Here is a 121,896-nt window from a genome sequence, read left to right as displayed (position 1 = left end):
CTGTAATTAAGGTTTTGGTCTGGTTGGCTGGTCATGTTCTAGTGTGAGTTTCCTGACATCCCTGTGGAGTAGGTTATGGTCCTTAGTTTACAACGGAGAAAACGGAAACTCAGAGAGGAAACTGCATAAGCTCTCCCAGGACAGGACCTGGCATGAACTCATAGCATAGGGTCATTTCTTTAAAACTGTTCTTTGAATCCTCCATTAGAATTGTTTTTAAAATAACTGAGGTTCTGCCATCAATGGATTTAAATTGTAAGCTTATTATTAACTGCCAAATCAAATACTAAATGTATGTAATTTGAATTTGGAGAGAAGATAATGCTTAATTCCAATTCTATGGCAGATAATGGATAATATACTGGGGCTTATAAAATAAGTAGCTCACTTGGGAAAAATACTAAAGCACAACTATGGTATGATTAGTATCAGAAGAATGTAGTTTTAAAAAAAAGATTTCCCATCAATCTCTAATCTGAGGCTTTTTTTTTTTTTTTTTAAACTATGAGGCTTTCCCATGCCCCTAGCCTGCCTTTGAGTCTCTGCCAAAAGTAAGTGACGGGTCTGATGCCCTGGCTACCACAAGCTCTGAATAAATAGCCTTTGCCTGTTTCATCTGGACAATCTTCATTTGCTTCCAGTTTTCCTGGTAGCCCCGCCAAGATATGGTCTGCATCATAGTCTGCTTGTTACCTCAGACTACAGCCTTCAATCAGGTGTGGCACCCACAGTGGCCTACTTGTGCCTTGCAGTTCTTGGTTTTGGGTCTTACCTTTGCTCTCTTTGTGTTGAGTGCCTTGGCTATCTATTCTCAGTTTGGTACTCAGCTTTTGTTATTGGTTCACATTTGTTTGGCATCTTTGATATAATCAGTTCATTCTTTTGCATCCTTTTTGCTGTCTTTTGTGTTACTGTTTTGTGTTGTACTGTCTAAAAGTGTTGTTTGTCATAAGAAGGAGAATCATGGTGTAGAACACAGGCACAGTAGGCCCTACAACGTGTTGCTCCAGCCAGCCTCACTGACCTGTGAGTTTGGGGTTCTCACTGGACTGGCATCCACTAGGACCAACGTTATTGCAGTTGCCAGTAAAACTGGATGGGGTTCTACGATCTCGATTTTGTGTCCGGAGAGACATGAGGTGCACAAGCATTACATTCCTACCCACCGTTGCCAGCTTTCATGGTGTTGCCTAAGTCTAAATTCTCTCCTCCTCCAGGAAAACTCCTGCTTCTTTTACGTGGTCTCTTTGCAATCCCAGTTCTTGGGTCTATCTCTCTAGATGGCAAAACTTCACCAAGGATGCTTTGGGCCTTCAGTGGCCACTCTGAACGTTCTATGTGAACAAGTTTGTTCATTTGAGAGATGCAGTAGAGAAGAAAGGGAACAGGATTTCTCAGGCCCAGTGGTAGCATTTTTTGATTGGTACTCAGAGGTCACCAAATAGAATCCTGATTCAAAAACTGTTTCCCTAAACGATTCTTTGGCCAAAGCTAATGAGAAATTTAAGCAACAACTAACTAGACTTATTTTCCTAGAAAAACCTTCCTTTGCTTGTCCCCCAGTTGCCTTCCTGGATACACCCTCCCTCCTTCCCCCCATCCTTCTGACCTATTACCAGCCTCCATCCACTCCTTCTTCTTTCCCTTGCCCAGACCCCTTCCCTCTCCCCAACAACTCTCCTAAGACCCCCCAATTCCATTTGCCTCTGAAGGTCCATTCCTCTCATGAACTAGGTATGAAGCCAGCAACTGTAGAATTTAAACTTTGGATCCAAGCTGAATTAAGAGCTATAATTAAGGACTTTCTCAAACCCAGACAAGACCAGCAACTACTCATAGAATAATTTAGAATATTTGGGGAAGTATGTGATCCAAGGTTACCTGACCTCTATCAACTTGCACACGTGTTGCTCAGAACCTCAGATGTTAAATCCTGAATGGAAAAGCTGAGTGGACTCACCCGGAAAGGAGTCTCTACAGGATCCTTCCTTCCATAATAAACCTGAGAATCCACAAAAAGACTCAAAAGGTAGGGTGAAGTCTCCTAAAATCCCTACCTAAAACATTTCCAATAAAACCAGACTGAGCCATAATTCCATCACGCAAACAGAAAAGATGAATCTATAGGAGACCTTCGGGATAGGCTAGAAAATACATTGTAGCAACATTTGGGAGTTTAAAAAGTTGCCCTTTCATCATTCATTCTGTTAATGTAGTTAAACCTGAAATTGGAGACCCAGTTCAAAAACAGAAATTAAAATGGGAAATAGCCTCTTGGCCTGAACAACAATACCCAGCAAATATTTCAAAAGGACTTTAGAACAAAAACAAGACAGGACCCCAGATAAACTTGTGGCCCTGCAGATCAGTCAGGTAGCTTACTCCTCAACCAACCACCTATTGACAAGGACTCTTGCAGATATCATAAACAGAAAAGACACTGGGAAGAAGATTGTCTCATCTTATGAGAGAAACACCAAGACCAAGAAAAATCCCTCAATTCAGGTTAACAACCGTGCTCCAAGGAAGGAAAAGCACACAATACCTGCCGTACCCTTAAACACTCAGGTGAATTAACTATAAATATAGAAAGTGTGTTGGCTTCCCAGGGCTGTTGTAACAAATTACCACAAACTGGGTGGAATAAAACTACAGAAATGTATTCTCTCACAATTCTGGAAGCTAAGTCCAAAATCAAGGTGTTGGCAGGGCCATGCTCCCTCCAGAGTCTCCAGGGGAGGATCCTTCCTTGCCTCTTCTAGCTTCTGCATCACTCCAATATCTGCCTCCATCTTCACATGGTATTCTCCCCGTGTCTTCTCTGTGTCCCAATTATCCTCCAATCATTGAATTAGGGCCCACTCTAATCCAGTATGCCCGCATCTCAATTTGCATCTACAAAGGCCCTATTTTCAAATAAGGTCAAATTTACAGTTTCTGGAGGTGAGGACATATCTTGTGGGGAGCACAGTGCCACTATAGATGGTAACTCATCAGTTTCAGGTAGCTACTGGTGCTAATATTTCTACATTAAACCTTGCCACCTTTGCTCAAACTTTGCCTGGCAGTAAACAAACACACGTCATAGGTGGTAAGCGTTTCAGGTAATCCACAGCTGTTCTCTATCTCCCGGCCCTTAACTGTAAGCCTTGAGCCCTTGATTGCAAACATTCCTTGCTGCTCTGTGATACCACCTCTGCAAATTTAACAGGGAGAGACTTACTTTGCAATATTAAATATACACCAGAGTATCTGGGACTATTTGTGAGATTCCAGAGGACTCCTCTACTCATAAGCAAGTTGATTCTGTTCTGGATATACCTTTGCCTTCTCTCTTATATTTAATGCATACCCCAGACAAGTATCGAAACCGAACCTGACACTCTATGGGCTCAAATTTCCACTGATACGGAAAAATAATTGGAGCAGAACCTACTAAAGTTCATATAGATCTTACCAAACCATTACCTAAGCTTCCCCAATATCCCTTGAAGCCATAAGCATAGTAAGGGATCAAACAGATAGTTGAAAGCCTTAGCCAAAGGTCTTCTCAAACCCCACCCTTTTAATATGCCCATCCTGGCAGTAAAGAAACCCGTGGTCAGGTTTAAGACCGCAGGGCCGTCAACGAAATTGTTATTCCTCATTTCCTAATTCAAATACCATCCTGCAGGCCACTTGCTGTAGTGAATCTTAGCTCAGCTTTTTCAGTGTGCTTCTAGAAAAAGACCATCAATAGTTTTCTTTGTGTGTGTATAGTAAAATACACATAAGATTTACAATTTTATCCATTTTTAAGTATACAGTTCAGTGGCATTAAGTACATTCCCATCGTTATACAACCATCACCACTAGCTCTAGAACTTTCTCATCACCCCAAACTGAAACTCTGTACCAATTAAACATTAAATTCCCACTTTCCCTTCCCCCAGCGCCTGGCAACGACCATTTGACTTTCTGTCTCTATGAATTTGACTTTTCTAAGTACTTCATATAAGTGGAATAATCTAGGGCTTGTCTCTTTGTGTCTGTCTTATTTCACTTAGCATGATGTTTTCACGCTTCATCCATGTCGTAGCACATGTCAGAATTTCATTCCTTTTTAAGGCTGAATAATGACAGTCAATACCCTTTTGCCTTCACCTGGGGAGGGAATATGTTACAGCAGTGAAACTTTAGGGCGTCAATCCTTGGGTTCACCTTTCACAACTAGGAAGCAATCTGGAATTCCACACAATTGGAGGGCTATTCCAATAGGGGACCTCAAACTGAGGATTCTGAGACCCTCTAAAAGCAGCTGATCTTCAGAAGCAGACAGCTGACTCAAGACCTTTAGAACAACAGATGACCTAGGACAGTGGACAAGTTCTGCCCAAGATGTCGGATCAAGACCCTAATTCTTTTGTTTTTTTTATTTGCTTGCTTATTCTTCTTGTCATTTTCTATAGATCCCTGGTTGTCATTCATCAATAATGGACCTTTTCCTCTCTTGTTTTTTCTCTTTATTACAATGGTTAGGTCAGAGCATACTAATTCTAAATGCCATTGTTAGATTATCCCAAGCAGTAGCCAGTGCCCTAGATCTTAAACTGACTGATGAATCTACTCTCCATCCCCAGAACCCCATGATGAAAACCACAAGGAAGTTATCATCTCATCAAGGGAGGCAATAAGGAATTACAGCTGTTGGCAGCTCCATTTGCAGCAACATGGAAAACAACCTTAAACAAGTTAACCTGTGAATTTTCTGCTTTCCCAGAAAAAGAACCAATTATTACAATCTATTGACCAGACCTTAGGTAATTCTAAATTCGGATTCAATAACTTCCATAGGGTGATGAGTCAAATGTTTGCCACCTGTAAGAGACCAACAGAGATCTAAACATGTAACACAACTCATGTAAGACCTGGTTCCAGCCTTCTGTCACGAACAACTTCTTTCCTAGATCTCCACGTATCCCTACCCGATATTACATCTTTTGTGGTCAGGATGCCTGGTCCTGTTTGCTTCAGACTAACATCTCATGCACGTTAGGAATAATATTCCAAGACTTGTCTGTACAAGTCTTGTCTGTATAAGTCTGTAAATTACCAAGGCTGAAAAATCCGAGCTCCAAAACAGTCACCTTGATTATTTAGCACTCTACCTGGGGGAATTACTTACTATTTATGTGAACAATTAGAGCAGCGTTCCCATTGGTAGGAATCATGCATATAGGATTGTAAGAAACTTATCACTAACTCTGGCAGAAGTCATTAGCAGTACCACCTCTTCCGTAGATGGAACACAGATCAGTCCCCTCTTGTTGGCACAAGTAGGGATGGACAGGTGCGTTGCTCTAGATTTCTTGTTCGTTAGTCATGATCTGTACCATTCCTAATACCACATTTGGATCAATGAAACAGGGAAGCTGGGACAGACCATCCAATGCCTTAAGGCAAAGCTACTGGGCTCTCTAAATTTGATCCTCATGGTCTATATGGGATTTATTCTTGGCTTGGACTGGGGTTCTTGGTTCAAAGCATCTTACAGAGGTTATTAACTGTTCTTGTTTTTGTCCTAGTGGCCATGATGCTGATCCACTGCATTCTATCCAGGTCTCAAATGCTTCTGCACAGCCACTTTCTCGTCAGATGATCACCATGATGATACAACAACAGAAAGGTCAAGAATACCTCACAGTACAGTTAACCACGGAGATGACTGAACAATCAGTTTCTAAGTGGTGAAGATCTGGACTTCTAAACTTACCTGAATTCATCAACCTACAAGCAAGAAAATTACCGAAAGGGGGGAACTGAGAGACTGAACATGCGAACAGACAGTGGCCAGACCACATATAACCGAAGATCTCTGACCCACGAACTCTGACCCACACCCTCTGCAGTAACTAGCCCAGAACGGTCAGAGTTTAATCAATGACTGCCAGAGTCCCCATTTTTTTGGCCCCAATTTCCAACTTGAAACCAACGAGAGAAAACCAAATATATTCTCCAAGTGACCACAAGACGCTCTGTTCCTAGTTAGCTGCCTCCAGTCTCCCCATGTAAACAGCCTCCAATCACAGTACACCGGAAGCCTCCCCACTATTTTTTTTTCCTGTAAAGCTTTCCCACTCCTCTGCCTGCCTTTGAGTCTCTGCCAAAAGCAAGTGATGGTGGCTTCTCCCCTTGCTGTAGTTAAGTTCAAAATAAATAGCTCCTGCTCCTTCTCCTTCAGGTTGTCTTACTTATTTCTGCAAAGCTAAAGATTATTAGGTAATTTACCTCTCTCAAAAAATACAACTTTTGGGGACTTCCCCGGCAGTCCAGTGCTTAGGACTCCGAGCTTCCACTGCAGGGGGCACGGGTTCGATCCCTGGTTGGGGAACCAACATCCCACAAGCTGCAGCGGTGCAGCCAAACAGAAGAATTTTCTGCCGCAACACTTCTTTTAACTTCTTTCAGTGACTATCCTGTGAGGCACCGGAATCCTTCCCGCGTCTGTGTCCTTCCGGTCCTTAAAAATTGTTTCCTATTATCTTACCTTTCTTTCTATATATTCATGAAGTCCCTCAACCCCTTTACCCTGGAGTTTTGAGCAATCCAAGAGCTATGGCCTCTCAAGCCCTGTGGCCACAAAGCCTCAAGGAAGATTTTCAAGCTCTTTAAAACTCCCAGAAAAAAGGTAGAAAATATGGAGCAAGGCACATGCTCTGGTTGAGAGGAAACTCCGAGGACAGAGGCTGTGACACAGGCATGCGTGGGCTACCTGCAGTCCTCCGAACAAAGTCCCCTGCCTCAGGTAGCAAAAGGCAGCCTTAACGTTCCTCCTTCTTCCCAACCCACAGCAATGACTTTCCTCTGTGGGGAAATGACAAGTGCAGAAAAGGACTGGACTACAGGTGAGAAACAAGTGCAGCCAAAGAGTACCGTTGACAAAACTGACATCAATAAATAGGGACACGAAAAATGAACTTTGAACTTTTATTCAAGAAACTGACAGTCTGCGTGGTAAATACAGTCTGTGTATGAAATATCAAAATGGTTTCTTTCTCGAAAAATGATTTTTTTCCCCTTAGTTTTAGAATGTACTTTCCTTACCTTGCCTGCCCATGCCAATTTTGAACTTGGATTGCTCAGTGTCATCTGAGAGGATGCAGGATTATGGTCTCTCCTGATGTAGAACCCAAGTCCTGAAGTCACAGTGATTGGCATGGTCTCTGGTCATGGCTCCCTCCACACTGCCTAGCCCAGTTCCCCGTGACACTGATGTCCCTGAAGCTGCCACAGCAAGACGGCCTCCCTGTCACAGCTCCCCTGAGAGATCTCCGTTGGCCAGGCCCTGTGGTTCAGCACATACCAGAAACATCTGCAAAAATATCTTGCCATTTGACACAGCAATAAAAGCCTGAGTTGCACAGATTAACCGGGATTTCTTTCAAGTGTTCACACACGTGCCTCTTTAACTCTGGGTGTGAAGCTTATTCTCCCAGCTGTCACCCAGTCACCCATCCAGCCTCAGCTGCAGGCACAGCAATGCGCCCCACATTGAAAAACTCTCTACATACAGGTTCTGGTTTCTCATGATCTCAGCCAAGAATCATTCACGTGAATCTCAGTTCCCTAAAGAGGTGGGAGACTCTACAAAGTTCTTTTTTCTTTTTTTGGCCGCACGGCGTGGCGTGTTGGATCTTAATTCCCCAACCAGGGATCAAATCCGCGCTCCTTGCAGTGGAAGCTCAACGTTCTAACCACTGGACAGCCAGGGAAGTCCCTACAATGTTCGGAATGAGGCTACCAAGGTTGCTGCCGTGGAGGAGGGGCGGGGCGGGGCAGGCAGCCTCAGTGGAGGGTGTTTTCTGGATGTACAGGCCCACCCAGAGGGTAAGCACCACATGCAAGTTCACGCTAAAGGGAAGGTGTGCCCTAACTGCTGCATGTGCCCTTGGGGCCCACTCTTACTACATCTTTTCCAGGGCCACGGAGATAAGGATTTCTTAGGCACTTTCTAGAACCACCCTAAATACCACCATCCAAATATCCTACATGTTAACATTTTCGAAGGAGGAGAGGAAACCATTTGCTCCTCTGCCTGGGAAAATGCTCTATTTATAGTGGGGGAAATTATGCTTTCCCTTTGAATTTTCTCTTATGCGTTAAGTATTTGTCCAAGACCTGTTCTCAGACATTATATTCAAACTACATTTCCACCCAAATAAGCTGGCCTCATGCCATCCTTTGTGGAGGTTGGTGGAGAACGTGCTTTTTCAGAAAAATAAACCACACACACACACACACACACACACTCCCCTAATGGAAGTTCTCTGCTCTTGAAAAAGGGGTTTTTAGTATTTTAGTATAAGCTTTTTTCAACATGGTTTCTAAACATTCAGAGGCAAAGGCTGTAGCAAATAACTGACCCTAGAAATTACGTTTATTTCCTGTCCCTGTGGTCCAGATTGAAGGAGGAAACTGAGAACAGATGCAGGTGCTGAGGGCGGGAGCTGTGGCACCGCGGGCCTGGGGCAGCCCCTGGGTGATGTGGGCACGTGACTGTGTGTGCACATGTGCACCCAGGACGGGACACAGGTCCTCAGCACCCAATGCACAAGGCAACCACAAATCAAATTTATGCTGGTAACGACTCAAGTTTCCCTATTGACCCACCTGCTCCTTGCCAGGTTTTTGAGGAGGAGCTCATACCATTCCTACACAGCCCGACAGGAAGACATAAACAGAAGCATTCAGTATTTTAAGTTTCACAGTGGTTCGGGTCAAAATTTTTCCTCTAATGGACCTTCGGTCATGTCTATGCATTTTACATTCTCTCCCACAACTGTCCAACTCCAGCTTCAAGAAATAAGCAGTCAGCAAATTGCTAGAGAATACCTGAACTCGACACTGGCTGCTGCTCTATTTTAGGAAGGAAACCTAAAGGAAGGAATTCCTTGAATGGCAGGATGAGCTGAGTTTTAACAATGACTATAAATGTGGCTGTTCGTTTACATATTATGCAAGACAAGTCAACAGTATCACCAAGAACCTCCTAGTCCTTCAATCGGTATCACTTCCCCAGTGGTCACCACAACAGATTCCCTTGTGACACCTTACTCCTTACACTGAAACTTCAAAATCAGAAACCTGATGTTTCCAACCAGGAAGTTAAAAAGAGAAAAGAAGTTTACACATTTTAAGATACACGATTTTATTTACATAACTGAGATTATTTTCTTAGTCACCTTGATTACAAAAGCAAATTAACATGGTATGGTTTAATAACCTTTCATAAATAGATTTAACAAATTTTAATAATGGACAGATTGCTACTTAATACTCAGTAATGCTTAATAGTTAGTCATCTCTGCGTATATGCATATGAAAACTGTCTGATAGGGCTAATAAGTATGAGTACCTTCATAATTTAGGAATAGACAATTAGATTATGAGTCAAGGGTTAATTCCCCATCACTGGGTCAGCCAGTTAGACCTGGAGTTCTCACCCTGCCGAGGACAACCTGCTGCACCCACTCACACTGAGTAGGCATTCTTAATAACTTGAGAAAGTTTATCCCCACTTCTGCACTTAACAAGATTATCATTAAGCACAGCTGAAACCCCAAAGTTTACCACAACTAGATATTTGTAAAAGAACATATCACACAGCGTGTCTGAACAACGGCCCAAACTAAAGCCGCAATGCATCTGCAGTAAGTGTTTCTCCAGCGCTCTTCCTGGGTGTGTGCACTCACATGGGCATGCGCGCATGTGCGCGCGCGCGCACACACACACACACACACACACACACACACGGCTCCTCCACATACTCATCCAAGCCTTCCTGGCCACAAAAATGCCATAATTTTACTGCTTTCGTGAAATGGTTATAAAATCCAGTATTTGAATGAGACGACATTAAGTCCTTTCACAGTGGTTTAAGTATGAAGCCCAGGCAGTGTTTTGGTAACTGACCCTCTCCTGCAAAGTGACAGCGCTGGGACAGAAAGAAAAGCTGCCGGGACTTCCTGAAAGCCACCCCGGCAGGATGGGAGGAGTGTTGAGTGTCTGTGACCACAAACAAGCAGTGAAGAATGACAAGAAGCTTACGAGTCACGGTCAGAACCTAAAAAACAAAAATGTCTTCCCATAGCAGCATTATGTTACAAACACAGGAAGAGTGGACACATGTACCTTTTCACACAAGCTCTATAAGAGCCAAAACACTGTCTTTTCCATCAGAATCATAATCAGAGGTGTCACTGTCGATGCTACTTCTAACCTAACTAGCTGAACTGTCCCTTTGAAACTGGGCACAAGTTCCACCCCACTAATGTGTGAGATGAGCCTCTGCCACTTTTCAGCGCTGGACGGGGGGATGCTGAAGGCTGTGGGGTGCAGGGATTCACCGCAAGTCTCTGCGGTCAGCAGTCCTTGGACATGAGGCCACTCCACTCAACGGCCCCACTCCTCCACACACTTCTCGTCAGGGGGTTAGTGATTACTCAGCGATGGGAACAACTGTGTCCTGGGAGCCCTCTCCCCTCACACCACCTACCTACACAGCAAATGCGGCATCATGTCTCTCCACTGTGCTAAATCTAAGAATCATTTTAATCATGATAAAAATCAAATGTCTCCCTAAGAAAAGGTTCCATGATTTAAAAAAAAAAAAAACATTCTCAGGATCTCGAAGGCTGAGCCGAGGCCTGTCCCGAGGTCCCCTCTCCCTCTCCAGCCCTGGCTGGGCTTTGACAACCCTATGAGGCCTGGCCGGGCTCTCATTCTGAACAAGGACAGGTCGTCTGGGCCAGTTTTTTTTTCCTGCTGCCTTTTTGGTGTGTGTGCTTCATGTTTAAATCGTGTGGCCCCGTTTGGCGGCAACCGGAAAAATCAAACAGTTCGGAGAGTGCGTGAGGGACCCACACGTGTGAGCACGGAGTATGTGGCGCTCACTGCTGAACCCAGACCAGCGCTGGGTGCTGCCGTGGACTGAAGAGGAAGGGACACCTACATGCTGGACTCAGAACACTGGTCCAGAGCGCTAGGTCTGCTGGGAGGGAAAATCACCAGCCCGTGTGAAATGTGCAAGGAGGGGCCAGCAGACTTCCTGTTCTCGGTATGTTTCCTCCCCTGTGAGTCCATTACCTTTCACAAAGAACTGTTAACTATCAAACGTGTCCATTAATTGTGCCGCGGAGGGTGAAACCATCCAGTTAGCATATACACTATCATTTGCATATCTTGGACACCCAGTGTTGGTGCCATCGGCTCTCGTGAGTGGTACAGGACTCTCTTCAGGCCAGTTCGGGTCTGACATGCCTAAAAATGAAAACAGATCATTTGTTCTGCACTGAAGAACCCAAACTCCACGTGCAGACAGTAAGGCCTTGGCAAAACTCCCTTTGAGGTTCAAACCAAACTTCTGGTTTCTGGGCCAACTGCCTGCAGAGTTTCGTGCTCCAGGTTTCCAAAACATGGGTAACATCTGGGCGGAAACATCACGTGCTCTCTGGTAACTGCAGTTTACCAGAAACTACCAATTTGGACTTTTATAAGCTTCAGACTCTCAAATCTGATAAATACTTGTTGACCTGTTTAACTCTTTTTCTAAGGCAGCATAAGGCATCAGCACCTTGCTGTACTACATGGCTTACTGCAGCAGGAAACTTTCTATAAAAAGTTCTCTAACGTAAAGGAGCCTACTTGTCTTCCATCCCAGCCTACCACGGAGGAGAATCTTCCAAACCAAGGGTGCACGCAGGCGAGCCCCACAGCGTCGACAGGACAAATGGCAAGTAGCACTAGCCAGTAAGGAATCAGTGACCCAGGAGGCATGCAAAAGGAACAATCTCGGCAGAAAAATGCCTGAAACTCCCAAGATTTCAAAACAATCCATGATGAAGTTAGGAAAGAGGAAAAAATTTCAAGTACTGAATCGAAGACAAAAGAAGGAGTTTTGGCAAGAACCATATTTACTGTCCATTGCAAGACCACAGCACCACAGACTACGTTCTTTCAAAAAGCATTTTGCTCCAGCTTTTTGGACTGACTTCATAAGTGACAACTGTCATGACAGTTTGTAACGCAAAGGATGTGAAAACAGCAGTCTGCGTGTGTCCTCCCATTCCCCTCCCCCCGCCATTGTGGTCTCCAGCACCAGGTGGCCTCCAAGAGCTGCCTTCCACCCAGGCAGGGTCTGGGGGAGCGGCCACTGGCTGTGCTCTTAGTGCAGGCAGAGTGGTGCTGGCTCCTCCTTTCTAAATTAAATGCCTCCCCGGATCAGGTAAATTTATCCCAGTAGTTAAATTAGAAGTACTATGACTTGATACCCACCCAGGAAATGACTTAGTCATCATTTTCTCAATATCCCCTGAGAGTTCTGCCCTGCTCTCTTTCTTCTCTATCGTCCTAAGTTGCTGGGCAGTGTGGTAATTACGCATATTTTCACATCCTTTTAAAAAAACATAATAGTAAAAATGCCTGAATGTAAACGGATGCAAAGTCAGACATTTACAAACAAAAAGGTTCAGAGCAGACTTTGGCTTCATTCAGACCAGAAACACTCTTAAAAAGCATTACAGAGAGTAAGGACAGTGCAGAGAGGAACAACGTGGCTAGAATCTAGTAAATGCATGTGAAATTCTACCATAGAGTTTGTTTTCAATCCACGTGGAGGGGAGGGTTCGAGGGAGGGGAGCGTTATTACAGTCCACCAGGGGCATCTCCTCCTCCGACAGGCCGTCGTCGTACAGCAGGGAATCAGATGGGGTGGACGCGGCCAGGTCCAAGTAGTCCTGGAAGGGAGAGAGGGCTGGTCACCCCGGCGCAGGCCACTACTGGACACGCCCGCCACTCCCTGCCCAAGAGCAGAAGCCCCGGCAGAGTCCCACCCCATGCCTACTGGCCTCTTGTGAGACCGGAGCCCCTCGCCAGGGTGCCAGCACTGAGCTCCTCCAGCCCCTGCCTCGCCTGGCCCTGCTCCGTGGTCCTCATCGCTCCCCCTTCGAAAATCACCTCCTTGGGGGCACAAATGTGCTCCCTCACTGTCCTCGTTCTCTCTCTGCAGCACTGGGGCACCAGGCCCAGCACTGGAGAATCAGCCTGTTTACAAAACCCAAGGCTCTGAGAGAGCTCGCTGCAGTCCCATGACTCATTGCAGGAATGCCAAGAAGCACTCTCCCGCTTCCCTCCAAGCATCTCGAACATCATGTCAGGACTCAGAAATCTGAGGCACTGATGTGGGTTTTGCAGAGGACACTGCTATAGATAGGCTTCAGCTCCCAAGCGTGACGATTCTTGAATACCTGCTATTTCCACTTCCCTGGTTAAACGTGTAAAGAATGGTTCCAGCGTTTTGCTGGCTGGTTCTTGGCACTGTTCTAGGAAGGCCATCTCTTGGCATCAGCTATCGCCTTTGTTTGGGACAACCCTGCACTCACAGGGTTCATCCAAATGGTACACTGATGCTCTGATGCTGAGTTTTATTACAAGTGGCCGAGTCCATGCATCTTGCTCTGAAGAAATAACTTTTAGTAAATGTGTCAATGGAAGGACAAAACCACGATGGCAAGGTCTGTGCCTGTTTTGTTTACTTGCGTGCCCAGCATCTAACACAGAACATGGGAGTCGGCAATTGCTTAATCAAGGTTAGTGGAAACTTTGTTGACTTCCTCAGTCACCTGGAGTTGTAAATTTGGAGGCACACGGATATGACTGTTTGGCCCACACAGAGGTTTTGGAAATTTAAATGAGTTGCTATTAAAAACTGGGAAACAGGGCTTTCCTGGTGGCGCAGTGGTTGAGAGTCCGCCTGCCGATGCAGGGGACATGGGTTCGTGTCCCGGCCTGGGAAGATCCCACATGCCGCAGAGCGGCTGAGCCTGTGAGCCATGGCCACTGAGCCTGCGCGTCCGGAGCCTGTGCTCCTCAACGGGAGAGGCCACAACAGTGAGAGGCCCGCATACCGCAAACAAACAAAAAAACAAAAAAACTGGGAAACAAAATAAATATCCCTTAAAATTCAGAAGACCCGGCATGCCGGCACTCATGTTCATACAGGTTACAAGTGTCCACAGTGAGGGGCCTTTCAGGGGCAGCTGGTGGGCTCCTGTCTGTCACAGTCTCTGCTGGTCTCTAGTCACTTCCCACCCCCAGCCGGGCCCCTGACAGCATATGAATTTAGGACACAGTCATTTCAACTCTACTTCCTCATGTTCTGTTATTGAAAATGATTCTGTTTGGCTTTGGAATATTTTCCTTCCTAAGGAAGGAAATTTTCCTTCCTAAGGGTCAAGGTAAAAATCTTGGTTTCTTCCTGATTTAAAAGAAGCCCAAAAGGCCTGGATTAAGGACAAGGGTTCAGTCGCTGGCTCCCCCTGGGGGCAGCACGACCAACTCCCTCCAGGCAGCCTCGCTCTGCGTTCCGCGCTGGGAACTCCACTGACCGGAGGGCGGGAGGCCCGCGGGAAGCTGGCACCAGGAATCGTCTCGGGGTACTCACTCTGCTCTTAACCATCATCTTATCCAGGTCTTTGCTGATGTCAGCGAACACTGGCCTCTTGTCTGGCTCCTCCTTCCAGCACTGCAGCATCAGACTGTACCTGATGGGACACACAGGTGGGCGGTGACGATCCAGCAAGGACTGCCCGGTCATAGCCACCGAACTCAGTACAGTGCCCTGGGCCCCGCGGGCTCTGTTCCTGAACCTCAAAGCTGTTTTTGTGTCACTGACATCCTTCTCTGAGGTGGGTCAGAGTTTGAAGGGTCAGCAGGGGCTCACAGCGTCTGGCGCTACGATGGCTAAGGCAGAAATGCTGGTCGTTAAAACTCTTATGAAGGACGAACCGGGTATGAACACAAACACCTGCTAATCACACTCTGACTCGTACCTTCCTCCCTCCCCTGGGGCCCTGGCCTGGTTGCAGGGCTTCCAGAGCTACTGTGTGGGTGTGTGCTGGGCCCCTGCCTGCCAGCCCAGGCCGTCCAGGGAGGTGGCACCTACTCACCCTTGCGCTCCCCCATCTAGCCTCGAGCCAAGCACGTGGCAGGCGCATGACAGACTTCATAGAATGAATGGACCAGTGTCTCTGTGCCTGCAGATGACCCCTTCTCATGTGTTCTCAACCTGTCCTCTGAGAATCGTCTGATGGAACCACCATCAGATGAGAAGATTCCGGTGCCCTAGGGCTAAAGTCCAGGCTTCCCCTGCCCACTCCTTGCCTGCCTTTGTGCCGCCACTTGTGTACTCCCCTATATGTGCCCTTGGGGCCATTCTGAATTACCCACCCCTCTCCAAGCATCCTGGGACAGGTCTCTGGCTTCTGGCTCAAGCTGATCCCTCGGTCTGAAGCACCCTCTCATCCTTCCACCACCTTTCCCCAGGTCCTGCTCCCCCCCCGACCCCTGTAAGTCCCTCCAGGAGGCCGACCCAGCCCCCAGTGGAGTCAAGGGTCCCCAGCATCTGCCGTCACACCCAAGGGTGGTTCTCTGACTTCTGCCCCGTCATGCCCTGCCTGTCACTACCCGCCACCGAGCTCGCCCTGGGCTGGCACCCAGGGCTGCCCAGGAGCGGGAAGGAATGAGTGCATGTGTCTCATCCCCAGCAAAGTCCAGTGTGTCTGTGTCTGAGGAAGGCTGGGCCAGAGCAAAGCCTGCTCACATCTCCTCGCTGCAGTTGTCTGGCCTCTCCATCCGGTAGCCTGTCTTCAGAAGGTTGAAGAGCCGCTCTGGAGGAATCCCAGGGTAGGGGTTGCCCCCCAGGGTCACAATCTCCCACAGCAGGACACCGAAGGACCACCTGCAGGGAACAAGAGGACCAGTGAGTGGTTGCACTGGGTCTGCAGTGCCCTCTGCGCACCAGACACTCATCCCCCCAGCAGCGTCAGACCCCAAGTCCCCAGTACAGAGAGTGGCCCAAGTGCTCACAGCTTCAGCCTGTGCTGACCTAACAGATGGGGTGGGGAATAGAGGTGGGGATGAGCCATCTGCCTGCCCTGCCCCCACCCCTGCCAAGCCGCTGCCCAAGCTCAGCCCCCTCACCCGAAAGGGCACACGGCTGGCCCCTGAGGTGATGCTCTGAAGCATCAGAGATGGCACAGGGCAGCCAAGCAAGCACGTCAAAACGTAGGCGGGACCTAGGCCACAGGGCAGAGGGCTCCCTGCACAGTTCCTTCACCTTTTCTTGTGCTTGCAAATTTTAGTTAGATCTTAGAAGAAAAAAAAGCACTGCTATAGAAAACATACTTAACTGTGAGAGAAAATTTACTGTGAAGTGGGGACAAAATCATATCACAAAACAGTATTATCACACGAGCCCACTTACAGTAACAAAAAGCATATACCTGCACGCCACAGAAAACTCCAGGCCATGCCTGCAAGGGCCAGCAGTAGTTACTTAGGGGTGGTGGGATCCTAGTGGCTTTTAGTCTCTTCATTTTGCTTTCCCCTGCATTTCTAATTTTCTTACGGTCAACTTTGTAATCAGAACACAGTTGTTAAAACTGTCTAAGAACTGCCTTTTCACAGCCCACATTATTCAAAATATGCAAGCCTGTTCAGAGCAGAACACTTGGAAGCAAGTCTGTTGTATTTTTGAAAACTATCAAAAATGTAATTGGGGGCTTTCCTGGTGGTGCAGTGGTTGAGAGTCCACCTGCCGATGCAGGGGACACGGGTTCGTGCCCCGGTCCGGGAAGATCCCACATGCCGCGGAGCGGCTGGGCCCGTGAGCCACGGCCGCTGAGCCTGCGTGTCCGGAGCCTGTGCTCCGCAACGGCAGAGGCCGCAACAGTGAGAGGCCCGCGTACAGCAAAAAAAAACCCCAAAAAAACCAAAATGTAATTGGACCTGGAAGACTGAGTTTTGGTCCCCAACTTGGAGTAGTTTGGGGCACCTGCCTAGAAACTCACTCAAGACCACACCTGCCTATGGGCGGGGACCAGTCCCCAGGGACCTGCTTGAGCCCAGCCTGTGCTCAGGCCCACAGGAGGGGGACTGTTTGGCTGAGCCTGTGTGTCAGAGACACCCAGAGAGGAGAGGGGAGGGGAGAGGGAGGGAGGCGAGGGGGTCTGCAGCTATGGCTCACACCCTTACACTCCACCCTTACGCTCTGAAAGAAGCAGCTTTCAGAATTACTGCCTGGGCCCTCACCAATTGCTGAGGGAATACACAAAGCCCCGGCAGCTTGGAGGGTTTACTGTGGATGGTTGGCATGAGCTGACAGGCGCTCAGGGCCAGCACTGTTCCCCAGTGGAGGTGCTGAGACAGGCGGCATGGCCCCATACACATGTAACCTCCCCCGCTCCCGGGAAGGCAACACCCACTCACACGTCACTCTGGGTGGTGTAGATGTGATCGAAGAGGGACTCAATGGCCATCCACTTGACTGGGATCCGACCCTGAAGAGGGTGTGAAAGCAAGGCATTAACGTAGCTCTGACATCCTGGGAACTGGCGGCGGGTGGGGGGAAGGGGGGCCACGTCCCAGGCTCTTCCAGCTCTGAGGGGATGCTGAGTAATGACACCAGAGTGTTCCTGGGTACAGGATTGGCACCTCGCAGGGGCCGGAGCCCCAGCCTGGCCCTCCCAGGCTTGGTTGAGACATCAGAGGGAGTCAGCTGGCCTGCCCACATCTACACAACGTGTGCCTGTCACGCACCACAGCCCTGTTGAGAAGAAACCCAAGAAGTTGATATTGAGCACAAGCCAGGTCCCCCTATGGCCGCTTCCCTGGCTGCTGCCGCCCAGTGGGTAGGCCAGGAATACCATGCAGCGACGTCTCCCTTGATTTCTGAGGGTGAACGAGTTTGGGAAACTGACATCCAGCATTTTCCATCTTGGGGACTTCGGATGCAAACAAACACACTAAAGGCTCTTCTGAGAAGCTCTGAGGGAAGAAATCAGTGTGTGTGCCTTCGGGCTGGTTTTTACCTCTTATTTTATCCCAGGAACCTTTCAGCATCCTCTGAAAGAGTGCCCCCTACCACAGAGGTGCTGGGGTCAGACCTAACAAATCCTTTCTAATGCAACTCGAGAAATAGCTTTTCAGTACAAATAGGTCAGCCTTAAGGCAGAAATCATTTTTTTTTTAAAAGGCATGCATTAGACGTCAATGCAACGTTTACTATAATTCTTTTTTAAAAAAGTATTCTTGGGCTTTCCTGGTGGTGCAGTGGTTAGGAATCCGCCTCCCAATGCAGGGGACATTGAGCCTGGCCTGGGAAGATCCCACATGCCGCAGTGCAATGAAGCCTGTGCGCCACAACTACTGAGCCTGCGCTCTAGAGCCCGCGAGCCACAGCTACTGAGCCCACGCACCTAGAGCCCATGCTCCGCAAAAAGAGAAGCCACCGCAATGAGAAGCCCACGGGCCGCGATGAAGAGTAGTCCCCACTCGCCGCAAACAGAGAAAGCCCGCACACAGCAACGAAAACCCAGCGCAGCCAAAAATAAAAATTACATAAATTAAAAAAAATTGTCTTTAGGATTTATATCCTTAATGAAGTATGACTGTTTCGGGGGGGTGTGTTCCTAACAACGCTGCCTACAGCCTGTGCTCTTGGGGGACGTGCTTGGCCACATTGTGCTTCTTGCTTCATGACACGGGGCCTTCCTGAGGACCTATGTGTCAACAGGAAAGCTCTGTCCACTGCCCTCCACAGGGCAGGGTGCAGCCCCTCTCCACTTCCCCTTCAGCACTTCTGAGATGTGCTGTCACAACAGACACCCCAGAAGAAATTAAACATAACCCTCACAGCCCCTGGCAACACCAGGTCTTCTCCTGACCCTCAGAGCAAAGCTGAGGTGTATGCCGTCACTTTTTGTGTTTTTCTTTTTGAGCAGCTTATGTTCTGAATGCCAGGCTAGCTGTGTGTCTTGAAGGTACCCGTGAGCTGGCCCTGTCCAGTCTGTCACAGGGAGGCTGCAGGAGAGGGGCTGAGAGGGCAACAGAACTAGAGGGTCAAGACCAATGCCACAGAGAACTGGACCGCGCCAGGGAACCAGATTTCCCGAGAAGGGGCCCTGACCACCTATTTCAGTGACTCGGAAAAAGCTTCTGAAATCCCTACATTGCGACTCCAGACCCTGTCTCCAGGGCCTCCTGGTGCATCTTCCAAACTCTCTTAGGCAGGGGTTCCCAGGCCCTCGTCCCAGGAGAATCCCCACCTGTAAAGCGATTCATTCCCTTCTGCAAGGAATGAATAGCAAGCTTGGGTTTATTTCATTTCTCTCCTCTAAGCAAAGGACTAAAGGAAACAGTGACCTTCGCCCTGTAGAATCAAGAGGAACAACTGCAGAGAAGAAGGTTGTTATTTCTGCAGTGTCAGGTGACCTTCAAAAAGGATAGTGATCAAAAGCGAGAGAAGCTGCAGGGTCCCCACTTCCCAGCGGGCAGCTCTGCAAGACCACGTGTGGCCCAGAGGAAGAGAAGAAACAGACTTGGGGCTGAGTCCTGAGCTGGGTCTCTGGGGACCCAGGACTGGGGAAGGGTTTAGGGATGAGGGCTGCAAATTTATACTCTAAAAACCTGCTTTATCTTCTCCAGATAAAAATCTTGCCCCTGCCCTGTGGATACCCTGACGGTTGCCCACACCCAGCCTGGGAGCCCCAGGACCCGGTACCTTGCTCCTCTTCACGTAGGAATCCTCTTCATAAACATCTCGGGACAGACCAAAATCCGAGATCTTCATCCTGCGCCCCTCGGCTACTAGGACGTTTCTGGCTGCCAAGTCCCGATGGACGAGCTGCAAGGGAGACAACGGCAGGGACCCCTGACACCCGGGCCCATGGCAGGCGGAGGGGAGGGCAGGGCTGGGACGGCACACACCTTCATCTCGGCCAGGTACTGCATCCCCCGCGAGATCTGCCAGGCGAAGGAGATGAGGTCGCCCATGGTCAGGGCCCGCTCCTCCGGGTTGTCCAGGTAGCTGGAGTTGCGGCTGTCTCTGCTGCCCACGTAGCCGGGTCCCGCCTTGCGGCTCTCTCGGAGGAAGCCCCGCAGGGAGCCGTACTTGGCATACTCCACAATGAGGAGCAGCGGCCCTGGGGGCAGAGGGGGCTGTGGGCTGGCTGCCTGCAGTGCCCCGGGCAGGTGAAGTCAGGCCAGCTCTGGGCAACTGCTTCCCAGAGCACGGGCCAGGTCGCAGGGCCCCTGGGCAGGCTCTGCACCCGGGCAGACAGACCCAGCCCTGCTCTGGGGGGCAAGTGCCTGAGTTCTGGCAGCCTGAGGACTTAAGCCCCAGCTCACTCTCACATCACTGGCTCTCCGCCTTGCGAGGGCCATGCCAAAGCCAGCTGCCTGGGTGGTCGAGCGTGACCTCTTCCCTGGGTGCCCCAGGCAGGCGGTCACTACATGCAGGACTGTCCTGGGAGGCACTCTCTGCTGCTAGAATGTCAGGCCTTTCTGCATCCTCGGTCCTGCCACAGCATGGCCTGGGGATGGCTGACAGAGGCAGGGTCTGGATCTGCCCGTGGCCACCTGCTCCCTGCTCCTGTCTGCTCTCAGCAGCTCTGGGCTGCAGTCCTGCCCGAGGCCCAGCCCTGAGTTCTGCTGGCTCTGACCAGTGTCCCTGCTGCCCTCTCCCTGTCAGCCCCGTCTCCCTCACACCCCAAACACACACACACACACACACACACACACACACACGCACACACGCACACACACAGTGGGAGGTCCCTTGGGTGGTACAGCAGGTTTGGAAAACCAGCAGAGCAGGATGCTTTTGGAGGGCTGGGGTTGGGGTCACCCGGAGCTTATGGCATGTCTGGTTCCCCGTGCCCAGGAGGCAGTGCTCGTTTCTGGAGCTCCCTGCCTTGGGGGCTCTGCCTGGAGCAGGGTGCTGACAACCAGGATGTCCCCAGAGACCTCATGGCAGCCCTGGCAGGCCCAGGAAACACACTGCGGGGAAGGCCTCACACAAGCACTCCTGCTGCACCCCTTCCGGCCCTCTCACTGACACGCACGCTCCAGGCAGGAGCCAGAGACCCTGCTTCCGGGAGGAGAGAGAACAGGCGCCCAAGGAGGAAAGGATGGGGAAGGGGAAGGAGGCAGAATGGAGCGGCCCAGAGCCCCCTGGCCTGCGCCTGGCGGCTGCTCGTCCCTGGCTGGCCTTACCGTCCTGGCTGCAGGCCCCGTATAGCTTGATGACTTGCGGGTGGCTGACCTGCGTCAGGAGGTTGAACTCTGACAGCAGGTCCCGCAGCTCGCTCGCCGAGGCGTTCTCTGAAATGCACGTAAACACAGCAGGTTGCAAAGCAGTCCCTTCTGTTAGCCCCTTCTACAGCCCTGCTGGGTCACGGCACCCACAGCGGGGGCGGGGGCGGTCTGCACAGACCCATTATCCCCTTCAGAGACATCCTACCCAGGTTCAGACGAGGCCTGCAAGGGTCCCACTGCTTGGAGCTACTCTCAGCCCATGGGAGGGTCAACAGCAGCCTCGTGTGCCTCCGGGGAGTAAGAACCCGAGAAGCACACTTCCACACGAGCGGATCTTTCCATGGAAAGCCTCCCAGGGCTGGGCTGTACGCACAAATGGCATTATTTCCCTGCAATCACCACGTCTCAAAGACAGTGGTGCACAGAGACCCCCTCGTTAACCCTTCTGGGAAGGTAAAGGGACTCCCTGTTGTCCCCAAACACCTGCTGACCAAGCGCTCAACAGTGGCGGGTGAGGCCCTGCAGAAAGGTGAAGACCGCCAGACATCACAGAAGCCCTCCAGCCACGCTGAGCACGCGTGTCCCAAGGGTGGACAGAGCATGCTCGGGCTCCCACCAGAAGCTTGGGTGTGGAGGTATTCTGAGACAAAAGCTGTGGCTACACAGTTCTCCTGGGTCAGTGGCCCCACAGCCCAGTGCCCAGCTGTGTCACCTCCTCTGGGTGCAGACTTGTCTGGAGATGAGAAGACAGCTGGGAGAGGGGGCACTGGGACTCTCTGGACCACATGTAGGTGACCCAGGGCCAGTCTCACTGTGCCCCTTAGGGCCTGGGATCTCATGGGCAAGGGGCGACCCCAGTCTGAGGGCCTGGGCAAGTATCCAGAAGCACTCTGCACTGCACAGCCCCCCGACTGCTGAACCCACGTGTGCAGCAGTCGACTGTGTCCACTGCACGGCCGCTGGGCCCTCAGTCGGTCCACCTGGGCCAGAGCCCGGCTGTGCCCAGTCTCTGCTGAGAAACTCCAGTGAGGATGCCTAGCTTGCGGCAAGCCTGGGGCAGGGCAGACCCGCTGAGGACCAGTGGGGATTGGGCAAGGCAGGGCCCTAGGGGGCAGGGACTGGTCCTTACAGGTGGTCTCTTCACCAGGACTCTGGTGGATGCTTGGCTGAGAGAAATGAATGCAGCAGACTGGGTTGGGGAGAGCTGTCAGTCCAAAACCCAAAGGGCTTTTAATTTAAACTCGGATCTTTACCCAACACTGGTACAGAAGTAGCACCACTCCAGAACCTTCCAAGGGAGGAACATCCTCACCCTGCTTCTCCAGGGACCACGCCAGCCCACATCATCCGTGGTGGGGATCCCCAGACTGCAGCCACTCAGGAAGAGCAACGGGGGGGCCTCTTCAGGAGGCAGCAGGCCAGCTGCCAGAACCCTGGCTGTCGCGTGGCTTCACCCATCCCTTGGGGCGCCCGCAGGTGTGCGTGGCAGAACCATCATTGTGTACTGCCTGGACAGATACCTTTCAGCATCTTTACAGCCACAGTCGTGTACCCCGCTTTGCCTTTCAGCCGGAAGGCCGTTGCCTTGACCACTTTTCCAAATTCTCCTTCTCCCAGAGTTTTTCCAAGAACCAAGTTCTTCCGAGGGAATTCCCACTTTGGATCCTCCTAGGTTGGGTGTGAAGGAAGGGAGACAAGAAGAGAGGGAAGAAAGATGGTGAGAAAAGAAAGAAGGCAAGACCTGGTGGACAAGCTCCAGTGTGCAGACAGCTGACCGTCACCTGAACCAGCCCGTGACAGTCACCATGTACAAGGGCAGGACCCCACAGTCAGGCCCCGAGGTGCCGTGACATGATGTGTCTCCCGCACAGGAAGGCAGGTGTTGCCACAAACCAGCCTGGACTCCGTCATGTCCGTACCCTTGCTGGCCCCTGTCTACTGAAGATGCCCTGTGCCACCCAGGCCCATGTCCTTGTCTGTCCAATGAGGGATTCGGGGCTTACTCAGCACCCACAGGTGCTCACAGGGGAGCATGGCCTCTGCCCTGGGAGTCAGGCCCAAGCCGCTCAGCACCGTCTCCGCTTTGGACACCAGGCCACAAGGCACTGACTGGCCAGCAGCCCAGATCTTCAGGTGCCCTTTCCAGAGACCCCCCAGGACTCCCAAGAGAACCGAACTGGCACCAGTGGCCCAAGTTGCCTACCAGCCAGCCCAGGACCCCTGGCTAATGGTGGGAGTGTCAAGGACACCTTCCCTGTGTGGCAGCCCCCGGAAAGGTGCCACTATGTTCCTCGGGAACCTCCACCCCAACGCGTGGAAAAGCCTGCTCCTCCCATAGGCCCAGTCATTACCCTGAACCTGCACCCCCCTGCCTCCCCACCGAAGTCCCATCCACATACCATGCCCACTCAAGACCGCACCAGGGCAGCTTCCCAGACCCCCAGCCTGGCTCATGTACTTGAATTCTGGGGATGCTGAATCCAGTCTGGAACCTGCCTTCCTGTGCCAGCACTGGGCATCCTTTACCCCAAGCCTTGCTGCAATTGGGTGGCGAGTGGGTGTGGCTTCAGGTGCTGTTTACGCCGTGCCCTGCCAGGTTCGCCTAACACACGGAGATGACACCACTGGGGACGCAATGCCCCCCAGTGAACAGAGCCTTGTGTTCTGACATCTGGGAGCAAGGCAGTCTCCTCTCAGCACCATGGCCAGGGGCGCCTTCCAGCCAGTTCCCGGGCGTCCTGGTATCTCAGGTTCCCCAAGAACCCATTAGTCAGGGTCAGTGCTGACAACACGGTCACCACCGCCCTGGCGTCCACACTGCACTGGATAACAGTTTACTGCTCACAGAGACTGCGCTAAGGTGGATATCGCTGATTTGATCCTCTTAAAAATGTCAAAAACCATTCCCCCCACTTTACATGAGACAAAACAAAGGACAAAAGATTGCGTAGCACATCGAAGACCTCGGAGCTGGTCAGCGGGGCCCCCGGACCTTGGGCCCGGCTCTGAGTTGCTCTGGGCTCTGGGCTGGAGGCAACACGGGCCGAGGGTGGTTTTTGCGGAGGAGTTCCCCCTGCGCATGCACCTACCAGCACCACTCTCACCGTGCGCCTCAGCCCCAAACCGCCAGGGCGTTTAAAGGAATCAAACGGCTCGTCCCACACGCCTGCTGTGGAGGCTGAGATGCCGCTGGGGCTGGAGAACCCCACCTGCGGAGCGATGGGAACTAGGGAAGTCAGGAGGGAGGCCTCTGTGGCCACCACGTCGGGGAATAGCCCTCACGGCCCAGACCCTCACCGAGGGGCCAGCACCCCTTGGGTGGCACCTCCTATGAATCCTGGCTACCTCCTACCCTGGGCTGCGGACGGTGGCCCCCGGGTGTCGAGCTTCCTGCACACGGCGCAACACTCCCTACCCAGCCTCGTGGGGGGAACTTCTGTTCCCACGCACCCTCGGCTCTGGCCACCTCCCTCAGCCCCTCCCAGCACCCGGCTGCCAGCAACTTGGGTGCTCCCAGCAAGCACGCTGAAGGGCACGGCAGGCAGAGGAGTGGCCTGGCCAGGTCGGGGTGGTGTCTGATGCGCACACGCTGACCGCAGGCCCAGGCCCTGCCATGCAGGAGGGGCTCGGGAAGCCTGCTGGCTCTGGGTGGCACTCTTCATCGACCGGCCAGCCACAGGCCCTGGCCAGGCTCCCCCGCAGGTGCCCTAGAGGCCCCTCAGTGCCCCCTCCCTCGGGGCCAGAGACAGACTCCCCTCTCTGCTGCTGCCACCCTGACCAAGCCCCCGCCCGCCAGCCTCTCTTGCCTGGATGGAGACAGTGCCTCATCACGGGGCTCCCACCCCACAGACTCCCAACAGAGTGGCCTACGGAAATGAAGGCAGAACACGGGCCCCACCCCCAGGGGTCCCACCCTCTGAGAATAAAATCCACGGTCCTCCTCAGCGCCTCCCCCAAGCCTTCCTCCTCCCAGCGCTTGGGGCATCTGCAGGATAGCTCCCGGTCAGGTCCAGCAAGGCCCACCCTCCCCGTATCCTAACGGCCCAGATCTCAGTCCATATAAATCAGCACCCATCATTCTCCACCCTGCTCCACGCTCTCCGCCGCTCCCTGGAAGGCCGCTCAGCGAAGACAAGGGGCTGTTGGAATGCTCAGGGTGTCCTCCCGGTGGGTGAGAACGCATTAGCCCCAGGTGACCCGTCCCCTCCTCCCCTCCCAGCTGCCAGAGACCAGAGGCCCGGCGCCACCTGCAGGCCCCCTCCCCCCGGGGGCGGCTGCCTCCCCAGCCCCGAGGCCACACGGGGAACCTCACCGGGATCTTGAAGGTGTCCACAGAGACCTGGTTCTCCACGGAGTCCAGCGAGGGCCGGCGGGCACTGGATGAGGAGTAGCTGACCGGAAAGGCCTGGGCAGGCCGGCGGAAGGTCATCTCAGCTGAGGCGATGGGCGGCTTGTGGGCGTTCTTGTGGTAGCGGTGGATGCAGAAGGTGGACAGCAGCACGGACACGATGAAGGAGAAGAGCACGGCTGCCGCGATCACTGTGCGGCAAAGCTCGTCACACAGAGGGTCTGCGGGCAGCGGGGGTGGGCCGTGAGAGATGACACCCCGGGAGGGGGACCCCAAATACCCTCAGGAGCTGGTACAGAGCAGCTCTCCAGCCCGCCACGCCCAGGATAGCCGGGAAGTGTCTGCTGTGACCAGCTTTGAGCATCCTGGAGAGCCCTGCTGGTGTGAAGGTCTGAGAGTAATTGCCAACCCTCCAACAGAAGCGGCCCACAGGAGGAACTGTTCTGTACGTTCTTGCTGTTGGAGACTGTTACCACCCTTTTCCAGAAGGAATGAGAGTTTATAAGCAGCCTGCCTAAGGTCACACAACGGACGTCATGCACACCTGCACCCGCCCACCCTAGAATGCTGCACTGAAGCCAGAGGCCCAGGGGCACTGGTGGGGAGGTGCAGCTCTTCCCCTGTGTTCCTGATGTCTTTTGTATTTTCTTTATAGTCAGTATAAAGGAAGGAGGAAAGAAAACTGGCCCAGGACCTAGGGCTGTGCAATAACAACCCAAATACCAGAAGAGCATCCCTGGGCTCAGCACATCCGCATGTGCTCAGTGGGGCACCTGCTGTCCCAGAAGAAGCACCTAGAGGCTCTGGCTAGGAGGATGGGGACCCATTTGGCCAATGCCATGGGCCCAGCAAAGGCCCTGCACAGGGACAGTCCGAGCAGACACTGAGTTATCTGGTGAAAGAAATAATTTTCCAGTCCAACGCTTACCACAGACCTTTGGGCCAGGGAGTTCCCTGGTGATTCAGTGGTTAGGGATCTGTGCTTTCACTGCCAAGGGCACGGGTTCTATAATCCCTGGCTGGAAATGGAAGCAACCTAAGTGTCCATTGACAGATGAATGGATAAAGACAATGTGGCACCTATATACCATGGAATATTACTCAGCCATAAAAAGAAACGATATTGAGTTATTTGTAGTGAGGTGGACGGACCTAGAGTCTGTCATACAGAGTGAAGTTAAGTCAGAAAGAAAAAAACAAATACCGCATGCTAACATGCTAATCTAAAAAGCAAACAAAAAAAGGTTCTGAAGAACCTAGGGGCAGGAGAGGAATAAAGACACAGACTTAGAGAATGGACTTGAGGACATGAGGAGGGGGAAGGGTAAGCTGGGAAGAAGGGAGAGAGTGGCATGGACATATAAACACTACCAAATGTAACACAGATAGCTAGTGGGAAGCAGCCGCATAGCACAGGGAGATCAGCTTGGTGCTTTGTGACCACCTAGAGGGGTGGGATAGGGAGGGTGGGAGGGAGATGCAAGAGGGAGGGGATATGGGAATACATGTATAGGTGATTCACCTTGTTATAAAGCAGAAATTAACGCACCATTGTAAAGCAATTGTACTCCAATAAAGATGTTAAAAAAAAAAAATTCCCTGGCTGGGGAACTAAGATCCTGCAAGCTGCATGGCACGCCAAAAAAACCCCCAAAACCCCACCAAACTTCAGGCCAGAAGGCAGTCTTAGAGGCCCTGACCCAGCTACCAGTCTGCATTGATGGGGGAACCAAGACCCTGAGGGAAGGAAAAAGGTCTCCTGGGTTTCTGCGCCTTCCTGCAATTTCCTCCCTCGCTCCTCGGGGCTCAGGGAGGTGTGGGGATCCCTGCCCGCGTGGCCCCAGCCAGCTCACCTTGGCTGTCTTCCGGCTCGCAGAAACACTTCTTCTCCTCCGGGAAGCAGTTGCAGATACCGAAGCCGGCTTTAATCCCCCGGCGCTCCCCAGGCTCGTGCCCACCAATGATGCTGCCGCCCCCTGATGATGGACACAACTCACTCAGCAGCCCACTCAGCCTCGGGGGGACCTGACCAGCCAGACCACCCAGACAGGAGCGTGAGAGGCCCCTCCCCACCTGATGTCAGCACTCTCAGGCCCAGGGAGCGCGGTGAGCTCAGAAGTCTGTGTCACCCAGGCAGGAGTCTCAGCACGACAGGCCCCCAAACCAGTCCCCCTGGCCACAGCGGGCGCGAGGAGGAACCCACAGGCTGCCCAGGGCCCTTGCTGAGGTCCACACATGGTTACTTTTCAGAAGCAGAGCATGGGCAGCAGGGGCAGCCTGGAGCCAGCGGAATGGGGGACAGGGCGCTGCACCCCCGTGAGTCGGCCAGGACAACACTGGAGAGGGTGGGTCAGGCCAGCAGGCGCTAGTCTTGGGGGAGGAGAGCCCTTTGTTCAAATGAAATGTTAGAAAAAGGCTCAGCACAGGCAACCCAGGAAGTTGGCTGACCTGGCTGAAGTGCAGGTGGGAGTCCAAGCCCCTTCAGCGTGCTACCTACACCCCCTTCCCAGGCCCTGCCCTTGCTCAGGTGCACGCGCAGGCTCGGTGCTTACGGAGGCAGTCCTGGGGGCAGATGTTGGCGTCTCTGCTTTCCACGGCGTCACAGTGGCCATCGGGGCAGGTCTTGATGCTGGGGGAGCAGGTGGAGAAGTTCCTGGTGATCCCTGTGGCACACAGCAGGCAGTTACTACCACAAGGGAGCACCCGTCCTGGTCAGACTGCCAGAGCCGGGAGGGCCGCACCCCAGGGCCTCCCAGGCCAAGCCTGCACCGCCCCCCGCAAGGAGAAGCAAACTGAGGCCTGAGCCGAGAAAAACCACACGTGGAGCCCATCCCTGGGGAAAGCCTGGGGGCCCGGGGTGTACAGGGAAGCCCAGGCAGTGAGGGCTGGGCAGTCCCAGGGCTGTGCCCGGGCTCACATCAAGGAGGCCAGAAGAGACCAGACAAGGCTGGGACCCTCTCAAGGCGGTACCATGAGCGGGACCCTCACACCGGTGGGCGAGGCTTGGAGCCAGCAGTGGGCTAAGCCCAAGGATGTGCAGGCCCCTCCTGCTTGAGGCCACGCTCCCTGGGCTGGGATCTCCCAGGTAGAGCTTCTCTGAAGATTGTTTTGGATATTTTGAATTTTTTTTAAGGTTTGTGTTTTTATGAACTAAAGCCAACTATGAATGATGTGCACAGTGTAACCTACCTTATACTCATCCACCTTTTGGATCTTTGAAAAGGGTCTGTGAACTATGTGTCTAAAAGCAGTGGGTGAGGGCTTCCCTGGTGGCGCAGTGGTTAAGAATCCGCCTACCAGTGCAGGGGACACGGGTTCGAGCCCTGGTCCGGGAAGCTCCCACATGCCGCAGAACAACTAAGCCCGTGTGCCGTAACTACTGAGCCTGCACTCTAGAGCCCACGAGCCACAACTACTGAGCCCATGTGCCACAACTACTGATGCTTGTGTGCCTAGAGCCCGTGCTCTGCAACAAGAGAAGCCACCGCAGTGAGAAGCCCGCATACCACAACGAAGAGTAGCCCCTGCTCGCCACAACTAGAGAAAAGCCCGTGCACAGCAACGAAGACCCAATGCAGCCAAAAATAAATAAAATAAAATAAAATAAATTTATAAGAAATAAAAAAAAATAAAAGCAGAGGGGGAATGGGGGAAGGTTAGGGGGAGGGATAGTTAGGGAGTTTGGGATTGACATGTACACTCTGCTATATTTTAAATGGATAACCAACAAGGACCTACTGTAGAGCACAGGGAACTCTGCTCAATATTACATACAACCTAATCGGGAAAAGAATTTGGAAAAGAATAGATGCGTGTATGTGTATAACTGACTCACTATATTGTGCACCTGAAACTAACACAACGTTGTTAATCAACTATGCTCCAATATAAAATAAAAAGTTTAAAAAAAATAAAGGCATTGGGTGAATACGTTCACAACTGCACATGTAATTTATGTGTATATGGGTGGAGAAATGGAGACACAGATGCCAATTCACATCTAGTTTAGGGACAAATACATATACAGAAATTTAGAATAAAATAAAAAGAAAACACGCACATCCCAACTTTGGCCCAGACCCTCCCAAGCCCAGAGCGAGTCCAGCCTCAGGCACCTGTGATCCCACGGTGATAAACAGTCCCAGTGTCCTCATGCCACCCTGCACTAATGTCCACCCTCTCCTGGCATCAGGAGTCACAGCAGGGGACAAGGCGCTGGGGAAGAGACTCAGCGTGGACGGGGGTGGGGGGCATCGCAGAGGCTGGCAGGGCCCACACAGACGCCCTGTCCACTCAGCCGTCATCACCCTCCCGAACACCCGGCTCTGCACGGGGCCTACCTTTGCCGTCTCCCTGTCTCCACTCGCACCTGCCCGTCAGAGAGCCCAGGCCGCCACATTCCTCACACTCGGGCCGCCTCTTGCTGACCGCGCAGGACAAGGGGCAGCCTGGCTCCTCTGCCACATCTGGGGGTGGCAGAAAGCAAGTCACAGGGGGCCAGCCTGGGCCCTGTGTCCAGCCGCCAGCACCCACGGGCGAGGGCAGCAGTGGCTTAGCTGTCCCCACGGGTTGAGCCCAGAGGGGAGGTAGTAACTAAGCACCGGGGCACAGGGCAGTGAGGGGGCTGCTGAGGAAGGGGTGGTACCACAGTCACAAAGCGGGGACAGCTACTGGGCTGAGATAAGTATGGAGGGAGGGTGTGAGGTGGCCAGACTCTGCCAGTGACACACAGGACACCCAGTTAGACCTGACCTTCAGATAACGGTGAACACCTGCTTTGTGTAAATACGTCCCTAATATCACGGTGACACGCTTGGAAGTTTGTCTTCTGAGAGACACTGCAAAAGTTGCACGAGACGTACTTACACCCGAAAAATTGCTTGTTGTTTGCCTGAAATTCACGTTTAACCAGGGTCCTCTATTGTATCTGGCAGCCCTAAAGCACGTGCATAGGTAGGACGCATCGACAGAGGTGGTGGGCAGCAGTGACCGTCCACAATGCTGTCACTCTGGGCTAAACCGTTTCACACTCTCCCCCTGTCATCCTTCCAGCTTGGCTGTGCAGCGTGCACCGTGTTCTCATCTTACAGGGAAGAAGGCTCAGGCTCAGGGAAGCCACCAGTTAGTGAGGGGGAGCGGGACCGGGGCCCTTCTGTGGGAGAAGCCCGACCCTCCCCGCAGCCCTGGCACTCACATGTCCCCTCCAGTGTGACGAGCAGTGGGGTCTGGGCTTGCCGGCGGGTTGGCCGTTCGACGGCCACTACCGTGTACTGGAGTTGGGCACACTCGGGCCGCTGCAGGGCCTCCGTGTCGTTCACGAACAGGGTCCCCGTGGTGTCCTCGGCCGAGGTGACCACCCCCAGGGCGCTGCAGTTGGCGCTGGAGAGCTGCAGCTTGTACTGCACGTGGATGCCACTGAACTCCTGGCAGTTTTCCACACAGACTTTCCCAATCTAGGCATGGGACACAGGGAATCCTTAGCTGGGTGGCTGGACCACCTGTGAGGGTGGCTGGAGGGGCTCCCTGGCAGCCTGAGTCCCAGGACAGTTTCCTACTCAGCCCAGGACGGTAGCTCCCCATCCCCCCATCTCGCACGCCCCCGGAACCTGCAGACCATCCGCCTGCCTGGTCCTGCCCTGCCCAGAACATGGGACCACCACCCATACCTACCCCTCAGAGCCGGAGGTGAAGGAACACGGGGCACTGGGGTTGGTTTCGGGGGCTGGCCCTCCAGGGAGGTGCTGCTGGCCTGCCCAGCTCATCCCTCACTTGCTCACTCATTCAGGCACAAAGGCAGCCTGTATGCCTCCTACCTACACACCTCCCTCTCTTCTGGCCAGGCCAATTTTGCTCTGGGAGCAAAGCAAAGTTCCCACCTGGGGTGGTCCACGCGCGAGCCAGGTCACTCGCCTGATTAGTCAGAACATGGCACCTGGGCCACGATTCATGCAGCATGGTTGTCTGTCCCACATGGGACCCAGGGGTCCTTCCTGGGACTTGGGCTGGAACCCCTGGGAGAGAAGGGATGCTTCTCCCAAGATGCTATGCTGGCAGCTGTGGCCTGGGGCCTGGAGCTGGTCAGTTGAACTCTCCTTTTTACCCCCTCAGCCACTTGAGTTACCGTAGGGTTGAGGGTGACTTGAGATCAGAAGCTCTGACTAGTCAAGGCTGAGGTTTGGGGGCCTGGTGGGGGGAGCGGGGATAGGGCCCTGCCTGCAGCCACACACCATGCCCTTGCTCAGCCCGACTCAGGCCCAGGGCAGAGCCAGGCTCCTCCAAGCCCATGCTCGACGCCACAATAAAACCACCTGCTGGACTCCAAGCACTTCCCTGTACAAACCGGGCTCACTTCCACTCTCTCCAGTGACCCTCAAAATTGCCCAAGGTCATCACCCTCAATTTACAATCATAAAAACTGGGGAGCCGGTGAGAGGCCACAGTGCGTCTGAGGCTGCACTGGGACTCGGGTCCCTGTGCCCTCCTGAGTCTGCCGGAGCACAGGCGACCCACCTCCAGCAATGCCTGCTCCAGCTCAGACCCCCAGACACCCCTCAGGCCCCTCTGCTTTGTCACCTCCCACCACCCTTGACCCCTGCCTCCAGGCAAGGCCCGAGGTCGGGTGGCAGGTTGGGGAGCCTGGATGTGTCCAAGGGTGGGGTTCTTCGTTTGCTGGCCCCGGGTGGCTGCCAGGAGGTAAGGGAACCAACCACAGAAACTGGCAAAACCACTGGAAAATAGGAGATGGCCCTAAACGGGATGTTCTAAAGAGGATGTGGCCACAGCTGCCCCACTAGGAGAATGCAGTACGTTAAGTCATATGCTTGCTGTAACCACAAGTGAACTTTAAAAAGCGCTTAAGAGACACATTCTCGGAAGAACTGCACCAAAATGTTATACACTGGCTAATATGAGAAAAAGAGATCACCCCTGTCTATCCCTTATCTCTTTGACGAATACTTTTTACTTTTATTTTTTCCACTTCTAATCGTTATTTTCCAACGACAAATGCAAAATAAGCTCTAGTAAACAGACTTGCAGAAAAGTGGAAAGTAGAAGCGCTCCCTATCTCTCCCTGCAGAGGGCGCCACCGTTCACTGCTGCCTGCATTTGCACTCTTGCAAACTCCCAGCAATGAGGACTTGGTTTTGAACCTAGGGAGCCACCTGAGACCAGCACTTACGCAAACCACTTTTTCACTTAATTCACCAGGAACGTCTTTCCAAGTCTGCATGCATAGATTTACCTGGCGCTGCTCTTTCATGAGTACAAAATGTTTTAAAGATGCCAAGAAAGGAGACAGCAAAGAAGAGGGGCCCACAAAACCTACGAGCCCTGCTCATGACTCTTCCATGGCCCCAGCCCTCCTGGCCCCGTGCCTGCAGCTCCCTGGGGCCACTCTGTGCACTACTTAGCTCAGGGAGGGGGTGTCACCCACCGCCCAGCCCTGCTTGAAATCTGCTCGACGGAGCACGCCACCCTGGGGGTCTCCTGCCCCTCCACACCCCTCCCCAGGCAGGCAGCAGGCTGGGGTCTCACCTGGGCGAAGCGGCGGGCCCGCCTGCTCGCAGCAAAGGAGTAGGTGCTGGGCAGGCGCAGGCTGACGGGCAGCACGGACACGTTGAAGTGGAGGAGGATGACGCCCTCCCCCGGGCCCTGGAAGTCCGAGTCGTTGACCAGCACGGCCAGCTGCACGGCCCGGCTCTCCGAGATGGGGAGGCTCCGGTTGAGAACCAGCCCTGAGGAGGGTGGGGGAGGGGGTGTGTCTGTGTGGACGGCACACGGTGATGATGGGCGGGGCCCCTGCGGGTTGGGATCACTGTCCCACGCCGCTGCGTGCCTCCTCCCCAACGCACTCCCCCCACACACGTGGAAACGGGTACCTCCACCCACACGGACACAGATAACAGACCTGGCGGGAGGCATTAAGGTAGCACTACTATTTAAAAGTAGTGAGTCGCTGTGCTGAGCTGGGAGCCCAGAAGACCCTTCTCAGCTGGGAGGTAACCTTGGGGATGTGTGTGTGTGTGTGTGTGTGTGTGTGTGTGTGTGTGTGATGTGAGTGTGGGGTAGGCCACACAAGGTAAAGAACCGCCGCCACCCAGGCCCTGGGAAGACAGTGCTAGCCCCTGGGAACTCTCAACAGCAGCAGCCCCGTGGACCCTTGGATTCCACAGGCCTCCAGCACCCGGGAGCTTCCACGCTTCTGAGCACCTGCCGTGTGCCAAGGCTAAGGTTTTAGTTTAGTGGAGACAGAAAGGGGAGGGGAGGCTCTGGTGCACATGGCACCAGAGTGAGCATGCAGGGGCAAGGATGACGTTTTCCCTCACACAGGACAGACGGCTTCAGAGGCCTGGTGGGGGAGGGGAGGATGAGAAACAAATAGGATCAGGCCAGCCAGAAAGGGGTAAAGGCACCAGTGATCCTGGGTTCCCCAGAGGCAGACCCCCAAACAAGGACCCAAGTGCAGGTGCGGTATTTGAAAGGTGATGCTAGAAAACACGGGCAGGAGGGCAGGGGAGGGAGGCGGGGAAGCTTGAGGATGAGTATGCCCCGTCCGGCAGGTGAGCAATGCGGGCACCTGGAGCTCAGCCCTGAGGGTGGGCGCATTCCAGGAGCCAGACAGGACAATCATCGGGGAACCCTCCGACTCTAGGACACTGAGCTGCTATTGTATGGATACATCAACCCCTTGTGAGTAGAGAGTTGCTGGTGGGGGGAGGGGGCAATAATAACCCCTGGGCACTCGGGCACCTGGGAGGTGGCAAAGCAGGTGCCAGGGGCCAGAGGGAGGCCTCGGTGACGACATACGTGTTGCAGTGAGTCCTGGCATGGCCAGCACGGGGAGGTGTTGTGGTGTCCTGCCAGGGTCGGCCTCAGGACAGTTCATGGAGAGGACAGCCTGCGAACACCCACCAAGGTGGCCCAGGCAAGCCCAGCAGAGACAAAGGCTGGGAGGAGGAGTGAAAGGGGCGGCTGCCTGGTGCTCAGAGGGCCAGGACAGGCGTCTGTGTGTGCAGGGTGCTGCCCCGTCCAAGGAGAGTGGGCCGCCGGTTACCCAGGGGGCCCAGCCAGGCCGCATCTGGCCTCTCTTACTGTAGTCATGCACGGTTGCCCGCACAAAGCTGCCGTTGGCCTGGGCCAAGGTCTCGTTGGGCGAGTGCTCTACTCGGAAGGTCTGGAGGGCCCAGGCGTCCCCGGAGAGCAGCGTGCTTGTGTACCGCCTCAGGAGCTCCCCGGATGCTGGTACCACATCTGCGTCGAAGACGCGTAGTGTGGCCACAACAGTGCCCTGCAGAGAACAGGGGGTGCCAGTTAGGGCCCTTAAAGCCAGAGACCGTGGGAAGGCACGTGCCCCACGAGTGGACCAGGTGTGTGCAGTCAGAGCTGGCTCTAGGGACAGACTGACCTGGGTTCAAGTTCCCTGGGGCCCCTAGTCAGCCTGCTCTGGTCACCCTTCCTGGGCCACTGCAGCTCACCTGCACAGCAGGTGTGACAGGCATCTATAGATGCCCCATAAGGATGGATGAGAGCACATGCCCTGGTGCTCTGCTGAAGACCTCATCTAGGTCGCCATAGAGCAGAGCAAGCACTCCTACTCTTCCCTGAGGAAACCAGGCCCCACAAGGCAGAGGAGTTAGCTCAGTGCCATAGAGTGACAGACGGCAGACCTGGGATCCAAGCCCAGGTATCCACAAGAATGCTCTCCTCCAAGCATTTTTTTTTTTGCGGTACGCGGGCCTCTCACTGTTGTGGCCTCTCCCATTGCGGAGCACAGGCTCCAGACGCGCAGGCTCAGCGGCCATGGCTCACGGGCCCAGCCGCTCCGCGGCATGTGGGATCTTCCCGGACCGGGGCACGAACCCGTGTCCCCTGCATCGGCAGGCGGACTCTCAACCACTGCGCCACCAGGGAAGCCCTCCTCCAAGCATCTTAATGCTCTTCTCCAAGTCTCTTCTGTACACCAGGCTGGAAAGGGTCACGAGGAAGGTTCTGAGCAAAGTCACAGGGCATCTCTGCTGTCACTGCTAACCAGGCTCCCCAATGTCACCACCAGGGGGTCCTGCCAGGCTCGTGAGACATTCCCCTGTGTCATGTGCTTTCCTCTCCCCGGCTCATCCGCCAAACCTGCTCTTGGGGTGCCCAGAGAAGCAGGCAGTGACAACATACTACGCCCCCACCCTTCCATTGCTCCTGCTGGCCTGCCAGCTGCAGGACAGCCCGAGGCCCAGCAGGTGGCAGTCACGCTCCACCTGCGTGGACCAGAAAAGGGTGGGGCCTGGATGGGGCGCAGGGAGATCCCTGCCTATGTGAGCCCTGGGGCCCCCAGCCCACAGCGTCAGACACAGGCTGGGCACTCAGGGCCCCCGGCCTCCCAAGGCAGTGGTCAGCTGGGTGCCGGTGGGGCTGGCCTCCTCCCTCCTCCTCAGCTGTCCTGGACACTGACAGAAAACCCCGACAGACTGATGGACAAATGAAAGACGAATAGCTAGATGGACGGTCAGCCACATGTCTGGATGGCTAGACGAACCGCTGAACAGACCGAGGAATAAATGGCGGATTGAGGAATCCAGACACGGAACAGAGAGACACCAGACAAGCACCAGACAAACGGACAGGCACCTCCTTCCGCTTGAACTCCACCACGGCGCTGGCGGTGTCGACGCCCCCGAGGAAGCTGGGCGCAGAGTCGTCTTCGTCGTACACGGTCACGGGGAAGGGCACCATCACCTCCTCCTCACGCGTGCCGACACGCACCGTGCACGTAGCCACCAGCTCATACTTCTCCCGCTTCTCGCGGTCCAGGGCCCAGCGCGTGCTCACCTCCAGGCTGTCCACAGTGCAGCGGAAGGGCAGACTCTCACCTGCGCACCAAGCAGACCAGGAACCCCGGGCTGACCCCCGGGCTGAGGAAAGGGTGAGCTGCCTTCCTCAGGGGCCCACCGGGAGTGGCGTCACGGGAGGGGGCCCTGTGGATGGAGCTGGGGTGCATGCTGGCCCCGGGCCCTGGCTCCTCCTCGGCTCTACAGCGGGGCACGGCGCTCCAAGCACAGTTTGCAGTGAAGACTGTGCCCTGAGTTTCACTGTGGCTGCAGCCTGCACTCGTGCTGACGGGAAACAGAGGGACCGGGACCAGGATGCTTGCATCAGGACCTCAGCCTGATCACCTAGGAGGGCTGGGCACACCCTTTCACACACCTTGCCTCTGCTGTGGGGAGGGCTGGCACCAGCTCAGCCCAGAGATTCAGCTCCCAGCATTTGCTGGTTTCTGAAAAAAAAAGATTTAGGAATTTTTTTTTTTTTTTTTTTTTAAATTATGGAAGTGGTATGTGCCTGTTTTAGAGAATGTGAGAAATAAAGCTCTTCCACCACTTGGAAACAAACATGGTGGACATCTGGTGTGATTTTATATTAACACACAAGTATTTCTGACTGCCTGGTTTGAATCCCTGTCCTATACACCTTCTGGCTGTGTGGCCCAAGGCTGGTGGTTCTGTCTCTCTGTGCCTCAGTTTCCTCACCAGAAGAGGAGATGATGAAGACAAAAGTGTCTGTTCCCTGCCAGACACTGCTGTACGTTCAGTGACTCACGTGTCTTCCCACAACCCGGTGAGGGAGGACCGGTAACAACAATACACTCTTCAAGCCAAGCCTGTCCTGGAATTCATCCTCCAGAAATGACCCGGAAAAGGGGAAAGGCTGAAGGCTTGAAGGGCAACACTGACCACCCCACAGCCAAGCACGGGAGGGCTGTCAACTCCACTCAGTGGGAAATCACATCAGAGCCACACATTACATGTGAATTACACATGTGGGAAATGCTTATCATGCAAACATGTCCCTCTATTGTTCACGGTTACAAAAAACCCTTTTTTTTAGCGAAAAAGGCAGCACGCTAAATCATACACTTGGCCGGCAATTCTGCACAAAGACATCTATCCCTGCTGCAGGATAAATGAAAAGATGCTGGGACAATGTGAGTGACTATTTTCCTTACGCTACTGAGATTTTCTTCAACATTATTACCGTGTGTATGCCATCAACCTGGTGTGAATCCAGGTTCTACTTACTAGTAAGTCCAGCTTGTAAGTGTCCCTTTTGAGTCCCAGTTCCTCGCCTTTAAATGCTTTAATGGCACCTCAGCTGCCTTCTCTCATCTCCACTGGGATCCAATTCCCTTCCCCTCCCCACATCCGTGCTCTTGGCCTCCCCAGGGCCATCTTGTGGCAGGACCACCTTGTGGCAAGGTCCACTGTCCTTGCGGCTGCTCAGGCAGAATCCTGGAACCATGCTTGGTCCCTTCTTTCTTTCAACACCCCACGTCCAACTCACCAGGATATCCTGCAGGATCCTTCTTCCAAACAAGCCCACCACTCGCCTGCTTCTTGTGGCCCAAAGGTTTCCACCCTCACCCCAGACCTCATCCTCTCACTCAAGGATTTCTCCTGCCTCCTAATTTGTTTCTCTGCTTGCCCCTAAACCACCCACCCCCAATCATTTCTAGCACAGCAGCTAGACTGAGCTCTTAACGGTAAGGTATGTCCTGTCAATGACGCCCCCTCCCAAACACCTTCCATGGCTCCCCAGTCCCTCGGCAGGAAGCCCTGCCCCTCACTTGGAACTTCTCTGCCCTCAGCAGCCTCCGCCCTGCCCTGCGGTTCCCTGCACTCCAGCTACACGGGGCTCCCACCTTGGTGCTCTTGAAGGGGCTCGCCCCGCTTGCCTCGCACCCCTCCCCTTTGCTCCAGTGTCCCCTTTTCCCAGCCATCTGATTTGAGACAGTGGTCTTCACCACCCCACACCCTCTCAGCTTTACGGCCCACCTAGTCCCTTCAGAGGTCACCCGATTTCCTTAGCACGTGTGTGTGGGCTCCATCTCCCACGGGATGGAAGCTCCAGGCAGGTGGGATTTTGGCCTGATGCGTTCGCTCTCTCATCCTTGGTCCCCAGAACAGTGCCTGGCCCATGGCAGGCTTACATGAGATACTCGTGGACTTCTGAATGAACGGATGATGGGGTGGTGCAGAGCAAACTCGACGGCTTGTGCAGAGGGACCGCAGCGCCGTGCCTAGCACTCAGCAGGCACCGAGGAAGGCTCCACGTGGCGGGCACTCACCTCCCAGAAGCCTGTAGGCCGCGCTGACGTTGGGGCAGAGGAACTGCACAGGCAGCAGGCGGAATTGGTGGAAGGTGCCGGGAGGCCTGTTCTCCCGAATGCGGAAGGACAGGCCCATCTCGGGGAAGCAGAGGTCCCGGGGTTTGAGGGCACCGCAAGCCGGGAAGGAGGCGTTGATGATGGAGAAGTACACTCGGGCACAGCCCGGCCACTGGCACTCGCCCTCACGAAGGGACGCGGGCGACAGGAAGACCTGGAGGTAGACGGTGAGCAGCGGGAAGCCACCGTCTGCAGAGAGAGAAGTCGTCAGGCCCACCGGGGTGTCAGCCACACCTGCCCAGCGGTGGGGAACGGAACAGGGAGGGGAGGGGGCAGGAGCTCGGGGCTGGGGCAAAGCCCAGTCCTCACCAGGGTCCACAGGGCTCCTCTGGGCTCTCTGGCCCGGCCGCCACCTCCTCAGGGTGCCTCACCGGCCCACCTCCCTTGTTTTTTAGGTCTCAGCTCAAATACCCTTCCTCAGGGAGGTGCCCTGAGCCCCGGGTCTAACACCAAGTGGAGAGCTTCCCCAGGGAGGGCTCTTGCCCCGCCCCTTTCCCCAAGGCAGTTCTTTTTTTTTTAGAAACACTTTCATTTATTCTATTTTATTTTTCTATCTTTGGCTACGCCGCTTGCGGGATCTTAGTTCCCCGACCAGGGATTGGACCCGGGCCCTCGGGAGTGAAAGCACAGACAGCCCTAAGCACTGGACTGCCAGGGAATCCACGGTCCCACCCCCGCCCCCAGGCAGTTTCACTGTCTTCGGAGACACAGACTTCCCCAGCACCCGGGAGGGGATTTCTGGCAAGTTCCAGCATGGAGGCACCACAGCAGCTCCCCCTCCAACTGGTCTGGATCTCAGCTGGGGTCGGGGGCTCTTCCAGGGCCCTCCATCTCAGCCCTGGGGAAGCGGCTGCCCCTCACATCTGCTCCTCCCGTATTCATTCGTTCTCTGTGCTTCTTACTAGCCTGTCCTCCATTGCTCCAATCTCCTGCTGTGGTTAATAATTCTCTATACAAACTTTCCCTGTTCAAATTACTGATTTCTCCCCTGACTGGACCCGACAGGCACCCGAGGTCACTCTCCAGTCACGAACAGAACAGGCCTCCTACGAAACTCAGACCCTCAGCAGATTCCACTCTGGCCTCCACCCCAGTGGCCCTGGTTCTTCAAGTTCCCCACTGGGGGCTCGCGATGCAGACGGCGGCAACTAAGTGTGTGCGGAACCAAGACCTACGTCAGGTGCTACCTCCTCCAGGAGCCGCCTGGGCTGCCCTGACGGGGGGCATCTTTACTTGCAGACCCTGGCTTCACTTGGCAGATGGTGTGGTCATTCTGCCCCTGCCGGGCGGTGCCGCCCAGTCCGTGTTCCCAGGCATGCCGGCTGTCTCAGGACACACGGGGGCTCAGGGCTGGCGTGAGGGTCCAGGGAGGCCATGTCTACGGTGGAGGGGCTCAGAGGGGGGCACTACTGGGTGTGTGATCACCATTTAGTGCCACGAGGCACAACTCTGCTCCACGACCCCTGCTCCCCGCAAGTCCCAGGGTCCCACGTGGCCTACGCTCCAGCTGGGACCTCTGCTCTGAGGAGTTGGCCAGGCCTTCCTCCCTGCTCCACTTCCATCTCTGGCTCCAGGCCCAAGTCCCTGGCAAGTGGCGCAGTGGTTAAGACTCTGTGCTCCCAAAGCAGGGGGCCCGGGTTTGCTCCCCGGTCAGGGAACTAGATCCCACATGCATGCTGCAACTAAGAGTTCGCATCCCACAACTAAGGAGCCCACCTGCTACAACTGAGGAGCCGGTGAGCTGCAACTAAGGAGAACTGCGAGCCACACTTTCCATGGGAACTGCTGCTTCTCCAGCAAGTTGCAGACCACTTGCTAAAGCAAGATCTTGGGATTTTTCTCCTCTTAACTTCTCTCTCACAACCCCAAATCCTTGTTAACCCAACTGGAAAAGGCATCTGGATCCTGCATGGACAGAGCACCCAAATCCTTCGCATGGGTTCTCCAAAATCCAAACAGCCTCAGAAAGCCTACGGGTCATCAGTGGTCCCCAAGCTCACCCTGGCTCTCTCACTGGCTGCGCACAGAGGCAGGCCAGCCTCATCTCACTCTCTCGGCTCTCACACAGCAGGAGCCATAGGGGAAGCCACCCTCGGTGTGATGTGTGCTGTGTGGGGCTAAGGCGAGGGCGGGGGTGGGGGCAGTGAGGTGCATAGGGGTCAGGGCTGCTCCCTTACTGCGGATGCTGAGCTTCTCCCAGGAGCTGTGGTCCAGGCTCCGGTTAAGGTAGAGAAGCCCCGTGTCCTCCTGGATACGGACCCAGTCGTTCTCGTGCAGCCGTGTGCGGTAGGCGCCGTAGAGGTGCAGGCCCAGGCGGAAGCTGGGCACCTCCTCGGGGACGTCCTGCAGGGCGTGGACATAGAGCAGGGGCATGCCGGCCGGCTGGTCCACGTACAGCCTCTCCCAGTAAGCATCCCTTGAGAAGTAGAGTCCCAGTGGGGCTGCAGGAAGCAGGGAAGCACATGAGGGAGGGAGGGAGGGAGGGAGGGGTGATGACAGTGATGACAGAGCCCAGAGCAGGCCTCCTGGGCGGACCAGTATTCCCCAGCGGCTTTATTTCACAGTATTTTAAACTGGAGTACAGTTGCTTTACAATGTTGCATTAGTTGCTGCTGTACAGCAAAGTGAATCAGCTATATGTATACGTATATCCCCTCCTGTTTTAATTTCCTTCCCATTTAGGTCACCACAGAGCACTGAGTAGAGTTCCCTGAGCTATAGAATAGGTTCTCATTAGTTACCTATTTTATACATAGTATGCAAAGTGTATATATGTCAATCCCAACCTCCCAAATCATCCCCCATTTTACATTTTAATAATAGATTCTTTGTGGACCAGAAAAGAAAACTTCACTAATTTAAAATTCTGATCTTAGTAGGTCTTTCTCATCTGCAGTCCTAAGTACATCAACACACAATTATCTATATAGCTAAACACTAGCTGAGGGACCTCTCTGGTGGTGCAGTGGTTAAGACTCTGTGCTCCCAAAGCAGGGGGCCCGGGTTTGCTCCCTGGTCAGGGAACTAGATCCCACATGCATGCTGCAACTAAGAGTTCGCATCCCACAACTAAGGAGCCCGCCTGCTGCAACTAAGAAGCTGGTGAGCCGCAACTAAGGAGAACTGCGAGCCACAAATAAGGAGCCTGGAAGCTGCAACTAAGACCCAGCGCAACTAAATAACTAACGAACTAACTAACTAAATAAATATTAAATAAAAAACACTAGCTGAAAAGACACCGCTTTAAAACAGAAAAAGGAGGAAGTGAGGCAGCTTAAAACTGTTGCAAAATCGCTCTCAATTACCCAAGTTTGATAAGCAGGTGAACCACTCAGCGGGGAGTTCACCCAGGCTTCTGAACAAATCACCTGGAGCCAGAGTTTTCAAGGGTACAAGATGCTGCCAGACAAGCAGGGCAGGCAGGAGTCACCAAAGACGAACAGAGCACTAATAAATCTTTAGCTAAAGTCAATCACTCTCCTACCATATGACCCAGAAATTCCACTCCATTTATCCAAGAGAAATGAAAACATATGTCCATCAAATGACTTATTCACAAATGCTGGGGTTATTCACAGAGCCAAGAACTGGAAAGAGTCCAGATGTGCTCCAGCGGGTGAAGAGATAAGCAAACGGTGGTCCATCAGGGCCACTGATACACATGACAGCCTGGACGGATCTCACAGACATCCTGCCAAGTAGAAGGGGCAGCATGAAAGAATCACACGTCATGGCTCCAGACTGATTTTAAGCGACAGAAATCAGACTGGCTACCTGCTGGTGGCGGGGGAGGCAACAGACCAGGAAGGGCAGGAGGCATGTTCTGGGGAACATAAAGGCTTTGCATCCCGATATGGGCGTGGCTCACACAGGCACATCCACTGGTTAACAGTGTACAACCAAGATTTATGCTTCAACCTATGTAGATTCTGCCGAAATCGATCGCCAAGGGACTGGGGGTAGAGCTGTAAATGCCACGAGGAAGGCGGATGCTGACCGTGGCTGCGCTGGGTGAGCCCACGGGAGCCCTCATCCTACTAACTCTGTTGGCTTTGTGTATGTTCAGCATTTTTCATCACAAGAAGTTTTATAAAACAGTAAGAACTTTTTAAAAGGTGGATAAATGGGCAAGCAATGGTTAAAAAACCTGCAAGTGCTTAAAAACCTACTCTACGAAGCACAAAAAAGTACCAACGCACAAAGCAAACATGAGAAACACTGTACGTTTGTGTAACCGGTTTCTCCTTTCCATCGGTTTGTTTCCACCTACAGCCCGCTTCCCTTGCAGCCATGGGGGTGAGTGGCCGGTCCACTCCGCACGAGCAGAGGAACGCTGGGTCTGCCTGGGCCCTTGAGGACTCCCTTGGGTGTGGGAAACAACCAAGTGCCAGGTGAAGTCAGGTGAAGAGAACAGGCGAGACCTTTTGCATCCCAAAGTGGTAAAACAGTAAGAAAACTAGAAGGCTGCTTGCACTGAGGGAGGTTTCCCAAGGATGACCTCGAAGGCAGCCAGGCTGGGAATGCCAACTTGGAGCAAGTGTGCATTCGGTCCTGCCAGCCCAGTGCCCAGTGTGGGTGCTGCCCTGCCAGACAGGCCTGGACCACAGAGCAAGGGTGAGAGGGAGAGAGCAGGAGAGAAACAGAGGGAGAGAGAGGGAAGGAGTGGAAAGAGAAAGGGGATCAGGTGAAAGGGGGAGAGGAAGGGGGGGAAAGAGCGATGCTCTGGCTAGAGCCAAAGGCCTGGCCCTGCACACCCCACACTAAAGACAGAGATGGAGGCAAGGGGGCTGCACGCCTGGTACTGACCTACTAGACCTTCAGAAACCTGCTCCCTAGGAGTGCTGTCCCTGGAGTGGGACCCAGACTTACTGGGCCTCTGCAGGTGCGGTACAGGGAAGGGCAGGCTAGGACCTCCAGGAGCCAGCCCCGTGCCCTGAGAGAGGCTCTGTGCTGTGGCCTTCCTGCCCTGCAGCCTCCTGGGGGAGGATCCACCCCAGAGCATCACACTGCCTGCCATCCAAGGCGGAGGCCGCTCGAGGAGCCACAGAAAGAAGTCATGCTGGGGAACTCTGGGGAGGGAGAGCTGAGACACTGCTTCCCCCACCCTGGGGTCTCGTGGGCAGAGACCACCGGCAGGAGCTGCCCACACGTGGCTGAACGCCACCCTCCTGTCCCCACACCCTCCCTACTGGCCCAAGAAGACACAGGCTGCCCCGCAGATGCACTCAGGGCTGACTTCTTTGGGATTTAGCAGCTGATGCCCACAGACAGGCAGGCAGCTCAGAGGGCTGTGTCAGCCCCAAACGGCCACAGGACTGGACTCTTCCCTGCTCCTGTTAAAGGGCAGCCTGTGGCACCGGCTCGGAGCAGACCTTTTGCAAGCTGGGCCGAGTGACGGGCCACGGCTGACAGGTCCTCCCACACAGCTAGGATTCACTCCACAGGCTCGAGCTTCCCAGGAGAAGCTCACAGTTTGGGGTTCCAATGAGGATCCTACAACACTGCTCATCACTGCTTTTTTTTTTCTTTTCTTCATTTGAAAATATCTTCTTCCAATTTATGACTTATATATTGATTTTTTTTTTTTAGCATCTTCATCACTGCTCTTGAGACAAAGGCAGGAGTACTTCCTGTGGTGTCTCCTCACCCAACAGGAGAGGAGAGTCACCCAACGGGAGGGGAGGGACAGCCGCAGAGGGGTCCCTGACGGGGCTCATCCCCCACTAGGAGCGTGCCGGAGCCCCACCGCGCCGCCTGGCAGAGTAACCCCCGGTCTGTGCTCCTCAGAGAAATCAGATGGGCTCCCAGCCTATGGCAGCACCCTGCCCGGCGCGGCCTGGCCGAGTCTGGGAAGGCAGGCTCAGAAGGGGGATGAGAACCAGCCACAGCTCTGCTGCCACAAGACAAGGGCCCGAATCACGAGCAGCAGCCAGGCTTCCTTTCCCTCCAACCAACGGTCCACGAAGGCTGCGAGTCAGAGGCTCTAGCGGGAGCTCTGGGGTGGGGGGTGGCCAGGCAGGGGGAAGGACGCTGCTGCTCACTGCCCCGCGGACAGGAGAAGGGTGGGTCTCCCTTCCCTCTACCGCTGCCTTCTCCAGAGGACCTGGCCTGCCGCCTCACAGCAGTGTGGTGTGCAGTGAGCGCAGCCGGCTGGACCGACAGAGTGCAAGGCCAAGCCCCCCTGGCCCTCACACACACACACACACACCGACCCTCCATTTTCTTCGCAATCCCAGACGGGGGTGCCAACGGGACCACTGCTTTGCAAACAGACACTGAGGCGGGAACAAAAGAAAGATGTCTGCACACTCAAGGGCACACACACAGCCAGCCAGAGAACTGGGATTCGGACGGCAGTCCCTCCAGCAGCACACCCCTCTCCGGCCTGCTCAACCCCACTTCACAGCGGGCCAGGCCCTGCCACCACCGTGCCCGCTGCCCCGCTGAGCCCTGCGTGGTGACCGCAAGTCAGCAACACCAGCCTGCAAAGAAGGTGGTCCCCGAGGGCTCACCTTCTCTTGGGAAGCTTGCATTCCCGGCAACAAAGAGGATGAGAGACTGTAATTCCCAGTGGTTGACAGAGTGGTGGTGGCCTGGTGGCAGCCCAGGCTCGTGACACCACGCTGGGTGGGAAGGGGCTCAGCCAGGGCCAGGGCCGCCGGCGTCCTCCTCAGCCTGGCAGACAGGCGCGCACCGACCGCTAGTGATCTGGGATGCTGCCAGCGGGTCCCGTCTCACAGAGCTGCAGGCAACTCTGCCGGTGGGGAGCCCAGGGTGGATGTTGGTCCACAAGACAGCACACCGCCAAGGGCAGCCTGTGTCTGCCAGCCCGCTAGGCCACCAGCTCTCCGTGGTCTGCCAGACCCCTCCGTGGAGAGGTGAGGTCTGCATTCCTGGCCCCCGGAGTACCAGCGAGAGTATGCTGTGTGACGACTGAGCCTGTGTCAGGAGAGGAACACAGCTTCTGCCGGCTCATCCTCTGGGGACACACACACGCACACACCCCGTCCCCGGCCCCGGTCAGCTGTGCAAAAACCCGCTGCCCTTGGAGCCACCAGTGGGGGGACCTTACAGATGGGTCTTCTGTGGCGGGGGGAGAGGCCTGCCCCGCCTGCCAGGTAGGGAGGAACAGATCCAGAACCGGGCTCCTCCTCCGGGGCCCCCTGGGGTGCATGCACTTTCAATGGTCCGGGGTCTGGGAGGTAGGAGGGGCCCGAGCTCCCGGGAGCCCCTACCTCCAAGCTGGTCCAGTCCCCACCATACAGACCACATGTGCAGGAGAGAATGGGCCTTGCCCGCTCTCATCTCACAGAGCCAAGCGCTACAGGATCCGTGTGGGGCTCAGTCTGTTGCTGCCTAAAGGGATTTGTGGGCTGAGCAATGCTTGTGAGCAGAAACAGACTTAAATGCATTTAAAATGCCTCCCAGGTGGTCCCTGCTCAGGGCACGGCTGCCTTAATCTCCTCCTTGTCACAAACACTTTCAGATGGAAAAACACATGGTCCGAGGTGGGGAATAAGGACGTGGGTGCAGGGCTGGCCTCAAGAGGGTATAGCCTGGGGAGACCACAGGGTCCCGTGCTTGGTTTAATGCCCTGCTGTCACTGTCCTGAAACCCTTCAAAATTCTAGAACAAGGGGCCCACATCTTCATTCCACGCTGGGCCCCACAAATGATGTGGCCAATCCCGGTGGGTGAATGAGGAGAGCCTGGGACGGGCCGTCGCAGGTGTCCAGTTTCGTGGGGCTGTGCAGCCTCTGCAGAGTGGTGGCCTCCTCTGGACCTCGCTTTCTTCAACTGTGAACAAGAGAAGGGCAGGCTGGGGAGAGGAGGAGCAGCCTTTGCACAGGGTCATATTGTACAAAGCTCTCACTTCCGATTCACAATCACCGTGCACAAATCCCTTCACTGCCCCATTTCACAGGTAAGAACACTGAGGCTGGGAGGTGAGAAGCTTTCCCAAGGTCAAACAGCTGGAGATTCTGCATCTCGGGGTTTGGTACAATGGCTAACAAAGTGGTGGTGGAAGTCAGGATCAGGGCAGACGCTGGTCCCGCTGGGAAGCCCAGGGCCCTGACGGTTGACCGCCCCTCCCTGCCGGCATCGTTTTGCTAGGAAGAGCTTCCCGGCCTGTAAGCTCAGACCTGCCTCTGGTGAGAGCCTCCCCTGGAACTTCGGGCAGGTCAACACAGCAGGACTTGCAAAGCCTGTTCCATCCATGCCTTCCATCCCTGAATGTCACCGGGTGACAGAGTTCTCCCCCCACACAGTTTCATGTTTCTGCCTGGACAGAACATGAAATCACCTCGAGGTTCTGGTTCCTCAGGCTGCCCCGGCACCACAGCAAGGGGTAAGGAGCTGGTTTTTGCTCACACAGGAGGGGCGGGTCCCGCACTGCTCAGGACACAACTGCCAAAGGCCCAAGTCGCTGCTCGCGTTTGGAGAGACCCCAAGAAACTTCACAGCGTGTGTGTGTGTGTGTGTGTGTGTGTGTGTGTGTGTGTGCCCGGGCATGCAGGAGGTGGCAGAGGTGCATCAGTCCAAGACCCCATCTGCTCCCACCCTGCCCCACCCCTGCAGGGAGAAGATGTGGAACTAAGGTTCAGTGGGGGTGAGGTGCTGCTCTGCTCCGAGCAGGGCCTCCTTCAACATCTTTACAAGTAGAGCGACCCGGGCGCTGACGGTCTCATGCGGCGCATGCAGTCACCAGCCTTCTTCTACCCCGGAAAGGCAGCTTTCAATGTTCCATACCTGGCTGGGATGTGTCATTTACTTGTATTTGGATGCAGACAGAACCAGGCCCAAGTCCCCACCTCACTCTCATTCATTTAACTCTCCACAAGCTCAGACGTGCGTGCACACTCACACAGGCACTCTTATCCACACTGGTCACAGGGGCATACGTTCTCAGACATGCATGGGATGCTCTGAGCACCCTTCTTTGCGGTGGAGGACACCGCAGGTGGACAAGAGTTTCTGGTTGTCACCCCCTTGCTTCTGCGGCACAGGGTGTGGGGACATCCTCTGGGCTCCACCTCAGTCACGTGCCAGACGCACACCGTCCCTCGGTGCCAGCGCAGCCCACGCCCTTACCCCGCGATCACCTTCCCACAGCTTCCCAGACCGGACGCCTCTGTACGCCCGCTGACAGCCTCAATTCCCCTGTGCCTGGACGGTCGCCTCCTGCTAGCCTGCACAACTTAGCCAACTTCTCCACGTGCAGTGGGCTGTGACCCTTCCCTGGGTGTCCGCCCTTAGCCTGAGGGTGGCCCACAGAGCTCTCCTACACTCACCACTGCTGACCAACTCTTACGTTAACCTCTCCTGGTTCCTTTGCTGTGTGGGTACTGTCTCCTGACTGGACGCAGACTGACACACACACATCTTCCTCTTACATATACACTTCTTAACTCACACGCACGTGGTTCCACACTCTCACACTGTTGCACACTCACCCCCCCTTCCCCATTCTCTCGTTCATTTAGTGAGACACACTGAGCCTGCCCAGCCCTGACCGTAGGCTCACCTCACCAGCTCTCCTGATCAGCCCTGGCCATCAGGGGCCACACACAGCTCCCCTGAGGTTCCCTCGACCTCCTCGCCACCCTCAGTGGAGGATGTGCTGCCATCTGACCATGCCAGGCCAGATCTAGGCAGTTACTTCCTAACCGGGTGCCCTTGGCTAACCAGGGTGAGTCACACTCACTGTGGTCATGGACACACCCAGGGCCCCAGACAACTAGAAATGTCCTAGGACCATACCTTGAAAGCCAGAATTTGGGGCTCTCAAGAAAGAAAAAACATTGTGAGATGGTATGATCTGAGAACTGTGTGGGGTTACAGCAGCGCCTGAATCTGTGTGCAAGGCAGGCCCTTCCTGCAGAATCCACTCACCGGGCAGCCCCGCTCCTGCCCTTGATGAGCACCAGATCATGCAGATGACAGTCTTATTATGGTCCAGCAGAACCTCCTTAACAGACGGTTTCCTAACGCCATCATCTTCACTGGGAATGGGAACCAGATCTCGTGGACTCCTCCCCGGGGGCGGCCCCTCCCCCTGCGGGCCAGCTGTCCCCGTGGGGGGTCCCTCCAGCCCCAAGGCCCAGACAAGGGTGCTTGGCACCATCACTCTTTCCTCATCCACCTCACGCCCCTCCTCCCATATCCCGTTCACGTTTTCTCTTTATTCCAGTTCTATATTTGATATGTACAGAATATATTTTGCAAAACGTTTATGCCAAAAGTATATTCTGTGACAAACATCCATGAACCCACGGCTGACGTAACTGGACACCTGGCAACACTGCTGCCCCTCCCACGCCCTCACCTTCCACCTCATCCATTCACAGCCAACGTGAATCTGTGTCTGTGTTTTTCTTATCCCCCTCCATTTTAAAACTTTTACCTCATTCTTTTTTTTTTTGAATTTTATTTATTTTTTTATATAGCAGGTTCTTATTAGTTATCCATTTTATACATATTAGCCTATATATGTCAATCCCAATCTCCCAATTCATCACACCCCAGCCCCGCTGCTTTCCCCCCTTGGTGTCCACGTGTTTGTTCTCTAATCTGTGTCTCTATTTCTGCCCTGCAAACTGGTTCATCTGTACCATTTTTCTAGGTTCCACATATATGCGTTAATATACAATATTTGTTTTTCTCTTTCTGACTTACTTCACTCTGTATGCCAGCCTCTAGATGCATCCACATCTCTACAAAAGATCCAATTTCGTTCCTTTTTATGGCTGAGTAAAATTCCATTGCATATATGTGACACATCTTCTTTATGCATTCATCTGTTGATGGGCATTTAGGTTGCTTCCATGACCTGGCTATTATAAATAGTGCTGCAATGAACACTGGGGTACATGTGTCTTTTTGAATTATGGTTTTCTCTGGGTATATGCCCAGTAGTGAGATTGCTGGGTTGTATGGTAATTCTATTTTTAGTTTTTTAAGGAAACTCCATACTGTTCTCCATAGTGGCTGTATCAATTACATTCCCACCAACAGTGCAAGAGGGTTCACTTTTCTTCACACCCTCTCCAGCATTTGTGGTTTGCAGATTTTCTGATGATGCCCATTCTAACTGGTGTGAGGTGACATCTCATTGTAATTTTGATTTGCATTTCTCTAATAATTAGTGATGTTGTGCTTCTTGGCCATCTGTATATCTTCTTTGGAGAAATGTCTATTTAGGTCTTCTGCCCACTTTTGGATTTGGATTGTTTTTATGATTTTTTTTTTTTGTGGTACGCGGGCCTCTCACTGTTGTGGCCTCTCCCGTCACGAAGCACAGGCTCCGGACGCGCAGGCTCAGCAGCCATGGCTCACGGGCCCAGCCGCTCCATGGCATGTGGGATCTTCCCGGACCGGGGCACAAACCCGTGTCCCCTGCATCCACAGGCGGACCCTCAACCACTGCGCCACCAGGGAAGCCCTGTGTTTTTAATATTGAGCTGCACAAGCTGTTTATATATTTTGGAGATTAATCCTTTGTCTGTTGATTCATTTGAAATTTTTTCTCCCATTCTGAAGGCTGTCTTTTCATCTTGTTTGTAGTTTCCTTTGCTTTACAAAAGCTTTTAAGTTTCATTACGTCCCATTTGTTTATTTTTGTTTTTATTTCCATTACTCTAGGAGGTGGATCAAAAAGATCTTGCTGTGATTTATGTCAAAGAGTGTTCTTCCTATGTTTTCCTCTAAGAGCATTATAATGTCCGGTCTTACATTTAGGTCTCTAATCCATTTTGAGATTATTTTTGTGTATGGTGTTAGGAAGTATCCTAATTTCATTGTTTTCCATGTAGCTGTCCAGTTTTCCCAGCACCACTTATTGAAGAGACTGTCTTTTCTCCATTGTATATCCTTGCCTCCTTTGTCATAGATTAGTTGACCATAGGTGTGTGGGTTTATCTCTCGGCTTTCTATCCTGTTCCGTTGATCTATATTTCTGTTTTTCTGCCAGTTCCATATTGTCTTGATTAGCTTTGTAGTATAGTCTGAAGTCAGGGAGTCTGATTCCTCCAGCTCTGTTTTTTTCCCTCAAGACTAATTTGGCTATTCAGGGTCTTTTGTGTTTCCATAAAAATTTTAAAATTTTTTTGTTCTAGTTCTGCAAAAAAATGCCATTCGTAATTTGATAGGGATTGCATCGAATCTGTAGATTGCTTTGGGTAGTATAGTCATTTTCACAATATTGATTCTTCCAATCCAAGAACATTGTATATATCTCTCCATCTGTTTGCATTATCTTTAATTTCTCTCATCAGTGTCTTATACTTTTCTGAATACAGGTCTTTTGTCTCCCTAGGTAGGTTTATTCCTAGGTATTTTATTCTTTTTGTTGCAGTGGTAAATGGGAGTGTTTCCTTAATTTCTCTTTCAGATTTTTCATCATTAGTGTACAGGAATGCAAGATATTTCTATGCGTTAATTTTGTATCCTGCAACTTTACCAAATTCATTGATCAGCTCTAGTAGTTTTCTGGTGGCATCTTTAGGATTCCCTACGTGTAGTATCACGTCATCTGCAAGCAGTGACAGTTTACTTCTTCTTTTCCAATTTGGATTCCTTTTATTTCTTTTTCTTCTCTGATTGCCATGGCTAGGACTTCCAAAACTATGTTGAATAACAGTGGCAAGAGTGGACATCCTTGTCTTGTTCCTGATCTTAGAGGAAATGGTTTCAGTTTTTCACCATTGAGAATGGTGTTTGCTGTGGGTCTGTCGTATATGGCCTTTATTATGTTGAGGTAGGTTTCCTCTATGCCCACTTTCTGGAGAGTTTTTGTCATACATGGATGTATGACAAAAGCTTTCTCAAAAGCTTTTTCTGCATCTGTTGAGATGATCAGATGGTTTTTATTCTTCAATTTGTTAATATGGTGTATCACATTGATTGATTTGAAGAATGCTTGCATCCCTGGGATAAATCCCACTTGATCATGGTGTATGATCCTTCTAATGTGTTGTTGGATTCTGTTTGCTAGTATTTTGTTGAGGATTTTTGCATCTGTATTCATCACTGATATTGGTCCGTAATTTTTTTTTTTTTGTAGTATCTTTGTCTGGTTTTGGTATCAGGGTGATGGTGGCCCTCACAGAATGAGTTTGGGAGTGTTCCTTCCTCTGCAATTTTTTGGAAGAGTTTGAGAAGGATGAGTGTTAGCTCTTCTCTAAATGTTTGATAGAATTCACATGTGAAGCCATCTGGTCCTGGACTTTTGTTTGTCGGAAGATTTTTAATCACAGTTTCAATTTCATTGCTTTTGATTGGTCTGTTCATATTTTCTATTTCTTCCTGGTTCAGCCTTGGAAGGTTATACCTTTCTAAGAATGTCCATTTCTTCCAGATTGTCCATTTTACTGGCATAGAGTTGCTTGCAGTAGTCTCTTAGGATGCTTTGTATTTCTGTGGTGTTTGTTGTAACTTATCCTTTTTCATTTCTAATTTTATTGATTTGAGTCCTCTCCCTCTTTTTCTTGATGAGTCTGGCTAATGGTTTATCAATTTTGTTTATCTTCTCAAAGAACCAGCTTTTATTTTATTGATCTTTGCTATCGTTTTCTTTGTTTCTGTTTCATTTATTTCTGCTCTGATCTTTATGATTTCTTTCCTTCTGCTAACTTTGGGTTTTGTTTGTTCTTCTTTCTGTAGTTCCTTTAGGTGTAAGGTTAGACTGAGATTTTTCTTGTTTCTTGAGGTAGGCTTGTATAGCTATAAACTTCCCTCCTAAAACTGCTTTTGCTGCATCCCATAGGCTTTGGAACGTCGTGTTTTCGTTGTCTCTAGGTATTTTTTGATTTCCTCTTTGATTTCTTCAGTGATCTCTTGGTTATTTAGCAACGTATTGTTTAGCCTCCATGTGTTTGTGTTTTTTACGTTTTATTCCCTGTAACTGATTTCTAATCTCATAGTGTTGTGGTCAGAAAAGATGCTTGATATGATTTCAATTTTCTTAAATTTACTGAGGCTTGATTTGTGACCCAAGATGTGATCTATCCTGGAGAATGTTCTGTGTGCACTTGAGAAGAAAGTGTAATCTGCTGTTTTTGGATGGAATGTCCTATAAATATCAATTAAATCTATCTGGTCTATTGTGTCATTTAAAACTTGTGTTTCCTTATTAATTTTCTGTTTGGATGATCTGTCCATTGGTGTAAGTGAGGTGCTAAAGTCCCCCACTATTATTGTGTTACTGTTGATTTCCTCTTTTAGAGCTGTGAGCAGTTGCCTTATGTACTGAGGTGCTCCTATGTTGGGTGCATATATATTTATAATTGTTATATCTTCTTCTTGGATTGATCCCTTGATCATTATGTAGTGTCCTTCCTTGTCTCTCGTAACAGTCTTTATTTTAAAGTCTGTTTTATCTGATATGAGTATTGCTACTCCAGCTTTCTTTTGATTTCCATTTGCATGGAATATCTTTTTCCATCCCCTCACTTTCAGTCTGTATGTGTCCCTAGGTCTCAAGTGGGTCTCTTGTGGACAGCATATATATGGGTCTTGTTTTTGTATTCATTCAGCGAGCCTGTGTCTTTTGGTTGGAGCATTTAATGCATTCATGTTTAAGGTAATTTTCGATATGTATGTTACTACTCCATTTTCTTAATGGTTATGGGTTTGTTTATGTAGGTCCTTTTCTTCTCTTGTGTTTCCCACTTAGAGAAGTTCCTTTAGCATTTGTTGTAGAGCTGGTTTGGTGGTGTTGAATTCTCTTAGCTTTTGATTGTCTGTAAAGCTTTTGATTTCTCTGTTGAATCTGAATGAGATCCTTGCCGGTTAGAGTCATCTTGGTTGTAGGTTCTTCCCTTTCATCACTTTAAATATATCTTGCCACTCCCTTCTGGCTTGTAGAGTTTCTGCTGAGAAATCAGCTGTTAACCTTATGTGAGTTCCCTTGTATGTTATTTGTCATTTTTCCCTTGTTGATTTCAATAATTCTTCTTAGTCTTTAATTTTTGTCAATTTGATTACTGTGTGTCTCAGCATGTTTCTTCTTGGGTTTATCCTGCCTGGGACTCTCTGCGCTTCCTCAACTTGGGTGGCTTTCCTTTCCCATGTTAGGGAAGTTTTTGACTATAATCTCTTCAAATATTTTCTCGGGTCCTTTCTCTCTTTTCCTTCTGGGACCCCTATAATGCGAATGTTGTTGCATTTAATGTTGTCCCAGAGGTCTCTTAGGCTGTCTTCATTCCTTTTCATTCTTTTTTCTTTGTTCTGTTCCGTGGTAGTGAATTCCACCATTCTGTCTTCCAGGTCACTTATCCGTTCTTCTGACTCAGTTATTCTGCTATTGATTCCTTCTAGTGTATTTTTCATTTCAGTTACTGTGTTGCTCATCTCTGTTTGTTCTTTAATTCTTCTAGGTGTTTGTTAAACATTTCTTGCATCTTCTTGATCTTTGCCTCCATTCTTTTTCCGTGGTCCTGAATCATCTTCACTATCATTATTCTGAATTTTTTCTGGAATGTTGCCTATCTCCTTTTACCTCATTCTTGGAAGGCACTTTTGCTGGGTAGAGAATTCTGCAGGACTGTTATTCTGTCCTTCAAAGGCATGTTTCTGCTGCCCTGCTTCTGAAAGCTCTGTGCTTATTCTAATTGTCCCTCCTTGGTGTTCTCTCTTCTCTCTGGTTGCTTCTAGGACCTCCTGTGTTTGGTGCTCTCCAGTTTCACTCCTATTAGCCAGCCTGCTCACGCCCATGTGCCTTTCCTCCTTCTTGGCTTATCCTCTGGGTGCTCTCTCTCCAGATTCTCCTCTAGCAAACGGCAGCCAGTCCCATGGCTCGAATGACTGCCTCTGGGCTGAGGACTGCCACGTTCACCAGCCCTGACCTCCTCCTGAGTGCTACATGCACCCCTACCAACTTGCTCCATCCTCTCCCTTGTCTCAGTCCAGCTTAGAGAACCACACAGCCTCCCCACCCCAGTCTAGGCGCCATGCACCTCAGACTCACTCTGAGCCCTTCCCTCTTCCATCCCTTACACCAGCCCACAGACTGCCCTCTGCCACCCCCCGCCCAAGCTGCTGTGCACCCTCACCTCGCTCACCTGGACAACACCATGATGCCAACCCGTCTCCCTGAGCCCACTCTTGACCCCACAGCCCACTTGCCCCAGAGCAGCCAGGGTTAGTCAAATCATGTCACCCTCTGCCTGAAAGAACTGTCTGACAGAACAAACTAATAAGTGAACCAATGAATGAATCAAGGAAGGAACAAACTGATACATAAATGGTTTCATGAACACATGTGGGTAACGGTTGGGCACATTTGGGAAATGGTCAGAATTGGGGATAGGAGAGGGGGTGGGGCCAGGGAGGTGGTTCAGATCAGATCAGACTTGGCTATGACACTCTGGCTTGGTCTGGGAGCCATAGGTGGATGGTCAGCAGCAGGATGAGCTGGATGGAGCCTCGTGGATGCCCCTCCTGTGCTCACAAGGCTCTCGTGGAGCACGCAGGTGCCCTTTAGCGCACTAGCCGCCTTAGTGAGGCCAGCAGTTGGTGTTGAGCAAACAGCCATGAGAACAGCTGAGAACAAAATCACTGACCCTGGCTCAGGAAATGACATACTGGTAACTGAGGAACACTGTCACTTGGAGACGTTAGGCAGAACATGTGTGCTCGTTCACACATGTGCACGTGCACACGCACACACACACACACGTGTGCACTCTCAGGCAGGGTCACCCTGCATTATGTTCACACACCAGCATCTCGATGCTTTGTCCCAGCTGGAGGCTGGCTTTGCAAGGGATTGTAATGTAATTTTGCTCTTAGGAAAAAAGCACAGATGAGGGAAGGCTCTACTGAGCATAATGAATTTGGGGGTAAAGAGGATCCTAGTTTTTAAAATTAATTGTGGTAAAATACACATAACATAACGTACCATCTTAACCATTAAGTGTACATTTCAGTGTCATTAAAATAAATTCACATTGTTTTTCAACCACCACCACCATCCATCATCTCCAGAACTCTTTCATCTTGCAAAACTGAAACTCTACACCTATTAAACACTAAGTCCCATTCCCCACCTCTTCCAGCCCCTGGCAACCACCATGTGACATTTTGTCTCTGAATCTGACTACTCCAGGTACCTCATACGAGTGGAATCATACAGCATTTGGCTTTTTGTCACTGGCTTAATTTCATTTACCATAATGTCCTCAAGGTTTATCTATGTTGTAGCATGTATCAGAATTTCCTTCCTTTCTGAAGGCTGAATAGTATTCTGTTGTATGGATATACCACATTTGGTTTATCCATTCATCCACTGATAGACAGTTGGGTTGCTTCCACCTTTTAGCTATTGCGAATAATTCTGCTATGTACATGGGCATACAAATATCACTTTGAGACCTTGATTTTCAGTGTATACTCAGAAGTGGAATTGCTGGATCATATGGTAATCTTATTTTTGAGTTTTTGAAGAACTTTCACACTGTTTTTCACAGTGGCTGCACCATTATACATTCCCACCAACAGTGAATAAAGGGTTCTAATTTCTCCACATCCTTGCCAACACTTGTGATTTGCCATTTTTTTAAACATCTTTTTTGGAGTATAACTGCTTTACAGTGGTGTGTTAGTTTCTGCTTTATAACAAAGTGAATTAGCTATACCTATACATATATCCCCATATCTCTTCTCTCTTGTGTCTCCCTGCCACCCTCCCTATCCCACCCCTCTACGTAGTCACAAAGCACCAAGCTGATCTCCCTGTGCTATGTGGCTGCTTCCCACTAGCTATCTATTTTACTTCTGGTAGTATATATAAGTCCATGCCACTCTCTCACTTCGTCCCAGCTTATCCTTCCCCCTCCCCATGTCCTCAAGTCCATTCTCTACGTCTGTGTCTTTATTCCTGTCCTGCCCCTAGGTTCTTCATAACCTTTTTTTTTTTCTTTAGATTCCATATGTATGTGTTACCATACGGTATTTGTTTTTCTTTTTCTGACTTACTTCACTCTGTATGACAGACTCTAGGTCCATCCAGCTCATTACAAATAACTCAATTTCATTGCCATTTTTTTTGACAGTAGCCAACCTAATGGGTGTGTGGTTATATCACACTGTGGTTTTGATTTGCATTTCCCTAATGATCAGTAATGTTGAGCATCTTTTCATGTGCTTACTGGCTACTTCTTCTCAGGAGCAATGTCTGTTCAAGTGCTTTGCCCATTTTTTTTTAAAGTCTTTATTGAATTTGTTACAATAATGCTTCTGTTTTGTGTTTTGGTTTTGCGGCAGCAAGGCACGTGGGATCTTAGCTCCCCAACCAGGGATGGAACCTGCACCCCCTGCATTGGAAGGTGAAGTCTTAACCAGTGGACTGCCAGGGAAGTCCCGTTTTGCCCATTTTTGAATTGGGTTTTGTTGCTGTTGTTGAGTTGTAGTTCTTTATATGTTCTGGATAGTAACCTTTTATCAGACAGCCGATTTGCAAATATTTTCTCCCATTTCACAGGCTGCCTTTTCACTTTGTTGACTGTGTCCTTTGATGTTTTAAATTTTGACGCAATACAATTTATCTATTTTTTCTTTTGCTGCCTGTGCTTTGGTGTCACGTATGTTTTAAAGATGTGCCCACAACTCTTCCTTTAGAACCGAGTAAGAACAGAACCAGTAAATTCCTGGCTCCATCTGGCATCCCACCCACGCTGCCCTGGCTGCCTGCCACCAGCCAGGTAAATGCCTGTGCACTGCAGGTTTCTGCTGTGGTTCCTGCCTTGGCTCACAGCACCACAGTACCCAGGTACAGGAGAGACCTGAATGGCTGAGGGGCTCACCATCCACTGGGAGAGGGCACACACAAGCCTGGCCATGTGGGCCCACCCTTAGTGCCAGAGTCCCAGGGGTCCTCCATTTCCAATAGGCACCGACACTGCAGATGCTGGGGCATGCGCTTCCCACTCTAACTGCCTCAGTGCACACAGTGGGCACAGTGCCCAGGGGCCCACACAAATGTTTTAGTTGATGTTAAAGTCAGAAGGAAGAAAAAAATGTAATAATAAGGACTGTGTAACAATAAAGCAGCCTGGATTATATTTGCCTTTATATTAATAGTCATGAAATATAATCCTACTTTTTCATGGGGAAAGGGGCCCACAGAGGTCACAGGGCCTGAACCCACAGTCAGTAGTCATGACGTGGCCCTGGCCCTGGCTCTCCCCACAGAGAAGGCGGAGCCCAGTCCCAGGTCAGCTGAGTTTGGCTCAGAGCCCTTCCCTCTGCCTGTGTGGCCACACCTCCTCCCCACATGTGCCAAGGTGCCAACCCCAGAAGTCCTGTGTGACCACTCAGTGCACCCTGCCCAACAACTCAGTTTCCTCCTGCCTTCTCTGCACCCAGGGTTCAGAGGGCTCCTGGCCTCCCGCCTGCCCCGGGCAGCCACCACACACGCCTGCTCCCAGGTGTCTTTCTGAGCCCTTCGCTGGGCTTCCTGCACCCGATGCCTGCAGGTCCCACTGTGGTACCCTGGCTCCGGACCTCGTGCTCACTCTTCCCAGCCTTGCCCACGACCCCCGGGTACGTGGTCCCCCACCCCATCCTCTCTCCTGGGCAAGCCCCTGCCCAGCTCAGCCCTCTCCCCGCGTTCCCCCAGCCATGCTGGCCTTTCCCCCCTTCACTCCCAGAGCACCGACCTGATGCTAAAAGAAGCAGAGACTGCAAAGACCCACAGGGCCAGCACTGGGCCTGTCTTGCTCACCACTGCATCCCCACAACCTTGCCTGATGCCTGGCACAGAGGAGGTGTGAAGGGAAGGCCTGGGTGGGCTCTAGTAATTTGACATCCACAGGAAGCTCACCTTTTTTTAAAAAAATTAATTAATTTTTGGCTGCACTGGACCTTTGTTGCTGCTCACGGGCTTTCTCTAGTTGCGGCGAGCAGGGGCTACTCTTTGTTGTGGTGCGCGGTCTTCTCATTGCGGTGGCCTCTCTTGTTGCGGAGCATGGGCTCCAGGTGTGTGGGCTTCAGTAGTTGTGGCTCGCGGACTCTAGAGCACAGGCTCAGTAGCTGTGGCCTACGGGCTTAGTTGCTCTGCGGCATGTGGGATCTTCCCGGACCAGGGCTTGAACCCGTGTCCCCTGCATTGGCAGGCGGATGCTCAACCACTGCACCACCAGGGAAGCCCAGACAGCTCACTTTGAGAGCCAGCTGCCTCTGTCCATGGGTCCCTGGCTCAGCTCAGCTGTACTCAGTCACAAGCCAATGTCTCCCTGAGGGGGGAATCTGACAGCTTGTCCCAGTCCTGATGCTGCGAATTGAAGCCTTTGTCTACAAAATCATGGAGAAAACTCTAGCCTCTGCAGGCGTACCCAACAGATGGCCAGCTTACTGCATACACTGGGCGCTCAGTAAATGCCAGGGCTATCTTCTGCCCTGACGCCCAATGACGACAGCAGTCACCACTAGTGCAGCCTTGATTCCAGCCGTAAATTTCTTCTCCCCCAAATGCTGCCAGCAGCCCTCAGTGGGCAGCACGTGCTGGGGTGGCCACAAGTCTGAGTGGCCTTCCTGGTCTGGCCTGGGCACCCAGCGAGGGCCAGCTGCTTGGGCCCACACACAAGGAGGAGCAAGCAGCCATCCTGGCACACACTGGGTGCCCAGGGCTCTCCATGCTCCTGAGAGTTCTGCCTGGTACAGAGCCCACACTCCTGCCTGCCTGTCTGGTTTGCGGCTTCGCACACAGCACAGCTCTCTGGGCCCTTCCCACAATCATCCCTCCAGCCTGAGCCCTCTCTGTGTGGTCCGTGGTGGGGAGGGCAGGGGACCCCATGTGGGGGTGCAGTGTCTCCCCGGACGCCCGTCTTCCTGGGCCCTGGCTGGACAGGGCGGCCGGTGGCCTGTAAGAGCAGCTGGACGGAGGAGGAGAGACCTGAGGGCCAGCCTGTGCCCCAGAGGCCCCACCGGCCCTGCACGGACAGGCAGCCTCCTCCACACGTGCGAAAAGCTCTGCCATGCACACCTTGCCTGAGCTCTCGCTGTAGACCTCACTCTCCCCATCCAACACTGGGAAACACAATTCACCTCTTGCCCTCAGAGCGGAACCGCAACCAGGCCCGGGTCCCCTGACACTCCACCACGCCATGCACGCAGCCCTCTGCTGAGAGTGGGGAAGGCATCAGGGCGAGGCTGGAGTTTGGGGGAGTGAGGCATGCAGCCGAGGTCTGCAGCCCGGCAGCCCGGGTGCCAGCAGCCCAGACTCATCCCCGGCACACAAGCCCCAGCCTTCTGCTCCCAGAGGCCTGGGGCCCAGGCTGCACCCAGCACGCACCCGGGGCCACCACCCACGCTTCCCCACCCGCCCAGGCCAGATGCAGAGGCCTCGCTCAGATGATGGACGCTCCTGCCCAAATGTGATTTCCCAGCTGATGCCGAGTGAATCACCAGCCTCACTGGCAGTTCTTTCCGGCTTCTGTGCAAAGGAAACTGCCAATTAGGTTACAATTAATTTCTTACCCAGGGCAAGGCCTGGCTGGAAAAAGACTGGCCACCCAAGTGGCCTGCTGATGACTGTGCGGGTCACCAGGCTCGCTCGGCTCCAGGGCTCTTGTGCCCTGCAGCCCCAGCCCCGGCATGGGGGTGATGGGTCAGGACATCCCCGGCCTGGACCCTGGTGCCACTGCTTGGGCAACCGTCCCCTCTCCCACCCAGCAGGGCACTGCGATTCAGACTTAAATCTGTCACCCCACCTATCCAGAGCTCCTCAGACAGAGGTGGTCCTGCCCATCTCTGCCCCTCCCCCAGCACCCCTCTTGCCCTGATTCAACATTAACCGGCGAGCCTTCTACATTCTTCCCGAGAGGCCCTGTTCTAGCACGTTGTCCCACTTAATCAACACGACATCTGCCAGAGGTAACGACAGCCAGAGGTAACAAAGACAACTTTGTTCCGTGTCTTACAGAAGGGGAAACCAAGGCAGAGAAAGGCTACCTTGCCCAAGGCCACACAGAGAGTGAGCCAGGACTTAAGCCGAGGGTCCCACCCAGCCCAGTGTTTGTGGCCACCAGGCTCCTCTGCTCAGTGACGGTCGTGCACATGTGTGCGGAAAAACCAGGGCACCATGACCTTGGACTCCGGGCCACCCACCCACCTGCTTGCTAACCAGGCTGAAAATGCAACCATAAATAACCATCCACAGCCTCCTTCAGCCTCCTCGAAAAGGCAGGAGTCCCTATAAGCCCCTCATGTAAATTTGCTCTTTCACGTCTCAGTGAAAGAGGGCGAAGGCCCAGGAAGGCATGACCAGGTGGCGCTCAGCCAGCGCCCGCCTGACAGGTACAGACACAGACATGGCTGCTGTGTGCGTGGGCACCCATGGAGGCTGGGGGCCTGACGTGCCCTTGCCCGCTGGACACAGAAGAGAGCCTTGAGGGTCCTTCACCCTGCCCCTGTCAGGTCCTAGTACCACCTTGAGAAGTGGGTCTAGATACAAAGGAGAGATTTCAGTATGACTTGCGGAAGCAGAGAGACAAGGGCAGAGGCAGGCCAGAGCCGTGCTCCTTCACTGCCCTGCTGTATGGCCAGCTCGGCATTCAGCCTCTCTGGGTCTGTTCCCAGCTGTGAACTGGGATAGGAACCCCTCCCTAGAAGCACTGCTGGGACAGAGCACCTGCTGGTAGAAGCCAGAGCCAGTTCTCCTTTCTCCCTCCCTGACTCTTGAATCAGACCTGCCTGGGCCCACAAAGGCTTCCTGCTAACCCCAGCACTCATGCAGCTTCTGGGTGCAAGCTTCTCGGTGGCGGGTGGACTGCACTGCCTTGGTACGTTCTGCTGTCCCGGGAAAACGGCCTCAAGGGACTGGCAGCATGACATCACACAGCTGCAATTACGGTAATCAACTTACACCAGATCCGCCTGGTTATTTTTAGAGTCTGGACTGAGAGTTTAGCAAGACAGGGCAGCCCTGGGTTCCCCTGCTGCTGAGTCCTACCTTGTCAGGTGGGCAGGATGGGTCATTGGTTCCCAGAACCCCTCCCTTCCTCCCACCCCCTGGGTCCTTCACAGGATGGTCTTTGGGCATTGGCACCTCACATACAAGATGTGACACCACTGCTTCTGGGACATTGGAGCTCAATGTGGCTTTAGGGTCCGGGTCTTCTGAGAATGTCCTCAGGGTCCCAGTGGGGTCATGGTGACTCAGCCCCCACAGAAGGACACTGGAGGAACCCATGTCCTCTTCAAAAGGGACCTCCGGCTCAGACACTGAAATGTCCCTGGACAAAAACTGATCTGCAACACTTGGTGGAAATTTGATAGAGCAAACTCAACAACAAACAGACACACCCACCCAATTAAAACATGGGCAGAGGACCTGAATAGACACTTCTCCAAAGAAGATACAAACGGCCAAGAAGCACACAAAAGATGCTCAACATCACCAATAATTAAGGAAATGCAAATCAAACCCACATGAGATACCACTTTGTACCCAGGAGGATGGATACAATTTAAAAATATAAATAGAAAATAACAAGGATTGGTGAGGATGTGGTGAAACTGGAACCCTCACATACTGCTGGTGGGACTGTAAAATGTTTCAGTTGTTGTGGAAAACAGTTTGCCGGTTCCTCAAAAGATGAGACGTGGAATTACCATATGACTCAGCAATTCTACTGCGAAGTATACACCTAAGAGAACTGAAAACAGGGACTCAAACAGATATTTGCACATAAATGCTCACAGCAGCACTATTCACAAGAGCCAAAAGGTGTAAACAGCCCAAACGTCCACCAAGAGATGAATGAATAAATAAATGTGATACATGCACGCAATGGGATATCGCTCAGCCTTGAAAGGAGCGAAGCACTGATACATGCTACAATGTGGACGCACCTTGAAAACGTCAACCTAAGTAAAAGGGGTCTAACACAAAGGCCAATTTATACTAAATATCCAAAACAGACAAGTCCATAGAGACAGACGCAGAGGGGCAGCTGCCAGGGGCTGGGGTGGGGGGACTAGGCAACACTGCCTAATGGGTATGGGGTTTCCTTTTGGGGGTGATGAAAATGTTCTGGAACTACACAGGGGTGATGCCTATGCAACACTGTGAATGTACTGAATGCCACCGAATTATTCACTCGAGGATAGTTAATTTTATGTTATGTTCTGGGCGCCAGCCTCCCTTGCAGAGAGAAGGACCCTGTGACAGACCAGCCCGTGGACATGGGCAAAGTGCCCCAGGCCCCTCCAGGCCTGGCTCCTCAGGGCTCTGTGCCCCTCCCCGTGCACACGGCCAGGTGTGGAGCGGCTGACAGGGACAGGGGGGTGGGACACCACGAACAGGAGACAAACGGACTGTGTTGAGACGCTGAGACTGGGGGTTTCTGTCACCCCCAAGTACACAGTCTCTCCTGCTCACTGATACAGGTGGGTGGGAGGCTGCAGAAGCAAAGATTCGAGAGGGTCCACAGTGGAGACTTTACGAGGTTCTGTGGAGTCCCGTGTGTGGTCCTGCTGGATGAGTCTCCTACGGAGACCACCTGCAGGTGCCCGTCTGACAAGGCTCAACCCCTCCCAGTGGCAAAGCTAGTGCTCACAGAGCTAAGTGCGTGTTAATCCTGCTTCCACAGGTGAGGAGGCAGCGGGTGCTGCGCCCACTTCATGGCTAAGTGGCGGCTGGAACAGAGTCCTGCTTCTCAACTCCATCCTTTCTCCTTCCCAGAAAGAAGAGAACAGACAGCAGTGGATGGCCCACAGGCAATGCTGGAAGGGCAGGATCGGGGAGCAGGCAAGGAGAAAGCCCACCAGGAGCTGCCCCCAGCTTCTGGGTCTCCCACCACTTCACTTTGTCTGTGTCTTTGGCTGTTTCAGAGGCAGGAAAGTTTGAGTAAGAAACTGAGTAAACTCCTTCCCTCCACTCAGACTCCCACCATCGCTCTGTGTGCCCCCAGGTCACCCCCCATTCACCCCGCTCTCGGGTCCTGGCACACAGAGTGCACATCTTCCCAAGCATTTTCCAGGCTGTTAGTTAAAGTTTAGGAACTTACATTGTTCCCTTTCCCCTTTTTGTTAAGAGTGAGAACCCTCGGAATTTTCTGGCAATCCCATAGCCACATGGGAGGGGGGGACTGCAACCAGTTTTGACATCCACTGTCTTGCCAGGGGCTTTCTGATTGTTTTAGCAGCGGAACCCTTTCTCCAATCAGAGCACAGGTCAGGGCCAGTGCTCAGGGCAGAGCTCGGAGCTTTGCCTCCCTCTCCCTGCCACCCTGCCCCTCAGGTACTTCTCTGGAGCCCAGGGCCCTGCGGAACCCAGACAGTAGCAGCCCATGTCAGAAGAGCGAAGGCTTAAGACTGTGATAAGGTGCGACCGCCAGTACCCAACTCTGGGAGGGGGGCTGGGGCCCCCACGGGCATCTCCCCTGAGCAGGTCCCAGAACTGGTCCCTGCCTGCCAGAGCCCACCAGGCATCGCTGATGTCATGGAGAGCCTGCACCAGCTGGACCACCAGGTGGACACATACCTGTGCAGGTGCACAGGTGACCTTTCTGCAGAGGTGCCCTGGCTGCTACACTCTGTGGAGCCACTCACAAGGCGAAAGCAAACAGAGGTGTTTGCTCGGGCCCGGCCACCTGCTCTCCTTGAGGGCCCAGGTGGCGCCTGAACTGCCTCCCCCAAGGTCCCATTGGCGTCAATGCGCCCACAACCATGCTTTCTTGGGGGTGTCAGCTCCAGTGGGGGAGGAGCTAAGGGAACAGTGGCACCTCGCTGCTGCTCTCACTGCCCCCCACCTTGCCCAGTGGACAGCTCAGAGGGCCACTGGCTTTATATCCTCCAGCCTCAGGGACAGAAGCGGGTCCCAGGGGCTCCCACAATTACATAGCTGTGAGGCCAGAGCTTGATGAAGCCCAGGCGTCACCTGGCCCCAGAGCTCAGGGAAGGTGGACTGTGGGAGGACCAGGCAGGGGGAGGAGGGCAGGACGAGGGTCCCGTCCACAGGGGCTCCCAGGTGTCCTGGAGCTGCAGCCCGAAGAGGGCCCCATCCTCTAAGGTCCTCTGAGGTGCGATGGAGCCCTGTCTCAGGAGTTACAGCCTCCCCTGAACCCCTAAACACGCCGCAACTCTCTGCTGCTCTGAGGCAGGGAGAGGACAGCCGTGTGGGTTCTGGAGGCCTGAGCCTTCCCACCCCTTCAAGCCCCCCAGGAGCGCCCTCCCCAGGCCACCCAGGTCACGGCCCTCAGAGGGACATCCTGGGCCTGGTCTCTCTGAGCCATACCAATGCCCCAGCCTTCCAGGGGTTAAGGACCCCCACCGAGAAAGCACGGAAGATGGGCCCTTGAAAACCCAGGGGAGGCAAATGGGGGGGGGGACGGCAAAAGATGACCCCCGCTGCCATCACACCCCTGCGGCCCAGGGCCAGGAGGGCCACTTCCCCGCCTGGCTGCCCACCATCCCCTCCCACCCTACCCCTCAGCCGGCCTCCTGCCGTGTACCTCAGTCTGAAATCACACCCATACATTTGAGATAAGTGGCTACTTAGGGCCTCCTTTACTGCCCATCTCTCCCTACAGGGAGACAGCTCTGAGGTCAAAGGGACCTTCCATTGTCTCCCGGAGTGCATCCCTAGCCCCGGAGAAGCTCCCCAGGCGGCAGGTGGTCCCTCGGGGAGTGTTTGTGGGCCCATCACTATTACTGTTACTGTTGAGTCACTCAGAAAAACAACTGCAGAAATGAGAAGGAAGAAGAAAAAAACGAGGAGAAGGAAGAAAACACGAGAAGGAGGAGAGGACACGGGGGCTTGAGCCTGAACACTGCGCCCACACAAGGAAGCGCCCCCTCTCACGCCCACGGGAAGGGGAAGGGGTTCCACAGCCGAAATGCAGCCGCTCCTATAGGACAGAAGGCATCACTACTGTTTGGGGAGGCGCTTCTCCAGCTCTGCCTTTTTCCCAGTTGGGCACTTTCTTCTCCCAGTCTGTCCTGGAGCCCCGGGCAGGAGGGCCCTTTCTTGGACAAGGAGACACGGTTGTACCCATGTGCCCTGAAGTCCAGCCCCTCCTCAGCACAGTAGCGTCTGTCAGGTTCTGGGTCCCCAGGCAGAGGGTGGGTGCAGGGGCCACACATCCAGCCTATACCACCAGCACAGAGGCCTCTCTTCCTGCCTCACCAGAGGACACACGCCCCTCCCCTGGGGCTGGCTATGACCAGACCCCAGCTGGTGGCAGTTCCCGGACCTGCAGGACTCCCAGACATCAGCTAAAGCAGTGGTCCCACCTGAGCATCAGCCAGACCCCGAGGGGCTCCTGATTCAGGTGCTGAAGCACAGTGGCACACTTCCCTCCCAGACCCGGGCCAGGTTGTCCCCAGGGCCCCTGGAGCCCCGAGCAGGAGGGTCACCAGTGGGTGAGTGGGCTCAGGGCCACCTTCATCTCCCAGGACCCCTCCTGGTCCCCACCGCCACTGGCCCAGAGGACCCGAGCGGGGAGACACAAAGTCCTCTCCATGGATTCAAGTTCACAGGCTGTGGGAGCCTCAGTTTCCTTACCTGTGAAATGGGAAAATAAGGCTACATCCCTCAGGGTTTCGGGAGGATACAGTGAGCTAGCAGACAGGCAGTGCTCAGGACGGGACCAGCAGGCCATGAGCCCCCTGGGGGTGGCTACTGCTGGCATCAGCCTTATCCAGTGAAGACCAGGGGATGCAGGAGTCCTCTCTCAAGTCACAGAGGCGGGAAGGCCTCAGAGGAAGCAGCAGCTTCCTGGCCCTCCCTTCCCCTTGGCACCCCATGCTCCAGTTTAAGAGATACCATAATTTTAAATGAGTTTTCTCCTCCCCTGGCTGAAAGGCCATTAGCTCCCCATTAGGTGAATGCGTCCCATTTTCTTCTCACCACCAAGGAAACAGTGATTTACTTAGCTGTCCCTAAAGCAATTCTGCAGAATAAAAGCAATTTTGCAATGGTCTCAATAAACTTCCCCATTTGCTTTCTGCTCACAGACCCCACCCTGAGGAGCCCACCAGCTGACCCAGCCCCTTGGTCCCTGAGTCGGCTGGACTCTGCTAGGGCCCAGGACAGCCAGTGTGGGCCACAGGCAGCTCCCAGAGGCCAGAGTGGCTTAGTGGGCTGGGGCGGAAGAGAGAGAAGGCTGGGCCCAGGCAAGCCTGGTGGAGCAGGACACCACTCATCTCTGGCCAAAGAGGGAAGGGGCTGAAAGGGAGAGAAAGAAGTGAGCAGGGCAGCCCTCCTGGCTGAGGGGCTGCTCTGGGCACCTGCCGGTCCAGGCAAAAGTGGCAAACCCAGGTCCAACAGCAGAGGGGTGGGCCCCGCAGCCTGGAGAGGGGGCTGCTAAGTCGTGGCCAGCTTTCCTTTCTTCAGTACCTGGGAGTGAGAGGCCCAGAGGGTGTGCACGCAGAGAGGGCAGGTCTTTCCTTGTGGCTAGAGGTGCTGAGCAAAAAGGGACCCAAGAAGCCAGGCCAGAAAGATGAGCGATATGAGGCCTGGTGAGGAGCAGCTGGAGGTCAGGGAGATGGTGATGGGTGACGGGTCAGCCTGAGACATTCAGGGGGATCCCCAGAAGCTGGGGCTCAGTTTCTTCATCCATGCCATGGGGATGCCTGTACCTGCGCTGGAGCAGCAAAAGGCCAGAAACTTCTAAGAACAACTTTTAGATGGAAGTTCTTTAGCTCTGGTTCCAGGATACCCAGGGTTGATGGGCTGTGCTCCTGAGTATGAGCGGGGAGGGGCAGGTGTCCCTGTGGGGGGACACATGTGAGGGTCCCAGTGTGTGTGAGTGGCAGAGAGAGGGGCTGGGTTCCCTGGGGGAGGGTGGAGTGGGAAGGGCCAAGCCACGCTGCGTGAGTGTGTGTGTGTCCACAGGCCTCATGATCACATATCCTTGAGAAAGGGCAGGAGTGTGTCTTAGTGATGACCAAGAGTGAGTGTGAGTGTGTGAGCGTGGATTCAAGTGTGTGTGTGAGGGGGGGCCGTGCGTGCGCTCACACGGATACCAGCGTGTGGGTGAGGAGTCCTGCCTTACTCTGGGAGTCTGTGTCTGGGTTGGCACCTTTTTCTGAAGGTGTGTGCATTCACACACAATGAGAGTGTGTACACGAGGAGGGGGGCACACCGTGAGGGTCTGTTTATGCCCCAGGACCTTGCTCTGAGCATCCCTAGGCCCTCGAGCCCACCCCTGCCAGCCCTGGGGCAGTGCTTCCCTTCCCCGGCCGCTGCCTCTTCATCTGGTTGCCTCCCTACCCTCCTCTCATCAGTCCCCCAGCACAGAAGAGAGCTTCGCGTCTCGGGGAGGTGTCTGGGCCAGCACGGGAAGGCTTTCCTCCTCTGGAGACCCGGCCCATCCCCCAGGCAACAGGTCTGGCCACAGGAGGGCTGCGTCCACGAGAGGGCGCCCCGGGGCCGAGCTGCTCCCAGCCTGGTCGAGTCTGGGTGGGAGCAGCGGCCCAGCTCACTGGTGGCGGTCTGCAGCAGCTCACTGAGAGCCAGGCTCAACAGCTCCAGCACTGCTACTCCGGGTAGAGGGTGCCCGCAGGCCTCTCCACGGGCCCGTTGTCTCCTCTTGGGTATTGCGGGGCCACCTCTCAACCCCCAGTGCTACCAATCGTGGTTTCTTGCTCATCCCATGGGAGGGTGGGTGAGGCAGGGGGACTTGCTTTCCCTGGATTGGAGAGCCTTTCTCTGATCACCCAACTCCATGCGTCCAGGCTGTGAAGAAGCCACCTGCATTCCCGCCAAGTGTCACAGGCTGCCCTCGCACCCCTACCCCCCAACTCCAGCCCCCCACGGCCTCAGCTGGGACCCCTGACTAAGCGTGGGACAGGCACAGGAAATCCTCCACAAGCTTCGGAGGCTGCCCAGCACGCCCTGGCTTCCGGCTCACACCTGATCACCCGCCCACAACTACAAAGTTGCAACCCCGAGTTACAAGAGGTCTTCTGAACACCTTGTGTTTACTTCTGCCCTGCCTGCAGCCTCCTTCTGCCTGTTTTCCCCTCACAGCACTAGACCCCCAGACTCCCGATGCTTTCCCCCATTCTTCCCCAGGTCAAAGAAAGGGTTTCTCCCCTGCCTTCCCTATGATGGGCTGGGGGCCCGTTCTAGCTTCAGTATCTGCCTCTTGAGCTCAAGATGCAGTCACACAAATGAAGCCTTGGGCAGGCCTGGGAACCCAGTCTGTGCAGGACCCAGGGCCAGACGCAGGGGACCACCACCTCTTCTGTTCCCAAAGGCCACAGGGAGAGAAAGCCCTTTGTAAGCAGAGGGGGAGGGTGGCCAGAGCTCCTCTCTCAGAGGGAAACTTGGTGCATACTGAGTACTGAAGAAGAGGAAGTCAAGGACAGTTCGAGAGAAACTAAAATTCGTGGTGTGTGGGCAGGGGGGCGGGCAAAGATTCGACAGCCTTGGGGTTCACTCATCCCGTCAGGGTTTTGGGGGTGGAGGCAGTGACCAGCCTTTGCAAGGCCACATCTAATCCTCCCAGCACCGATGTTGGCGGCACACAGCCCTACTCCACTGCAGGATGGTCAAAAGCACTTGGTACAGGTCGGCCCAGAGCCGTCAAATGGTCCCAAAGGCCGCACCTTCAGGTGTCCCCGCTTGGCATCAGCGCGGGACTCGGAAGCCGCGCGTGGGAGTGGAGCCACAGCGGGCCCTCAGCCGGCTGCGCTGGGCCAGTCCGAGCGGGCCCTCGAGGGCAGCCTCCCTAGAAACCACAGCCTTTTGGGTTTTTTAAGGACTAGAGCGGCAAAAACGCACAAGGGAAAAGCAACCATTTTTCAAAACAGCAGATCCCCTCCGCATCCCGCGGCTAGCCAGGGTATCAGAGCTGGAGGAAGAATGCACCGACGTGTAGAGCGACAAGGAAACGAAGACGGAGCAATCTTTTACAGAAACACAACTCCTCCCCGCCCAAGTCGCAGACTTTCTAGGGCTACCTCACCCGCCCTCCCCCACCTGCACCGAAACGGCTACAAGCTCCGTTCGGTTCGCTCCAAGACGCTGCTGTGGTGCGAGGCGCCACCAGGCTGGGGAGCGCGGCTGCGACAAGGGCCCTGGGCACCGACCCCGGCCACCCGGCCCGCGTGCCGCTCCGACCCGAGTCCGGCTCCAGCCCGAGACCCGCCCAGTGCGCGGGGCCCGAGGCTCCCTGCCCACCACACCACCCCGCTCGCAGCCGAGCCCGGGCGGCCGGCAACTGCGCAGCCCGCTGCCCACCGCAAACAGAAAGGCGTTTCCGAATGTGTCCACTCAGCCGCTCGGCGCGCGGTGCCAACTTCGCCTCGGCCGCTGCGGGCACCAGTCCCCGGCAGGACTCACCTTCGCCGAGCAGCGGCAGCAGCAGCAGCAACCGCAGCCCCACGGTGCCGGCCGTCGCCTTCTCCATCGCCGGTGCACGCTGGGGCCGCGGCGAGAGGGACGGTGGCTTGGGCTGGGGGTCTCGGCGGCGGGGTGCGGCGCTCAGCCGGGCTGCCCCATGCCCAGCCGGGACGCGGTGGACGAGATGAACACTGCGGGCGCAAAGCGTCGGGGCACGGGCTCCACGGTACTCTCCGCAGCTGCGCGCCGGGCTCCGGTCGCGGGGCCTGAGGCGAGGCGGGGCGGGGTGGGGCGGGGCGGTGAGGGGGCGGGGCGGGCGGGGTGCGGAGTAAGGGCGGGGCACTGGGTACCCGCCCAGGCGATGCCTGGTGCGGTTCCCGCGGGGCGCGGTTTAGGAGACCAGTGCCGGACGCGGGGTGCGGGCCGGGCGGGGCGCGAGTAGGGGCGAGGTGCGGGACCCGGGGTACCGGCCCGCCAGCCGCAGCCCCAATCCGCGCACCTCCGCACGCACAGCCACTCTTCCTCACTCTATGCGCCCGCTCTCGGTCTGTGCGCTTCGACCTTCCCCGCCGCCCAAAGAGGGCAGGGAAACCACGGGGATGCGGGGGTGCGCCCGAGTGGACGTGGAGACTAGGCAGGCGCCCCGCCTCCAGGCTCCGGGCGCGGCGCGCATCCTCAGCCATTTCTCGGAGGGGGGAGGCGCGGTGGGAGCGCGGCCTCTCTTGGGGCCGGAGGCGGGAGGAGGGGAAGTGCCCGGGTGGGGGAAGGGGAGTCTGGGCGCTTTCTGCGCACGCCAGGGGTGAGCCTGGCCTGTGGCTTCCAATGTCCGCGGTCGCTCTAGGGGTGTCCTAGGGTTAGTTTGTGAACCTGCCTCTTTAGGACTGGTCCAACCAATGAAACCAGGAAACTGACTCTGGAGCTGGCTTAATGGAGTGCTTGGAGGGTAGGTACTCCCTCTCCCCAACCAAACAGAAGAATTCTTAGGATGGGGGGCTGACTGGGTAGCAGAGCAAGTAACGAGGAGGAATTGGAGCCCCAAAGAATTTAATTTTTGCCCCAAGAAATGATGTCCATAAACACATCCAGTACTCAAAAGGGAAGACTCGGTCCCCAGCATGGGGGGTCCTGGAGGTTGGAGGTGAGCTCTAGGCCTCTGTGGGAAAAGTCCACTGTTCTACTCCCACCCGCTAGCTGCCTTTTGTGGTCTGGCCCTCACCTAGGCACAGAGGAATGCAAGCCTAAGGGGCCTTGGCGTGGGAGGGTCCAGGGTACCTAGGCCTGGGGTGCCCCTATTTCAGTGTCTCTTCTTCCTGCTGTGCACAGAGCCCCGCCCTCTTGCCTGGCTGAGCTCAGGGCTGAATAAGGGCTCTCTGCACATCACTCTGCAGATATGAAGTCAAAGTGAAGTCACCCTCGCAGGCATGAGAAGGAGCTGCCAAGACAGGCTGGCTGGGGGCTCTGCCGGCTGAGATGTCCAAGCCGGCCTGCTGGCTGGAGGCCAGGGCACAGTGCTGCCAGCTCGGGAGAGCCACCCTGCGGCCACCAGACCTTGTGTTGCCTGCCTCACGCTCCCCGAGCCCCAAGCCCTTGGATTTATGGGGCCGGAGTTGGCCGTGGAGGACTCCCCTGGGTGTAGACAGGCCCTACCTCTGGTGCTAGTAACAACTACCAAGGCTGCACATTCAGGCCTGTGCACAGGGAAGGGACCTGACTGGGAAGGGAGGGCCTGTGGGGAACTTCTTTGTTACCAACAGGCTCCTGTGGCAGAAGAATGCAGAAGGAAGAGGGGTGGCCTGGCCCATTCTTCCAACCAGCCCCACCCCTGTGCCCCCCCAGGGACCACCCTGGCCAAGCCTTGGCTGACACGGGTCAGGCTGGATGTCTGGTTGTGCTCCGTGTGACCACCTCAAGGACCCATTTGAGGCTGTGTCCCTTCTTCAGTCCTCAGGCCCTTCCACTCTCCTCCACCACCCTTGGGGGTCTTGAGAGGACATCTGACACTATGCTGGGGACATTGCCCTCTTCTTAGAAAAAGGTCTGGGGAGCCTCATATGTGTACCCCTGTACCCTCATATGTTGTACCCCTGTACCCACATGCGCATACACCTGTGTTCACGTACAGGGATATGGGTGCATACCCTCACCCGCGCGCATGCCCAGAGATCTGACCAGAGGAGGATCCAGGAAAGCACAGAGGTGAAGTGCTTGGCTTGCTGACCTCAGGTCCTGCATATCCATAAGAGACACCCCTGTGAGACTCAGACAAGGCCTGACCTCAACTCTGCCCTACTCACCCTTCCATGGGTTCTTCAATGGAGTTGTTTTTCTCCTCTGAATTTCCTGCCCCACCTTCCTTTCCTCTTCCTTCCTCTGCTCTCCCCTTCTCCTCATTCCCCTCCTTCCCTCCCATTCTCTGCAAGAATCTCTTCTCCATTCCTTTGCCCCAGCACAAGAACCAGGATAGCTGCCTCACTGGGGCCTCAGCGTCTTCATCTGTAACATGCAAATAACGATATAGTAACTGCCTTGCAGTGTTGTGAGGCTGAACCCAAATGAAGCATTGACAGAATCAGCACAGTTTCTGGCTCCCCAGAAAATGAGCTTTTTTTTTTTTTTTCCTCTTCTTCCAGGGTTCTCTGAAGTCCAAGGAGCTGTCTGGGTGGGAGGCTGGGGGCAGTGACATTGTGTGAAGGTTGAAGGTGTGCTCTGAGTTGTATCCTGGCTGGGTCTCTGGTCTGTGTGACCTCGGCAAGTTTGCAATGTCTCTGGGCCTCAGGAAGGCAGAGCTCCATCCCCCCAGGTGCCTGAAGACAGGTGAGTCCCCGGCAATCAGCATGAGCTGTCACTGTCGCCATTGATTCCCATCAGCTGTGATGCTGAGGCCGAGGCCAAAGTGGTCAGTGGACATTGCTAAGGTGACACGGAAAGCAGGTGGTCCCTACATCGAGCTGTCTGCTGCCCTCAGCTCTGGCTCCCCACCTGTGTAGGTAACGAATCACACCCTGTATGGGGATGGCAGCCAGTGAGACCGGCCTGTAGGAGCCAACACCTCTCTCTGGCCCTCCCCATAGGACCTGCAGCTTTCTCAGTGATAGGAGGGAGAACCCTGGAGCCCCAGAGTCCTCTCTGCCACAGCAGCACTTATCTGGGCGTATACTTACACATTCAGGAGCAGTGGGTTGATTCATGCTGACGCCTCACTGAGGCTTTGGGGGGCTTGCTCACACCGAGTCCCCAGCCCGAGGGTACCACTGGAACCTGACGGGGCCTCAGGCCTGGCAGTGCCCGCCTCTTGCCTCAAGGACACCAAAGAGAAGGCCCATCCTGGCTCCCGAGTGAGCGTGGTAATAACAGGGAGCTTGAATTGGCGAGTCTGGCAGATACGGCCTGAATGCTTTTTGGAAAAAGCATCTCCCAAGGCAGTTTCATAATCTGCCTTGTAATGCAGATTTAGACAAGTTTTTACGAATGCACTTTTTAAAATAGGTCTTAATGGATCCTTTGCAGTAGTTACAGTCCATTGTGTAAATGCAAACAGAAGGCTTTTTGAAAACATGTATTATTGATCAGAAAGGCAGCAGCAATTAGAAGCCAGTGTGTCATATCATTCAATACACACTTCCTATACAGCCCTGCTTGTGCTCTCATAACTTTCTGACAAATTATCCTGTCCCTGGGAAGCCCTTTCTTTTCCCTTTTGCTTCTGGGAGCGAAGGAGGACCTCCCCATCAGTTACTAGCTAGAGGTGAATGAAAAATGAAGCTTCCCCTTTACCATCGCAAAACCTATTTACGACTTCTCTGGTTTCAAGACTGAGATGACAAAACCTTCAGGTAAGATGGACGATGCTTCTCAATTTGGTCTATGGGCCACAGTGAAAAAAACCAAAACAAAACTGGTGACAGATAGCATGTTCTGTGGGAGGGCGGAATCACAAAGCTGGGGGGGTCTGAGCCAGAACCCTGCAGGGGAGCCTGCTTTGTGGGAGGGGTGTTCAACCAGGGTCCACAGGGAGGAGCTCTGGATGCCCCTCCCCAGTCATGGAACCTAAAATGATCCACTAGGATAAAGCTGAGACTTGTTTTTGCTTAAAAATCCATATTTGGGTCTGTATTTCACCCGATCTGCACGTTTCCCATTTGCCCTTCTTCTTGAAAAGTTCATTTATTTAACAAACATTTGCTGGGCACTCACTGTATTCCAGGCACCCTTTCCAAAGTCCAGTGAACGAAACAATCTGGGTGCTTCTTAAGGACAATCATCAACACGTAAGGCACACATGCAGCACAGTCAGAAGTGACCCCAGATGGGGTGAGACACGGGGCGGGGTGTTTATCAGGGCTGGATGTCCTGGAGAGCTGACTTTGGGCAAAGACAGAGCTGTGGGGACAGCGCTGCCCGCAGGGAGCAGGGAGGTGACAGGACGTGCCCTGGAGTTCCCTGCGTTGCCCCAGCAGGGACAGGGGGCCGTCCTTTGTCTCCCCATGATAGCATCTTCTCAGCAGCCTCAGCTCACCCCTCTGGAAGATGCAGCTCTGGTCTCTGAGAGGGTTACAGCCTGCAGGATCTGCAGAGTGAAGACTCTGACCTGGGCAGTCTTTTGGAGCCGAAAAAACGTGCTGTGCTCTTGGTGTGCTGACAAATAGGAAGTCTGTTGACTTAACACCCTACGATGTCTTCCAAAGCCTCCCTGCCCAGGATGGTGTGAGCTGCAGCTCCAGGCACAGTGTGCAACTTCCACATCCATCTCAGGCCTGCGGGTGATGAGGCGGTGCGCTGTGAGCTGGAGGAGAGGGGGAGAGGGGGGCCAGCCACCTGCCCTTGGGTGGGGCCAGGGTGTGAGGGCACAGCCTGGGTGGCTCCCCCAGTCCCCTGTGCTTGCAGACAGGCCCAGGAGAAGCAGAGCACTTACTTGCCCCCTTCTCCCCACCCCCACCCCGGAAGTGCCCCGAAGACCTCGCTCAGCTGTTGCAGCTGCCCCAGGTGGGAGGGGGCGCTGTTCTCAGGTAGATCTAGGGTGCCCTCCTTGCTTCCTCTCCAGCACCTCCCTAGGGTTGCTACCTGAGCTTAGGCGCACTGGGGGCTCCCAGTCCTGCTGAAGACCCCCCACCCAGCCCGGATGGGGCCCCTCCCTGCTTGCTGAGAAGCCGGCCAGCCAGGCCTTCATCCCCTAGCGCTGTGCAGTGGAACGTTCTGCAGTGGTGGTAACTTCCTGCCCTCTGCTCTCCAACGCGATGGCCACTGGCCAAGTGTGGCTGGTGTGACCGAGGAACTGAATTTATAATAACATAAAATTAAATAGTCATATGTGGCTAGTGTACTTGCTGGGCGTTGATGCTCTAAGAAACACCTTCCCAGCCTCTCTTGGAGGCTTCTGGGGGCTGGGCAGGCTCCTAGCCCAAAGCTCCCCCACTGGAGGGCGAGCGGAGAAATCAGAGCCTGCCGATTCACCAGCCCCAGTGGGCTCTCTGATCCAGCAGCTGCCGCTCTGTTTCCTGGTGGTTTGAAGATGCTGTAGTCACCCCCCTGCCCAGAACGACAGTGGCATTGCTGGGGTTCACCCTGGGCACGCTCTCTCACTCGCCCTGGGGAATCTTCCGTTCCCCTCCAGGCTTGGCCCCCAAGCCTGACCATGCCTCCTGAAATCCCTGCTTCCTGTAGGCAGAGTGAGCCCTGCAGGGCCCTGCTCTCAGGGGCCTCTTTGGAAAGGGGCTGATGAGCTCGTGCATATTAAGATGCGGTGATGAAGGGCTGTCAGGGGACTCTGTGCAACAGCCTGAGACCCAAGGGCCTGCTCGCTAGTGCTGGGAGCTCAGCATCCGGCCCCTCTCCAGGGCCCTTGTCCCTCTGCTCCCAAGCACCCCTCCGTGGTCCCAGACTCCCCACGTGTTCTCTGGCCACTGACCTCCACCGGCTGTTCCTTCTGCCTGGGAAGCTCTTCATGCCTCCTCCTGGCCCCTTCTGTTGTTCAGCTCCTATTCAATGCTCAGAAGTCTCAGCTCCAAAGTACCCCTCTCCCCAGTCCGTGCTCAAATGCTCCGTCTAGACAATCTGAAGGAGGCCCAGTGTGCGTCCTGGTTTTTGTTTTTTTGGCTGCAAGGCATGCGGGATCTTAGTTCCGCAGCCAGGGATGGAACCCACGCCCCCTGCATTGGAAGCGCAGAGTCTTAACCACTGGACCGCCAGGGAAGTCCTGCTTCCTGGTTTAACTGTGCTGTATTTATCTCTAGCCCTCTGCGTGGGGACCTGCTGAGGACTCAGAGTGCCGGTCGGGTGACCTGCCATGAGAAATGACCCTCGTGGCCAAGAGGACAACCTGGGCAGAGGCACAAGGTATGCTCAGGAGGCAGGAGGGAAGGGCGTGGCCGTCTGCGGTGACAGCATCAGTGCTTGTCACCCGTGTGCACACTCACACCCCTTTGCGCCCCTTCTTCCTCTGGGCTGCCCTCTCAGTGTGAATGGGAGCCCGTCTGGTCTATAAGCATCAGCAGAAGGGGCGACAGGAGCAGGGGCTGGAGCCGGAAGATGACTCACAAGGAGGGAACAAGGCACCCCAAATAAATCATCTGGGGCCTGACATTTGGAGCGTTTGAGTTTGAGACCAAACACAGATGCCCTTTAGATAAATACATTTTTGAGACGTGTTCTGCAGGAGACGTTTATGACTTTAATAGGTTTTTAGTGTCAGACGAGCATCAGGAAGTGTTTTGTTGAGAGACTTTCTCTTAAAAGCTCAGAATCCTTCTTTTCCCTCCGGCCCTTTAAACGTAAGGATACAGAGATCCTCAGCAAGGGAAGCTTCTCTTTCTCCCGGTTCCCTGGGGGTTGGCTCTGGGCTGGGATGGCTCAACTGAGGAATGTTCTGGGAGGTTCTGAAGACCTCAGTGCTCCAGGCCATGGGGGGCGGAGGATGGGGGGTCTCTCGGGAAGCTGATTTAGAAGCTTAGAAGCACCCTCCTCCCTCAGAGCAACTCCTCTCCTCCCCAATCCCCCCACCTAGAGGAGGCTGATGGCTGGTCCTCAGGGATGAGAAGGGCTCTGTATGGAGGACGGGGGTGCCTGAGGCCTCCGGAGGTTGGCAATTTTCTGTGCATTGGAAACTTTACAAAGATCCCTCACGCTGAAGCCCAGGAGTACGAAGGATCTGAGCTCACCACAGGCCCTATGCCAGCAAGGAGACACAAGGAGAAGGTCAGATGCAATCATGTCTGGAAGCTTCTCCCTTCCGACTTAGAGACAGGCCCCCACCTGCCCATCCTGGGCTCTGTCCCAGGACCTCCAGGGAGCCCTGGGTCCTGCAGCTGCCCTCTGCCCAGCTCTTGCCTGAGCACCAAGTGGCCACGTGTGGGGCTGCTTCTAGTACCCCGTGCGTGCTGCTTAGCCCTCTCCCTGCCCCCCAAGACAGGGGCTGGATGCCAGCTCTCCCATCCTTGAATGAGGCCAGCGTGGAAGAACTCACCCCAGGTCATCTGTGCTGTGGCTCTGGGCCACGTGGGGAGGACCCCTGGCCGAGGTGGACGGACCTTGGGCTTGTCCTCCCAGCACAGCGGGTGTGGGTGGGTCAGGGGCACACGGCACCAGGCGGGAAAAGGAGGGGCCCACTGAGATCCAGAACCTGGCTCGCAGAAAACACACAGATGGAACTGAGAGGAAGCCCAAGTGAACTTAGTGGTGGCGCGGGCTTCAAGGGCACGGGCAGGCCACTTCCTAGCACAGCTGTGAGATGAGCACTGGGGTAGTGGGGGATGGGAGGGAAGGGACAGTCGTGTCTGTGCTGTTGTCCAGACAGGACATCTCCCGGGGGCAGGAGAAATGTTCTCATCAACCAGTACACCGAGACTCCACATTGATTGCAAGGAGGTCCCCTCGTTCCCCTCAGGTGACACCTAAGGGAGACCTTCTGAGGACACCTGGAACCACATTTTCAACAGCTCCAGCTGCTGTAATTGAGAAACCTGACCTCAGTTTTTCCATTTCTGTGGATAATTCAGCCCTCCCACCCTTCTCCTCCATCTCCCGCCCCACTAGCCCTGGCCTGTCTCAGACCCTCTCCTCACCCCAGACCCCTCTCCTGGTCCTGGTCATTTTATCCCAGGCTGTGTCAGGAATGAATGCACAAGGAGATGGATGCAGAGAGGCTGGGATTGAGCAGGGACCTGGGTGCCGGCCCTCCCTATCCCCCGCCCAGCCCCCCACCCCAGGCCACTAAGTCACCCCCTCAGCCCCTGGGACTTGTCAAGACCCTCATCAGGAGTCCACGTAAGGGATGGATGAAAAGAGTTTGAATGGAGCACCTATGATCTTCTAAAGCTTCGCTCCTGCCTCGTAATTATTTCCTTACAGGATCCAGACACTTGGATACGGCCCATTTCTTAACCCCGTTCACAACAACCTTTGTTTTTTTCACGGTTGTCTTGGAAGCAGCTGCCCACAAACTGAAAGCAGCCCATAAACTACATATCATTGTTGGGGTCTCTCATGACCTTGCCTGTGTGGGGGGCAGGAGGGAACGACCTCTGTTTTATTTCCCAGGTGGATACCCTGGCTGGGGCAGGGGGTGTGGAGGTTGATTGGTTACCCATTTGCATCTGTAATTTATCAGCATTCTCAAAATCCTAAAGGTTTGGGGCTTAATTATTCATGTCTGACCCCTAGAAGAAAGGCTGAGTGAGGTCACCCTGGATGGCAAAACTGTGGGGTCTGAATCATCTCTCCTAGAAAAGGAGGGAGGTCCTGGGTGGGCGCAAGTGAGAACAGCTAATGGCTATGGACATCCCACCTGGGGGCAGCCCTGGACTGGAGCTTCTAACTCATTCAGGGTCACAGCACCTGCCCGGGTGGTAGCAGCATCCCATTTTACAGGTGAGGTGCAAGGCCAGGGGTTCTTTCTCTGGGCTTCTTTCCCTCACTCCACACTGCTTCCGGTTCTCAAATGCTAGGGCAGGGCTGGTCAAACACTATGTGAGCCCACCCCGCAGATTCTAAGGCTGCCCTCAGGACCAGTTCCCAGGGGTTCCTGATGCTGCTGGTCCTGGGTCCACACTGTGGGATCCACTGCCCCAGAGCATGATGGGATGGGAGAGATGCGGGTAAGGGTCTCAAGGTAGAAGGTACCCGCTTCACCCTCCAGCCAGCACGCCCTGTCCCCAGTTAGCCTCTCCTCCTCTGTGTCTCCTCCCTATTCCCAGCCTCCTTCTGGCCCTGGCTTACATCCGTGGTCCTGGCGTTGCTGGGAGCCCACCCAGAACACTCCTTCTTCACTCCCCTGCAGGGACTCACCTCTGTTTGCATACAGCTGTCTCCTCCTAACACCCATTTCTTTAGCTGGGTCCCTCATGTGAGACTCAGGCCTGTTGGAGCCCACTGGGGGACCCAGCACCCTCACTGTGTAGGTAAAGGGGGGGTCATTTCTGTGACTGGGCTGGATCCTACTGTGACCTGTGACCCAACCCTTGCACGGTACTGAGCTTCAGGGAGGCTACAGCAAACGCATTTCCCCCGTCTGCAGAGCAAGAGGGCTCTCGCCATCGCCATCACCCAGAACACGCCTGCTCTGCTCCCCTGCAGGGGACCTATTGCTTCAACTGGGTCCCTCAGAGTAGTACGGCTGTTGTCATCTTCCTGATGACCATATGCACAGCTGTAGGGGACTTGGTCTCTGGCAAGGCATGGTCACTTGGTAGAGCCTGACTCAGGACCTGTGTATGTCCAAGGGGGGGATTGGGGAAGCTGAGGGAAGAGGGGAGGCCAGGGGACCCTGCACCCTTAGTCAGGGTCTCATAGACCCCTCCAGACAGCACACATAGGTGGCGGTGGTGACGGTGGCAGTGACTCTGGCTGGCCTGTGCATTGTTATTTCCAAAGGCTGAGTCTTTGGAGCAAAGGAATTTTCATTCCTTTTTCATTAATGAAAACCTTGCAGCCAGAGGAAGCACCCCACTAAATGACTGATACTCCACGAGATATGTACGCACTGCTCAGAAATGTCTCCTACTCAATGAAGAAGAGATAACAGTCAGTGGAATAAAAATTAATCTGGCCACTATAGGAATTAATATAAAAACATCAGATGCGGGACTTATAAGGGATGCCGCCTCCAACTAACCCTCCCTGGGTTAAATACCCCAGGGACGATGATTTACATTCTGTGCTACAGGCCTCTGCTGGCATAATCGATAGGGATGAGAAATGGGGCCACCCAGCCGTACCTACCCATGGGGCTGGGGAAGGGAGCCGGGGGGCCGGTGGCTAGGGCTGCCCTGGAGGCTGCTGGGAGCAGGGGCCCATCTGAGCCATCCGCTCTTTCTCCCCCTTCCTCTACCTCCCTGGTGAGCCCCAGGCCTGCAGCTGATGGGTTTCTGGAAGTCTGGGTCATGGCACCATCTCACGAGGCCTCACCCCAGCGCCCGACTCCTCTGGGGGTACAGGGGGTACGGCCGGGGGAGAAGAGGGCAGGGCACTCTGGGCCAGGTGCTGCCGGAGACCAGAGCAGTGGGACTCCCACTGGGAGCTGGGCTTAGCTGAACCTCCTGACGGTAATACTCACTCACCCATCTTTGCTCTGCAAGAATTACCGCTCCAAACTCTTGGTTTAGGGTGAAACTTGCCTAAGCGACTGTTTATTCTCACCATCGCAAACTTAGGATCTGCTGTTTCAGTCGAGAAGCTTTAAGTCGAAGCCCTTGCCGGTCAGTCCCCGGGGTGCTTCTCTGCAGGGAGCTTCGAGCTGGGGCTCATGCCCAGAAGCAGATGGGCTTCACCGCAGCTGCAGGGCTGGCATTCCTGCTGTGCCAGGTGAGCGGTGAGTTATCCTCGCTCCTCCACGGTGAGGGCCATACTTGCTTAGATTTGCACCACTATGAACCAGCCACACCCGGGTTGGGGGTGGGCAAGCCAGTGTCAGGGCCAGCCAGGCTGCCCCCAGCTGGCTCCCTGCTCTCCGTCCTCCTTGGACCTGCTCCTGGGGGGCGGGGCAGAGGAAGACCCTGTCATGGCCCTCGATGTGGAGACCCCAGAGGAGGCTGATGCAAGGAGGACAAAGTGTTGATCCCACAGCCCCTCCCCGCCAAGCCCCGACTGTCCCTCAGCCACACTCTCTACTCTGGAGTTCCGGCAGCTAGCCGGGGTGGGGGCACCAACTCCCCCCTGTGCCAGCCTCTCATCACGTCCTGCCCTGCCCTCTGCTCTTATGTTAAACCCTAGTCATTGCTCTTCAGATGTGTCGTCGTCTGCTGCTGGAGTCTGACCATACAGCCCCCAAGGAAAACTCCTGCAGAGCTAGTAGTGAGGAAACTTTGGGGGGAAGGGAAATTTTGGTCCCTTGTTCTTGATGACACAAGAGCCTGGCCCTTCCCAGGGAGGCCTACTGGTGTCTCCTTTGCGTGCCGCAGCCTGGCAGAGTGCCCTGGGTGATCCCCACACTTCTGCTCACCCTCACAGAAGTGGGTGGCCCCGGGGCAGGCCTCCATGCCTTATGTGGCGTAAAGCCAGGGACTAATGACCTTGAGCAACCTCGGGGATAGAAAGGCCCAAAGGGACTCAATCTAAGCCTCATCATATAGATGGAGAAACTGAGGCCCCAGACAGATGGGCCAAGGCTACAGAGTAAAGCAGGCCTCCTGGCCCCAGGGCAGTGCCCTCTGCCCGCCGAATCGCCCATGTCGCTGGTCTGGGCTACCGTGCAGTCATCCTGAATCCTACTGAGACAAACATAAACCCTAATATTATTCTTTTCATTGTATTAGGAGTTGAATTGCATCCCCCCAAATCCATATGTTGGAGTCTTTAACTCCCTGTACCTCAGAATGTCACCTGATTTGGACATAGGGTCTTCACAGATGTAATCAAGTTACAATGAGGTCACTGCAGTGGGCCTCAATCAAATATAACTGGTGTCCTTATAAACAAGGGAAATTTGGACAGAAACATGCACAGAGGGAAGTTGAGGTGAAGAGACACGAGCTGAGGAGAGAGGCCTCGGACAGATCCTTCTCTCACGGTCCTCAGAGGAACCAACCCTCATTTCAGACTTCTGGCCTCCAGAACTGTGAGATAATAAACTTCTATTGTTCAAGCCGCGCAGTCACGGGAAACTGATAGACCGTAAGGAAGGTTCTGGTAATGAACTTACAGCACTAGAAGTTTTATTTGTTTTTTAATTTTTTGGCGGGGGTGTGTGTTGGTATTTCAGATTTTTTGTGTGCTTTTAATTTTTTAGTTTGTTTTGTTTTTATGGATCCACAAACTGGAATGTATTTATTACCGACCAGAGGTTCAGGAGGAGATGCTGAAGGAAAAGGCCGCCTGGTGCATGCTAGGGGCCGAGGCCCTTTGGGGATGTTGGCTCTGATGTTGCTGGGGTAGAGGTCAGAGAATTGCTGGAGATGTGGGCTTTGGGAGGCCTGGAGTGGACAAGAGAGCCATAGCCCACATCTCCTGCTGTCTTGGTGGTTTTCTGTACCCACTGGTGGCAGAGACCTTGGATCCAAAACCCCATGGTGACCCATCTAGGGCACCTCCATCCAGCCAAAGAGATGGAAGGAATGGGCTACTGAGTGATTGCTTGCCCTTTCACTCAGTAACAGGTCAGTGTTGTTCTAATGAAAAGGACTTCACGGGCATTACTGGTGTAGGCGTAATCACACAATATGTATTTTAAACAAAATCACAGACCCCCACTTGGTGAAACTTATTCCCGAGAATTTCAGCATGTTGTTTGATGCCCCGTTGGCCCACCCTGCTCAGTGTGCTTTTGCTCTCACAGCAGCCCTGCCACTGGTGGTTTTCAGTGGAGGCTTAAAAAAAAAGCAATTTCTCCTCAGGCCAGAGCTCAGCTTGCTGTAAGATCGCAGGAGGGATTCAGAGACCTCACAACCTTCGGGAAAATGGCCAAATATCTCATTCTGAAGGCTAATACTTAACATTTTGCTACCAGGAAAACATTTCCCATTGAATAGAAACCCCCAGGCAAAGCTTCCAGGCATGATTCACTTCCCCTCCCATGCGTGGCAGACCCCCTTGAGTGGCTCTCACAGACCCAAACCAATTAGAGCTTCCCAGGACGAGGAGCCCTGGGTCCACACACGTCCTCAGTAGGTCATCCACAGAGCGAGTGCTGCATCCCTGGGACAGAGAAATTCAGGGAAGGCGAGGGATCACCTAGGGCACTGTTCTCAGGTCTATTGCTCAGTCTATCAGGGATCACCTAGGGCACTGTTCTCAGGTCTATTGCTCAGTCTATCGCTGAATAACAAACCATCCCCAAACTGTCTTAAAACAACCCCATTATTTCTTTTGCTTATGAGTCAGTCTGTAACATGGGTAGTGCTCAGCTGGGGTAGCTTGTCTCTGCTCCACTCCGCTTAGCTTAGGGTGGCTTGCAGGCAGGGCTGGAATCACCCAGGGTTCCCCCTCACGTGACTGTGGTGGGTGCTGGCTGCCAGCCCAGACCCTCTGCTTTCACTGGAACCGTCCACCAGGACACAGACATACAGCCCTGTAGGAGCTGGGCTTGCTTACAACATGGTGGTCAAGGTCATATCACCTTCTGCGTCCTAGCCTCAGAAGTCACCCTACATCCCTCTGCCATGTTCTCTTCATCACGACAGCCGTGAAGGCCTGTGCAGTTTCAAGGAGAGGGGAAATAGAATCTGAATGGGGGCGGTGGGGTGGATGGCAAGATTCTGGAACAGCATGTAGGGCAGAAATATTGCTGTGGTCATTTGGGGAAAATGTAGGCTGCCACATCATGGCCCAGAGGTCATACCAGAGAGTCTGGGTCAAGGGGGCAGGTGCCCGATACGATTCACCGTCAGGAGTTAGGGACACGGTGCAAAAAATGCCTCCCTACTGCCGCTGAAGTGAGTCTGAGTCCATACTCCACAGGCCACACCTGTGTTCCCCTTTGGCCCCGTGGGCCCATCAGCCCAAAGACCATTTGTAATCTTCTCTCAAGGCTCCTCAGCTTCGGCCATCTGTGATGCCAGGACTCTCCAATCTACGGAATGAGTCATCGGTGGAATCTCCTTCAGCAAATGACCAACTCAAAGGGAGGATGTGTCATGCCTGGGGCGTTTTATGAATCTTGTTGCTTCATCCGGCAAGCTGTGATTCCATCAATAACGACACAGCCGGCACGAGGAGATGCTGCCAGGGCGGACGCTCTGATCAAGGGCACACGGGAGGGACGTGTGACCCACGCCCGGGCTGCCTTTTCCCACCTGCCTCAGGGGGACCCTGGGTGGCCGGCTCCTCCCAGCCAGGGTATTTGGGTGGGGTAGGGCTGCAGCCTCACCAAGCCTGCACTTTATACCTGTGACACTTTTGTGAGTGACAGAACGCCCTGAGCCAGGCTCCCCTGGACCCCAACACGAGGGGGCCGCTGGCCAGGTGCAGGGACAGCTGTTTGCACACAAGGACCCAGACCCACTCCCTGCTCTTCCACTGCCTGGTGTGGGCCAGTGTTCACCGGCTCACCTGAGGCCTCCTTCCTCACCTGGCGCACAGGTGACACCCACCTCGCAGCAATATATGTCAAAGGGCTCAGCCGGAAGCACTGACTCCAGTCTTGTCTAAGCCTGAAGGCTGAAGGCCTCCACCCCACTGGCCTGCGGTGACCCTCCACTGACCACATGCGCCCAGCGCCCGGCAGCCCTGGATGTACCCATCTGCCTGCCGGCCGCCCCACACCCACCCCGGACCTCTCCTCGCTTGGCTTCCCGGACACAGCCCCTCCTCTTGCTCATCCGTGTGCCTTCCTTGGCTCCATTTCTAAACATGGATGTGTTCGCAAAGGATGCCCACCCTGGGCCGTCAGCTTACCCCACACTCACTCCTGGATAAGCGACCTCACCAGCCCACCCCGCCCCCAACGCTCCCCTCCAACCCGCCTCTGCTCCCTCAGCCTCTCCTCCCCCTTGAAGTCCACTTACTGAGCTGCCTGCCCTCCATGGCCTCCAGTGGGCAACTCAGGTTTAATGCATCGAAAACAAACTTTTTTTTTTTGGCCACACCACGCAGCTGGCGGGATCTTAGTTCCCTGACCAGGGATTGAACCCGGGTCCTCGTCAGTGAAAACGTGGAGTCCTAACCACTGGACCGCCAGGGAACTCCCCAAAACAAACTCTTAATTTCTGCTTTTCCCACCCCCAAATCTTGCTTCTCTTTCAGTTTTTCCCATCTTAGTAAAAGGTGCCATATTCACTCAGTTTCTCAGGACAGAGACCAAAGAGCTCACGAGTGATTCCCTTCTGGCTTTTTTTTTTTTTTTTTTTCCGATACGCGGGCCTCTCACTGTTGTGGCCTCTCCCGTTGCGGAGCACAGGCTCCGGACGCGCAGGCTCAGCGGCCATGGCTCACGGGCCCAGCCGCTCCGCGGCATGTGGGATCTTCCCGGACCGGGGCACAAACCCATGTCCCCTGCAACGGCAGGCAGACTCTCAACCACTGCGCCACCAGAGGAGCCCCCTTCTGGCTTTTATACCGTGAATCTGATCCAGTAGCATGTTCTGCTGGTTCTCCAGAGCATATTCAGAATCTCACCCACCTGTGTTGGTCATGGCCACCTTGGTCCAAGCTGCTGTCCTCCCCAGGCCGTTGCAGTGGCCTCCTGTGGGGCTCCCACCTTTGTCCTCAACCTCTTCTGTCCTCCTCACAGCCCCAGAGTGATGCTGGGAAAAAAAAAAGGCCCATCACACGGAGGAGGCAGCTGAGGCCCCAACCCAGCTGGGGTGATATTCCAGCAGCTGCACCAGTTTGCCTGCCCCTGAGTCTGCAGCCTACAGGATGAGTGGTCCAGAGCCTGCTCAGATGGGTGGGTGCTTCCCCCCCTGAGCTCACCCCATCTTCCTGGCCTCAGCATCCCCCACCTCCCGCTCTCCCTCCTTCTCACTCCACCTGGCCTCCTCCAGCCTGCTGTGCTTGTCCTTAAATACAGCATGTCTGTTGGTACTCGGGCCTCTGCACTGGCTGTCTGCTCTATCTGGGAGGTGCTAGTGCCACATGCCCTTGACCTCTCCCTACTTTGCCCAGATGTCTGCTCAGATGTTCCTCAGTGGCTACACGTTATGAAGCAGTACTACCACGCTCTCCCCGCTCCACTTTGCTTTCCTTAGAACACTGTTATATTTGCATTGTTGTATTTCTTTGCATGCTCATTTGCACGTGTGTGTGTGTGTGTGTGTGTGTGTGTGTGTGTGTGTGTGTGTGTGGTTTTACACTATAATGTAAGCTTCCAAGAACAGGGAGTTTGCTCTTCTGTGTCCCTGGTGCCTAGAGCAATGCTTGGAACACAGTAGAGGCTAAAGAAATCGCTGTTGATTAAATAAATGAGATGATGATGCACCCACATCAGGACATGTGGCTTCCCTGGGTCTTCCCAATAGCTGTGTGCTATTCCATTATGTGGATGCGCCCAAGTTTAATTAACTGGCCCCCTACTTGAGGACACTGAGTGTTTTTATTCTTTTGCTATAATAAACAAAGTTGCATTGCACATCTTTGTATACCTATCTTTACATTCATGTGTGAATATAGTGAAAAATCCATAATTCCAGGCTCTGGACTTGCTGGGTCAAGGAGTATGTGCGTTTAAAGCTTTGAGAGATAGTGCTAAACTGTCCCCCAAGAGTATTTTTAACAAATTATGATTTTTAAACTATTTGAAAACACCTATTTAAAAGAATGAAAGTAGCATCACTCCCTTATAAAGCCCTGGAGACTCTGAGATCAGGTTCAGGGGCCGAGTGTCATTTCACAAGGGTGAGGCTGTCTCAGAGAGGGCGTGAGGTCTATGATTTCTTGACCGTGGGCATGGTAACCAGGATGGCTCCAGCACTGGGGTCTCACACCCCAGCCTCTTTCACTCTTACAGAAATCAACCTTCAGTGATTGTCACTGGATCACTTTGTAACACAGGAAAATAAAAGGACAGTCACTGAGGGTGGCTGTTTTCCTGCATCGTAAAGAACTTCTTGAAGTTTACCAGCACCAAGCCAACAAGCATCTATTCAGTGCCGGCTATGTGCTGTGACGGTGTGGGTGGTGAGGATACAGCCTGCAACAACATAGAAAAGCCCTGCCCTCAAAGAGCTTGCATTTTCACTTGAGGAAACAGACAATGAACAGAATGGTAAGTCGGATGAGAAGAAATACCATGAGAAAACCAGCAGGAACAGTGTGGTCGCCAGTTTCAGAAGTGGCTTCAGGCGTTCACACCTCCAGGTGCTCACACTCTTGTGCAATCCCCTCCCTCTGAATGTGGGCTGGACATGGACCTTGCTTTTCATGAACAGGAAAGGCAGAGTGATGGGCTGGCACTTCCAAGACTTGGTTACAGATGACCGTGAGTCTGTCTTATTGGCATGCTGTCCCATTCCTCCTTGCTCACTTTGATGTTTCGAGTGGCACCAGGTGGGCCCATGTGCAAGGGACTGAGGGCAGCCCAAGAGGAGCTTATTTCTGCCCACAGCCTCATGAGACAGCCTGATGCAGATCCAGCCCTGAGAGGACTGCAGCCTAGCCAACACTTTGACTGAAGTTATGAGAGACCCAGAGGAACAGCTAAGCCACACCCAGATTCCTGACCCATAGAACCTGCGAGACAAATGTACAAATGTTGTCTTAAGCCTCTACATTTTGGGCTAATTTGTCACTCAGCAGTAGCTAACTCATACAAAGAGGAGTAGAGAGTGCCACGGTAGGGGGTGCAGTTTAAAATAGAGTGGGAGGGGAGGAGTTATTTGAGAAGACTTGAAGAAGGGAGAGACTGAGCCCCGGGATCCCCGGGGCAGAGTTAGATTCAGAACAGGAGTTGGTGGGAGCTCAGGAGACAAAGGTGGCTGGAATAGAGCGAGAGGGGTGAGAGGCAGGGGCAGGGCAGGGAGGGTGGAGGGATGTCACGCTAGCATTTGACCTTCAACTCTGAACTTGGGGAAAGGGAGCCTTTAGACTTTAAACAGATGCACATTTTAACAGGGTCCAGGCAGGTGATAAGTGTTAGGGAAGGTGGGGGGCAGCAGCAGGGAGATGGCCAGAGGTGTCAGATCCTGGGTGTACTTGAAAGGTGACCGCAGGATTAGACGTGGGGTGTGAGGGAGGCGTTCCTGCATCTAAAAGCAGGTGGTGGCGCGCAGGTTTGGGGAAACCTGGAGGTCGGGGTTCACAGGCCCCAGATGCCCGTCCGACCTTGAGGCGGAGGGTTGAGGAGGCAGTTAGGCCAGGCAGTGTGTAGAGTGTTTGTAGCCATGGGACAGGCATGAGTGTGGGGAGAGGTGAGGAGAGGACCGAGGGGTGGGGAGGCCAGGGCAGGGAGTCTGCAACGCAGCTGAGGACAGGGTGGGGCAGCGGGACCGGAGCGCTGAGTGACCACAAGGTGAGGCTGAGTGCTGACTTAGCAACCTGACGGTCTGAGTCCAACAGAGGGATGTCTGAAAGATGGGCAAATAACAGTACATTCGGACCTGATGGGAATGATCGAGCTGGAGAGGGAAACACCCAGGACACAGCAGGGAGGGAGGCGGCTGGAACCAGGCCCGAGAGAGGGAGAGAGAAACGTCCCTGGGAGCCAGTCGGGAAATCAGAGCGTCTGGTCCTCAGGAAGTTCCGGAGGACACAGGTGCCCCTGCAGCACACGCCCGGCCCCTGACTTCCCGCGGCTGACAAGTGACCCTGGGGGTGACGGAGTGAGCTGGAGCCGAGCTGGGCGACTGCCCTCGGAATTTCCTGACCTGGATGAGGTTCAGCCTTTAATCTCATATTGCATCTACAGCCTTGTCTCCTGTGGCGTGTGAGAAACTGGGGGGAAAAAAAGGGCTCCTAAGCTTTGCAGCCAACCCAAGACACATTTGACTGAGCTCTAAGGTGCTGGGGACAGGACAGACACTCTGGGGGCCTGAGCTGAGGGTGCAGTCAGGGGTCCGAGCGTGCTGGGCTGCAAGACCAGGCCCAGGTCCAGGTGCCCGCTGTGGGGCTGGCCTTCTTAAGCCTCGGTTTCTTCATCTGGCAAATGGAGTGACTGAGAACACTACCTCGCAGGCTGTGTGAGCAGGAGCCCTTGGGGGGCAGTGACTCTGTGTAGTTCTGGGAGAGTGACCAAGGTGGCACCAGCAGGTGGGGAGAGTGCCCTGGAGAGTCAAAGTATTGCTCTGCCTGGGGGCCAAAACCACTCTGAAAGTATAAACTTGCCACTGAATTGAGGAAAAACCCCTTGTTGATACAGCATCTGTTTCCCTTCCTCTTCATCTGGGCCTAGGAGGATTTGGTGCCTCTCCATGGCCAAGAAAGCAGGTAGTAAGATCAGGACCCGAGGGCTGGATGTCTTGACAAATGGAATTTTCCTTCTTTTCTGGCCTCTTGGGAGAGATATTATTTCCTCCATTGATGCAAATGTGTTCAAAGTGCACTTCCCACAAACTCAGAAATATCGAACTGCCTTTCCGCTGAGGCCTGGGACTGTGGCCATGGCCCTCCTGCTGAAGGTGGCCCGTCCCTGGCCACAGAGCCAGCACCTGGCACTGGGGCAGAGCCCAGGTGCCATGATGTGTGAGCCAGGGGAACCTGCAGAAGGTGTGCAGAGGAGAGCAACCCCAGGAAGCATCTGATGCACCCCCTTTGCTTTGCAGAACTGGGGCCCAGAGAAGGCACTGAGTTGCCCGGGGCACGCAGGGAGTCCTGGGTGCCCAGCCTGCTTCTCCTCCCCCGGCCATCTCGGACCAGGCTTTTTCTGGGAAGCAGCAAGGAGGCCTCAGCCAGGAGTTGGTCTTCAGCCAGGAGTTTGGGTTTCAGCCAGGAGTTGATATTTGTTAAAAGAGATGGAAAAGGTGAAGCTGTTATCAAGAAACAGTATCTGGGGTCTGAGTTCACTGCAGGGTCTCAGGAACTAGATACCATCAGCCTGGCCTGCCCAGCGGACATGAAGGGAAGCTGTGGCGGTCACACATGGGAGCCGCCTCCTCCCTGGCTGGCCTGCCCAGTGCTCCCAATAGCCCAGAAGATGGAAAGCAGGTTAACAGTCCAGGAGGAAAGGAGTAGAGGTGCCCTTGCTGCCAAGGGCTGGGTCTAGAAAGACTGCTTCTGGCTCCCTCACTGTCCTGGAGCTGGCAGCAATGGCCATTTCTGGCAGAGAGGTGCCTGGGTTTGGAAGTTGGAACTGGGGGCTTTGGAAGCCCTGGCTCCTGCTCTGCAAGGCTCTCAGCCCCCAAGAAAATTCTAAGTCCCCAAGAAAATGTGAGCTCTCAGCTGGTCCCCATAGCTGGACATTTGCCTCTTGTTTCACAGAGGGTGGGCCTCTATTTAGGTGGACCCCAAGAGCAGGAGAAAATGTTTGGTGAACCTCACCACCCACTTCCAATTCACTAAACATGGTCACACAGATTTTTCTTTCATGGGATAAAGAAAATAATGGCAGGCTCTGCAAGGTCATTCCCAACCTCCTCTCCCTTGTGATCTGCACTGTTGAGGCTGAAAAGCTAACTATATTCCCAGCCTGTCTTGAACTAAGTGTGGTCAAATATCATTGTTCTGGTAAATGAGATATGATTGGCAGTCAGCTGGGGGATTCTGGGAAGGCTTGTTTTCTTGATAAAAGAGCCATATGTGGCGGGTATTTCCAGTTTTCTCTCCATTTCTCTACGTCCTGCTTTGCAGGTGATGTGATGTCGGGAGTTGAGGCAGCCATAATGTAACACTGAGGCAGAATGCATGAAAAAGAGGCAAAGCACTTGCGGAGACAGGCCCTGATATGGCTGAGCTGCTGAACCCAGGCCAGCAGCTGTCAACTTGCAGCACTCTTGTACACTGAGGTAAAACGAAACCTTATTAGTTTAAGCTGTTGTGTTTGGAATTTCTGCAGCTGCAAGCATTGCTGGCTAATGCACACCACTGTAACTATCAGCCAGCATCACATGTGACAGTGAAACCCTAGCTGCATTCCCATCGCATTTTGAGACAAGGGTGTGTCCACTGTAACCACTAGGTATGATAATACAAATAACATTTTTGAGTGTTCATTACATGCTAGCAACTATCCTAAGCACTTGGCATATTGGCTCATCTGATCTTCCAGTAACCCGAGGGGGAACATTCTACAGGTGTCAAGGCACAGAGAGGTTGAGGGAACTTGCCCAAGTTGGTAAGCAGTGAGCCAAGATGTGAATGCAGAAAGTCTGGCTCTAGGATCCATCCTCACAATCACAGATGGTACTCACCATGTATCTCTACGATCAGGAGGCAGGGAAGAACAGCACAGCCCTGATGAAGCGTCTTGTCCTGAGCTTCACGGCCACCTCATTCCCTCCCTCCACGCACTGCTCTGGGGAAGCCAGCTACCTGCCAAAGGAGGGTGGAGAGCCAGGATCAGAGCTGGGGCGGTGCCATCCAGAATGTTTGAGAGGGACTTCCCTGGTGGCGCAGTGGTTAAGAATCCACCTGCCAATGCAGGGGACACGGGTTCGAGCCTTGGTCCGGGAAGATCCCACATGCTGCGGAGCAACTAAGCCCGTGCGCCACAACTACTGAGCCTGCGCTCTAGAGCTCGTGAGCCACAACTACTGAGCCCGCGTGCCACAACTACTGAAGCCCACGTGCCTAGAGCCTCTGCTCCGCAACAAGAGAAGCCACTGCAACGAGAAGCCCGCGCATCACAATTAAGAGTGGTCCCCGCTCGCTGCAACTTGAGAAAGCCCGCGCGCAGCAACCGAGACCCAACGCAGCCAAAAAACAAATAAATAAATTTATTTTTTTTTAAAGTTTTAAAAAAATTAACAAAATAAAATGTTTGAGAGCCTCAGCCTGGGGGAGCCTGTGGGGCTACCTCACAGAGAACAGAGACTTTGGGCTAAGGCCCCTCCTCTGCTCCAGGGCACGTATGAGCGAACACTGCCAAGATTTTCTCTTCCTTCTTCTTCCGTTTCCAAAGCTGATTGACCTCACTTCTGATGAACATCATTTTCTTTATTTAAAAAAAATTTTTTAAATAAATTTATTTATCTATTTTTGGCTGTGTTGGGTCTTTGTTGCTGCGCACGGGCTTTCTCTAGCTGCCGCGAGCGGGGGCTACTCTTCGTTGCAGTGCACAGCCTTCTCATTGCGGTGGCTTCTCTTGTTGTGGAGCACGGGCTCTAGGTACGTGGGCTTCAGTAGTTGTGGCTCGTGGGCTCTAGAGAGCAGACTCAGTAGCTGTGGCGCACGAGCTTAGTTGCTCCGCGGTATGTGGGATCTTCCCAGACCAGGGCTCGAACCCGTGTCCCCTGCACTGGCAGGCCGATTCTTAACCACTGCGCCACCAGGGAAGCCCCTTCTTTATTTTTAAAGCTACTTGAGTATTCAGTAATGCCGTAGAGTCTTATAGCTGGGGAGCTGGCTGTCTCTTCTTCACCTACTATCACTTAAAGCTTTTTTTTTTATTGTGAAAGTAATACGTGGCTGCTATAAAACCTTCAGATAGTTCACAAGTGTGTGAAATGAAAAGTATAATTTTCTGCTCCCATGTTTTCAACTTCCACAACCTTCCCCCACAATTCAGAGGGATAACATCGCCTAGGAGATTAGAGGGTGTCCTTTCAGTTTTCCCTACACAAACAGACTCACCTATGTAAGATGCACACATCTGATCTTAATTTTTTTAAAAAATCAGTCTATACATGGCATTCTGTAAGTTGCTTCTTCTCTGAAAATAATTCATCGACTTAAATTTGGTTCATTGATTTCAGTGTATGCTGGGTGTTCTTTAGGAAGGAGTACTGCAATTTCCTTAGTTAACTTTGTGTCCATGGACACTGGTTGTTTCTGATGTGTTGCTTTTGTGTACTTGTGTTCTAGTTTGGGTTGAAGAGACTCCTACAAGTGGCACGGCTGTGTCCATGTGCACGCCTATCACCATCTGACAGGTAGGGCCAAATGCCTTTCCTCACTGCTTCTCTAGTCACTCTCTCACTGACTGAGGACAAGTGTGTTCCTCAGCCATGCCTCACTAATCCTGGATACTTTCAGTCTTTAAAAATGTTGCAAACACCCCAGTCACAACATCCAGTACCCAAACCTTGGTTTCTAAATCCAGTCTCCACTAAAAGGAGCCAGGGACCAAGGCTCCTTGGAGAAATGACTGATTCCAGGGCTGGGACAGGGAACTTAAAAATGGGCTTAGGATAGCTTGCTGTGACAGAAAGTAAGGAAGTAATCAAACTATGATGGGGACACAGGAGACAACTTGAAGGGGCTCCCATTGACCCAATCAGGACATTTTGAGCATTAAAATAAGTATCAATAATTACAGTGATGAATTATAACCACTAGAATTAAGACTCCATGCATCTATAACAGGATTAAATAAGTAAATAGAAAAGCAAAAGCTAGTCTTTGTAGTAGAACGTCAGCTAATAAAAGAGATGGAATTTAGGAAAATTATCATTTGGCAACAATTGTAATAATAATTGATCAGACAAGGGGCATCAGCAGATGCTAAATTTGTGGGTGAACGTTTGAGCAGCAAGAGTGGAATCACTGGACTTGTTTATTACAAAAGGAAAAGTAGTAACTTGGGGCCTTCCCAGGGCAGACCAGGGTCTGGGGAGATAAAGTCGTGGCAGCCCTTATGCAGTGGGGTGTGGGTGTGGGAGTGGGGGTGGTCAGTGTTCCAGCTGCACATCCGCCCCATGCATGATCCTGAAAGCTTCTCAGGGGGAGCCCAGCAGCCCCCACTGATGGCCACCCCTCTCCTCTCTCTCACTCCTGCCTCCTGCCCTCGCCTTCCGAACCAGCTACCCACCCCATGTCCCTGTCTCAGGCCAGGCTTTGGGGGACTGAGGCAACATGCTTGGTGGGCTCCAGGGGCCCCAGGGAGGCCATGCGTCTTGGGAGACCAGTCAGGAGCGATTGCTGTGGTCTAGTTGAGGGCCAGTATGGGTGGGACCCCTGGGTGGGGTGGGAGGGTTTGCTGATGGAGGGTGGGGGACAACAGCAGAGTCACTGTGGCTTCGCCCCCAGGCTTTTGAATGGAGCACTAGGAAGGACGAGGTTGCCACCCGCTGCCCTGGAGGAGAGGCCTGGGCCGAGCAGTGTGAGTGCCAGGGACGGAGCAGGAGTTGCTACAAGTCACCCTGGAGGTGCCTTTCAGAGAATCAGAGCGATCTTCGTGGGTGGCATCAGTGCACAGATGCACGAAGCCAGGGCCTGGATGAGCTCACCGACGAGGGAGTAGGGAGAGAGAAGACGACCAAGAACAGAGGCTCCCGGGACATTCCGAAGTCCACACGTCAGGATGAGAGGGCAGAGCCGGCCAGGGGACCAAGCGGGGGTGGGTGGCAGGTGAGGTGAGACTCCAGGGCCATCTGTGTGGGCCGGGATTCTGCTTTGGCCACCCGCTGCTGCTCCGTGGGTCCCGGCCAGGGAGGAAAGCGCTTCCAGGAGGGAGTGACTCACCGCATCAAGGGCCGCCAGCAACGTGGAGGTCGCAACGGGCCTGGATGTGAGCACATCCCTCAGACGTCCTGAGATCCAGAGAGGGGTGGCCAGCTCCTTCATGGGCCGTTGCATCTCTGACATGTCATTAGCACTCAGGGCAGGAGGACAACTGACCTTTTTTTCTTTATGTTTTTTTAATTTCTCAATTCTCCACTTTGAATAGATGTTATTTTTTTGTAAGGAAAAAAACATGAATTTTACTTTATTTAAATGTAAGTTAGGTTCCAGAGATGTTCTGGATCCCATAGGCATGGTGGTGGGCTGGTGAGAGCCTCATGGCTCCCGCATGGGTCTGGGGACTTCACACCCAGGTGAGGGCAGGTCACCTGGGCTTTGGTTCAGTGGGGCTGGACTTCTGGGTGATCCTGAGAAGTGTCCGCTGCAGAGAACCAGACCCCCGTTTCAGACCAACTGTGGGGCCTTGGGGAGTCCCTTGGCCCCTCTCTGGCTGTTCCTGCCTCTCTCCACGAGGGCGGAAGAGTGGCCTCTGCACACCGGGCTGGCACGAGGCAGAGGCGTGTCGTCACCTGTCATTCTGTTCACCTGCCGTGAACTTCCTAAGAAGGCATGCGTGGAGGTCATCATCTCCCAGCTCCAAGGCCGGCTCAGAAGGACCGTTTGGCAGCCATCGCGAGTGTTCATGGTTAACGTGGATTTATTCAGCATTCACCTGTCACACAGTCACTGAGCGTCCACCGTGTGCCGTCCACTGTTCTGGTCGCTGGGTATGTAGGAGTTAACAGGAGATGCGGGCAGAGTGAGATCAGGGACAGTGGGATGGCCGTGACCGTGGACATGACAGGCAGAGGCAGGCCTGGGGCCCAGAGCTGAGCTGGTGCGGCAGTCCGATCTGTTGATAATTGGGCGTGGCCAGGCCCGAGAGCCCCCTTGCAGAAGCATCGCCACACCGGGTGAGGCATCTGAGGACTGGAGAGGGAAGGGCTGCCCAGGCCCGTGAGTGGTGCCCTTCTCCCAGGGCCTAGGCCCACTCTCCCTCACCCTAACTGCCTATTCCATGCCCCTGGCCCCATCAATGCCTGCCACCCCCCAGGAAAGGTGACATTGGTCTGTACCACAGGGACAGGTCACAGGCAATAGCTCCTCCACAGGACAGGCCACACTGAGTCATTTACAAACACAGTTTTAAAGGTCAGTGCAAGTCATAGGACATCACCAAACCCGTCAAAAACCAATGTGGTAAAGCAGAAAACCAAAACCAAAAGCCCGCTGATGAGCTACCGTGAGTGGCTTTCTCTGGACACTGGGACCTGGGTGATTTCTATGGTGATGCTTGTTTGGGGCCTTGGACCCCTGGAAAAGTGGGAGTCAGCCCTGCAGTTCTTCTCACAGCATCTCCATCAACTGCCCTCTCATTGCTTTGTTGTTTTTGCCTGTCTTTTCCAAACTGTGCACACAGAGTGAGTTACTTTTAGAACTGAAAAGCCAATACTTTCATTAAAATGTAAAAGAAAGTTTACAGTTGACTTTTAAAAACAATAGAAGCAGCTCTGGCTAAGCCTGGGTTGGGTAAAGTGTGTGCCCGAGGGTCCTTCTGGCCAGCGCCTGACCCGCTGCCGGAGCCTCGGGGTATTTGGCAGGACAAATAGGCGAGTGGCTGCCGATTCACGGGGTATCTTGGTTTGGGCTTGTAATCTTCTTGGCCTCTGGGTCTCCTCCTGTTCCTGGCCCCTCCCATTTTTCTTCTTCCGAAATGACCAAAAGAAATACAACCCCCCACTTCAGTGGGGAAAAAAAATCATCTAAGTAACCTTTTAATAAAAACAGAGGCTCTCGCTTGATCACAAAATCAATTGGTCAGTGGAGAATTTTATTAGTCAATCATGTAAGTAATTAAAAATATTGATTGATGGGAGCGCCTGTGGCTGAGAGCTGCTGCTTCACCCCAGCAATATGGGGCAGCGGCTGGCACAGGGGCACTGGGAAGTGATCTACAGTGGGGGCTCTTACATCATTTTCTAGTGCGCCTCTTCCAAGGTCAACTCGGGACACATTAGACAAGGGACTCAGCTGATCTTGGAACCTCCATTTTCTCACATGAAAAATAACAGGGCTGACCGCATGGGATTCTCTTGTGGATTAAATGAGACAGAGTGTGAATGGTGAGTGGCCCAGCCTCTGGTTCATGACAGGTGGGGAATTCTGGGCTCCAAGTCTAGCCTGGTCCTGGGGCCGTGGGCTAAGAGGGACAGAACGGTCACTGGGGCCCTGTCTCCTGAGTCAGGCTGCACCAGGCAAGGGCTCTCCCAGGTTCATCTGACCAGAGGTGGACCAGGTGATGTGGGCACTCAGCCTCCCATGCTCAGCACCCACCTCGAGTTCAAGGGGAGAGGAAACAGACTCCCTCTTGGCGGAAAGTGGCAAGGTTCTGAGAGAGTGTGTGGAACTAGAAATACTTTTGTGGCCATTTTTGGAAAATTTCACCTGCTGCACAGGACCGCCTCTTCCAGAGGCCCAAGGATGGTGTCCTCCGTCATGAGAAGTGCCCACCTTGGCACCCACTTCAGAGGCATAATGAGAGGGGAACGAACCTCCACTGACTGAGTGCCCTGCCGTGCCCGGCACCAAGCGAATTATCCTACTGTCTCCTCTTCATGGCACGTGAGGTGGAAATGACTTCCCCACTCCGCAGATGAGGAATGGGGATCTGGGAGGCTCCGTGACTTACTGGTCCAAGGTCCCCCTGCCGGCACGCAGGAGTAGAGCTGGGATTCTAGCCCGGCCCACAGGGCTCTAGAGTCTGCACCCCTCTCCCCGTGCCTCTGGCCCAGAGGCCTTGCCTTGGCCGGGGGGCTGACCACTGGCTTTGGTCCTGGCTCCTTGCCCACCTGCTCAGTCTTGGCAGCCTTGCCTGTGGTGGGCTCAACCTCCCTGAGCAGTGACAGGAGGTGTGAGTGTCTGCAATGAAGCCACAGGGCCAGGTGGCCCACCTTCACTGCCCTGAAAATGACCTCCTGGCCCTCTGAGCAGCTCCAGCCCGCCCACCAGAGGCCGGCCTCACAGTCCTGAGCCGCTGCCGACTTGCCGGCTCTCCGTGCACGTGGCTCTTGCCTGGACACAATGCACAGGGGTCGTGTGAACCCGCATGGGCCCAGCACCCTGACAACCTTCCTTGACTGTGGTGATAGCCTGGGCCCAGTCCGTCCCCGCCCTGTGAGTGGCTGCAGCTGGACCTGCCCCTCAAGGAGTGTGGGCACCTAGGGCCCGCTGTGTGCGGCAGGGTCTCGGGGACCCCCCAGCCCCTAATGGCTCCAGCTCCCTGGATGCTGTGTGCGCTGAGGCACTAGCGGCTCCCCCAGCACCCCAACCAGGAGAAGGCCCCAGTATGTTCAGGCTCTGGTGTTAAGTTTCTTCCCGCATTCTGGGCCTCCCTGTCCCCCTGTCCAGTGGATGCAGTGAGGCCCAGCTCACCTTGGGAGGTCCCTCAGTATCAGACCCCCGGGTGCCTTCCCTAACACAGAGATGGACGGAGGAAAGATGGGGCTCCAGGAAGGGGACCCCTGCAGGGGGAGGGGAGGAAGGAAGAGACCCTGAGCCTGAGTCGTCTGCTGTCAGCCCCTCCCCCATCCCTTTGCCCGCAGGGCACAGGCCAGCCCTGCCTGAGGGTCCTCAGGAGGGAGCCCAGTCTGATGGGAGCCCAGTTCCTCAGGGCCACCTGAGACAGTCACCCCACACCAGGCCCAGGGTCCACCCGCCCCTTCCTCCCCAGGAACCCTGTAAGCCTTACCTCTCTGGGCCCTAAATACTTGCCCCGCCAGGAAGGATTCCGAGCTTCCTTCCTGGCGCACAATTTTTCAAAGCCACCTCGAGAAGCGGGCCCTGGAGGTGCTTGTACGCAGGCTGCTCATCCTCTGTAAAACCTGGCTATTTGTTTAGACTAGCTGACATTTCCATGGTCTTTTATTACAGAAAATATCCTGGGGAGAAGGCAGGATGTTTGCACAGAGCTTACACCCTCCGCCTCTTGTCTCCAGGGCCCCGGAGCGGCTGGGCCTGCACACCTTGAGTGGGCAGGCGAGGCAACAGGGGTGCCGGCCTCTCCCCCGGCCTTCTTTCCTGAGAAGGAGGGGTGGTAGGCAGCCCCCCCGGCCCCCAGGCACAGGGACCCTCCAGGTCTCTGCCTGGCCCTGTGCTGTGCTCTGAGGGGCAGGACAGACAGGCCACGTAAGACCACGGCTTCCTCCTCCGTGGGGCAGTGGTTCAGTGACTGTCACCCAGCTCCATCGGCTGTGCCCTGCCATAGCCTGTCTTGGGCTTCGGTGTGCTGTACCCTTTCCTCTCCTTTGTGTCTTTGTTGTCAGTGTCTGCCAGGGGCCCTGGTAGCCAAAGGGGTGGGTTGGCTGCTGGCGAACTCCATTTTGAGCTAACAGTCCTAATTATTCTCCAGGATCCATCTCAAGGACTATCTCCTCCCCGAGGCCTCCCCAGCCTGGCGCACCTGTGGCCTGAGGAACAGTCTTCTCCCTCAGCCCTCACCCAGGCACTTCGGACGTGACTGCGCTCGAGTCTTGCGTCCTCCCCAGCACTAGGCCGCGGTGTCAGTCACACTGACCGGGGTGTGGGTCCCAGCCCCGCCCCCGACTGGCTGTGCCCTCGTGCGCAGTTGCCGTGTGGAGAGCCCTAGGGTGCTTACCGTACATACATGCTTGACCCTCCGCAGGGCAGCATCCTAGGGGTCCCCGTGTTCCCCGCTATGCCTGGAATGCAGTCTAGGTACGAGGTCCTGGAACCCGAGCTGGTAAGCAGTGGGAACATCGGCACTTGCCGAGACTGTGTTCCTACCTTCATGTCCTGGAGAGGAGAAAAGAAGGGCCGGCTCAGCACCGTCATCCCGCAACGCCCGGCAGGGAGGGCCAAAGCCCAGGGCTGGTTTGGCCTTAATTAAATCACCCACGGGCCCAACTCATCGAGATAAATTGCTTTCACTCCTGTGGACCCATTTCGGGCAGTATCCTTCCAAGTCTGTGTAAACATCCCCAAGCTCTCCACTCCAGCTCCCACCTGCAAATCACGGGAGGCGTTTCTATTTTAATTGAGATCAGCTGCTGACAATTAGGGATCTTCTGTCTCAGTCACCAGGAAAGGGCTACACATTTGCCATTAGGAGACTGAGCTGGGCCTGTGGCGGCCCAGGGGGCCATGCAGGCTGAGTAGGTGGGATGGGGTGGGGATGCCTCCCTGCTGCAGCCCAGAGCCCACCTGCCCGAGGTGGGGATGAGCCCAACTGCCAGGAAGCTCCCCTGTGGACAAAGTTTTAGTCTTGTCAGCATATGGGGGTGGGGGGCGGAGTCCCAGGTGCTGAGAGCCTGCCTGAGGGGTCAGGCCCGGGCAACTCTGGCATCCTCACAGGAGGGGGGCGGGCGAAGAAAGGGAGGGGACAGCACCACCACCTCTGTCCGAGAGCAGCGCGGAAGCCTCTCCCTGGCCTCCCTGCTCCCCTCTGGGCGCCCCCAGCGCCTCCCCCACTCACGCACACATTAGCCAGAGCTAACTTTCCAAAAGACAGTCCGATCCTGATGCACCTTCATGCGTGTCTCTTAGTAGCTTCCTGTCGCCGGTAGAATAAATTCCGCATTCCTTCCATTGGCCCCCAGGGCCCTTCGTGGCCTCCTGGCCCCTCTCCTTCTTCAGCCACTTCCTTCCCTGGGACTACACTGCCGCCCGTCCTTCTGGCCTCTGGCCCCTGTACTTTTCTTTTGTCGGGTCCCCTTTCTCCTCACCTCTGGCTTTATCGCTCTCTTCAGCTTGAGCCCAGCTGTCGCTTCTCCAGAGAGGCCCTCCCCGAGCACTCCCGGCCATTCTGTGTGAATCACGCCTCCCAGCAATCTCTGTCCCCTTAGCCTGTCCGCCCCCTTCTCTGCGCCGGCCCCTCAGCGTCGGCCGGTATCTTCCTTATTGACTTGTTCGCCTTCTCTCTGCTAAGAGAGGTGGGGGCTCACCTGTCCGGCCCGGGCACTGAGTGGTCGCGGCTTCAGGCACGTCAGTTTCGCCCCCCTCCGCAGGCCGTCAGCTCATTGAAGGCAGAGGCCCAGTTTCCCGTTGTCATCGACATCGTTCTTCGCGCCTCCAAGCCGGGCACCGTGAGGCCCTTACCTGCGTGGGCTCCGTTCACTGAAGGTCATGGTGCTGGTCTTCTCCCCATTGTACAGATGAGGAAACACTGCCTTGAAGCCCCCATGCCCTGGAGGGGCACTCCCGAGTGGAGAAGCAACAGGGCCCATGCTGGCTGCAAGGCCTGTGCAGCTATGGCTCTGTGGACCCTCAGCTGAGGCCCTGCCCCTGACGAGACGCACCGGGCCCTGCGCCTGGTGGCCCTCCAGCTGTGGCAGACATCTGCAGCAGCTGGGCCTGGCCCGCCGCTCTGCCACATGTGTTCTCATACCTTCCACTGGGGACGTCCCTCACACTGCGATTTCCTGTGATGTAATTTGCTCCCCGGAGCCTGGGGAATGGCCGCCTGTGGGTGGGCGGAGGGTGGGCTCCCCTGCAGGTGTGCGTGTGCATGCACGTCTGCACGTGCGTGTGTGGAGCTGATCCTCAGGGACCGAGGGGTCTGGGGTGGAGAGGCAGCACAGTTCGGACTTCTTGTTAAAAAGAATGTGTCACAGGCTGTCTAAGCATTTTGGAAACTCAGAGGCCCCGCTCCCTGGTGCCCGACCCTGACAAGTGGCTCAGCCTCTCAAGGTTCTCAGAATATTCCTCCATAAAACAGGGTAACAACTCTACCTCCTTCTCAGGCTCGCTGTGAGGATGAACATGCATGACGAGTGCTGAGGGCCACACCCGCCCGGAGAAGGTGCTGGGAGATGTCACTGAGCGGACTGGGGTGGGGCAGGAGGGAGACCTCGGGGTTCAGTCCACTTAGTGGAGGGACCTCAGGGAAGCCGGTAACCTCAGAGGTGACCTCTTCCCCAACTACTCAGGAAGCAGCTGTGAAGGTCCCTGAGGAGGCGGGCCCAAGCAGCCCAGCCTGGTGCCAGGAGTTAGAGAGACAGTTACTCTCATGGCTGAAATCTGAGCTCTGTTCAGGCCTCAGCTGCTGGGTGTGGGCATATCTGGGGGAACTGCCTTTTTCCCTGGAACCTCCTGAGATTTTCCAGCCTGGGAAGATGGAGAGCACCAGCTTCAGAACCTGCCCTCCGCTGCAGGGGGTGTGTGCACCAGCTCCTCCGTCCAGGCCAAGGGGTTTTGTGGGGCTGCCGGGGCAGGGGCAGGGGAGTAGCTGAGATCACACCCCGACCCCTTGGTCTCCGCAGGGCAGGCCTCTGGAGGCTGTAGGCGGGTCTGCAGGGCACGTCCGCTGGAGGCTCAGGGTCCATGTCGCTCTCCAAGGTGCTCTTCTCCTCCTTCAGCAGCCGGACTTGGCATGCGGGAAGGATGAAAAACAAGAGCTGTCAATCCCAATGTACTATATATAAAATAGATAATAGGGACCTGCTGTATAGCACAGGGAATTCTACTCAATGCTCTGTAATGGCCTAAACGGGAAAAGAATCTAAAAAAAGAGTGGATGTATGTATATGTATAACTGATTCACTTTGCTATACACCTGAAACTAACAAAACATTGTAAATCAACTCTACTCCAATTAAAAAAAAAAACAAAGAAGAAGAAGCAGTAGCGGGAAAGGCTCTCTAGCCACCCAGGGTGGGGGGAGGTCCCTGCACCTCCCAGACCTCAGCTGTTTCATGGGAGTATGGCCTGCCCTGCCTGCTCCCAGGGCCACCGGAGGTCCAAGTGGCAATGTTGTGTGAAAGGATGGAGGTAATAAAAACGATAAAAACAAGCCAGCAGGTTATGATTTTGCCCTCCATGTCCTTGTTCCGCTGACTCCGCTGGCTCTGGGCTGAGCTGAATGCCTCCTGTGTAATGAGATGATGGACAGTTTATTCCTTTGTGTGCAGCCGACCAGAAACCCAGCTTAGGGTGCCTCAGTCTGTGCCTGGAGGACAGGCCCCAAGCCTTGCGTGTGGGTCTGTGGGTGAGCCTCGCTCTCTCTACCTCGGTTTCTCCTCCTGGGATTTGGGGCACTGGCATGGGGTTGCCTCAGAGCTTTCTTCCTTTCTGAATTGAGCTGTGTTTTTCCTGTGTTCCCTGGGGTCTTTCCAAGATGGCTTTCCCTGAGGCATGGCATGGATTGTTCTAGCTCTCCAGGGGTACATGCCATCTCAGGGGATGGGAGCTGGAGGACACTGAACCCCTGAACCCCATGTTTCCCATGGCCTGGGCACATCCCCCAGCGCATGAGACAGCCCAGCTGCCAAACTGAGGCTACCTGGCTGTGCCCTCTGCTTGGTGGGACTCCTTGAAGGCAGGCCTGGACCATAGACCAGGCACCAGCCTCTGAGCCCTTCCTCCCCCAGCACCGCAGGGCACTGGGCAGAGGCCTTGTGCTTCTCACCATAGCTCTGAGGCCCAGAGGTTCTGCACAGAGGGACTGTCGTCACACAGGCAGGGTGCAGACACTGGAGAGGTCACCCCAGCTCCCTCTGAGGTGGGGATCAGCACCCCATCATGCCACACACAGCCTCCACCCGGTGGCCAGCCATGGCCCTGGTCCCTCCCACTGCAATCCTGGGGCACCCCATTCTCTCAGCCTCGCCTGTGTCCTGGCTTTAGGCATCGTCTGCACTGTCCCTTCTGTATCCCCACATGTGCCTCTTCTGTGAGGCCTCCTGTGACTGCAGGACTGGGGAGAGGGCCAGCTCCCTGCCTCTCTGTGTCTCCAGGCTGTTCTGCTCCAGGGAAGGGCAGCAGGTCACCTGCCCCACCCCCAGGCCCATGCTGGCAAGTTAAGTGAATGAGTACCCAGTGGCCAGGCCTCCATCTTCTCCAAAGCCCTGCTGGGCTGGGCCAGTGGGTCACAGACCTGGTAATAAAGTCAGAATCACAGACTCCATCCAACAGGCCAAGCTCCTGGTCCCTGCCTGGGGATGGGTCGGTTCACGAGTCCATGGGCAGAAGGCATGTGTCACGCTCTTCTCTCAGACAGTCCCAGGTCCCTGAGCTCCCAGCCTGACCTGCCCCAGGCTGCAGGCTTCTGCTGATGGGATGAATCCTTCACTCTGTGCCCAGTGTTAGACAGGCATTTGTTTGCTGCTTTTTGTTACCCCTAACACAGGTTCCAGGGTTAATTACGAAGTCATACTTGAAAAATAGTTATTACAGAGCCAGCCCATCATGAACACCATAACTCGATAAACAGCAAAAAATGGAGATCACCAGACCACTGACCACTCTCCTCTATGAAGACAGATGCAAAAACCTTAAATAAATTATTAGCAAATGGAATAATATGCCACAACCAGGAGGCCATCCCTCTGTTGAGTAAGGCTGTACACTGTAAGGAAGGCTATTAACAGAGTCCACTCGTTAATGGGTCAGATGGCAGACAGCGATTGGAAGGGTGCGGAGGGGCTTCAGGACCTGGCAGTGCTCTGACCTGGGTGGGTGACACAGACATATGCAGTTTGGAGAATTTGGGGAGCTGCATATTTGGAGTTACGCAGTCTCTGTGTGGTGCTACACTTCAAAAACAATTCAGTGAGAAAAGCAACCAACAGGGAGAAGATGTTTGCTGTACATACAGCAAACTGAAGATTAGCAACTTAAACATCAATAAGAAAAAATACAAATAACCTATCGGAAAAGAGGGCAAAGGATAAAAAAAGAGCAATTTGCCGAAGAGGAAACATGAATGGCCAGTACAAAATATGAAATCAGATGTTCAACATCACTAACGATTGAGAAAATACAAATGAACAAAAATGGAATACCATTTTGTATGCCTCAGTTTGGGTAAAAATGGTGTCTGATAATCCCAAGTGGGGATGAAATGATGAACAGTAAGAAATTTCACACCCACAGACGGGGTGCAAATTAATCCAACCACGTGGAGGACTGGACAGAAATGTGTGAATTCGACAAAGTGCATGCCTCAAGATGTGGAAATTCCACTCTGGGTACACGTCCTTGGGTACCACTGGGAGGCTGAATAAGAATGTTATCATTATGGTATAGTTTGTTATAGAAAAAAAACTGGAAATAACTTAAATCATTAAAGAAGTAGACAAATTGTGAGATATTTATGAGATAGAATCCTCGTGGAAAAGTTAAAATGAGTGAATTAGATCTGTATATATCAATGTGGATGAACTCGAATTTAGATTGTAGTTTTTTTTTGAAATTAGAACCATTTTTAATTAAATGTCATGGAAAATACAACGTATCAAACTTTATAGGATGCCATTAAACATGTTTAGAAGAAAATTCATAGCTTGACACTATTTTTGAAGCACTTATGGCTTCACCATCCACACGTGCTTATCGGCCCTGTGTGCATGTGTGTGTCTATATGTCTCAAGATTATGGAAAGCACCTTGAGTCAGGAGGGAAGTTATTCTTCAATATTTTGTTGCTTTTACATGAATTTAAAACTTCTGAAGTAAACATGACCAGGTCTCAACATTTATAAATTCCAACACTGGTGTCTGCTATCGTCTGTACTTTTCTATAGTTTTAAAACTTTCTAAACAGAAAAAACCCACAAAACCCAGGGACTTCCCTGGTGGCACAGTGGTTAAGAATCCACCTGCCAATGCAGGGGACACAGGTTTCAGCCCTGGTCCGGGAAGATCCCACATGCCACGGAGCAACTAAGCCCGTGCGCCACAGCTACTGAGCCTGCGCTCTAGAGCCTGCAAGCCACAACTACTGAGCCCATGTGCCACAACCACTGAGCCCGCACGCCTAGAGCCCGTGCTCCGCAACAAAAAGAAGCGACCGCAATGAGAAGCCCACGCACCGCAATGAAGAGTAGTCCCCGCTTACAACAACTAGAGAAAGCCCGTGCGCAGCAGCGAAGACCCAATGCAGCCATAAATAAATAAATAAACAAACAAATAAATAAATAAATAGAAAGGAAAGCCAAGGGAATTAACTAGAAAAAAAAAACAAACAAGTATTAAAAGAAGGTGGGTGGATTTGGAGAAAGTGGCAGCCGCTGCTACTCCAGAACAGCGCAAGCCCCTGGCCAGGCTGGATCTCAGGGCTTCACACTCATGAACTCACCCAGCCCATGACTGGGTCTGTGTTTGCAGAGGCTCCTGGCTGACCTAAGAGGACGGCGCCCACGGGTGCCCTGGATTATAGAACTAGTCACTGCTCACTCAGGCCACGCAGGCCCTCAGTCTCTGACTTCTGGGCAGCTCCTCTGGTCTCTAGCTCACCCTCCTCCAGGAAGCTGCTTGGGGATCTGGTGGCTGTGGCCCCAGCCCGAGGTCAGCCCTGTCCACTCCCAGCCACCCCCAGACTCCAGAGCTCAGACCAGCTCAGAGCTCCAGGCAGCCCTCCACACGCCACTCCTGGTCTGGGCCTGGAGGAGAAGCCGGGTTTATAACAGAGCTATAAAGATAACAGCCCACATTTATCTTGTGCTTAGAATCCACTGTTATCACCGGTCTATCCCTCACAACCACCAGGAGACCAGGACCCCTCACAAGGGAAATCCATGTTCCTTTTACCCCAATCAAGACCCAGGAACAAGGAAAGGACTCAGAATAGACAGGGAGAGGGGAAAAGGCTGGAAAACTATTATTTTGACATTTTTTGTCTTTGTTCCTGACACGTGGAAGTCAGGGTGAGCTCATATCTGAGTGGTGATAAGAATGAGTGGTCTCCCAGCGCTGGCTGCCCTTCCAGGCTTGGGAGCTCCCTCCTGCCTTGGGAGGAAGGGCTGGGGGAGGGACAGAGTTGCCCTACGGTCAGGAGAGGTAGGGTCCAGGCCAGCACTGTTGAGTGAGGTAGGCACTGCACTGTGTCCTGGGGTGTCACCTGTTGGGCCCCTTGCCGTCCAGCTCTGGTCCCTCCTCACAGCCCCACGGCGTGGGCACCCAGAGGCTTCACCTGACCCTTGCCCCCGGCTGGCCTACTCAGGTCTCAGGGGCGGGGGCCAGGGGTGCACCACCCCTAGAGTGAGCAGGAGCTGGTCTCTTGACTTCTAACCAGCACTCGGCATGAACGGAAATACGTTCCAGGGACCCAGCATCATGCCGTGCTCTCCACAGCCCACGACGCTCTTTAGAGTCAAAGAATTCTGTGGTCACGTCTGTTTCTTCCTGCTGGAGCCCATCCATGTTCGCACAGCAGAGTGCAGTTGTGATGGAGCTGGGCTTGCCTTTCTGGGCTGCACCCCCTATCTCCCCTCTGAGAAGCTGGCCATGGTGTCTGCTCACAGCGGACCCCAGGGAGGGAGGCTCAGAGCTGGGAGAGTCTGAAAGGATAGTAATGCAATCAGCACCCTGAGACCCTGTGCAGAGAGCTTTTGTCGCAGTATCATGTTTGTGCCTCGTGACCCCAGCACACGGCTGGACGGGGAGCCCTGGTTGTGGCCAAGGCCCTTCTGGGGTTGGCACCCTCCGTCTGTCCAGCATCAGCTCCTACCGTGCCCCCTACAAACATTTCTTGGACCACCTGTGCTCATTCCCACCTTCACACTGTGCTCGTGCAGGTCCCCCTCCCCAGGATGGCTGTCTTCTGAGCCAGAGGCCCTGCTCAGAGGCCACATCCCCCCAGACATCCGCTTGTCTGACTGCCCCTGCAAGAAGCCGACTCTCCTATCTCAGAAGGCATCTCATTTACATGCCCAGTGTCTCAGGGGAAAGTTGTGAGAAGTAAATCTGACAAATTCATGTTAGTATGCTCAAGTTCATTAGAAATAGTCATCATCATCTTTGGGAAAACAAGGTTGAGCTAAAAAGAAAAAGTATACAAAACAGGGCAGCTGAACACCCGCAGGTGTTCTATCAGGAAACGCAAATCGTTTTGCAAAATCCGGGTGAAGACCTATGTTTGGTCTTGCACAGGCTTGGAAGCTCTGCAGTGGAAAGTGGAAGGTGGAGCAGGTCGGCTCTAAGTCGGGGAGGTCTCCTTCCGGACACCAACCCAGTAGCCCAGGGCAGCGGGGGAGGCCTGGGTCAGCTGGGTGCTGGGCCAGGGCCCTGCCCAGCCCTTCTCATTCTCAGACTCCTGTGGGTCTGCATCCTGAGGTCCTGGGGCCAAAAGGGCAGCTGTCACATGGCCTGGCTCTGCTCCTGGCAACCAGGCTGGTATTGTACATCAGCAAGATGGGTCAACCCTGCGGACCCCACTCACCTCATAGAGCTGCAAGTTAGAAGCCATCCAGGTGGGAATAAGGGTGGGAGGTCCTGGGGGCAGAAGCTGTTGCGTTGTCTCTATCTCTGGGCCCTGGAGGTGCCCGTCCCATCCTAGGTGCTTGACAGATACTCAGTGGGTAGTTGATGCGTTTATTCAGCAAATAGTTATTTAGCACAGGTGCCAGGCGTGGGACTGCGGCCAGTGGCTGATAGGACAGACACAGCCCTGCTCCTGGAAGCTCGTGTTCTAGTGGGCGAACCAGATCCATAAACGGAGCAGCCTGGGCAGCAGGAGGCACCCCTGAGAGAAGAGGCCCCGGGGCACGGGAGGACCCCTGCCCTGTGAAGTCCCAATTACGTGGACACGGAATCAGCCCAGGCAGAGAGCAGGGGACAGGAGGCATGGCCGATCTCGGCTATGGCCATCTTGAAATTCTTAACATTTTACCTTTGAACTTGTGTTCTCTGAGTGAGGTTCTGGAACAATGGAGCACGCGTGATCTGGGGAGACATGTGGATACGTGTGCAGGTCCATCCTCATTATCTTCACGAAGCCTCATGAGCACAGGGTGCTGGTGGACGGTGTGTGACTCAGTGAGGACAAGGAAAGCTTGTCACGTCGATGACTGAGTAAGGGTGGCAGTGAGACCAAAGGGGCCGTGCGTTCTGGTAGAATCCAGATGCTCTCGGCACTGGCAGGGTTTCTTAAAACCCAAACAAGGGGCCCATCATGTCCTTTCTTTCTGGCGTCACTTCCTATATCAGTATCAGTGGATGAAAATGATGACAGAAGGAGAGGGACTTCCTTCCTTGCCAGTATGCTGAGGTTGAGGGTGTTGGTAGAAAGTACCCTGGTGTCAAGAAGTGAAATTAAAACAGTTGAGTTAGTTGTGTGAACCGTTTGCATTAGAGCAACTGCTGTTTCCAGAGCACCGATTCTGTGTCAGGGATTTTCAATGTTTCACCTCAGATCTTCATGTGAGTTTAACTGACCAAGGGACAGTAGGGATGCCTTTCCATTTATTTAGATCCTCTTTCAGGTCATTCAGGAATGTTTTGTAGTTTTCAGTGAACAAATCGTGCACATCTTTTATCAAAATGTTTTCTTAGTATTTAATTCTTTTTGATTCTATTAAATATCTCATTTGCAAATTGTTGTTTGCAAGTATATAGAAGCACATGGATTTTTGTCTGTTGATTGCTGAACTCATGTATTAGTTTTAATAGTTTTCTTAAGGATTCCTTAGAATTTTTGAGGCACAAGATTACAAATAGCGATGGTTTTACTTCTGCCTTTCCAAGCTGTATGCCTTTTCTTTCTTCCTCCCTCCCTCCCTTCCTTCCTTCTTTTTTCTTTTCTTTTTTTTTTTTGTGGTACACGGGGCTCTCACTGCTGTGGCCTCTCCCATTGCGGAGCACAGGCTCCGGACACGCAGGCTCAGCGGCCATGGCCCACGGGCCCAGCCGCTCCGCGGCATGTGGGATCTTCCTGGACCGGGGCACGAACCCGCGTCCCCTGCATCGGCAGGCGGACTCTAAACCACTGCGCCACCAGGGAAGCCCCCTTCCTTTTTTTTCTTGTCTAATTGCCTTGGTTCGAACCTCCAGTACAGTGTTGAATAGAAGTGGCGAAAGCAGGCATCTTTGTCTTCTTCCTCATCTTAGTGGGAAAGTACTCAGTCTTTTACCATTAAGTATGATTTTGTGGGCTTTTCATGGATGCCCTTCTGAAGATTGAGGATGTTCCCTTCTATTCCTAGTTTGTGGATTGTTTTTCACACGAAAATATGTTGTATTTTGCCTAACGCTTCTTCTACATCTACTGATATAATCATGTGAATCTTTTCCCTTCATTCTCTTTAATGTGGTATTTTACATTGATTCTTTTTTGTATGTTATACCAACTTTGCATTCCTGGATAAATCTTACTTGATTACAGTATGTAATCCTTTTTAAAAAACATGTTGCTGGATTTGATTTGCTAGTACTTTTGTGTCTATATTTATAAGGGATATTGGTCTGTAGTATTCTTTTATTGTGGTGTCTTTGTCGAGTTTTGGATTCAAGGTATTATTGGCCTCATGGAATGAGTTGGGAAGTGATCCCTTCTATTTTTTAGAAGAGTGTGTGAAGAATTGGTAGCAACTTATCTTTAAATGTTTAGTATAATTCACCAGTGAAGCTATCAGGGCCTTGGTTTTCCTTTGTGAGTAATAATTTGATTATTAATTCAACTTCTGTACTTATTATAAGTCTATTCAGAAGTTCTATTTATTCTTGAATCCATTTCAGTAGTCTGTGAAATAGATACTCTATCTAGGTACCTAATTTGTTGGCACACAATTATTCATAGTATTCCTTTATAATCCTTTTTGTTTCTGTATGGTTGGTAGTAATGTTCCCTATTTATTCCATTTCTGATTTTAGTGATTTGAGTCTTCTCTTTCTCTAGTCAGTCTACCTAAGGTTTGTTCCTCTATTTCTCCATTACTTCCTTCTTTTGTGTTATATTTTCTAGCATACTCTTTTAGTGTCCTTGTTGTTTCTTTTACTGTATTTTTTTTTTTTTTTTTTGTGCTATGCGGGCCTCTCACTGCTGTGGCCTCTCCCGTTGTGGAGCACAGGCTCCGGACGCGCAGGCTCAGCGGCCATGGCTCACGGGCCCAGCTGCTCCGCGGCATGCGGGATCTTCCCAGACCGGGGCACGAACCCGTGTCCCCTGCATCGGCAGGCGGACTCTCAACCACTGTGCCACCAGGGAAGCCCTCTTTTACTGTATTTTTAAAGTTATTTTCTTAATGAGTTCCTGCAGATAACAATGAACATATTAATGATCAGCTAATGATTGGGAAGAGATTTCCTTAAATGCTTTTAACAAATAAATCCTCTAGCCTTTTCTGAGGGACTGTGTGTGTGTGTGTGTGTGTGTGTGTGTGTGTGTGTGTGTGTGTGTGTGTCAGAGCTCACCTTCAATGCTCAGGCATGCAGTTTACAAGTTTGCCTTAACTTTCACTTTCTGCTTGCAGAGAGCCTCAAGTTACACCAGAAGTGAGAGATTAGGTCCTTAACAGGTTTTTCCTAAGCATGTGCATAGCCCTGCACTTGCATATGACCTTTTAGATTCCCAGAAATATGTCAGAGCTTTTTAAAGCCCCCTATAGACATCACATTCCCTAGGTTTTCTTTTGCAGTTTTTTTGTTCTGCCTCTTGTTGGCCCCAACTACTATTGCTACTTCAAACAGCTACAGTGTAGAACACCTGCTGCTCATTTCTGACAACAAACACCTTAGGCATAGAGCTATTCATATGCAGTGAGCCCTGATTTTTTAAAAAAATCATTTATGGAGGATCCTAGAATGGAATGCAGAACGTGACCAAAGAATCTAACGGCACTAAAAATGTCAGACATTATTTCACTGAAGAGGATGGGGAAGAAAGGTGCTGACCTAAGTAACTTCAGAAATGAGTGGAGTTTGTAAGACTAAAGACAAAAGGAACTATACATAAGCACTGTATTCTAGTTGATATAGTTGTTCCTCCCAGAAGTATGGGTTCACGATTCTGAAGCCATTCTACATGTATACTGAAACTGAACAATTAAGTATAAGGATGGTTGATGGTGGGAGCCAGGTTTCTCACTGTCAGGGCGGGAGATTACAGATGAACAAGGGGGGAAAGGCAGAATGATCTATAGCCAAGCCAAGTTGACACAGAAAATTAACCATCACATGCAGTATGGGCACTAATTTCTTTGCTTTGTCAGCTCAGAGACCCTAGAAGCAACAACACCACGGTAACAATGAGCACACTCAGCCCCCAGATCTTGATTTCTAAAACCATTCTCCAGTAAAAGGAACCAGAGCACCTTGGAGAACGGCCGAATCTAGGCTGGGGTTGGAAATATACAAGATGAGCCTGGAGCATCTGGTAGTACCAGAAAGTAAGAAAGTGGTTAAAAAAAAACAAAACAAAACATAATGATGGGGCTAAAAGGGACACAGGAGTCAACTGAAAGAGCTCTCAATGGCCAAAGTTGGAACAATTTGAGTGACAAAATAAACTAGTATTGGATTATAACCCAAAGTATAAAATAAATATTGAGGTAAATAAAATTACTAAATAAATAAACAAATGGGCAGAATAGACAAATACCCTGTGCAAAAGAATTCCAAACAATTGTTGTAGATATTCCACACTTAGAGGCAGAGTATAACTCCCACTCCTTAAATGTGGGCTGTTCTCAGTTATTTTCTTTTATAGAATACATTCTACTTTGTAAAAAAAAAGAAAGGAAAGAAAAAAAAGAGTAACTTTATATAGTAGAGAAACCTCACAAATACTATCTCAGCCAAGTGACCAAGGTCAATATTGACAATCCTAAGCCGTATTAACAGCAAAGACACTTAATGTCATATGATGAGAAGGGCATTTTTTTTTTTTTTTTTTTTTTTTTGCGGTATGCGGGCCTCTCACTGCTGTGGCCCCTCCCGTTGCGGAGCACAGGCTCCCGACGCGCAGGCTCAGCGGCCATGGCTCACGGGCCCAGCCGCTGTGCGGCATGTGGGATCCTCCCAGACCGGGGAATGAACCCGTGTCCCCTGCATCGGCAGGCGGACTCTCAACCACTGCGCCACCAGGGAAGCCGAGAAGGGCATTTTTTCTTTGTGGTCTTCCTCTCCAAAACATATTACCCCAGTCTAATCATGATGTACCATCAGACATATCCCAACTGATGGATACCCTACAAAATACCTGACCAGTACTCCTTGAAACTATCAAAGTCATCAAAAACAAGGAAAGTCTGAGAAACGGTCACGGCCAAGTGGAGCTGAAGGAGACACGATGATTACATGTAATGTGGTATCCTGGAACAGAAAAAGGACATCAGGTAAAACCATGAAAATCCAAATAAGATGTACTGTTTAATTAATGGTAATGTATTAATATCGGTACCTTAGTTGTGACAAGTGTACCATATTGACATAAGATGCTAATAATAGGGGAAACTGGGTGTGGGGTATAGGAGAACTCTCTGTCCTATCTTCACAATCGTTCTGTAAATCTAACGCTCTTCTAAAATAAAATTTTTATTTTAAAAGATGGATTGGAAGTTTTGTATAGAGAGATGTGATCGATGCGCCAGCATTTTAAGGAAAGGATCTTTCCCTAAATGCCTTTTCTCTGGGATGATTTCATTTCCCTGGAGAAAAGTCCTCTAATTTCTGGCCTGGGGGCTACAGAAAGGCTGCTGGTACTTGCGCTGCTGCTTCATGGCAGAAGGGGGTGGGGAGCCTATGCCATCGCTCAGAAGGCAGATGTTCACTCACCTGCCCCTCACTTCCAACATGATGCCTCCCCTTCTCAGTAGGTCCTTGATGTTCCCAATACAGGACCTCTCTGGCTCACCTGGGAACACACCTCCTACCTCCTGCAGGCATGCGGTGGGGGTCTTGAGGCCTGACACTGGGGATCCATCACTGCTTCTCATCCATTTCCCTCCATGGGACTCAGGGCTGTTTCCACCACATCACCTGCTTTCCATGTTCCCATAGTGTGTTGGTATCAGTTGTTCCGTTGTCTCTTCCCCTGTGTTTTGATTGACTTGCTGTTTATTTTGTCTTTGTAGGTTTCAAACTTCTCTTTTTATGTATGGTCACTTTGGTAGGATTTGGGGAGAGAGCGAAAATAAATGAGATGCTCAATCAGCCAAGTTTAACTGAAAGTTTTATGGTTCCTCCACCATGATCAAATACTCTGTAGGAAAATTGGGGCATGACATTTCCTACCCTAAGACCCTGGGACTGAGTGCTGGCCCTGAGGCTCCTGTCAGACAAAAACTAATCAGAAAATGGGCAGATAAAATATCTGAGCTGAAAGATCAAAGTCAGAATCCCCATCTCCCTAAAGCCCCAGTTTCCCTTGGAAACGCACAACCCCATTACCTCGAAGGAAATATGGCCATACAGGTGAGCTTCTCCGAGGATCAGCTTGTCTGGGTAGGTGGCAGCTTCTGCCTTGTGGCTCGGGAATTCCGTGGCAGCTCTGATCTCACTGGGGCCCACAGGAGCCTCTCAACAGAGCCTGAGTCACCATCATGAAGTCAGCCAGCACCCTGTTCCATCCCCAAGTAGGCCAGCAGAGCTCGGGCATGCTCCCATTGCCCTGATGGACAACTCAGAGAACTGGACTTGCACCCAGCAAGTCCCCTGACCCCCTGTTATCCTGACATACTCACATTTAAGGTGTAAGCTGCAGCCCCAGTGGAGATATAAAAAGGAAGTCAATTCCATGGGGTTTTCCTCACAAAAAGAAAGCTAAATACCGTCACTCAGGCCAACGTAGCCTGAACACGAGGTGTGAAGCTTCAGGAAAGAACTTAAGAGGCTGCCTCTAGAAGTCTGCTACTCAGGGCTCTGTCTTTACCTGGAGCCAGGAGGATGCTGTGTGGGATTCTGCTCCCAGTTGCCCACCAGCCTTGGTGTCACCTCGTTTTACTCGGGGTGACAACCAGGCCAGGAGATGCTGGCCTGAGACTTGCCCCTGCCATACAGGGAGACTGTCTGAGGCGATGTCCCTTCCCTGCTGGGCTGAATGTCCCTCTGAAAGGCTTTCCCCTCCCAGCAACCTCACAGCATGGAAAATGCCACAACCGTGTGGTGCTCTCACCTCCTGGCAGCTGGACTGCATCATTTCTCCTCCAGCCCGCATGGAAGTGGACATGATCCGCACTGCTCTCTACTGGCTCTGCGGCCCTGGGAGCCCTGCTGGGAGGCTGAGGCAGGCCTTGGCGTACCCAGGACGTTCCCTCCTGCACAGTCTAACTCAGTCCCTAGAGTCCAGCAAAGCCTCCTCCAGCCAACCTGGTCGGGTCCATTTACCTGGGGATGGATGGGGGTCCCAGCCCCCTCCTAGGGGTGAGGAGCCGTGTCTCCAGCAAGGCTTAGCTCCTGTGGTGATGGGGATCTCCCCCGAGCATCCACCCCTCACCCTGCCCTCCTGGGACCGACCTCAGCATCCCCTCTGCTGCGTGCCCTCTCCTGCTGGGGCCCCGGCACCACGCCCTAAACGCAGCCCTCCTCACTGCATTCCAGCCCTGACCTCATCTCTAGACCCATCACCCCTGCCAGGTGCTGCCCGCACGGGGAAGGAGATCCCTGAGGGCAGAGCTCAGAGCAGCAGACCTGGGGGGCCTCACAGGGAGGCAGGTGAGGCCACCCGAGGAGGTCACCACCAAATGTCAGGGGCCCCACTGCCTCTCACCACCTCTCCCCAGGCAGGGGCCGGATCCAGGCAGGCAGGCGGCAGTCAGGTGCATCTCAGGGCAAGTCTGAGAGCCCCACTCCACTCCCTCCAGAAAACAGGCTCTGCTCCATCTTCATGTATTTATAATAGCCCTTTCTTGTTTTTTGTCAAGCTGTGTTTTCTGTGTATCAATAAAATCAATGATACGAATCCCACACCAGGGCCTGATTTGAGATCTCTGCTGGGAAACGCTCCTTCTAAAGCGCTCCCTCTTCAAAGAGCTCTTTCTAAAAGGAAGTAATGGTCTCTGCCCATGCAGGAGCCTTGGGGGACACAGAGGGCCATAGCTCTGCAACCTGGCCTTCCATGGGGCTCTCTCATCTGCACCCCTGTAAGTGGATCAATCAGAGATGCCCAGCTGAGGAGAGTACAGTATGGGTGTCTTCCCCCAAAGGGACCCTAGGGTGCAGAGCACCAGCAGGATGAGGGCTCAGGGGCCTGGGAGGTACGGGCTGCTCTGGGTCTCAGGCCCTGCCACCCTCAACCCCACACCCCCACCTCAGCCTGAAGCTGCAAGCTGGAGCCCCTGAGGAACGTCCGTACTGGGCCAGGAAGCCTGGAGTCTAGTCTAGGGAGGGGTGAGCGCTGAGCACCGCCGCTTGGGAGAGCCCTGAGGAGCTCCTGGGTGAGGCCCCAAAGCTGCAGAGCGCAGAAAGGAGCTCTCAGCAGAGGGCCTAAGGCCAGAGGCCTGGAGATGGACTGCATGGGGCTCCTGGACCTGCTCTAGAGCATCGGAGTTGGGATGCAGATTCCCAGGCCCTCTTTCTTTCGGGGCCTTGCCTTCTCCAGGACATGGCAAGTCCCACATGTCTCATGGAAACACCAGCTCCTGTCGGGGTCACCAGGTGGGCTCACAGGCATGGGGTCAGCACAGTGGTGGTGGGATCAGCAGGGAGAGAACTGGGGACTAACAGCCCTCAGTACCTGATGACCTCCATCCCTCTAAAGGGAGGCTGGCTCAGGGTTTCTGGATTCCAGGGAGGGCAGGCAGGACCCCTGGGGGTGCCCTGGACCTGTCCTGCCTCTGTCTGAGGGCCTTGGATCTCCTGGGGTTCACCAGCACACAGCTGGGCAGGGGACATGCCGTGAGAGCAGTTATGAATTAAACTGTGTCCTCCTCAAATGCATATGTTGAAGCCCTAGCCCCTACTGTGACTGTACTGGGAGACCGGGCCTAAAGGGAGGTAATTAAGGTTAAATGGGGTCATGAGGGTGGGGCCCTAATCTGATAAGACTGGTGTCCTTATTTTTTTTTTTAAGATTTTTTTTTTTATGTGAACCATTTTTAAAGTCTTTATTGAGTTTGTTACAATATTGCTTCAGTTTTGTGTTTTGGTTTTTTGGCCGCAAGGCATGTGGGATCTTAGCTCCCCAAACTGGGATCGAACCCACACCCCCTGCATTGGAAGGCGAAGTCTTAACCACTGGACCTCCAGGGAAGTCCCAGGACTGGTGTCCTTATAAGAAGAGGAGGAGACCTCAGAGAACTCTCCACCTCTCTCTCTCCCTCTTTCCACATGCATGGAGGACAGGCCATGTGAGGACATGGGAGAAGGTGGTTGCCTACAATCTAGGAAGAGAGGCCTCACCAGAAACCAACCCTGCCTTCAGAACCGTGAGAAATAAATTTCTGTTGGATAGCAGCCTTAGCTGACTGATACAATGGCCCCAGTAGGAATGTTGTACAGAGAAAGATGCTCTGGGCTGTGAGTCTGGGGCAGCAGGGGTATGATCAGCAAGAGGCACAGACAGCACAGGTGCCTGGAAGTGGGGCATATATGGACTGGGGCTCACAGGACCCCTCCCCTGGAGAACCCCTCTGAAGCCAGGGACATACTGGGCCCACTGTGGAGCTGGATCGTGGTGCTGAGCAGTCCTCAGAGGTGTCTGAGACCACTGATGACAAGCTGATGACAAGATTGGCATTGAGGGTTGAAAGTGCAAGGTGACCAACACATCCCTGGAAGTTAGCTCTTGGGCCAGCTGTCATGGGACAGGCATATTGCGGGTGTTACTCTTGGCTGGGGACCTGAGGTTTCCATGAGGTCCAACCTCCAGGGTATGACCCATGGCACAGATGCAGGCCCTGGATGCCTCCCAGTGGGGAGTATGGGCTTACCCTCCTGGGCACTCCCAGAGGAACAAGGATTTCAAGGTCGGGGTCTCGGAGGCTGCACCTTCTGTCTCCCCTGGGGCTCCCACTCCCAGCAGATGCATCTGATGGACAGTTGCAGGTGTCCTGGGCCAGGTGCCTCTTGGCATGCAGTCCTGGGCTCTTCAGCAATGGGGCTCAACCCTCTGTCCACGGCTAGATATGGGACAAGTCTGGCCCTTTTATGGGGGCCAGCTGTTTGTGTTCCAGGTTTTCTGCCACCAGCTAATACTTATCCAGTGTCAGCTGTGTGACAAGCACTACACTGGGTATTTACAACCCTGTGAGGCAAGAGCTCTCACATCCCTATTTCACAGAGAGGTAACTGAGGGTAGGTAGCTTGCCCCAGGCCACAGCTGGTTGAGGGTCTGAGTCAGGTTTACACCTCAACCCGCTGAACTTCACAGCCCAGGCTGCCTCTCTTCACAGCAGCATTGACCTTGGGGGTGGTTCCCTCAGCCCATGGCTGCTGACCTCACAGACCCCAGAAGTGCTGGCTGAGGCAGTGGGGTCCTGCCCTACTTGAGGGACCCTTCCTGGAAGCACAGAAGAGTGGATCCTTTCTGGGTACAGTGGGCCCAGGGTCATCCCCCACTCTTGGGCTCTGTATTAGGGTTCTCCAGAGAAACAGAACCAGTAAGATACCCTTTCTATCTATCTATCTATCTACCTATTTATCTATCTATCATCTATCTATCTATGCATCTATCTAGGGAGATTTATTATAAAGAATTGGTTCACCTGATTGTGGAGGCTGAGAAGTCCCAAGATTTGCAGTTGGCAGCTGGAGACCCAGGAATGCTGATGGGATAAGTTCTAGTCTGACAGGCTTGAGACGCAGTATTTCAAGTCTGAAGGTCAGAAAAGATCGATGTCTCAGTTCAACAGTCAGGCAGGAAGAGTTCCCTTTTGTTCTGGGGAGGCTCAGCCTTTTGTGCTATTCAGGTTTTCAACTGACTGGATGAGGCCCACCCGCATCAGGGAGGGAAATCTGCTTTATATCGTCTTCTGATTCAATGCTAATGTCACTAACACAACACTGTAACTCAACTATACTTCAATTTAAAACATGCTAATGTCATCCAGAAACACCCTCACAGAAACACTCAGAATACTGCTTGAGCAAATATCCCGGCACCCCACCGACCTAGTCATGCTGACACGTAGAATTCACTATCACAGGTTCTGAGACTCCAGGCCCAGGAGCCCCGAGTGCGCGCCAGCTCCCAGCCATACACCTTGCTCTGGGACAGGCTTTGTCTGTAGGGCCTGGATGTGGATGAGATCACTTAACAGCACGTCCCCTGGGCATGCCCTTCACACTCTGAACCTCCTTCCTCCTCCGTACGTGGGTGTACGTCCATGACCAGTGACCCATGCAGTGTAGATCAGGGCACTGGGATTCGGAGAGGTCCCACAGTCAGTCAGAGGTGCTGCCGGGATCTGAACCCAGGTGCTCTGGCTCCCAGCCCCAGCCTATTCTGCTGCCTGCCTCCCGCTAGGGGATGGTGTGTTTCCCCACTCTCACTGGGCTCACGGCTATTTCTGAAGTTGGGTGGCCTGCCAGCCTGGGGTCCCCGGAACAGTTTGGGATGTGAAGAGGAAGCTAATGCAGAGTGGGGGACCCTGAGGGTGAAGAGGGCCACTCTCTCCTGCCGAGAGAGGACCATGTCTCTCCCTTGAACCCACCAGGGGCTGGCCTCGCAGGGGATTGTCCAGAAGAGGCAGTCAGGGAGGCTGGATGTCCTCGAAGGGGGCAAGTCTCCCAATGCCGTGGTGAGATGACCCCCACATGGCAACCCCTAGACTTGCCGTAAGATTCCAGACAGAATGATCTTCACATGCAGTTTAAGAACGGCTCCTTCTAAAAATCAGGATGGGCCATTACGTACTGAAGTAATTCTGGTACATGCTGAGATTTGTAGAACTGGGTCCAAAGTCCCGGTGTGTGTGTGTGTGTGTGTGTGTGTGTGTGTGTGTGTGTGTGTGGCCCTAAGCAGGCTTCCAACCACAGAGGATGGCCTTTGAGGTCCTGGAGGGTGGATCCAGGGTTCTGCTTAAGGCTGGCACACTTTTGACAGGGTCCTTGAGGGCTCAGGACCCAGAGATGGAGGCTGTTGAGAAAAACAATGAGCATCCCTGGCAGGGAAAGCTCTGACCTACGGCCGCTCACGGCGAGACCCAGGTCCACACAGTTCACACCCTCCAGGCCTCAGAGACCCGCACACCCCTCCTCTGTCTTCCAGATGAGGCCCCTGAGGGAAAGGAGCAGGTTCCTGCCAGGCCCCACATGCCAAGACCAGCCAGGTGCTTGGTCACTGCCCCACACTGGACCCCAGGGGTCAGCCCCTCCTTCTCCCTTTGTGTCTTGTCCACAATCACTTTAGCTTTGTTATCACTTCCTGTAAATCAACTCGCTTTTTAACCTAGTCTCATCCTAAGCAATGTCAGCCTTCGAACAGTCTCTCAACGTACTTGGGTCTCTTTTCCCTCCACACACTGTCTCGATGAAAATGACTCATAGAGATGAAGATGGTTCAGGCAGTTCCTGACCTAAGGAGTCAAGCTTTGCTCTGCAGCCTCTCATTGGACGGCCCCGTCCCTAGAAGGACAGGGTTGGTCGGGCTGTTCTCTGGGAGCCAGGCTGTCCTGAGCGGATCTTGACCATGACACCACAACCTTCAAGGAAATGCCTTTTTCTTTGCAAAGCCAGGCCACATGCCATGACTGACTTGACCTCATAGGTGTGAGGGTTCAGTAGAGGAAAGCGAGCTTCACTTTCTCCTGTGTCTTCTCCGAGTGGCCATATATATCCCCGTGACACTTGGTATCTGAAAGTCCATATTGTTTGGGGATGAACACATCCACATTTAGTGCTCGTGTGACAGGATTCCCCTAACCTCTTGCCTTCTACCTTTCTATGCTTCAGTGCGACACTTGTCAGCAACAGAAGCCTAGATTTTGCTTTTGTGTCCAATCTGACGGTCTCTGTGGAGTACATTTGTGGTTATTGTTTTTATTGATCTATGAGAACTTCATTCCAGCTCTTAATTTTTGTCCTGGATTTTTCTAGACTTCTATTTTCCCTCTCCTTCCTAACTCCTATCAGAGTGACTAAATTTTCTGTCTTCCCTTTTCCTCTTCCTAATGGTTTGGAAGTCGTGGTTGGCTGATAATAGTTCCCAAAGACACAATCGCGCACTAATTCCCAGAACCTGAGAATATTACCTTATATGCAAATATGTCCTGAAATTAATGATCTCGAGAGCAGAAGTTTATCCTGGGTTCTCTGGGTGGGCCCTAAATGCAATCACATATATCCTTATAAGAGAGACGCAGTGGGAGATTTTACACAGACCTACACAAACGAGAAGGCTTTGTAAGGACTGGCAGAGACTGCAGTGATGTGGCCACAAGCCCAGGAAAGCTAGGGCAGCCACCAGAAGCTGGAAGGGGCAAGGAAAGATTCTCCCATAAATCCTCAGGAGGGAGAACTACGCTGCCTTCTTGACACTTGGTTTCTGTCTTCCGGCCACCAGAACTGTAGAAGAAGTTTCTGTGGCTGTCAACCACCAATTTTGTGGTAACTTGTTGTAGCAGTCACAGGAAACTAACACAGAGGTCATATTTTCTACTTCTACTACTTTAATAAGTTGCCCTGAAATTCTTTCCCTGTCTACTAGAACATGCAGACTCTTCTTAGACACAGTCAGCATCTCTGCCCTGCTCCGTGCGAGTGTGCTGGACTCTGCTGCTCAGTATATCCATTCCCACCTTCTCTTACGGGCCCAAGCTCTTTTTTTTTTTTTTTTTTTTTTTTTGCGGTACACGGGCCTCTCACTGTTGTGGTCTCTCCCGTTGCGGAGCACAGGCTCCGGATGCACAGGCTCAGTGGCCATGGCTCACGGGCCCAGCCGCTCTGCGGCATGTGGGATCTTCCTGGACCTGGGCACGAACCCGTGTCCCCTGCATCGGCAGGCGGACTCTCAACCACTGCGCCACCAGGGAAGAGGGCCCAAGCTCTTGACTCCTCTCCTGTGAGGACCTTTAAAACTGGAAGCAGGCCAAGACGCTACATTCACTAAAGGGCTAATTCATGGAAAGTCAATTTGCTGAAAGTTGGTTTTTCAAAAAATCAATTTGCTGAAGACAGGCTTTGCCAGCTGACCAATATGGCAAACTTACCAATTTAAGAAACATTTGTTTCCTTGATGAAAATGAAGTGTGCAGCTATTGGGTGATAGAGTTGTTAACAGTTTCTAAAGCTTTCTGTGAAGGTTTAGCTGGTCGCAGCCCTCTAAGGCAGGTCCAGCTAGCTGGATGCTGAGGTCGTGGGGTGCAGTCGGTCTTTTGTGTGTATCTTCAAGCCCCAGTCCTGGACTGGGCAGCCGTCCCCCCGTCCTGCTCTCATTAGCATAGCATCAGATCAGTGCCTGGGTTCACATGCTGTGCTTTCTCGCTCTTCATCTCTGTCTCTGGAAATGCCCCTCGCTGCCTCGAAAGCTCAGTCGTGCATTTAAATGTTTGTTATATGTTGCCCAGTTTTTCTAAGCCCTGTGTGGACGGGGTGGGGTAAGGGGAGAGGATTTCCAAGGTCTCCAGGATGGCTGGAATGGAGTTTGCTGTGCCCGTTTTGGGGACAGGGAAGCTGGGGCCCGCAGCAGGAGACCTGCCCTACAACAGTCGCACAGAGACGGGGTGGAGTTGAGATTTGATCCTGGCTCTGCCTCCTGCGGCCTCTTCAACGGACGGTGAAGGATCTTCCATTGAATATTCAAGTCCTCGTCAAGGTTCACAAAGTGGCTTTGAGGAGGAGGGGCTGCGAGC

At 53.4% G+C, this 121,896-nt stretch overlaps 1 protein-coding gene and 1 long non-coding RNA gene across 3 annotated transcripts; both read right to left on the bottom strand.

Annotated features, from left to right (window-relative positions):
• Positions 1-9,172: 9,172 nt before the first annotated feature.
• Positions 9,173-70,252, bottom strand: RET (ret proto-oncogene). Of its 2 annotated transcripts, XM_049696645.1 has the most exons (20): positions 69,987-70,252; positions 40,871-41,134; positions 38,595-38,882; positions 36,101-36,342; positions 34,574-34,769; positions 33,017-33,216; positions 30,675-30,933; positions 29,821-29,946; positions 28,033-28,143; positions 27,334-27,456; positions 25,445-25,701; positions 22,653-22,800; positions 21,091-21,198; positions 19,804-20,018; positions 19,598-19,720; positions 17,305-17,375; positions 15,638-15,775; positions 14,480-14,579; positions 12,626-12,773; positions 9,173-11,298 (listed from the first exon to the last, which is right to left on the bottom strand). In XM_049696645.1, exons 1-20 carry the CDS (start codon positions 70,051-70,053, stop codon positions 11,141-11,143), a joined length of 3,342 nt encoding a protein of 1,113 aa, XP_049552602.1. In that variant the 5' UTR covers positions 70,054-70,252; the 3' UTR covers positions 9,173-11,140. The 2 variants fall into 2 exon arrangements, with proteins under 2 accessions (XP_049552602.1, XP_004283871.1); XM_004283823.3 differs by lacking the exon at positions 9,173-11,298 and having other exon boundaries at positions 11,934-12,773.
• A 14,647-nt stretch (positions 70,253-84,899) lies between these two features.
• LOC125960961 (uncharacterized) lies at positions 84,900-102,155 on the bottom strand. The gene is made up of 3 exons (XR_007471172.1): positions 99,094-102,155; positions 91,190-91,310; positions 84,900-85,654 (listed from the first exon to the last, which is right to left on the bottom strand). It is a non-coding gene; the product is annotated as an uncharacterized LOC125960961 (long non-coding RNA).
• Positions 102,156-121,896: the final 19,741 nt, after the last annotated feature.

The sequence above is a fragment of the Orcinus orca genome, chromosome 14 (assembly GCF_937001465.1).
Source record: "Orcinus orca chromosome 14, mOrcOrc1.1, whole genome shotgun sequence".
Classification (NCBI taxonomy): Eukaryota; Metazoa; Chordata; class Mammalia; order Artiodactyla; family Delphinidae; genus Orcinus; species Orcinus orca.
This window is presented reverse-complemented; position numbering and strand designations above follow the sequence as displayed.

Coding starts and splice junctions, on each gene's coding strand:
- RET (XM_049696645.1), bottom strand. CDS start 70,053: ATGGAGAAGGCGACGGCCGGCACCGTGGGGCTGCGGTTGCTGCTGCTG. Junction 20,019..21,090: donor CGGGGCCTGCAGCCAGGACG/GTAAGGCCAGCC, acceptor CTCTGCCCCCAG/GGCCGCTGCTCCTCATTGTG. Junction 11,299..12,625: donor GATTGAAAACAAACTCTATG/GTAGAATTTCAC, acceptor TTTCATTTTTAG/GCATGTCAGACCCGAACTGG.